The sequence below is a fragment of the Lonchura striata genome, chromosome 1 (genome assembly GCF_046129695.1).
Source record: "Lonchura striata isolate bLonStr1 chromosome 1, bLonStr1.mat, whole genome shotgun sequence".
Lineage (NCBI taxonomy): Eukaryota > Metazoa > Chordata > Aves > Passeriformes > Estrildidae > Lonchura > Lonchura striata.
This window is the reverse complement of record NC_134603.1, coordinates 7,446,768-7,590,946: the sequence shown is the minus strand read 5'-3', so window position 1 is coordinate 7,590,946 and position 144,179 is coordinate 7,446,768. Positions and strand designations below refer to the sequence as shown.

General features: G+C 37.8%; 1 protein-coding gene across 2 annotated transcripts; it reads left to right on the top strand.

Annotated features, from left to right (window-relative positions):
- The first annotated feature begins 41,651 nt into the window (after positions 1-41,651).
- KHDRBS3 (KH RNA binding domain containing, signal transduction associated 3) lies at positions 41,652-129,453 on the top strand. Of its 2 annotated transcripts, XR_013339652.1 has the most exons (11): positions 41,652-42,147; positions 65,765-65,883; positions 76,910-77,026; positions 79,061-79,207; positions 85,297-85,436; positions 94,426-94,618; positions 106,569-106,651; positions 121,766-121,824; positions 125,119-125,268; positions 126,640-126,696; positions 128,711-129,453. XR_013339652.1 is itself a non-coding variant. In XM_031504112.2 (9 exons), the coding sequence occupies exons 1-9, from the start codon at positions 42,060-42,062 to the stop codon at positions 125,208-125,210; spliced, it is 1,038 nt and encodes a 345-aa protein (XP_031359972.1). In that variant the 5' UTR covers positions 41,652-42,059; the 3' UTR covers positions 125,211-125,727. The 2 variants fall into 2 exon arrangements, 1 of the variants encoding a protein (XP_031359972.1); XM_031504112.2 differs by lacking the exons at positions 126,640-126,696; positions 128,711-129,453 and having other exon boundaries at positions 125,119-125,727.
- Positions 129,454-144,179: the final 14,726 nt, after the last annotated feature.

Sequence of the window (144,179 nt, the reverse complement as noted above, 5' to 3'; positions counted from 1 at the left end):
TATTACAGCTGTCTGAGTGAATGGAACAATTTGATTCAGACACATGTTCCAGCAGAAGAAAAAGACAATTTCACTGTCCCTGAATCTTGTAATCTTAATACTGATCTATTCTTACATGTTTTCACAAGTAGCTACCATTGTCCACAAGCAAAGCAATTTGTTCAGCAGAGCTGAGCTGAGCCTTTATTCTTGCTTAAATCTGCTCTTACACACCCCTGAATGGAAAAGAGATGGAAACCCATCTGCTGGGAGCAAGATGATGCAGCAAAAGGAGTAAATATTTTTCCCCACTTTGTGGGTGAAGTTCTGATATGTCATAAATGCCAGGAGTAAAAAGTGGTAGGCAAGGAGTGACAAATAATATAAAAAGCAGTTCTGCTGAAAAAATAGTCTTAAACATGTGGTCTGGATTCAAGGAAAAAAATAGTGCTAATTTTTCCCATGTATTTTTCTCGTTGTATAAAAATCAAGTAATAACACAGTATTGGCATCATTTGGTGAGTGATTTGATCAAGGATGAGTCAGGTAATGAAGACTGGAATTCATTCCTTGAGCTGTTCTATAGATTTACTGACAAATACAGCAGCAACACCAAAATAATAATGAAAGAGTAGAAGAAATGGTCAACGATTGCTCATTCCTGAGGTGGAGTTTAGGTAGGGAGGAATTAAAGTCCTTGAAGATTTTTGACAGTTTCTACTGAACAACAAACCACTGGATGTAGAGCTTCTAAATTCCCACTCATGTCACAGTTACTGGCTCACACTATCTTTTATAACAACAATTCTATGTTAGAAAAAAGATTTTGAGGATTTCTTCATACTGTGTACTCCACAGAACAGCTTGAAAGGAAAATGAATCATAGGCAACCAGTTGGCACCATAGTCTCCTGTTTATTGAAGTGCATAGTTGAAAAGGGAAAACGTAACAAATATAAGCTATAACATTAGTATAATCCTTTAATAACCAAAACTGGAAAACATCCGGAGTGTGAAGTTTTAACAAAGCATGTTTTTTGGATAATTGCCATTCTCTTCATTGAGTAAAACCAAAATGATTATTGAGAAAGACTCACTGGGCACTGGTGAAGCTTCTGGACACAAAGTTCCAAAATAACGGGTTCCTCTTCATGGATGCAAAAGCTGTTAATAATTTGTCAGCCATTTCAAACAGGAACAAAACCCTACAAAATAATATTGTGTGTTCATGGCTGGGTTCATCTGTTTGTACAGGCATGCCTGCTCTTACAAAGTCATATTTGCCATATATTCAATTATATCTCTGTACACTCTAAGGGGCTCTGCATTTAGGCATCAATGGTGGATGGCATTGGATCACACTAAAATCTTTCTATGTTTCTCTTTTAATTAGCAAATTGGACTGTGCCATAACAACTGTGGAAGGACAATAGTGTACTGCTAAAAAAAGATCAATTATTTCTTGAGCATGTCTAGTATAATTTTCCTTTTCACTTCTTCAAGAATATCGAAATCCAAATGAAATGAATGCTCTAAATGAAATCTAAGACATTATAGGGTTAAGTCTTATGTTCAACTGGCCTAATTTGATGAGTGTTTTACCAGGATTTCTGTGATAGGAATTACATGACCTTTGTGTGGTGTAAAAGTCACAAGAAGGGAGGAATTGTGAAAATAACAAAGAGCTTTTAAGTGCAAGCTGAAAATAGAAACCACAGCACTTGACAATCTTTTGAGCAGAAGGGCTTTTTGAAAAAAGAGCAGTTTGTAAAGGGAGAAACAGAGGTCAAGTGACAAAGAACAGGTCAGTGTTACAGGGAAAGAAGCTGAAAAGTGAAGGTACTGAACTGCAAAGCAAACAGCAAAGGAATTTACTGACTTTACAAATCATGCACCAGAAGCCCTGCAGAGAAGTTACACTATTTTCCTTTTCTCTTTGGGTTTTTTGTTTGTTTGTTTGCCTTTTTTGGTTTTTTTGTGTTTTTTGGGGGGAGGGGTTTATTTTGAGGGGGAAAAGAGCATATACATTTCAGAGCAGTGCAGTATGCTGGTAGCCACATTCCACTATTTAAAATTATTCTTTATACCACTCACTTATTTTCCTTATTATGATTCAGGAGGGTGCTTAAATATGCAGTGAATCCTTTAGCAATCAACTGAATGACATGCTTAAATTTTGGCAACTATTAAAATACCTAAGTGAAATGGGGCCTTAAATGAGATTTTGTATGTGACTGAGATATGCTTTACATATATATGCAGAGATTATATGTAACGGTCATATCAATTTATGAAATATTAATATACCTCCATGGATTTCAAAGTCACAGTGATTTATGCTGCTAAAGACTTGCCTCACTGTATATATCATATATAAAAACTGTGAGTTTGGGTTGTTAAATAAATAACACTTTTCAGATGAATGGAACACTATGTCAGACAGTATAAAAGCAAAACTCTTCAAAGAATATTCTATGACAAGGTCCAGAACAGAAGTTTTGGAGCAAGCTAAGTTAATTTTTAAATTATTAATCAGAAAATTTACACTTTCCCTTGATTTTTGAAGGGCGAGACACCGTTCTTGCCACATGCTGTTGAAACTGAAACATGTCATAATTGAGAAATTCAATATTCCATCAAAATATAAGAGAAACTGAATAAGGGTCAAGAAATAAAGTCAATCAAACCAGCTGCCTACAATACTGAATTAGTGCTGTTTTCTGCTTAGCACAGATCCATTCTTAATTGGAATTATTATTAAAATGTATGACTAATAATAACTTAAAATTGTAGAAACCTGGAATAACTTGGATGGCTTACAACCTTGGGATGTGTCCAGCCCAGTTTCCAGCAGTGTCAGTTATGGGGTCACTCCAGGTTACTTTGGGATTTTTCCAGCTGTGTCTTAAAACCTTCCAAGGATGGAGATGGCACAGCCTTTCTGACTGGGCAGCAGCTCCAGCTGGACCATCCCAGTGATCAGTACCTTCCACTTGCTGTCTTTCTTGCACTGGACTGTGGAAAACTGGGTATGCACTGTCCTAAACTCTTCACAGATGTCTCTGGTATTTGACTTACAAAAGCTGAATATTGCTTTTTTTCACCACTGACTGTTAAGGTACCATGGGAAAATTGGTTCACCCAGGCAGCATGGGGCAGTGGCTGCCCCATGGGGTGGGCAGGGCAGGGCCTCACAGCAGATCCTGCCCCACAGCCCCAGGCAGGAGCATCAGAGCTGTCTGTGGGGATAGAGATGAGTGTGGGGATGGACAAGGCCAGGCCAGTCATTCCCCTGAGGCTCAGGGATGGAGCTGTTCTCAGCAGCAGCCACAGCCAGGCAATGCAGGCTGCAGGCCAGCCCAGGCACAGCTGGGGCAGGGGCTGAGGAGCAGAGCTGTGGGGCACAGCCACTCCCCTGGGCCAGAAGTCAGCCCAGGACAAGATCTGCCCATGGTGCTCCCAGCAGGTTCTCCCCGTGGTCACCCAAGGGAAGGGCTACCAAGGGAAAGAACCACTCTTGGCTCCACTGGGGCTGAACTGGTCCCCAGCCCTGGCACTTAAAAACTCATAGGCTGGGCTTTGTCAAAAAAGACAGCAGTTTTCCTGCTTAGAAGAATGTCTGTGTATTAAAATCTACATAAAACAAGGTATTAATTTCTTTCAAGTAGGAATCCTCAGATGAGAGAGGCAAGGTCCCATGAGAAGGTGAAACAGACTTCTATTTATTCAGTTCTCCAATCTGGTGGAGATACTTTACACCCAGAGGAAGAAATTTCAGCCTTATGAAACCCAAGGCAGCATGCTTTATTCTGGACCCTGTACTACTGACCACTTGTGAAGTTCAGAGCATACATCATCACTATTTTGGTTATTTTTCCAGCAGAATGGGAACATTCTTTCTTCATGCTGGAGTTGTAGTATCTGTCCATACCAACATACTACCACAGTATTTTCCACATGAGGATGCCACTCCACAGATGATGACGCTCCACACTGCACCCCTTGACATTTTTATCTCCAGATAGTGAGATAGTGACACAAGTCCAGTGATGCAATTGCAGAAAAACAAGTGTAGAAGCAGTAACAGACCCTCTAGGTCATTCCTCCTGGGAAAGACACACCAGTAAGTCTGGCTTCCATCACTCACAAGATGGTTGAAACTTTAACAAAGAGTAAGATCACTTTATTAATGGATAAACACAATGTGCTGGATAAAAGTTGTCAAGGGAAATCCTGTTTTACCAATCCAGTCACAGTTTCATGGAGATTCAGTAAGTGTGTGGCTAATGGATGCACAGAATATACTTTTAAAGGTTTTTCATAAGATTCCATAACATTATTTGGGAAACCAAGTTGTCAAGTAGCACTAATTCAAGTTTTTTGACTGAAGCTGCTGAAATGGTAAGAAATAACACATTGCAGAACTTAGCAGCAGGAGGCCATTGGATGCTTAACTCAGTAATTCTTAAAAACAAACAGAACATTTTGGGGGCGAAAAAAGGCAGAAAGAGACAATAAGTAATTAAACTTGGAAAAGTGTATTAATACACAATTAATTGAGAAGGAAATTCCCTGCTTCCTTCCCAGGTATAAGGAATTATCACGACCCTTATAGCTGTGAAGATCTTATGAGTTAACTGATCACTTCTCCCTCCTGCACCCTTTCTCACAGCTGGTCATTCACATTTGGAGACAGCATTTTGGACATATCTCTCTGCTTCTCTTCAGAATATTTCAGCTAAAGTGTATGTCCCTCGTGTTTGGTCATAAATAGGTGCTACACTGGACTCCTTCAATTAGGCTGCAAGTGTCAAAACTCAAGTAATCTGAGGCCCTTACCACTCATGGGGAAATATCCTCCTCACTGTCTCAGCTTCCCAGAGAAAAATCAATGTTATAAAGAATCACATTGATGTTTTGTCCACAAATAAGCCCTTTGAGCAGAAAAATGCTTGTTTCTAGCTAAACTAGACAAATTGGTGTTCAAGGTTACTCACTTCCTCCCCAGACCCTGAATCCCCACATGAGATTCATTTGCCATTTCCTCAGTAGACTGCAATAACAGGTTCTTTACTACTAAACACAAATATCTCAAAATCAACGACACAGTCACAGAGCATCAGTAGGTTTCTCTTGTCCCACAAAGGTTTCCTCTTTCTTGAGTTATTGGATTGTTATCTGGATTTCTCATAAGCATTTCTATTTATCTACCAATTCCCCCTTCTTTTTCTGAGAATTTAAACTCCACACTTCTCACCGCACATCTTCAGGTAAATTTTGAGGGAAAATGCAATATGCACAGCACAGTCTGGATGTGTAACTCTTACAAATCAATATGAAATAGTTATATTTAAATAAACAGCATTAAAAGCGCTAATTAAACTGCACCATCACAATCAGTAACACATTTAGATGAGAATTTATACTATGCTCAATATGAAATATGAGTCTCATAACAGCTGAGCTATCTCCAGATGTCATTCAGGCTGATAAGTAGTAACATGCTATTCAGAGACACAGATTCAACCCCTTCAGCCCTCCTAACAATGGGAGAACAAATTTCTCTTTGTTCAGTATCTCATTATACCTATTTTGCTGTAGATAATTTTAGTCCTAAAATTTCTCTGTGATTGCTTTTTACATTGTGCTTCTGCACCTCAATGTGACTGCAGAGCTCCACAAGCACTGCATACCAGTGATGTTCATATCAAACAAGCTCAGTTTAAAATCCAAGGGGTTTTTTTGTCTTTCACTACTTCCAGCTCTACAAAGTCAAGCCAGCACCCATGTTGTGATAAACAGAGCTGGGGTTTTCCACAGCTGGAGCCACAGAGAAGAGCCCACCAAGGGTCTGGAGGATGTGTGTCAGGGCAGGGTTTGCTCCAGTGTTCACTTAAACACCCAGTGTTCTGACTCCCAGAGTCATCTCCCCAGGAGCCAACTCTCATATCTCAACTCACTATACACACACAGCTCAGGTTTTTGTTTTTTTTTTTTTTCCCTGTGTCACTACTGGCAATAAAGGTGGTGTCCCATTTTTATCCATATTGTCTGCAGGTTATGTTCCAGCATCTCCACATGATGTCAATCTTCACCCCTACAAGGACATTTTCTGTAGATAAGTTTTTCCTTGGTGTAACTTCGGGGATGAGCAAATGGCAATAGGGTTATGGAAGTGTTATTGAATTGTTACTGCTGGCAATAAAGTGCCAGCAGAGCACAGCACAGTGTGACTGCCATATTCCAAACTGAGTTACCAGCACTGACAGCTATGAGTACATAGCTTTTTGCTGATAAAGTGATCACACTTGACTCAAAGGCCCTGGAACACTGTGTGTTTGGGATGATGTGTTACAGCCTTTATAGCCACTAATCACAGGAGAAACGTGATTTGCTATAATTTCTTTTAATGCAGACATCTGGATGATACAAGCTAACTGCACCCAGAAAATCTTACAGAAACTTAAATTCTGATCCAAAGTTTTGCAATAACTATGCATACCTACAGTAATAGCTTGAGTTCCCTAATCTTTATTGAATGTGTAGTGCACCACTGTGGTATAATAGTATACTTTATAGTCATTTGTTTTTTAGCACTGAAAATTTAAATAATGTTAATCTCCCCTTAGATTTGATGTAAATTTAACTTGCTTATATAGCAAACTCCAATCTTTCCCTGGATAGATTCTGCATTTCTCTTCTGTCTTGACCTTTGAAAATATTCCCCCTGACTGCTAGTCAAAACACTCTAAACATCAGAAATTCTTTCAGATCTTGCTGGAAGATTAATCATTCTGTATTCCAAAATATTCAGTTGAGAGCTTTTTAGTTAGTTAATTCCCTCAAATCTCACTCGAATAGTATCTAACTACTAAAAATTGACAGGAATGATTAGTGGCAGTACCCTGCAATTGCCATTGGAAAGGATGTGAATACTTCCTAACAAAAGATGTTAATTCCCTGAAGTGTACTTTTTGCTTCCTAAGCTAGCTCCAATAAGAGACTCCTATGCCTGGAAGCCAAAATATGTATAATATTTAGAATCTGATTCTCCCTAGGCAAAATACAGAGCTCTTTTCTGTGTGTCTGGACTCTGGATATGAGACAAAGAGAATCACATACCACAAAACAAGACCAGGGGCAGTAACTGTGCTGAGCAAAAAGCTGACAGGAGCATTCGTGTCCCCCCCCCCAAAAAAAAAAAAAAAAAAAGGGATAACTCTGGATATAGCTTTAAAACAATTTAAAACACCTCTGCTCTGGTTCCTTACACAGACTAGTTTCCTTTGAGGAATACTGAGCTCTACAGATGATCCAAGCATAGGAGCAGACAGGTTTAAGAAAGAGCTGTCAAGCTCTATCCAGCAGCTCTGCCAAAGTACACTGGCAATTAGCACAGACACATTCCAAGCAACCTGCCAAAGACAAACCTTGCCATACCCACAACTATGGGATGAAAGTGTGTGTTTTTGCAGAGTCTTCATCCTGACCTTAAGCCCCTGTTCTGTTTAATGGAAGATAGAAAGGTAATTAGATAAGAAATATCCAAAAAGGGGGCCCTGGGATTTGCTGTCCTAACATGATACACCCACTCATGCAGGGGCACACAGTCCCAAGAGGTCACTACTCCCACAGGTCTAATTTCTCATTTCTACTGCACTGGAAACACACGTGTCCAAGGGAAGGCTCTGAATTTAGAGCATAGGGAGACAAGTCTTTAACTGCAGGTTCATGTAAGTGTTCATCCCCCCAACACTGAACTTTTCCCCAGAAAGATATTTTATTTTTAATTCCCTTGCATATCATAAAATCATGTCTGTCATAATTCCTCCTTGGAAAGTACCTGCAGGGTCATTCAAGATGAGAGACACTTTAGAAAAACATTAATTATCATGGTGATATCAGAATTTATCTTTTGCAAAGTGTATAACTAATGTCTTAGTAGCTTTCCCTAACTTTATGTTTTTGCTTCCAGTAATTGATGTCTCTCTTGGGATTCATCACTACCAGATGGGTGACCATATGGATAGGGACACTTGTTTATAAACCCCGTTATTTATGCACCTACAAGGCTACCTAGAGAAAATAAACTTCCTCTAGATTTTATTAGGAAGACAAACATTAAAGTATTGTCATTCCATAGTGGTAAAAATGACATTTTTCTTGTCCCTTTTCAATAGCAGTTAGAGAAAAACTCAGGCTATGGTTGGTTTTTTTTTTTTTTTTTTTTGTTTTGTTTTTTTTTAATAACTTCTTAAAGAAAGTTAGGAATTGCATTAAGGTAGAAAGTTACTTATGCAACTGCATCACTTTTTCTTCTGCAAAGAAAGACCATACAGAATGCTGAAAGAAAAGAAAAATTGTTTTTCAAGAAGGCTGAGTCTAATAAAGAACAGTGTGTTTGCTTATTGGTGAGTGCAACAGAAATACCAGCTGGAAAACTAGCAAAGGAAACTGCATTTGAAATCCCACCAAGAAGAAAAAGGAGTCTAGATTCTGATCTATTCTATTAGAAAATGTTAAGGAAAAGGTTAGTAGCCCTAGGTTAACAGCCATCTGCATTCACACCAGTGTAATTGAGATCAGTCTGGAAAATGTAGTAAAGCTAATAATGTTGGAATAACATTTTAGGCTAATGGTAATTTACATTTCTTAATTTGCCATTTACCTAAAGCCGTTTAATCCACCAGAAAAATTAATTTGCTGTTAAAAGACCTCTTATATCCCATTGACTTCAATGGACATGGGATAAACCTTTGTAAGTTCACAGCAGTTTTCAAAAGGGAGTGGTTATAGGTAATAGGACAGTCTAACACTGATGAACTGAGAGTAAAAACACTGGAACAGGCTGAACAGGGCAGCTGTGGAGTCACCATCCCTGGAGGTATTTAATAGATGTGTAGATGTGGCACCTGGGGACAGGGTTTAGTGCTGGGTTAATGGCTGGACTTGATGATCTCAGAGGTCTTTTCCAACCTGCATGAGTCTAAGTGAGGAGAACTGTGAAATATTTCACACCAAATAATTTTTATATAATTCCTGTAAGCCAACAAAGAAATTTTCTCTAACATGAAGTTAATAATTGCATTACTAACACATACAACAAATGCTATTGCACAGGGCTGTACACTGAAATGTAACACTTTTGCATTGCTGTGCGTGGCATTGGCTCTGTATGGATACACCAGATGAGGAAGCCTTGTAAAACCAACAACCCAAGTAACAAAACATCTATTTGTATTTTTTCTGTAAGCATTAAACAGTCTGATGCCTTGGCTGGACTGAAGGGCTGAACATGGCCATGTGGCATATGCAATAAAAGGCAGAATTATACCTGCCCTTTCCTAGCTGTGTTCATCCCTCAGCATCATTGTCAAACCTCAAAGGCTTCATCCAGCTTCTCTTACCCAGGTATTCCAGTATGAACACCTTGCTGGGCCCTGCTGGGAGCCTGTTTCTCTGCTGGGAGCCTGTTTCTCTTCCCAATTAATAGGTAAAGGGAAAAAAGACAGGATTTCTGTGCCTCCTCAGGACATGAAGTGAAATGTGAACAGGGCCTGAAAGTTAATACAGAAGCTGGGAATACACAACTCAAGATTATTGAGGTTGTTGTTTAGTTTTGTTTTGTGTTTTCAGATATAGTTCAAGAAACTGCTTGATTTGTGTTTAGCCTCCACAGCCACTTGAAAGTGAGGTTATAGCAAAGCTGAGCTAACATTTTCAGATTGTTGGTTTCAGCAACACAGCACTGCAGGGAGTTTTCACAAAGCAGCTCACCTTCAAAGCTCAGTGTGCAGGAATGCCTTATTTCCCCTTTGAAGCCCTGGCAGGGAAATAACTAGTTGGTGTGAGACGGGGGAAGAATTCTTCTGCACTGCGATTCTCCACTTTATTTGTCTGAAATGCTGCTTTACTTTGATATCAGCGGAGTTAACTCAGCTGTGAGGTTAAATTTAGGTAGAAGGTTTGCATTGGCACTCCTCTCTCTTCTGTATAATGCTCCAGGAATGCTCACAGCAAATGGAGCAGCAGGCTGGGTACCAAGTACAGATTTCCCACAGCTGTCTAAAAGACTTTCAATGACAGAGCAGCACACAAAGTGTTTTCCAGGTCAAAGGTTTCTTCCTGTTTACCTAATAGCCACATTAATGTAGTTTTTCTGTAGAATTTATGGCTGTGTCTACACAGTACATTAAACATTGCCAGGAAATATCCCCATACATGGGTATTCAATTGCACTGTTAAATCACTCAGATGGTCCCTGGTGCTGTTTTGGTCCATGCCAACCAGCAGTCCCCTAAACATTTTGGGAGTTAGCACAGGCCAGGGTTCACTCATAAGAGGAAGTTTGGATGTAGTCACCCTGGTTTGGAAGCCACAGAGTTTCAGCAAGCTAATTTCTCTAGAGGAACAAAATGGTCTTGGTTACTTTTGACTTTTTAGTGTAGCAGTAGTCTTTGATTTTGTTGTATGAAAATATTCATGCCAAGAAAGATGCTTAGAAAAGGGTGAAATTTATAGCCATCACAGACCATAAAAATCACATTCCTGTTGTAGTAGGCAGCAGTGCATGTTATTAAGGCAGTTTATAAAAATAATGATAGGATACAGGGGATGAATTCCAGACAAGACGGATCCAACAGGAAAAATATACTGTGAGGGTGACCGAGCACGGGCACAGGTTGCTGAGGGAGGTTGTCTCCACCTGTGGAGATATTCAAAAGGCATCTGGATATGGTCCTGGGCAAATGACTCTAAATGGCTCTGCTTGACCTCCAGAGGTTCCTTCCAGCCTCAACCATTCACTGATTCTGTGATTCAAATGAAGAAAAATATTTTTAATTTCTTCTAATTTAATTATGCCAAAGGCCACAAAGAAGATGAAGGAAAATATCCTTTTTTTCTGTACTATATGTCAGCAGAATTGGATGTTTTACTGTGACTGCATAAAGGCTTAGGCAGCAGAGAGTTTGACCCATGGAAATCCTCTGCTCCTGGGTATGCTATGTTATATTGTGCAGGAAAAGGGGAAAAGAGACTGGTGGCAAGGTGAGCTAAGAGAGTAGAACAAAGAATAAAAAACAGCTTTGCCACTTTTCCCTTTTATTGATAAAACATCAAACATCAGTACTGACTAACTCCAGCTGGAATGTGACATTTCCCTTTAAAGGCAGAATGTATTGCATTACAAAAAGGTAATGAATTGTTCAGCTTCTGCCTGGAATGGGAAAAGAACAAGGAATGAAAAAAGAAAACTTCTTTGTCATGAATTGACAAGCATGTTATTAAAGTTATTTATTCTGCAAACATGCCTCCAGAAGTAAGCTGTCATCCTGTCATCTGAAAGGACTGCAGGGGCCAATGAGTAGGGTGGACATCTGACCACTAGAAACAGGGCTGAGATCACTGCACTCACTTTTGACCACAGGTCTTACGTCCAATAATTCATCAGGTTTATAAAGTCAGAAACATGGCCACATCTGCGGTCCTATTTACTGAATATACTTGAGCATCAAAGTACCGATATATCAACTTTTAGGCAAAATCTGCAAGAGAAATATTTCAGATGTGTCTTAATATTTCACAGCTGGAAGAGGATTATTGGCCCCTTACCTCTCATATCTCAGAGGGCTGAAAGACATGTCTACACCACCTCCTTCTCATATCAACTGCACCATGTGTTATTCCCTCTAAATAACCCACATTTTGGACTAGATACATCAATTTTTTTTTGATAACTTGAAATATTTTGACCTTGAACAATACAGCAGTTGAAGGTACTAGGGAGAGTAACAGCTTGTGAAATGACTGGTGTCAGAGAAATTTGAGCCAGATCAGGGTGGAGGGTGGGAAAAGGTGCTGGCAAGTGAAACAGAAGAGGAAGGAGTAAATCCAAATGGTGCTCAGCTCAGCTGGTGCCCACCACTGAGGCACCTCAGGCACAGCAGGTTTCTCTTCCTGGCTTTGAACTCCCTGTGCATGGCTAAAATTGCCCTGGAAAATAGGATAGATCCCTATATCTTTCTTTCTACCTGGGCTGGAAGGTAAAATTAGTAAGAAAGGAGTTTTACAGTGGCTTGATGACCCCATCCAGTCTGTTCAGAGTCACATGAGCATCATACCAGCCACTGTCTGGAAGCTGCAGACTACATTTATATTTGCAGTGATACCTGATGGCACCACCAACATTTTCTATATAACACATCACCTATTGGATTCCTCTCGGGCAGCAGACTGCACAAGCAGAGAGGAGAATTTCCACCCCTATTGTTGACATAGATAATTCTTGAACAGAGAGGTGCAGCTTCTTTTAAACCACTGTGCCTGAGAAAGGCCCTGGAGCAGGATCACATTTTGTGAGTAAGTTTCCAACCACTTGTACTGAAGGTGAAGTGCAGCTTCTCCTGCATCTTTAAAAAAGACATGAGTGAATCATCTTCACATGAGCTCTTTGACAGACTGTAGGGGCTTTTCCTAAAGAGGACTTTGGGCTCTAGCTTCCAAATAGAAATTCTCTAAAATACCTTAATTGGGTCTGCTCATTTCTGGATGACAGGGAAGATTGGAAAAGCACCCAGATGGCTTGGCAAATTTAACAGACTGCATGGAGAGAGCCCTGAGCTCTGAAAGGGTCAAGTGATCTAATACCTCATTAATAATTAGCAGTGACCTGCCTATGATCATATGCTCTTGTTGCATCTTACATCCATCAAGATCTTGCACATCACTAATCCAGGAGAAAAATGCTAAATTCTCCATCTTAGAGCAGTTTTTTTTTTTTCAAGCGTAACAGAGGGCAAAAAAGAGGGAGGAGGAGGAAGAAAGCTATAGCTCTTGCTGAAATGAGACCTCATCCATCCTCTGAGTGCACATTCCTAACTTGCTTTCTTTGCCTAAATCTCCCTTTACATCACATGAAAAGTGAAACCTCTGAGATTTGTATGCAGTCCCAGGCACCAGGGAACTCCACTTGTAGGTACTAAAGTTGTACACTGAATTAATTCAACAAGAGTCAATAGTGCAAAAAATCTCAATGCCCAATAACCACAGGTCAAACCACAGGAAACAGATCTGAACTCTGCTGCGCTTTCCTAATGACCCTCTGGCTAAGTTAAATTTTCCTCTTCATTGCTCAAAGATGGTGAGTAATGCAGAGAAAGTGATATATCCTGGCATGTGGAAAACACTTTGGAAATCCCCCAAAATGGGTATTTCATTTCACCATTCTCACCACCATTTGAAAAATAGGCCTTTGCGTCAATCTGACTGATCTCATGAAAACAGATGTTACAAATACATTATTGAACTTTTTAGTAACTCAGTTTTTTTTTATTCTTGTTATTAATAATGTTGGGATCATTGTTAATCCAGGATCTTACTTTCTTTTGTGCCATTAGGATTAAATCAGACTGGAATTAGGTTTTTTTTTGTAATATGTATTAAATGGTAGTAGTTGCTCTCAGACAAATCCTAATGGACAGGCCATAAGAGGTGAGTGCCTGTGCCCTCACAAGTGCAATTACTAATGGAAAAAACTGGAGAGCTAAATGGGATCAAGAAGCAGTGTGTGAAAGGAAGAGATTATTTTGAAAACAACACATTATTTCAGCATTAGTCATCAATATGCATAATTTAGAGCTAATCAATAGTGGTAATTACAACTCCTTACAGATCTAACCATTATCAGATGGCAATATTATATAAATATACATGTTATTGGAATGGATTGCCATTATTATTCACAGCTGTATTAATTTTTATAGTGACATAATGGTCAAAATCCCTTCATCCATGCATGGAATATTAAAATTTTAGTTTTGGTATAAAGAGATCTTATCCATCCATCTTAACATAATTCAGCTGCTGATGAATTTTGTGATTACTTAACCCTAAAGAATTATTCCTGCTAAACTGCCATTTTCTCTCCTCTAGTCGCAATCTGCATTTCAGAATAGCAGGACAAGAACTGGGAGGTGTCAAGCATTTATAATTTGACTTCAGTGAAAGTTACAGACACTCGATACTTTTCAGGTCATGAACCACCGTCTGCTTCTCCAGCTCCTGCAACACTAATGCTGTCCATTGTAATTTGAGTTCACTTTCAAATCATGGACTTGATTGTCAATTGCTGGAGTTAATGGCTGTCTTGCCATTCATCCCACATGGGCAAGAGAGAGCTGCATGCAAAGCATAACAGAGATTTATTTTGCATTATTTCATTGAGTATTCTGTGAGGGAACTAAGGAATAATAGAACGATTTTATATACAAGTCATAAAATTAATTTGCTGATAGTATGGGGCTGTACTTCATGTCCAGCTTCCAGTGACTCAGAAAAACTCTTGTGGTAAGATTTGGTTAGGCTTTGCCCCAAGGTCAAGGATCCAAGTAAACAATAAAGTATTCATTTACCAACAAAACAAAATTAAATACTTCTGCAAATAATTACTTAGTTGGATTATTCAGTAAAACTATGCATGCAAAATATAAAATTTTGACATAAAAATCAGATTAAAATATGGAAAGAGATAAATACATAAAGAAAGTTTTCCAGTGCTCACATATAGCCATTTGTTTCTGTGCCTAGAGATTAGATGGTATTTTAGAGAGGGTCGCATGAATTTCAAATATTTATCTCTAGGGTGTACATTAGTTCTAATAAGTATTTTTTAGGCAAAAAGAGTTACACTGAAGTTTCAGCAAAGGTAAGATCTGATGCACCAGTGTTTCCCAGCTGATCTATATTTGCACAGCAGTTCTGAAACTTCCTAAATGGGCTGACCATCCAAGGAGTGGAGTCTGTGAGTCCCCCTGGGAATGAAGAGGCACTGAACACATTGTGGCTGCACAAAATCTTCTAACACCACTGAAACTGAAGTTTCATGCAAAAAAATAGATGTGACTGAGAAAATGTCGACATCTGGTACCCATAAACCACTGTGCTCTGCAAAGCAGAGATATGAAGCAGAAGGAGAAAGGTAAATTAAATATCTTGCATGATGTTACAAATGAAAAATAGTTCCATTAAAAGTTGAGCATTAAAGAAATCCCAGCACTGAGGTGACAGTGTACTACTGTCAAGACCACTGCAAGTTCACAGCTCTCTATTTATTGTATTTTTGGAAAGATTTTGATCTTGAGAGATCTTCATCACTTATAAATGAACTAGTCATTAGTAGCCTTTTATGTATCTCCAGAGAGCTATCACAGCTCTCATTAACTGCTATATCTAAACAACTGAAATCTCCTGTTGCAGTGGCACATGTTTTCAAGTCTGAATCCTTACCCACTACCATGTCCTATCTCACAGAAGCAGAATAAAGCCTGAATAAATTAGGGTAAACCACAAAACTTTCAGCACTGCCTCAGTTAGTGTTTACGATGAATACAAAATATCTTGAACTCAAAGATTCTTTCAAGAAAATAAGGCAAAAGGTAAAGGACAGCCACAAATTTTTCTTCTGAACTGACAGACCTGGGCTTTTTTCACCAATTGTTAGTGATCTAGTTTATCTCAGTCATTTGCTAGCTATGAATTTAGGTCAGAAAAGAGAACACAATAAGAAAAATTTTATACAAAATCAGTGTGGACAACTATGAAATTTTATCAAAAAAAAAAAAAGCAGTTGTGTTTCTTGTTTGCTCTTTGCCACGGCTTCACAGACAAAAAAAAAAAAAAAAAAAAAAAAAGAGAAACAAATTTTCACCTAATTTTCAGTTCCCACATTGCCCTTTGCATGATTCTTTGTCCTAGAGTGTGTGAAAACACTATATCTAAAAAATTATTTAAATAATTTTGATTCTCTCTGTTTTACTATTATCCTTTATTTTATTTAGAAATTTAAACCATATCCATACTGAGTTAGAGAACAGGTCCAGCCTGCTGTCTGCAACAGTGGCCAGTAGCTGCTGTTTATAGAGAGGTATAAAATCAGACTAAGATCCAACAGTGTTTTCCTTCACACACATTCCCAGTTTCCAAAAAAATATAATGTGTTGCTTCATACTCATCTTTTTGCCCAATTTCTTCCTTTCCTGCTAACTTGAAGGATTTTATGAAGCACTATAACTGCACAATCACTGTCCTCTTTTATGGGCACAGACAACATTTCCCCCCACCCCCCTCTTTTATTACATTTATAGTCCTTGCCTGCCAAGATACTTTTATGGCGGTGGAAATGATTGCCTCACTCTTGATAAAGTCTGGAGCATCCCTTGGTGCTCCATAGAACTTGTCACAGTGCCCTCAGCAGCAGCTCCTGGTGTGTTCCTGAGCGGCTGAGTGGTACCAACTCCCCTGCTGTGCTTCCCGACGTGGCAGGGAATTTTCTGCTTTCCAGCATCTCCCACACTGGCTCTGCACCAGCTCTTTCCAATGCCTGCCCTTGCTCTCCTCACTTGTCTTAGCTCCTGGGCTTTTGCCTTTGGAGACAATAAAAATTTATAGGTTTTTTTTGCGCAGTAACTGCACAAGCAATTTAAAGAAAAGCATTTTCTTTGCTGCCTCACATTTCTGTTGTGCGGGGTATATCCCCAACCTTTTTTTTTTAATGTAACCAGAAACCAGGCAAGTTCAGCTCACAGTATCTCGTGCAGAGCAGCCTGCATTTTTGCAAACTCTTGGCTTTCCATTCAGCAGAGCTTTGTTGCCTGGTTCATCTGCATTTCCAGCTCACAGAGGATTACAAGTGTACTTTCTGTACTGAAATGTGGGACCTAAAGGCAATAAAAGACCAGGCAATGGTATAAAATTGATTCTTCTTTAGAGATCTAAATGGGAAAGAATTATTGAAGATACTTTTAGAGCCCCTTGCTGAATCATCAAACTATTTTGCAGTGGTAATTGAGACAGCATATAAATACTGCATAGATATCTCTTCAGGCCCTCTTCACAGAACAGTTGTATTCTATTAAAGTGCTTTTCTTGTACAGGTTAATCTCTCAAAATAAAAGTGGAAAATACAGCAACAAAACAAGATGATATTTTCACTACTCAATAAACCTCCCTTCCCTTGTCTGTAAATAAATGATTCCCAGAGGCACCCTCTCCAGGGCTCCTGAAAACTCAAAAGGGCAAGGAAAGGAATTAAAAAATATCACACACTGCTGCTCATAGTGTTTATTTTAAAAAACAAACAAACAAACCAGAACATCAAAGGCTATCCTGCTTTATCCTGCATTTACATGGTATGAAAGTTAAATCAGATTTAGATCCAGTCTTTCTGTGGGAGAACACTCCTTGTATCCCCATTGACTGACATAAAGGTGAAAACAACCCCCCACAGACGTGAAGCAGGAAAGCTGAGGGCTTTTGGAAAATGATAATGACAAATCAGGCTTAATTATCAGGACAAATTCTAAGTGTGAAGAAGGCATTGAATAAGTGCATTATCACCCATTGTATTTTTTTGTACATCCCTAATTTTTTTTTTTTTTCTTGTCCTGTGATCTTTTTTCCCCCGTTCCAGAACTCTATCTACAGCAACTGAACAGCATCTGATTTATTTTGGATACTAAGACAGTGTAACTACCAGTGACAAAAATACATTCTCATTGCAGCTGCACACATAGGAAAGTATTTCAACACTCAGAGTTGGATTGATTTTACATTATATATTAAAAAATACAAAGTCTCTCATAAGAGAAGTGAAATCCTGAAGTTTAATGGCTAGATTCCAGTAACAGCGTGCTTAGACAAATTGCTTTTATTCATAATATATCTAATTATATATATTGTCGTTCTGTTTTGATATCTTTGTCCTTCCTTTTCTGTCCCAAATTGGTGTACTGCAGATTTTTCAGATAACTGTCTCCTGCTCAAGAAGTTCTCCATGGGCCTTTTATTTCCTCTCAAAAATGGTGTTTGAAGGAGTACATAAAATGCTTTGGGATATTTGAGAGATGAGAGGAACTATATAAATCTTAGTTCTTATTAAAAGAGCACTGAATGAGTTGTCTAGAGTATGTGGTTTGGATCTTTATTGTAAATCATAGAAACCTGCATTACTGGTCTGCTTTACTGTAGATGAAACAAGTGTTGGATGACACCTTGTATTTCACCAGCTGCTTTCCTGCAATTTTTCAAAGAAAGTAACACAATATATGGTCCACCTGCTGTGAGAACATCTGAAATACCACAGACAGTAAAAAGCCTCTGAGTAAAGTTCTTCCAGAGAGTGTTTTGCTGATATGCTTTATGGCATATACATATACCTTACATATAACATATACATAATATATACCTTACTCAGTTTTCAGACAGTATGTCTAGTTTCTTATGAAAAAGAACTATGCTTATATCACTATTATTTTTTTTTAAAATGTGAATGAGAATTCAATGAGAATATTATTTTAAAATATAAGTTTTCTTTGGTTTTAGGCTTCTGGATTTTAAAAAAATTAATTTAAGTTTCCACGAAGGATCTATCAGCCCATTATTAACTCATTGCTATCAAATACAAATTTTGGTCCTGCAAGAGTCCTAACAAAGGACTAATTTTGTATCCTTCACTGATGTAAATAAATTGTCAGATGTTGGTGGAACTAATTACAAGATCATTGCTTTCTGCTTTCATCAGGACTTCAAGGCCTGATTGAAACATGGTCGATACACACCAGTGTCTTCCAATAACATTCTTATTTCAGTTCCTGATTTAAAATGTTGTGTCCTCTTTGAAGAGCGTGAAGGAACCTTATGAGAATTAATTCCTGTAGTGACCTGGAAGGGGGCTACAGCCATTTGCAGCAAGGCTTGGCGGTTCATCTGATGGATCCTCATCAACCACATTTTTCATAACCCACACAATTCTCATCATTAAATTCAGCTCAATTCCCTACAAGCACTCTGTGCCTTTGATTTATACCCACAAAGCAGACACTAATTGTGCTGTATGTACACAGTGGAATGGGACTTTAAGGGATAGGTTTTTAGTAACTCTTATGACACCTTTCTAGTTAGTGCAGTGTAGCAGGATCCTTTTTAAGATTGCTTTGTTTAATTATTTAAGAGCCATTATGGTAACTGGATATACTCTAACTGTAATTTATTAACTCATACACTTGAATTATCCAAGTCTCTACATCCACTTCACAGAATTGCAGAGGAACTAGAATAAGATAATGGTATTGAAACACTACAGAATATTCCCTCTGCTGAGAAGTAGAGAAGGTCTCTTATCTCTCTTAGCAAAGGGGTTCATAAGCTTTTTCAAGTTATGCACTAAGAGTACAAGAATCATTTTATACTAGCAGCAGATGTTCATATAGGCACTATTAAGATAATGTGTGCATTTTCTATATATGGATGTGTATATATATGTAAATACCTACACAAATGTACGTATACATAGATAAGTCTTCAATCTAGTACTACAATTTGCTTCCCTTTTTGTGTAAAAAAATGATACTATATCAATCTGTTCATTCCCTTTTCTCTGCTCTTCTGAATATGCTTCTTCATGCTCTGATCCTTGTCTCTTTGCACCTTGTGCTTTCTTCTTGTCTCCACATTTTATCTAAGTGGATGTTGTGCTAGAAGTTTCCTTACTCACTGTAAATGCTGCCCATTCACCTGCATCCTCTTCATCACTATCCTGTGTGCACACTGCTTGTCTGCCTTCTGCCTGCCTGCGTGGGGCATCCTTTTCCTCTGGAAAATGACAGCTCTGGGAGCAGCACCTTGAGGGTGCTCCAATAGAGTGTCTGCTCTTGCCATCAGCAGCTGCATTCTCTTCTTGTCATTTGGGCACTTCTGAGCAGTGCTGTCATTTGCAAAAAGAATAAAGACACATGGAGCAGCAGTCAAAGGAAAAATATCTAGACTAAATCATGTGATCAGCCAGGCCCCTGAAAGCCATAGCAGGTACTCACAGACCAGCTCAGTGGCATAAATTAATAGGGAACTGCTTAGAAAGGAAAATTTTCAGCTCTCAGGATTCTTATTTACATCAGTCCCTTCAACAGAATATTGCTTTAGTTTCAGCGTCTATCTTTCCTAAGCTGAGCTGCTTTCCACAATTCTGCTGTGCTCCAGACAACAGGTCATAAACATCAGGAACGTGAAGCAGAGCAATTATTAGCCCTGTATTCTGTGCTGCAGCATCCCTGCTGTTCAAATATACTGGCATAGGACAGAAAACTGATAACAGTAATTCTACAGAGCTTTTGAACCAGGACAAGAAGAGGATTGTGAACAATTACTGCCTTGGAGGCTCAGATGTTCTAAAGCAAAAAGGGGGAAAACTCATAATTTACCTGGACTGACTACTTTTGCAAAAAAAAGTAATTTTCTCTAAATTAAGAACCTGCCAAAACAGAAAAGTTAAGACAGGCATGCCTAAGAAAGATGATTAAGAGATACAGAATACTTTCCTGTGTAATCACTAATGCACAATAACCCTCTTACACTTAACCTTTATGTGCTACCAAAAGACAGCATCAAGATTGTCCTTCCAGCACATGCCTATTACTGAAAGCTTTTAATATCCTCCTTCCATCTCCATCAAAGCCAAGATATCAGGAACATAGAAAGACTTAACCACTTATTAAACAGTGCTATCATGTCAGGCAATATGTTCTTTTCTACAGGGCACTAGTGAATTGAATGTGCAAGAGAGACAAAGTGTCTAACAAAGAGAAAGCTGCTGCAGGACAAGCATTGCCTCTCCTCTCCCAAGAAACTCAACTAGCAAGGAAATCTCACAGAGTACAAACCAGAGCAAGCTGATGACAGCAGATGAGGCAATGGAAAATCACGGAAATAAAGGTGTGGAAAGAGACTTGTGGATATGAACCAATTTGGTTTTGTTTGGGGTTTTTGTTTGTTTAGTTGTTTTTTTTAGGTTTTTTTTTTCCTTTTTTAGATTTTAATATTACATCAATAGTACAAAAAACTTCATAGAATCATAAGTTCATAGAACAGTATGGGTTGGGAGGGACCTTAAAGATCATCCACTTCCAACCCCTTTTCCATGGGTAGGGATGCCACACACTAGATCAGGTTGATTAGGCTCCCATCCAAACAGGCCTGAGCCTCATACGAAGTTGTTTGTTGAATCCAACTTGGTATCTAATTGCTTTGATTACCTGGCTAAAGATGAACTTGACTCTCCCTTCCTCTTTTTCTGCAATGTGGACTTGGAAAACCGGTCCCACTGCCATGTTTCACATGGCCATTGCCCAAACATGGTGCACACCAGACCAAATACAGAACAGAGCTGAAAACCAGGATCTGAGGCAGTCACTGCTATCACAAAATCACAGAACACCCAGAGCTGGAAGGGACCAGGAAGGATTATTGAATCCAATTCCCAGCCTTGCACAGGACACCCCAAGAGTGCCTGAGAGCATTTTCCGAGTGCTCATTGAACTCTGTCAGGCTGGTGCTGTGACCACTTCCCTGGGGAGCCTGTTCCAGTGCCCAACCACCCTCTGGGTGAAGAACCTTTTCCTAACAGCCAACCTAAACCTCCCCTAGCACAGCTTCAGGCCATTCCCTTGGCTCCTGTCACTGTCACCACAGAGATCTGTCCCTGCCCTTCCTTTTCCCCCCATGAGGAAGTTGTAGCTGCAGTGAGGTCTCCCCTCAGTCTCCTCAAGGCTGAACAAACCAAGTGAGTTCTGTCACTGCTTGTATGGATTCCCCTCAAGGCCCTTTTCCATTTTTGCACGTCTCTTTTGGACACTCTCCAATAGCTTTATATCCTTATATGCTAAAGAACATGAAATAAATATCATTATATAACAACAGGTAATTAACACTGTGGGAAAGTCATCAGGGATGGCTCCAGTGAAAGAAAACACAACAAAGAGCTCTCCCCTGGCAATGTTCACACACCTTTATTGCACAGCAATGATGCATGCACACATACTGCCACAGAGAGGTCAGAATGAGCCTGTATCCAGCTTAACTACCCCACAGCTTCAGCATATTGACACCTGCACCATCTGGGGACACCAAACAGTGCAGACAGTCAGGACTCCTACATTCCTATTCTGGTAACTCTCATCTACCTCTGAAACTGCTGCTGATAAAGATTCACACTACTTAATGTTTGTTTCCTGTCTTTAAAGCTGTGTCTAAATCCATAATTACCAGCTGATGCATAGTTCTGAGTCATACAGACAAAAGCCACCAGCAATTCCAGGCTCTTCAGTTTCTGAAAACCAACCTGACACATTCTTCAACCTACAACATCACTCCTCACCTCTGCAAACCTCTGCAAATTGGAGGACACAGGGACTTGGCCATATTTTTGGACAGAATTCCACCCAGAAAAGAAACTATATGCCCAATAACATATGGGTGCATGGCAGACATGAGGTTTAGACTTCTATGTTCAAAATGGTTACCTAAAATATTGCCTGCAACTTTTACAGGGCCTGGAGCATTCAGAGCAGACATTTGCTCATGGTCATATGAGATCCCAAGTGCAGTACTAAGGTGAGAAAGAAAAACAACATCAAAGAAACCCCCAAAGCTACACTCCCACAGTGAAATAAAATTTCATTTCAATGGAAAATTAAAATATTAATATAAAAAAACCCAGAATTAATTATCTTGTTTATTTCACTTTCAAAAAAAGTTTTTTTTCAATCAGCAAAACAGCCATTTAATTAGGCTTTGCAATTCACATACAATTGAATAAAATACATGTAAAAAAAGGCATAAGTGCCTCAACTCATTATACACTATTGTTTGAATGAATACAGCTTGCCCCCTTAGCCCCTTCATAGTGACTTTCCACAAATCATCTCTCCGAGAGCTGAGGGGCTGAGTGGGCTTTGTGCAGACAGGTCAAGTGGACCTTTGTGTTCTTGGAGAGTCATAAACAGCACAAAAATCCAGTGCATGTAATTAAGCTAAAGGATACAGACTCATTAAATCATTTCCACCAAATGATTATAAGTTTCCAGCAATCAGATTGCTCAGGATGCTGCAAAAGGAATTGCTCTGGATGCAAATTCGACTTGAGGAGTAGAATGCTTTGTGCATCTTTTTTCGGAACCTTGCCAAGGCAAAATGAGAAGAAAATAGTGTATTGAAGCTTCCAGTCTGAGCTCAATTACTGCAACTGTAGTAAAATAATCATCTGAAAAATTCAGAAAAAAGCATCCTGCAAACGCAGGTAGGGAGGCGCCTGCACCTTGTTGAACACAATAAAAGGAGGGTACCGGCGTGCATTTCGCATTCAGAATACAAAAGAAACAATATGATTTATAGCCGAAAATCAGCTGTAAAATGTGAAGGCGTCGGGGACGAATGAGAGAGGGAGCCACCGGGAGGCACTATTGCCACTCAGCAAGGGCGGGATGCGAGCCGCTCCTGCTGCCGAGGCGCCCGGCCAGCCTCGTGTGCAGGTCACCGCTGCGCAGAAAATGCACTTATTTACAGCCTGCTGCACGTTTACCTGCCTTGAATGCTGCTGAAAATGTTTGCAATAAAAATGATGCGCGACTTTTGCTAGTTACCAGAGACTAAAGTGGTTTGTGGGTTTGGTTTTTTTGTTTCTTTCTTTGTTTTCTTTTACAGCATCATCTAACTTAATCCTGAATAAAAAAGAAGGCTGTCATGAACAAACTGAAATCTTAAGGGATTATGAACGAACTTCCTTGCATGTTAGAAATCTAGGAATGTCTGCAGAATGAATACTTACCTTTCAAAACTGCAAATTGCTATGAAAAATAAGGAAAATGAAAGTAATGTTAATATGACTCTCCTTGCAGTTGAAAAAACCCTTTAATTTTGTGTTTTATTAATACTATTCTGTATCAGCCACTTTGATTTTAATCTCAGGAGAAAAAGCCAAAACTGAATGCAGTGCAGATGAAAAATCAGAAACCACAGAAGCCTGAGACATCCTACTCTTATATTGACACTCATCAGAAAATAAAAATCTGCAAAATCCAGCTTCTTTTTTCTTCCAGCTACAACTAAGTAAAATCTTGTCTTGTAACTAACAATTTTTTGGCAATCTGAAGAATATTGTACATCTTTTAAAACTCTGTATTCATATATTTTGAAGGAACTTCAGAAAAAGATTTGACTCTCATTTGTGAAGTATCACAGTCAGAGAAGGGTTTACCTAATATTCTTGTCTCATGCATTTACTGTATTTTTCAATGTTGCCATAATCTAGAAAAATACAGTTTATTTAGGATTTTTGTCATTTTATAATGAAAATACCATATGAAAAATTCAATTTAAAATAATACTTTATGATCTCTAATGATTCATATGCACAAGATCTTAACCCCTGAAGCAGATCACACATATAACATTTTCCTTCTTTGCTGTTCCGCACAATATTTCAGATGCAAGATGTTTCCCCGTTTTCAGTTCAAGGAAGAAACACACTTTTAATTATTGATAAATATTGATATTGATATCAGATTGATATTTATGTTGACATTGATACTGATATTGATATCAGCTCCCTTGACTGCCCAACAACTTTTAACACAGAAAGATCAGCTGATAGCATTAATTATAGAAATACAATGCAAAGAACCCAAAGTGAACAATTTTAAGGCACATTATACTTTGAATTCTTTAATTCACCACACAGAACTCATTCAGAGAAACTCAACACACATCTCAATTGAAACTCCTTCTTTGTGCAGAGGTTTAATGTCAAAGTGAGTCTGGTAGGTTAATCCATGGGAATATCAGATCTTGTCTGCCAAATTTGCCTGTGCCAAGAGCCTGTGCTCAGGCAGCTGGAAACAGCTGGCTTAAATTTACTTCTTCTCGAAGCTAGAAGAATGAAAATCAGCTCCAGGTTTGATAGCTGTGCTCCAGCAAGAGTGTGTCCCCTGAGGTGATGGTTATTAGCAGAAATTGGAGTAAATTACACTAAACAGTTTTGGTTTTAAGGCACAGCCACACACCTGGCTTGTGCTCTGCTGTGCAACAAGGCAGCAGAGTTAGCCCAGGTCAGATAATGATGGGCACCAGAGGAAGGTGGTTTGCTCCAAGGGGTGCCGACTGAAAGCTAATTGCTGCTCTGTCACACCTTTGGACAACTTTCTGTGCCTTGGAACTTCATCTCCAAAAGATTAATTCTTTAATTATCACAGTATTTTACAGATAATTCAATTTATGACTGCCATGTTCTTCAATATTGTTGTAATGAGGCTCATATAAAAACTCCAGAGATGTCCTTACAGCTACCCTCTATATAAGCTGGACAAGCAGAAATTACGTGCCTCAGGCACAAGATAACCAGCAGCTTCAAGAAGAGCAAAAATATCTGCTTATTTCAGGTAGTTATTTAGTTTGTATTGCTAGACAAAGGAAACAAAGAGTAATAATTTATTTCTACTCCAGAGAGAGAGAGGAAAAATTGCTAAGTTCACGAATGCATTCACTGAAGAGTGGTCAGGCATTGGAACAGGCTTCTCAGGGAAATTGTGGAATCATCATCTCTGGAAGTGGTTAAAAAGCATTTAGATATGGCACTTGGGGGCATGGTTTACTGCTGGACATGGCAGTGCTGGGTTAATTGTCAAACTCAATGATCTCAGAGGTCTTTTCCAACCTTCAGAATTCTATGAAACTATGGTAATATTCTGCCTGTTTTTTTCTACCTTTATTTAAAAAACTAGTGAAATTACAGTCAAGTTAAATGTGAGATTCAGACCCACTTGTCTTTATGGGAGATTTCAACTTCCCAGACATAACTGGAAATATCATCTTGCTGTGACAAACTGACACATCTTGAAAATTCTTGAAGTTTGTAGGAAATAACTATTTATCACAGGTACTCAGTGAGCCAACCAGGAAAGATGCCCTCCTATGTGATACTTACCACATCCTAGGTCTGCTGTTTGTGAAAAGAGAAGGACCCACCAGGTGAGGATGTGAAGGTTCCTGACTGTGTCCAGAGGGTAACAAAGATGGTGATGGGGCAGGAAGCTGTGTCCTGTAAGGAGCAACTGGGGGCTCTGGGCTTGTCTGGTTTGGAGGAGGTTGAGGGGCAACCACATAACTCTCTGACAGCTTCCTGAGGGGGAAAGGGAGAGGGAGGTGCTGAGCTCTTCTCCTTGGGATCCAGTGATAGAACACATTGGAATGGTTCAAAACTGTGAAAACTGTGCCTGGGAGGTTTAGACTGGGCATTTGGAAGCATTTCTGTACTGAGATGTTGGTCAAACAGTGGAAGAGGTTTCTTAGAGATGTCATCGATGCTCCAGGCCTGTCAGTGTTTAAGGGGCATTTGGGCAATGCCCTTAAAACACTTTACTTTTTGGTCATCTCTGAAATGATCAGGCAGTTGGATTAGATGGTCTTGTAAATCCCCTCCTACTGAAATAGTCCATTTTGTTGAGTTCTATTCCTGTCACAGACAGTGATTAAAAAGCAGCTCTGCCCCCACGCTGCTCATTGTGCCGAGAGTCCCCAGAGTTCACTCAGGAACCTGTGATGACCTCTGGGTGTGTTTTCATCCCTGTGCTAATGAGAGTTAACAATATTACAGAATCCATTTTAAAAGCTGCCATTTCCAACACTGATGTCAGGGGTAACCTGCAGGTAGGAAATAGTTTCATTTGTTTTTTTAAACAATTCAGTTGTTCACTTAGCCTAAGCCTTCTGGAGTTATAGGCAACCAGAACAGCTTTCTTGAACCATTGCACCCAGAACATCATCTGAGAGCATTTGGAAGGTTATATTTCCAATGTTGTTATTACAAATTAAGCCATTCAGGGAAGATAGATGTAGAAAAATCTGAAATTTGACTAAATTTAACTCACATACCTTCATTATTTGGAAGATTAATTTGTACACGACTGAGAATTCTTTGTCCTTTTTATTTTCCCTAAAGGATAATATTGTTTCTACAAGCTAGTGGGAGTAGAAGGCTAAAAACAACTGCTGATGGGTTGTGAACTGAATAGAATAGTCATCATAATTAATAGCTTAGTAATATTCTTTACAATGTCTTGACCTGGCAGAAACTTTAATCTATAATTAATTATAGTCCTCATTTTGGATAGGCTTTTTTTTTTGGTAGAAAAAGGAATAACAGTATTTGTGCTTATCTATTTAACTGCTAACATGTGTCTAATTTCATTAAAAGTGAAACTTTGGGTTTGATTTGCAACAATGAAAACACATATGCATAAGCCCTGACAATTACCTTAAAACTAACTAAAAATTTTCTTGCTTTTACCAAGGTATAAAATTAGAATTTTTTTCGTATAAAAATTAGTTAAGAAAACCTGCACTTGCATGCAGTTATAGTCTGGAAATTGCTGTCCATTTTTTCCATGTCAGTAATGTAGTAGCTGTTAGAGCTAAAAGACAGGCTTGGAGGACATTTGTTTTAAAATTTACTCCATGGAGACTTCCTGGATTTATATGCTTTTATATGGGAAAGGGCAAAACAAAAACAATGTTGAAAACTAGGTTATATAGATAGAGCATGCACCTAGTTATGTACTATAAATCATGCAGATGAGTATTTTTAACTGGGGGAAGGAGACACAAGAACAATGAAGAAATGTAGATGTTCCTAAACCCTAAGGTGCTGATATTCTGTTCTGGACACACCAGAAATGCACATAGACATTGAGCTTTTTCCTCAAAGAGGTCTGATAAATGAAGGAAGGCCTCCCAAGGGGTTCTCTTAGGTTCCCTAATTTTAACAAAATCAAAAGTACACTCCAGTAAATGTTTTTTCCTCAAGTCTTTCCTCAAATAAAATGAATTATGTACAAAGATTATTTATTTCATTTCAGATGCTTTGGAATTTGTAATAAACAGGGCTCTGAAGACTTATCTGTAAATGCTTTTCCTGTTTATTTATGTCATTTTTATCAACGCTAACTCTTATCTCTATCCCAACATCTTATGTCTCCCACAAAAAACCCCCACAAACCCAAATATTATTAGGTTGCAAATGCTGAGATATGTTTAAGTTGCTGCCTCTCTGCATCTTTCCATCCACAGAGCAAATGGAATAGGAAAGTTTACATTCCTGCAGGATTGATAGTGAGATTTTTTTTTTACATTAATTATATACTTAGAAAATGGATTCTCTGGCTGTTGAAGTCAATTTTATAACTAAATTAGTTGCAGGATTTAGGAACAGTCATGCAAAATTAAAGAAGAAAAGTGCAAATAAAAAAACAACCTGAGGATATTTTTATAGTAACTCCATTTTTTACACAAATATGGTTTTTTTGTTTTTATTTTTTTGTTGTTGTTTGGTTTTTTTTTTTTGTTTTTTTTTTAACAGATGTAATTCTGTCTTCTTTCTCTCACAGCCCAAAGCATGAGCTCTGTCAGGATCCAGAAAATATGTAGAGCAGTGCCTAAGATTCAGACACCCAGTCTGGAAGATGTCTCCTGAGAACAGTCAGGAGACATACTCAAAAGGACAAAAGCTGCCAAAATACACTTGTAACTTTTTTCTTTATAAAAACTGAGCTGCAGAAGTATCTGCCATGATATTATCCCAGTAGCCACAATATTTACCCAGAAACTGTTGAGAACTAATTTGTATGTGTTGGGAAGATTTTCCTCTCTTGGAAAGCTACTCTAGTCAGCAATTCACTCTTTCACATCCATTCTCCCCTTGCCATATGAATCTTTCCTCCTTTCCAACACAGGCAAGCACTTTGACTGTACTCACAGGTTACTATGTTTTGCATTCAGTAAACATTGGATTTAAACAAGAAATAATCTTGAGGGCAAGTTGAGCCTCCAGGACTCCACACTCTAAATTCAAGGCATTAAGCACTGGTGTCAAAAGATTTCTGATTGAGTGTTAAACCCAGCAGGTTCTTTTGCACAAGAGCATCACAATGATTTTAGCACATTTTTTTTTTCCATTTTTTAGATTAGACACCATCCCTCACAACTGGTTTTGACTCTAGACTCTGAGAAAGTTATCTAGGATGTCCTTAACAGAACTCTGTATGGCGTCTAAATTGAAAAAAGGATATTAAAAGATGGACCTCTCCCACACCCAGTTTTCCACTGGAAACTGCTGAGGTACCAGCAGTGCCCTAGTGAATCTGATTGACTCCTCAAGGGATCTAGTTCTTCCTGGAGCATTACAGAGAAGGCATATGGTAGGCTCTGGCTTCCATTTCTTGGGACCAGGCGCCTAAAAAAACCCAAAACATTGCAAAAAATCACAGCAGTCCTTTATCCATCTGTCTTTAGTGTGCTGGTGTGAGACAATTTCACTCCAAGTTGTTCATGCTGAAGGAGTCCTACTTAACTGAAGTACTGCCATAGAAAATAGCTGAGCAGATCAGCTCTTCCTGGAGGATAACTTTGCTCACTGAAGCAGATGATAGTCATCCAGAAACTGACACAATCCTGAGAAAAGCTGGAAGACACAGAAGGTTCATTTCAGCTAAAATTTTGGTGGTTCTCTCTTCCCATTATAAATGTGCTCATTAGAGTCCATCGTAAGAGGCCTTCACAAATGTTTGATGTTAAACACCTACACAACCTTTTGCAAAACAAGGTCATAGCTATTGCCAGTTATGCTGGTACTTATTTTTACCTGCTGTCATTGTAGTTTGTTTATAAGAGGCTACCAAAGAACTGTAATGTCATTAAATACCATCCAAACATGAAAAACTTGGTAGAGAACTTTAATCCCTACAGAAAAAAAATATGGCTAAGCCACAGAGGAACAAGTATTTACATTTTTTAAACACTTTTGAAATCACTAGCCTTACGTGAGTAGACTTCATCTGTGAAAACAAATCATCTTATGATAGATTTCTTTGGGGTTAATATCAAGGTAACATCGTGTTGCCATTGGATACACCTCAGCCATTTAGAGAAGAATAAATATTGTCTGAAATCAATATATTTGTGTCCTTAACCAAGATGAGAAATCCCAATCATTACAACCATTTTTGTCTGTAAAAGGAGATGGTGTTTTTCAGGGACTTTCCATAAGCTACAAAGAAATTCTCCATGGATGGGAAAGGGTTCAATTCAGTTGTGTAAGCACAAGCATCTAGTGCTATTAAATGCTAAGGTGTACACAGATAGACACATATATGTATATGCACCTTAGGGAGCACATATAAATTATACGTATATGTTTTATAAAGCTGGAGGTCAGGTGTCCTATTCTAGATTTGTTATGTCACATCAGACACGCGTTTGGTCCCTGCCTCCCTGCTGAGTGAATACTATGTCACATTTATGCTGAAAGAAAGCTCAGTTCTTGCTGTGCACTCCGTGCTGAAGCACAGGTGGTGACCTCGCTGACCACCTTTACTCATGGTCAGTAATTTAAACAAAGAAGCCAGAACTACACCCATGATCTTCAGCAATTCCTATTTGCTCTCTATTCTCCTTCCATCCCCTCCATAAGATGTGTTAAGATGTTATCTAGAAGTAATTATTTTTCACAAACAAAATTTAAGCTATACATTTTTATTTTTCAGACAGAGTTCATGCAAAACCCAGTTTAGAAATGAATGTTTTAATTTAAACATTCATTATTATGTTCAGATTGACAGCAAAGAGAATTCACTGAGAATTTCTAAAAAAAAAAAAAAAAGTCATGCAGTTCTGGTGACCCTGTTATAAAATGTAAGTGATCACTGTTTCACAAAGTAAATAGTAGCTCTCATTTTCCTAGAAATTCTCCTCTGTTCAGATTCCATGCACTAAAACTGTTCTCCAGTGGTAGAGCAACACCTGCCTGCAGGGAAGCATTGCAGGAAACTGACTTACACATTGTACTAAAACTACACCTGCAGACAACAGAGGAGTATAAACAAAAGCTGTATCACCCATTGAATATTGAAATAATTGCATAAAACTGAGGATTCCAGCTACTACTACCAAAAAAAAGCAAAAACCAAAACCTACCAAACCCCCAAAAAAGCCACCTATCTTAAGAGCTCAACATGCATGTTGTTCCCTATTATGAAGGAAACCAAAAGCCCAAACCAAATGGTCCTACATGGTGTTAATAAAAAAAACATGTCTTCTTTGCAGAAAGAAATCAAAGTACAAGCTTTAAACCCATCAGATAACCCTGACCAAATGGACCACAAACAAGGGTAGGGACTTGCTTCACTCTAAGGCTCCATTGCTCATGCCACAGTCTTTAAATGTAAGACACAGTTTTACCACACATTACCAACTCTTCCTCTCCTTTTTTCCTAGGGTGTTAATAAGGTTTAATTAGCGAAATAACCATTTGCAGTAGAACTACATTTCCCAGAGTGGTTTTCTTTTTTCAAAGCAGTTATATTTCAATACCTGTCAAGATCCATATAACAGAGAACTTTCTTCTTGAACCTTTATCAGGGAATGGATTTTAAGACCCAGTTGAATCAGTCAATACAATTGTATTGTAGAACTGTTCTCAATTCAGGATTTTTCAGTATTTGTAAATGAAGACAAAAGATAGGTTCTTACAGGGACCCTGTTTTCTCTCAGCTTACTCCACTGTTGCATCTGTACAATGTTTTATGTTATAACTGATTACTTAATAACAAAATTTAAAAGAGGAATACAATTTTCTAAGAATTTCCTCAACCTAGGAAGTATTAAATGACATGTGGCACAGGTAACATCAAGGGCTACATTGTGAGCTTTTTGGTGGTGTCTTAAAATTTTTTAAAACACACAATGGGTTTTTTAATATGAGATAATATTATTTTTCACATTTTAAATGCATATTAACATTTATTTCTTCCAAAATTTCTTGGAGCTAATGCCCTTTTTCTGGTGGGTTGTTTGTAAGACACTGGAGAAGCAGAAATTAATTCAAAATTTCAGGGCTTCTTTTTTCTCAATTTAGGTAAAGAAACACATTATATATAGCAATAGCTGTGTGTGAGGCCTTAGGGTTTTGTGCGTTTTAAAGGTGGACATTGATGGCTGTTTTTAAACCAGGTTAGAAATAATTCCAGTAAAGATCCTGCTGTGTCAGCAGGTCTGGATAAAAGTAATCAGTACAAAATGATGTATGGGTTTCTTTTCTTTAATAAAAACCCCATACCAAACCAAACAAAGCCCAAAAGAAAACAGAAGTTGAGAGCTCAATGTAAATAAGGAAAAGCTAGCTGCTGCTGCCACGAATGAGTGTTTAGGTTACTTAAAAATCACCAGCAAAGGATCAGCAAAAGCAGGTTTGATACAAATTTGCAAAAGCATGACAAAGTTTGATGGCAAGGTTCACTCTACTACTTACTATATAAATAAAACCCACAAATAAAAACTGGTTGAAGAGTAACCTATGAAGACTTGCTGAGACCAGGAACACAAATGGATAAAGAGGGAAAAGAATAAGGGATGCAATGGGGTAACAGAAATCCTATAGTTGATTCTCAAGGTTCAGAGTAGACACCCTTACTAAACTTAGTCTCAGATTTGATCAGCCATTTAGATCTAAAGGATTTAGCATAATGAGACTACAGAAAATATTTTCCATATATAGTGATGGGTACTATAGTGTCAGGTAAATTTAGGCTTTTATCTTTAGTTTGATATGAGAAAGGGCAACTGGGCACTTTTATAGATACCTAGGTTTGAAAAATATCACATAATTGTTCACAATCTTTAGGCTGGGTGAATATTACCAAGCAAGATCTAGGGTGCATAAAATCACTCTCCATAACCTGAACAAGTGGAATAAGCTTTACTGTCTTACAGCTTCAGGGCAGAAGCTCAGGTCCTGCAGTGAGCTCTCTCCTGGCACACTCACAGCCCCGAGTGCTTTACATAAAAGGAGGTCTGAAAGTGCAAGGGAAGGCTGTTACTGGGGGCATTGTATCCAAGTTTTGGCAAGGCAGTTCAGCAGATATTAGTGCTCCCTGGACTCTTTCCTTGGGCAAACTGTTGGATTAGATGACCTTGTGGGGTCTTTTTCACTCTCCTTTTCTTTGGTTAGGTATCACACAGCTCCCTGTAAGATTGTGTTCTTTGTGCTGTCAAGAAAAAAATATTCATGTTGATATTTTTCCTGCATGTAAAGGACAACAGCGTCTGGCAAAACAATGTTTTATAAAGCTGCACTTGACCACTAACCTGTTGTGTTAAGGACATTTGAATAGTCTTCCATATTGAAAAACCAGCAAGAATTTAACACCGCTTAGATAAATACCATAATCTTAAAATGAAAGTATGTTTCTTTCACACATTCCCACTTCTATGCTTTAATTTGTCCCAGCCTACCTGAAGTGTTTTTACTGAAATTAGATCTGTTACTAGTGTAATATTATAGCTGTTCTATTTCTGTGATATTAAAAAAAAAAGAAATAGAAATGTATCTGGTTATACTTAGCATTGGATATTTTTAGTATTGTTTCCTAATCTTGCTGTGGAAATCTAATGCAATATAGAACATAAGAGATCACATTATTATACTTATAGCTACAATATAAGCAATCAGAAATAAAAAAAAACACAAACCCAAACAATAATGGATATTAAAAATCTAATTATTTCTGTCATTTAGAGAATAGTATTTGTTTTATTATACAACCATGAATATGGCACATTTGTGTAACACATTATGTTTATTGAAAAACAAATCCAAGATGAGATAATTTTAACTGCATATGGTATCATGGGAACAGGAGATTTGTGGCAAAACACCAGGAAAAGAAATCACAGTAATGAATGAAAAAATCAGTAGCTGAGAAATTTATGGCAAGGGACCCATTTGTTCTTTATAATTGTTATGCTAATTTTTGGGACTTGCTGGAGCAGCAAAGTAGAGATTTTAGGATGAAGGCATCAATTACCAAATACTAATGCTATAAAGATATCATGAGCTTCTCAAGGTAATTTCAAACACCCATTCATGCCATACTTTTCAAGCACTGCACTTTTACTTGAACTCTGTAAGGGGTAAAACTGTTCAGAAGTCAATAAAACTTAACAGTTGCCTTATGGAGACAAAAGTGGTTTCCTTAGGAAATACTATGTTCTAATCCTCCACTAATTTGAAAAAAAATATAATAAAATATCTATAGGTCCCTAAATAAGACCCAGAATTGAGATATTGGACTACTGAGGTATTATTTTTAAGGAAGTGTGTGCTTGGATACATTTTAAGCCTTACTAAGCATTTCTTACCTGAATTTACATTTGCAGCTGTTCACTGCCAAAAATAAGGCAGTGCATGAATAAAATTCAAACTATGGATTTTTAGTAACTTATTTTGACAAAAATTTATTTCTCAGTATAAGTCACATAACTGCATTAAGTCAGAATCCCAAATTATTAGGGGAAATGATGGGGAGAGAAATGAGGGAAGGACACTGCACCTAATGAAAATATTCCAGCAGGAAAGTGAAGATATATTTTTGCCTTAACATTCCACTTTATACATTGCTCTATAATGAAATAGTCCTGCTATAATGAAATGGTCCTGCTTCTTACTTTCCCTCATTTTGCAAAAACTTAATACATAGATGGAAGTGCTGTGATACTTGTGAATGGATGGTCAGGACTATTTTCTTTCCATTTGAGTTCTAAATTAAAAATCTGAAATCATGCCATTATCACTTATTGAATTCTCAGGAATAGTTTATAGAAACAGGTGTTTGGGGGTTTTTTGGGTTTCTGTTTGTTTTGTTTTCCTAGTGACTTCTCTTCTCACAGTCACATTTCCTTTAACATTCCCCAAAGCAACAGCTCTCCCAATTCCTCTTGCTGTATCTTGCAGTGCCAACTCTTCTTGGGATGTCCTGTGCAGGGCCAGGAGTTGGGCTCAATGATCCCTTTGGGTCCCTTCCAGCTCTGAATATTCTGTGATTCTATGATTCTTATCTATGTACTGTCCAAAGGTAAAGAGCTACTAACTTAAATATGTAGTTTGCTTACTGCAAAAATTTAAAATAAATTTAAGTAAGTAAACATTTTATTTCAAAATATAAGACCAAAACACAATGATTAGAAGTTTCAATAGAAATGAATCTAAACTTATGTGACAGAGTTAAAGAACAGATTTCTTGTGAGATAAAATTCATAAGTATAGAAGGTGACAAAACTCTGCCTTGCTATCCAAGTTATTTTTAAAAATTATTAGCATTTACCAATGTATATAGAAGGTGACAAAACTCTGTCTTGCTATCCAAGTTATTTTTAAAAATTATTAGCATTTACCAATGTATATACAGCTGAAATATTTTTTAAAACAATTGTTTTGCATACATCATCTACCTGGATTTGTGATATTAAAAAATTAAGCAATAAGATACACATGCAACAGTCACATCAACATTGTGAAGATGGCATTGATGGGTAGGTTGAAAGAATTAGCTTTAGAAAGCAGACCTATTTTGTGTTATAAGTGCAAATGACATTATTTGGAGCTAAATAGAAAAACATAACATCCTTCTAAGGAACTGCTGGTGAGCTGAGCAAACCTGTGATGGCAAAGACTGATGATTCTCCCTGTTCTTTAACTCTTTGTGTCACAAAAGATACCAAGAACAGGATGCTGAGAACATTTTGCACTGATTTATCCTTCCACTGTCTCCTGGCAGAGTGGGTGCATGTATAAAATCCACATTTCACAGACTGATCCGCATGTGTGCTCTGAGTGGGAGCTGAGTCTTGCTGTCTCACATGGTGAGTTCCTCTTTCATGTGTTACCTTGTGGAAGGTACAGAAGGCACATGGTTCCATTTCCAAACAGAAAATGCTCTATGCCTTTTTTTGTTTGTTTATTGTCCCTCCTCTCTCCCCACCATTGCTCCTTTTGGGGCTCTCCTACATCCATTGCTTTGCTTCATAATCTCACTTCAAGTATACAAGATCACTTAAAAGCAGTATTACTTTTGCATGCACTTTGGTCTCAACATAGTCTGCAAAGTTTTCATGAACTATGTTCTGACTCACCCTTCAGCTTTTTAAATAATATTTTTTATTCCAAGAGAAAAATGGACATTTTACTTCTAACCCTCCTCCTTCTTAAGAGGAGCTTAAGAAATGCTCTTTATAAGACTGCTTTACTATTACTGTGTAGACCTAAAGTTTAAAAGCAAATGCAATAAACCACCATCACCAAATGGCCTCTATTATATAATAACTTTAGTTCACTCTGACTCTCTGAGGATCTGAGCAGTCAGAACAATGTTCTTTTCTGATATATTATCAGAAGAAAAGAAACTGTGGTTTTCATGCACAGTAATGAAAGAAATAGGCCATGGGTAAATCAGAAATGAAATATTGCAGAAAATAGGGGTATATAGAAGATATTAAGGCAGCAGATTTATTTCAGGGTTGGAGTAGCTAATATTCGTCACCTTGGTTCCAGTAAGCAACAAGGAAAAAGGCACTGATATTTTCAAAGCTCAAATATCCAGTGAAATCATGCAAGTAGACAGGAAACACAGATTGTAATTTTGAATTGAGTTCTGTTTCTTTTTCAAGAAAACATCATCATACAAAGATAATGTTGGGAGCCACATCACAATCTTAGCAAGACAACAGATAACTTATAGATGATGAAGACTTGGTAGTTAGGAAAGACAGTCTGTGAGAGACAAACTTTTAATGGCTTGAATATAGGAAGAAAAAATTAGCAACAAACAATTCCACCCTGTAAAAAGCTGTCCTAAGAACAAAAGCGAACATTCATTAGCACACAGCACAATGTGCTAAAAGATGTGAAAGCAGGAAGAGGACAGGTATAACGGAGATAAGGGTATACTGGATTTGGCATCACCCATGTTCAGAGCAATAAAAGAGGTAAGTGGGAGGACCAGATGCATCAAGGTTTGTATTACATGTTGATTGTCCCAGCACCAGAGAAAGCAGCCACAAAGTGCTCAAAGCAAACCACTTTTGTAAGCATTCTAGGCAGGAATATAGGAAATTAAAGGGTGTACAGTTTTGCAAAAGCTCCTAGCAGAGGAATTTAGCAATAGTACAACATTTCTTTATAGCTACAGTATAAGATCAAGAAAGGATTACTAAAAAAGCATTTATATTCAAATATGACAGAAGAAAAAAAAGGCTATCTAGAAAAGGTTTTTTTTTGCCATGAGAACGTTGATATCTTTTGCATGATTAGAACTATAGGAAGTGTGTATAAGAAAGTACATAATAGAAAATTACAAAATCTCAATTTTTAACAAATACTTGTACAAAACAAATAACAGGCTGTAAAATCATTGAACCTTATTCAAAACAAGATTAGAAAAGACCCTTTTGATATTACAAAATGTTTCAGAGCAGAGATTACAAAGTTCATCAAGATGCCTAAGTCACATCATATGACCAAGGCACATGTGTGTGCAGCTCCAGGACTACACAGCTCCACTGCTACAGCTGCCATTAGCAAAATACCCACAGGAAAGAAAAAATCCTTCAGATCATGCATACTTGAATATAATGACAAAGGTAGTGAAGTCACTGCAATGTATTGACTCAATTACTGCACTAGGAATCAGAGAGAGTGTTCTGATACAGTGTGTTAGCCTTTAAGAACTAGAAAGAAAGTAAAGTAGAATGATAGAATTTATCTGCTGTAGATGATGTAATGGTTTTGCACTATAGGTCATATACAGTCTGTGTACTGTGTTCTACCTTAACTTGGCTGATTACATTGATTAGGTCCAATAAAGCCTAAAGTTTGAACTATGAGGCAAAAGGTATAAAAGAGAAAGAGGTGAATTTTTACAGAAAATCTTTTGAAAACAATTTGCCATGGATGTTTTGATATGACAGTACACTCTTATTTATTTTATCATATTTTAAAACACATGCAAGTTAAAAAAAAAAAAAAAAAAAAAAGAAAAAAACCCACAGGAATATTGGAGAAGTGTGATACTTTCATCACGCCTAATAGAAATTGGCAAGTAACACACTGCAATATTAAGGAAGCCAGAACCCACTTAGCAACATGCTAGTTAGAATTGTGGTGAGTCACATCTATCACTAAATGTGGTATTTGTGACAAATCATTTCTCCAAACAGATCCTGCTTCTATAGGTCTTCAATGAGTTGAAGTCTCAAATAAATAATGATTCTGTAACAGTCTGTTGTGGTCTGAGATTTAAATGAGGAACCCAGGAGTTAATCAGAATCAAGGACTATATTAGAGGCATGTAAATTCTACCACAGAATTGGAAATAATCCCAGCAGGGTGACAGCCTGTGGGTGCAGTGCCTTCAGTATCTGAGTGAGGGTGCTGCAACAGGCTCCACTTGATTAGGTGTTTTTGCCTAAATTACTGCCCCCTCTGTTTTTTCTCCTGTGACAAGTGTTCCATCTATTCAATGATCACACCAAGCTGCCACTGACCGTGGTGTGCTCATATTCCACAAGCCAAGCAGCACAGTGAGAGAGGTGATTCTGCTCCTTGCTCTGCTCTCATGAGACCCCACCTGCAGTGCTGCATCCAGCTCTGGGGTCCGCAGGACAGCAAGGATAGGCATCTATGGCAGCAGGTCCAGAGGAGGCCACAAAGATGGTCAGAGGTCTGGAACACCTTCCCTGTAAAGATGGGCTGAGTTGGGACAGTTCAGCCTGCAGAGGAGATGGCTCTGGGGAAACCTTATAGCATTTTGGTACTTAAAGGGGGCTTATAGGAAAGATTGGAACAAACATTTTAGCAGGAGCTGCTGTGGTAGGACAAGGGACAATGATTTTTTTAAGTAGAAGGTAGACTCAGACCATATATAAAGAAATTCTTTACAATGAGTGTGGTGAAACACTAGACCAGGCTGCCCAGAGAGGTCACAGATGCCCCATCCCTGAAAACATTCAAGGTCAGTTTTGATGGGGCTCCGAGCAACCTGATCTAGTTGAAGATGTCCCTACGCATTGCAGGAGCAGAGTTGGACTAGATGACCTTTCCAACCCAAAGCATTCAAGGACTCCATGGAAAAGACAAATATTTAGTTGTACTTGCTTTCCAAACCAAAGCATTCAATGATTCCATGGAAGACAAATATTTAGTTGTACTTGCAATATTTGGAACAAAGACATAATAGTGAAATTACTGCTTGTAATCACTGCTTGTTATATTGATCCAACAAATAAAGAAAATTTAAGTGGATTAATTTGTACACAATACATATTTTAGAGAGAGAACACAGCTCAGTTTCTGCCTCTTTACACATGGTCCCCTCACATCCTGTTAGTACAAGAGGTGAATCTCATTCCTGAGAGTGAAGTTACCAACACATCCTAATGCTTCTAGCATATATGAGTATTAATTTTGGCACTTACAATTTTAACTTATAGATAGAGAGACACACTGTCAGGTAACTGGTGCTTAAAAAGGAGCAATGGATTAGTCTGACATGGTTACTGACTGATGTGCACCTATCAAACTAACTTTCTGAGATTACCACATGCATTAAACAGCAAAGTAGATGTGTACTGTTAGAGAGAAAATACATTTAAGTCATGAGTTTTAAAAGTTTGGACTCCTGGCTTTTCAATATTCATGAATCCTACAGCTAATACTTAGCAGGCAGCTCCTTGAGCAAGGCTGCTTTTCAAGCTCTGCATAGATTTCAGCAATAAGAAAGCAATCAATCCTTAAGATGATGGTGTTTCCTGCATTTCCTGGATAGTAAAAGTGATGCTTAGCAGGCTTTTCCCAGCTAACCACATCCTGGGCTGCTTTCTAGGGCCCAAGGCTCGTAATTTCCCATCCTTTCTGCCCTTGTCTTATTTTATTGCGCCCTAGAAAATTTCACTGAAAAAAACCAATGTCCTGCATTTGTTATGTACAGGTTTGAGTTTGAACAATAGGCTACAACATGGATAATTTTATAATTCCTATATTATTACAGACCTGGAGAAAACCAAGTCTTCAAACTTCCAGTAAGTCTTTCTTTGTAGAAAGCCAGAGGGAATTGGTATAATATGGAAAGAAATACTGTGGTTTCTTGAAACATCAAATGTTTATTTAATCAGTTACCAGGGAGAAGGCGACTCCTTCCAAGAAAGGTGCATTGTGTTTTACACAAATTGTAATAACATAACTACCTTTCTGTCTGAGGTCCTGCATGCTTTAGTATGACTTTAAGTACATTTAGGCTTAAGTGGCAAAAAAAGAGATTTTTTTGCTCCAGGTCACTCAATAAAGATTACACTCCTACATATTGTTTTGTGTCAAGAGTTGTATATGCCTTCCTGTTTCACAACAGATGGTTGCATTTCAGTACTTTTATATAGAAGACGTATATGGAAGGTTGAAAAAAACATTCATTTTAATTCAAATTCTTCCAGCTGCTTGAATGCTTTAGTTTTATTTATTGAGCTTGATGTCATGCAAAAGAATTTTTAAATAGAACTTTGCAAATATGCTTCTGTTCATTTTGGATCAAGATTTATTTGAAATGGTTTTACAGAGAGTATAAATCAACTATGTTTCATGTTGCAACATACCAGACATTGTTTCATGGGGTATTGAAATCTGTGAAATCCAACAAGGAATAAGATACCTTAAAATATAGTCTTTTGGTTTTCAGGGTGAAAGAGCACTTGCAGTTCTGAGAAGGGAGCCTTAACCTCTGCTTCTGAGCTTTGAGTGAGCATTTCTCATGCTGGTTTATCTTTTCAGAGCTTTCTTCCTCCCTGTATTGCAAGACTATGAGTAAGATATATTGCAGATTTTTCTTTTATTTTTTTATTAAATACAGAAGTAAATGTATGGTTATTCAATTCACAGATATGAGTACTTTTAGTGGTCTTTTAAGTTTAGATCATCAAAGTTCCTTATTGGCTTATCCAGTAAACATTGATTTAAAATGTTACTTTATGGGTTTGGCTTCTTTCCTCTGCTTTGCCCTTGTGCTCTGTGACAGAGAAGAGCTGGTCTGGCTTCCTCCGGGCTTTTGTCACCAAGATTCATTGACGAGACACCTAAGGACTAATAAGGAGGCGATGTAAAGCCTCAAAGCTAAAGAACAGAGCGAATCATGACCTTCTATAACAAATGCATCCTCTGAAAAAAACAGGAAAATGGGCTTGAGCAAGGTCTTTTAAACTTTGCTTCTCTTTCCTCTTTTAGAACAGGGTGAATCTCAAACCCATTTACAGCCACAGATCTGGGAAACTCATCAGAATTAGGGTTTTTTGACTGGTATTTATAAAGTGGTTTGTATAGAGACAGTCTATGTTTTTGCTAGAGGCAAAAGCATAGAATGCTGGATAGAGGAGACCGCTGTTTGTGAAAGGGAAAAATAAAATCACGTTTGCGCTACTTTCAACACAAGGTCTGCCTTCCCCCGTAAGATCTGACGGGGACGGAAAGGACGCCGCCCTGGATCCCCGACCCTTCTCACAGATCCTACGGCCCCGGAGAGGGCCCCGAAGGCGACTCTTGCGTCGGAAGGGTCGCTGTGGGATCTCAGGGGCTCTGAGTCCCGCTGCTCCAGGTACGGGTACAAAAGCCACTCCGCCCAGCTCCCGCCCGGCTCCCGGCGCGGAGCCGCTCTGAGCGCGTCCCTCAGCGCCGGCCTCTCACCGACCGCGGGGAGGCGGGGCCAGCAGCAGCGACCAATGAGCAGCAGCGCCTCGGCCCTGACTGACAGGCCCTGCCATCCAATAGGAGCCTTCACTTGAGCGAGGCGGTGACACTTGGGGGGCTCTGCTATCCCCGCCCATTGGCAGGCGCTGGGGCGGGGCACCGCCCCTGGGCGGGGCTAAGGCGGCCGGGGGCGTGGTCTGGGGCGGTATATAAACCTGGTGCGGCGCGCTTTCCGCTCTCAGTGGGCTCGGCGTCGCCGGCGGTGTTGTTTGTCTTGTGGGTGTGTGCGCAGCCCCAGCCGCCGCCTAACAGTCTCTTTTATTGCGCGCGCGGCCCCCGTCTTGCCTGGGTCAGCGGCTCCCGGGGCGCGTCTCTTCCCGTTTTATCTCCTTGTGCGCTTCCGCAGTGATTTGTCCGCGCCCCTTGCCCGCTGAGGGGGGGCGCCCCCAGCCCGCGCCGCTTTTCTCCCCGCTCCTGGCCGGGGGCTTGCGGCGCTTCCTTCTGGATGCGTCCCCGCAGCCCCGGGCGGGAGGCGGCCAGGGGGAAGCGCTGCCTCCGAGGATTTACCGCTGCCTGGGACTCGGACCCGCTCCTTCCCCGCGGGCGCACCCGGCGCCCCGGCTCCGCTGCCGCTCCGGGCCGCTGCCATGGACGAGAAGTACCTGCCCGAGCTGATGGCGGAGAAGGACTCGCTGGACCCGTCCTTCACCCACGCCTTGCGGCTGGTCAACCAAGGTGAGGGGCGCCGGAGCGGGGCGCCTTTCTCGCGGCGGGGACGGGCCGGGGTGAGCGGCGGTGCTCAGCCGGGGCTCGCCCTTCCTTATTGCGGCGCTCGGAGCGGTTTGTTGTGCCCGGGCTCCCGGGGACGTTCTCGGTGCGGGGTTCACCCGTGCCTTGCACCGCTTGGGGGGGTTTGTTGCGTTCAGGCTGCCGCTGTTTGCCGGCTCCCGGCGCCTTCCCCTTCCCCTGCCGGGCAGCCGCGCACGCCGGGTGCCTGCCCGCGCTGCCCCTCTTCCATCCGCGCTTCCTCTGCCGTCGCTCGCTGCTCGAGTTAGAGATTATTCCGAGCTGAATGGCCGTGTCCGCTGTGCTCTGCTCGGGCTGCATGTCAATTAAAACCCCGGACGGTTTTCCTATTTTACCCTGCTTGTGAACAATGAGCAGCCGATTGTTTACATATGTGTGAGCTTTCTTAAGAACGAGCCCACTACCGATGGCCTTTCCTAGAAACTTTGGGCTCTGTGGCTAAGATATTACGGAACCAACAATCCATGTTAGTAAACCTTTATAAAAATACAAGGCATATTTTGTTTTGCAATTATATAACTCCAGATAATAAATTACTCCCACCCCTTCTGCATCTGTCAAGTCAGATGTGCTTTAAAGTGCTTCCTTTTTGTTTCAGTGATGCAGTACTGACTAGAAGAGTCATTCTGTGTGAATTAAACTATGATTTAATGTACATTTAGAGATAGTATATAATTGGCAGGTGACTTTCAAGTACAGCTCTGGAGAGACAAATGCTTGATCTAGTGCTTAGGATGCACAAGTGAAATAAGCTATGAAGTGATCCTCTAACACATTGGAAGCCGAAATGATTTTTGGCTTCAATTGCAATGATTACAAAGCCGTGCTTGGTGTACTTTACATCCTATAACAGGAGCAAGTTTAAGTTGATGTGGGTTCCTCTAACGTGTTGTAGATTATGATGTGTTATAAGTGCAAATGCCTGTCTCAGATTCATAAGGAGAATTACTGTTCTCTGAAATACTCTGGAGTTAGGGGTAGCTGTTACAGTTTTAACTGTGGAATGCATGTGCTAAGTGAATTGAAGGTCCATGTCCATGGGTGGTTGGTATTTTGCATTTTTTTCTAAACTCCCTGTTGATTGTGGGAAAAGGAGAATTATGTTAAAAAAAACAGTTATTTGCTGTAAATTAAAAAAAACTTGTAAAAATTATGCTTGATGGCTACAAATTATTAAAGTTCCTCTCCAGCTAGTGAAGAATCTTTTTGCATGTGTAAATTATTCCAGGGAGTTACAGAACCATGTGATTTACTGTTTTGTAAACAGTGTTAAAGAAAGTAAATCTGTCCTTTTGACTGAGTTTATGATATTTTTTTAGTTTCTCATTGAAATGATAAAGTGGAGGACTGAAACTTTTGCCTTTCATCATGGTATCTGCATGCATACATTCAGCTCCAGGAAAAAAAAAAACCTTATATTGTTAGTGTAAAAATGTAGATGTATGAGCATCCAACCTTGTAATCTAGTAGGTGTCTTGATTTTTCTTTTGTTTAATTTGAAAGTGAAGTCTTGGATTATATCTGAAGTGTTTCACATGTTAGAGGTGAGGAAAAGAAAGATTGAGGGTGACTAATCAACTGGTTAACTCCAGTTTAAAATGGAAATTTGTATAATATCTATGTAAAATAGTTTAATTGTAGAATTGCCAAAGAGCCTGATCAAATGAAGTGCCTGTATAATACAGGTGGAAAATATGATATCAGGAGGGGATGTTTTACAAACCCATCCTGCCATGGCATTGACTTTATCAGGGACTGTTTTTTTCTCAATGATAATAATTCTATGCACTTAAATGAATGGCAATTATTAGTGGAAATGTGTATGTAATGGTTGTGGCTCGGCTTTTGTGTGCCAGGTCCATTGAATATTTTCTATGTTAGTTCATGTGGAGGCAAATGAAAGAGCTTATCTAATTTTTTTATAGATGGATTTGTTTATCTTTTAAGTTTAGAATGAAGCAGGGTTCCAAGCTTGGTTTCTTTTGGGTATCAGAGAATGTCTTAGCAAAGGTTTTAAGTGCTTTAAATAACCAGCTTAATTATGTAATAGCATTTTGGTGTCTTAGTGGCATTAAATTTGCTATCTGTATTTATTTAAACTGAAATACTGTACATCAGCTGGCGTTCTTCAGAAACTCAGGAGTAATTTGTAAGAGTTGTATGGATGAAGTAGAATACTTTTGAGATGGTGAAGTAATTCAGATATGTTTACTGCTTAGACAGAGGAGCCAAATTGCTAACAAATTTCCAGTCGTGTTAAAGTTTGGTTTCTAGGGAAAATCCTGGATCTAGACTTCTAAAATGTGGTAATTATAGTTTTCAAATGGAAGTGGATGAATTTGCATATTATGCTTGTAATTACACATTTTAATTTGTATACACACAAATTACATAATTTTAAATATAAAAAGTGGAGCTTGACCTGCTTCAAGTTCCTGGCTAACATTTCAGTTAAAAAAGAATAATGTGGAAATAACTAAGATGCTGTAAGAATATTTTCATGGGCAGTATTATTAATCTGTCTTTCTGAATTAAGATATGACAGAAATTTCTCTGCCTTGAAACACTGTTTTGAAATCACTAAAATCAAATATCAGTATCCTTCAATGTTCCTGCATAGCAAGTCCTGATTTTTCTTGTTGAGAACTCTGTTCAAGGATTTGATGCCCTGTTTCCTTGGGACATGAATACAATACTTATTGCTTAAATTTTCTTTTGAACAGTCATTGAAACATTTAGCTGCTGCTTAAATTTTAGAACAGTGGGAATCTTTTCCAGGCGACTAGACTTTATCCCTTGTTCTAATTAAGAAGATGCATTTGTATACTTGACCATTAAGCCATCCTGAAAAGGGGTTTCTTTTTTGCCTATAAACCCTTAAGCATGTTATAGATTCAAAATAGACTTATTTGCATGTGTGGTAAGATGACCATACTAATAAGATTAATTTGCAGCTGGTACCAGGCTATGGGAACTGGAATTTTGTCCAGCTATTAGCTCATAGTAAATTCTGTAAATGAAGAACCTGGGGAAAGATGAGATTCTATTAAGAATCAAGAGCTTAATACATTTATATTTTTCCTACTTTCAGCTCTTATGTGCTCATCTTTATGCGAAATCTGAAAAATATTTATCTGTGGGAATGATGGTAATTCTGAAATCAAGCTTTATTTCAAAGGCTGTCTTTGCAGTTGTGGTTGTATGTAAATGTTGGTAAATGTGCAAGTGTAGTGTTGATTCTCATAACTTGGTTCATGAGTGATGCTCTAAAAATACTGAAAGATCCATGACAGAAAAGTTATTTTACCTTCTTTCAACATTTATTTATAGCAGTGATTCAAGACGAGCTGTTTGTGAATGTTGAATGAAGTATGGGAAACTGCAGATGGAAGAAGCTAACTGTAAATAAAACATGGTGATACCAGACACATTTCCAACAGGGGAGATGTGGAAATGGGTGCTTGGTAGTTGTTCAGCTTATGTAGATAATGAAATATGTAGATAATGAAAGTTAGGGCTGCTGCCACTGCTGAAAGACAACTCTTGTGCAGACTGGACCTCTGGAATTCTTCCTTACAAGCTCATTTTAGCTACTTTGAGATTTGAGGTAGTATGAGACGATGTACAGGAATGCCAAGCCTTCCTATCAGTAGATGGCTGTATGTGCTAACTGTGTTTAATGGCTTCCGTGAGCCACATGGCTGGTGGTGATCAGCAGGGACTTGCTGTTTTTTGTGTCAAATTTTGCGTGGGACTTCAGTAACCAGAGCTGTACCTCCCTAAATATCAGGGGGAATGGAGTGTGAGAGAGTGTACTCACTTTCTGCTTTGTGGAGGTTATAGTGGTCTATTTTCTTTTCAGCAGAGATGGCTTTGTAAAAATGGTTGAAGTAGGAGCTTAACAATAAATTAAGGTTCCATATATCTTACTGATTTTTGTGTGGTTTGAGCTCATCTTGGTTGGTAGGTATTGTGCAGCCACTTATTCCTTTTTCCCTGATGCAATGTAGGGAAAATTGAAAAAAGGTACAACTTGTGGGTTTAATGACTGAAATAAAGTAAAATATAATTACTATACTAGAAATTAAAAAGAGGACCTAAACCCAAGAGAAACAAGTGATACATAATACAGTTGTTTCCCATCTGCTGACTGATGCCCAGGCTGTCCCTGAGCAGCAATTAGGAGCTCTGAGTCAACTCCCCCCAGTTTATATACTGGACATCCATCCTGTGCTGTGGAATATTCCTTTGTCCAGTTCAGGTCACCTCTCCTGGCTGTGCTCCCTCTGGGCTTCTTGTGCACCTGCTCCCCAGCAGAGCGTGAGACACTGCAAAGTCCTTGATTTAGAGTAAGCACTTCTTAACAACAACCAAAACATCGCTGTGTTGTCAACTCTCATACTGAATCTGAATCACAGCACTGTGCCAGGCACTAGGAAGAAAATGAGCTCTATCCCCGCCAAAACCAGGATAACTTTCAATAAATCTAAGTATGCAATTGGTTGTGTGTTTTTCTTTAAATTATCAAAAATAAATGTGATTACATGGAGTGACACACATATGTAAGTAATCAGTTTGCCACTGAAGCATCCACTTTCTTGTGTGGACAAGTTTCATGGCATGGCACAGACACATGGTGCTGCTCATTCCAGTCACTAATGGTGTTGAATGTACTCAGTCAGTGTAACCCCAAACTCTCCTTTTTGTCCTTATAGTATCAATCGCAGAAACAATACTTGTTTCAAGTGTCCTACTATTTGAGGATTTCAAAACACTTCATGAAGGTCATAAGTGTTTTGAAAATGAGCTATTACTGTAGAAACTGAGCGTGTTTTAAGTTATTCAGAGCATTGTATGAAATACAAGTTTTGTGCTCCTCAGATTTTTTTCAGAAAGCTGCTCACTTTTAATTGCCATTCTTAGAAGTTAATCAGAAAGAGACTCTTCTGGTTTTAATCTGATTGCTAGAAGACGGCAGTCTAACTAAGACGGTTTAGGTGGAATTGGATATTTTCCAGGCCAAGTGTGATGAGAAATTAAAGTGGCAATAATGGGAATGGATATGAAGTAATGGTTGCACTGTCAAACTAGGGAAGGCTGACCTGGCTTCTATTTGTTTTCTTAAAGCAGCATGAAAAGTAGTAACTCTTGGAGGGCAGAGGGGATATTTCAGAGTCTGTGTCTCATCTCAGCTATCTTTATTTGGTAAAACTTCAGAAGTTCATATTTTGTTATGGTTGCTCTTTGCTTTTACTGCAGTGAAACCATATTGGAGCAGTCAGAGGGCTTCCTAAAAGTTAGATTTCAATTTTGCTCTCTTAAAAGACTGGAGAAGTGGTTTATCAGATATTCCAGTCATGTTAACAGGGCTTCTACAAAATGCAGCTGAAGATAATCATACTTTCCTCACCCCTTGGCTCATCTGTTCTGAAGCCTGACTGAGCCTAGAGCCACTCACTGCAATCACAGTTAGTGTAAAACTGACTTCTAATTCACTTGCACACTCACTTTGGCAGTCAATGAGAGAGACTGAATTTAAAGGTTTCAAATGCAGGCTGACATGGTTTGTCACTTTCAATCCTTTTTGACACCGGCCATGCAAATTAAAACTGCAACCTTCTGAGTACTTATTTACTGGGGAAATCAGAAAGGAGGTCACAGCACTATTCCTGTGGCTTGTTTGACTTTTCTTGCATGTACTTAAAATTTATGTATGTGACCTTTCTGCCCTCTGACTTCAAGTATAATTAAGAAACAAAAGAATTTGGGATGCACTTTTGTTTGAATGAATTTGGTATCAAAGTTCAGAGTTGAGAAGCATCTGTAAAGCATTCAGTGTGGTACTGTATGACTTTTTAATTAGTAGTTAGCAGGATTCAGTAAAAAGCGTGTTTAAATAGATTAACTGGTAACTGACACACCTAATATTTTATGGTGAATTAACTGACTGTTCTTAGCTGAGCTCTGCAGGAATCTTGCAAGCTTAATGTTTACATTATTAATGCTGTTTTTCAAATAGAAGATAACAAAGGACAGGGCTTCTATGCTGGACATGTGGAATATTTTGATAAAGTGGGGCTGTCTAGCCCTGAATCCTGGGAAGGCAAGTCTCACCCATGCCATGGGCGCTGTTTGGTAGGGGTTGTAGCAGTTCTAGGAATTTATTTTAGAGCCATATATTTCTAGCCAAATGTGATTTTTTTTCTTTTTATCAAGTGTAACACTGGCTAGAAAATTAGTATCTCTATGGCCTTAAGCTAAGGCCATAAGGGCATATGTACTTGGGAATTTATTTTTCTTGGTTACAGAAGTCCATATATTAATATTTGAGGAAATAATGAAAAAATTACAATGTTTTGCAAGTTTGAGAAGGTCTGTAGGCCTCTTGCTAGTCTGATTGGTGTGTGAAAGGGATCTTTGACTTGTGCTTGGAGGGCCTGACTGCCTGCAGGGGTGAATAAAGGTGTGAAGAGGCCCTGCAAACTGATGGTGAAATGTCTGGCCAAGAAGTACAAATGAAGAAATTCACAATGCTTTAGCAATGGATGATTAACTCTTAAACCAGATATAAGGACCAGTAGATTTTGTGTGTCTTGACATCTTTGCCTCAAAATGAGTTGCATTTATGAACATTTGATCCCTGCTAAATTGTTAAGCTGTTTGAACTGTCAACACCTTGGGCTCTACAGTAGCTCTAGGTTGGCTGTTTATGCCAAGGAGCAAATTAAAGAGCAGTAACTGGAGAGGTAGCATGAAGAAGCATTGTTAGACTGAATGATGTCTTTTTGTACGTTAGCAGCTGAGTGGTGCATGTTTTATTCTTTGTGTTTATCCTATCTTAAAATTTTTCTTTGCTTAAACTTGCCTTTGTTATTTTTATCACTTATGGTTCTTTTATGTTGTGTTGTTGTTTTTCAGCATTTTACCTTATTGTCAAGAAGCTAGGCAGTTAAATGGATTTCCTTTCTATTCTCCATCTCTATTTGCTATTTGTTGGATGCCTTTCATTTCTTACTTTGATGTGTTTATCAGACTTTTGGCTGCAGGTAGCAATTCAACTTCAACAAAGTTGCAAGGCAGCAAAAATTGTCAGTTTAATTCTTGTAGATGGTAAATCTTTCACTTTTTTGGCTTGTATAGGTGTTCTTTTACAGATCTTAATTCTCTAGCAAGAATTTGTTGACAAAGTAATTGGAAACCTAAAAGATTAGAAATCATTTCAGTAAACCCATTGTACTTGATCCAACAGAAAATTTGTTATAACATCTGCTGCTGTGCTGATCTTGGTGTAATATAGTGACAGTGAAAACCTGAAGTTGCAAATCCTTTGAGGATTTACTGATTTTCTTTGACTCTAATAATCCATCAGGATTGTTCAAAAGGAACAGTCTGAGTAAGATGCTTTTATGTGGACAACACAAAGAGTATAGGAAAACGTCTTAAGTACTGTGTGCAGTTTCAGGCACCACAATATAAATCACAATATAGGAAATATATAAAACTGTTAGAGGATGTTCAGAGGAGGACTATGAAGATAAACAGTCTGAAGGAAAAGCCATCTGAGATGTGGCTGAGGTCACTTGGTCTGTTCAGCCTGGAGAAAAAGACTGAGGGGAGACCTCATTGCAGTCTGCAACATCCTTATCAGGGGAACAGGAGGGGCTGGCACTGATTTCTTCTCTGTGGGGGCCAGTGACAGGACCTGAGGGAAAGGCCTGAAGCTGTGTCAGGGGATGTTTAGGTTGGATATTGAGAAAATGTTCTTCACCCAGAGGGAGGCTGGGCACAAGAACTGGTTCCCCAGGGAAGTGGTCACAGCATCAAGCCTGACAGAGCTCAAGAAATATTTGAACAATGCTTTCAGCCAGATGGTGGAATTCTTGAGCTGGTCTTGTGCGCAAGGACTGAAGTCCAAGTCAGGATATTCTATGATTCTATAAATTGAAATTGCTTCTCCTCTTACTGCTGCTGCATTTGTTAGATGCTTAGAGAGGAAATGTCTGTAGCTTTTTATTGCCTCAGACCATTCAGTAACTACTCTGGAAAGCAGATGTGTTTGAAAGGAAAAGGTTTTACATGTTTTCAGCCAATTTTTCCTACTGCTTTGGGATAAAAATGATGATTTTTACATGCAGAAATTGAAGGACTGCTTCTTATGTGGTCGTTCTTCCTTTCATGTGTCCTTTTCTGCTTGCTGGTAGTGGAAAAAGGGTTTTGTTGCTGGTTCATTTTGATCTATGTCCTAATTAACTTGGGGTGGTCGAGTGCCAATCCTGATGTGTCCTTGGTAAGAAACCCAGTTTCTCCTCCCTGCAATCCCATCCACAGTATTTGAGGCTTAAGATTTTTGTTGCTTTTCTTCTGCTATTAGGCAGAAATGCTGTGGTGCCCTCTATGCTGACTTCAGTGATACAGCTCCATGGGGTAAAGCAGTGAAATAAAAAATCACCTTCTCTGTTCACCTCCAGACTAATGCTAAATGATCAATTTCACTTCTGTGGAAGTGAAGGGCACTATGGTTCTTCATGTCTGGTTATTTGACTTCCTATGGTGTTTACCCCATCTCCCCTCCTGAGCTTGAAGGAAAGCAGATTTTTCTCTGCTATAGAAACGCAGTTTGGGTATGATGCTCTTGATCCATTTGTAGAGTCATGAAAGCTCAGAAGGCATTTTTTCCCTTTATTAAGTATCCAACTGCTTCATGACCACTTCCAGACTATTATTTTAGACTCAAAAAGTCCTAATTTTGAAAAAACTTGATTACAGATGAGTTTTCTGCCTTCCTTTAAAGGGCTCCCAAAAATCTTAGTGGTCATTGGAGATGTTTCTCAGCAAAAGTGTTTGTTTTTAATAGTTGGTTCAGTTTCTCCATTTAAAGCCTGGTGTATCTGGAGGAGCTAAGCTGCTTCACAGCAGATGGGCTGCAGTGATACCTTTAGCTCTTGTTAGCACTTGCTCCCTATGTAGAGTTATCCCAGTAATATCCTAGGCTGGATAGTTTGCAAGGTGAAATGCAGCACCTTAGTACTAGATCTTAAAGACTGGAAGAGACTCTTGTGGTCCAATTTGTTTTGTGTTGCACAGATTAGTCTTAAAGATTCTTTTTGCTTATCAAGTACCCTTGACCTTTTTATTATACCATGCATCCATGACCTGGAAAAATGATTAGGTTTTTATTGGCCTACTGTAGAAAAGGATATAACAAAAGATTTATCATGTTTTTAAGGCTTACTGTATCTATTCTTTAGACCTTTTTGTTTCTGCAGGCACCTGAGTCTTCACAGAAGCCTGTTAATACCATGCGAAACAAATGCTGGGAATGATGTAAGTGTGGTCATAAAGTGCTTGCAAGGGATATGGTGTTTTTTGGCTGGGGTTAATTTTTTTTCTCCTGGTAGCCACTGTGGGGTTGTGTTTTGGATTTGTAATGAAAACAGTGTTGATAACACAGGGATGTTTTCATTATTGCCTAGCAGAGCTTACACAGAGGCCTTTTCTGCTCCTCACCCCACCAGTGAGGAGGCTGAGGGAGGAGCAAGGAACGGGGTATGACACAGCTGGGGTGGCTGACCCTGAGATGTTCCAGACCATATGGCATCGTGCCCAGAATATAAAGCTGGGGGGAAGAAGGAAGAGAGGAAGTTTGGAGCGATAGTGTTTGTTTTCCCAAGTCACCATTATGTGTGATGGAGCCCTGCTTTCCTGGGAATGGCTGAGCTCCTGTGGCCATGGCAAGGGGTGGATGAATTGTTTTGCTTTGCTTATGTTCATGGATTTTTCTTTACCCACTATTAAATTGTCTTTATCTCAACCTACGAGGTTTATTAATTTTACTCTTGTGATTTTCTCCCCCATTCTCCTGGGGGGAAGGGAGCACTTCTGTGGGGGCTTAGCTGCTAGCTGGGGCTAAATCATGACAGAGAATTAATGACATCTGAAGAATTTTTCCAGATTTATATCATCCATGAATTTTAGGATCTTGGGTGATTAGGGACTATTAATATGAGCACACTTTGGAAAGAGCAGAATCCTTCCACAGTGGGTTTTCCTACAAGATTCTAATACAGCATTTTACACGTAGTGATGCAGAACTATTGACGATGCAGCCTTTGCAGAACGATTTTTTAATGCATCTTTTCCAGGCAACTCTATTATGATTAGGGCAGTAGTTACTGGAGAAGGCATTGCATATGTTTAATTTCGGGGGAAGCTGTTTCGGGAGGGTTTTAGAGCGATTCGGGAATTATTTCTGGAGCGGTGCCAGGAGGGGGCGACGGCGGCCCGGCCCTGCGGGGCTCCCGGGATCGGGTGTGATCCCCGGGAGAGCCGGGATCGGGTGTGATCCCCGGGAGAGCCGGGATCGGGGCTGTAGGATCGGGTGTGATCCCCAAGAGAGCCGAGATCGGGGCTGTAGGAGCGGGTGTGATCCCCGGGAGAGCCGGGATCGGGGCTGGAGGAGCGGGTGTGATCCCCGGGAGAGCGGGAATCGGGGCTGTAGGATCGGGTGTGATCCCCGGGAGAGCCGGGATCGGGGCTGGAGGAGCGGGTGTGATCCCCGGAGAGGTGGGATTGGGATCGTGTGTGAGCCCCTCGGGAGAGCCGGGATCGGAACTCCTGGGATGGGGCGACAGCCCGGCGGGATTGGGGCTCCCGGGATGGGTTGTGATTCCCCCGGCAGATTCAGGAGCAGGTGGGATCCCCCGGGAGAGCTGGGCTCGGGTGGGCTCTCCGGAGAAGGGGCTCGGGGCTGTGCGGCTGCAGGCGGGGGCCGGGTGCCATCGGTGTTCGGCGGTCGCTGCAGCTGCCGCAGCCAGATGTGTTCTGCCCGCTCTGCGCCTCAAGGCGCGGGGCTGCCCCTGTCCTGCTGTAAGCCCAGCCCGCAGCTCAGCCCCCGCAGCCGCTGGCTCCCTCCCGGCGAGGGAATGGGGGTGGGAATCGGAAAAGCTACAAAACTCTGGGTGAAGAGGGGATACTTTGATAAGCAAGGTACAAGCTGCACACACAGGCAAATGAGAATAAGGAATCCATTCTCCACCTCCCATGAGCTGGCATGTTAAGCTGTGCTGTAATAAAACAAATGCTAGCATTATTTTTCTTTCATTTATTGATGAATAATCAGCTGTTTGAGCTGTGTCAATAATAGTCAATCAACTTTTTGTAGTAACACATTTTCCCTTTATAGTACTTCATCCTCAAATCAGCCATCCTACATGGGAGAAATTTTACGTGTACTTAATTGAAATCCTAACAGAATAGTGAATGCAATTTTAAGCTAAGCCACAAAATGAAGAAATAAGAGCAGATGGCCCCTTCAGAAAAATAGATTAAACAGAATAGATATTCCTGGCCAGCTACATAGTTAATCTCATGGTTCTTGTCAAGGGCTACTGCCAATACATAGTTATTATGCAAGGGTAAAGTTAAAGCTGTATGAATTTAGTGATAAAAGCTTTCCTGCATTCCCAGCTCTTTCTGATAATTTAGTGTTATGTTTGTATTTTTAAAGTTACAGTTATAGCAACTATGAGTAATAACTTATTAAATTAGTTGTGTCTTGCTTTAGAAAGGGATACTGCAAAAAGAGTGGCTCTGGGAATGTAGTTCCATTTATGATCAAGGAAAATTCATTGTAGCATTTTAGGTGTGTTCTGGCTCTGTGACACTGATGATTGAGCCTTTAAATCCACATGTCAGATTTGGTAGAGGGATTTGTGTGTCTCTCCTGATGGCATGAGAAAGTTTCTATTCCCTGTTGTTAAATGTTCTTTTCAGATGTATTAGTGGACAGTCAGATTTTTCAGTTCAGTGAAGCACCTTTTTCTTGGGTATATGCAAAATAGCACATTCCAGCCTCTTTGGGTGGTTATTCTGTGTGTGACTGGACGTGTCATTCCTGCACTTGCTCTAAGGTCAATGAATGGAGAGGGGGAAGTGAGATTTGAAACTTAGTAGCACATGACCCTTTCTCCAGAAGACTTCTTCATGGGTGCACAAGTACCCATTGCAACTGTTTGAGTTTCTTCCCAAATGCACTTTTTTGCTTGTTTCTCTCAAGTAGCAAGGAGCAATAGAAAAGTCTACCCTATTAATTGATTATTGCTGTCTCAGCTGTCTTTCATCTTTTAAATACCCACCCTCTAAAATTCTTAAGCAGCTGTATTTTTTTTTTTTTTTAATGCATTCCCTTTATCCTCTGCTACATCTAGAAGATAACTTCATTCTGTACTTTTGGAAAATGGAGCATCAACATTTTCTTTCCCATATAAAAGCAATTTAAGCATCACTGAATCAAGAAGTAATGGCACCTCAGGTAGTTTGCGTTGGCACTTTTCTTATTGTTTCTTGGCAGACAGAAGTGATGAAGGAGCAGAAACTTGAATATATGGGGCTATGAAGGCAGGTGGGGGACAGGCAGGGCAGGTGTCTGGTTAAAAGCAGCTTCTGCAGGTTCCCAGCATGACTTTTAAAAATATGACCATTTTTGTTCTTGCTGTCTCACCTTGAATGTAGGTGAACTTCCCTGGCTATGAATTGTTCCACTGCACTTAAAGGTGTCAGCTCTTTTGTGCCTGTGACACTTTGTAGTAGGTGATTCTAGGTAGTATAAGCTGTAGAAATGTACTGAAATCTGCTATTTAAACTACTGAATATAGGAATTACTCTCCTAAGAACCCATGTACTCGTCACTGGGAAAAAGTTGTGTTCAGTGAAGGATGGCATTCTGAAATTAGCTGGGTGAAAACTAAAACAGTAACATGTCTAAAGTTAATTTGTCAAATAACTACATGACATAATTTGGCTGCAGTAAAACTCAGGCATCCCATGTTAGATTTCCATATAAGCATTTGATTTTAAACTGTCTTCAAAACAAACTGTTAAGACAAATGAATTTGCAATGTCTTGACTGCTGGGTAGTTGCACAGGACATGCAGTTTTCCTCATTCTTACAGTTATCCCAAAACCATGTCTGTTGGAAAGAAACTTGGACTTTAAAAAACACTTTTTACTGAAGAAAGTAAATTTCTTTATAAAAAGCATCTAAGTCAAGATATAATTTAACCAGAAGGAGCTTCTTAGTTCCATTTAAGGTAAACATGATGATAATTTCTTTAGAGAAAGATTTTGAGTCAGAGCTGTTTCTTATGGCAAGTAAACACATACCATAAATGCTACTAAACCTGTAGTATATTTCAGCTTTGTAAGGTGTGTTTCAGCAAAAGCTTGCTGGCATAAGTTGGTAGTTACTGCATATATTTATGCAGGTATAAAACATGTTCTGTTTAATTCTTTCTTAAATTTAGAAAGATGAATAATGTTCTATTAGGTGAATGCTAGAAATACTAGTTTATGAAAAAAAATCCTTTCTTCATAGATGCCATGAAAGTTGGAAGATTGCCTTCCTCAGGGAAGGTGCTGCATGGACAGGCACATGGTCCTACAGAGGCAGAGAATTATTGCAGCTGTAAATGTGACCACTTTCCTGCAAAAACTGATCTGTTGAAAGATGTTTAGTCCTTTCCTTAAGATTTGCAGCTGGATTGAGTCCCTACGATGGACTTTCTACTTTTATAACATTTCTAGGGGAGTCTAATCTTGTTCTACAATTCTGTGAAGCGATTCAACTAACTTCTTGAGACTCAGTTTAATATCATAATATTTGAGGAAAAAAAATTGATGTGGTAGCAATATGCATTAATTCTATGTAATATGTGTCTTCATACACAGAAAATAATTTGGATTTGACTGCTATTGAACATGTGGAAGGGATTGTAATTTGTTATCCCTCTGCTAGTTAATTTTTAACTTGGATGTTTGAAGTTTTTAACATCCAATTTATGTTGAAGCTCATACAAAAAATTACCACAGAAATTTCTTTAAACTACACTTTCCCATAGGACAGTAGATGTGCAAGCTGCCTTTTCCTGCCAAGTTACATTACTGCAGCCCAGGACTGTAATGGGTGACAAAAAATAAAAGTACTGCCTATAATAATTTTGTCAAAAGTGGTGCTTTACCTCTTTTACCTGCTGGCAGTGGAAGTGATGGCCTTCTGAAGGAGTCATGAAGTGGTTTGGGTTGGAAGGACCTTAAAGGTCATCTAGTTCCAATTCCCTCTGCCATGGACAAGGACACCTTCCACAGGACCAGTTTGCTAAAAGCCCATCCAACCTGGCTTTGAGGTTAGAGGATTAGGGTTTTGTTAAAATAATCCAGGATGGTGTGTTGGAATTAGACCCTTTTCTTTTACATGTGCCAACTAAAGTCCATAGGTTTGTTTCCTACATCTGTGGATCAGAATGCACAAATGCTTTAGGTTGTTACCTTTTTGATAAATATTATGAAAGCATTTTTTAAATTTGTGATTTTTTTCTTTTGTTTTGCAGAGTAAAATGTACAACTCATCTGTTTTATGACCCATGACATACACCTGATTTTGTGGTTTTGTGTTCTTTTTATACAAGATTGGTTTTCCACAGCTTACTTGCGCATCGATAGTTTGTGCTTAGTAAACAGTTTCAGATGTGGAATTTCTTAGGATTCTGAGACATTTACATCAAAGGAAGCTTGTGTTAAAAATCAGCAATATGAGACAATTACAAACAGTAGGTTGAAACAAGAGATTATACATGAAGGTTACTCCAGCCTATACTGTTTTCAATGGTTCATCTTTTAGAGGCTGTAAGCAGTGATTGCATTCACTTTCTGAGTTCACTCAGTCAGTGCAATGCCACAGAATACAGAGTTGTTTTTTATCAATTCTGTAGTAAGATTGAGGTTATACTTGTTGGTAGAGCTTATGTAGGATAAGTGGGTGTGAGTTTAAATCATAGCAGTGTCTGATGCTAACTCTGAATTTCACTGAATTAAATATAAGAATTTAAAAACACTATAGATACTTGCAATAGCTTTATCTCTATTCCTGTCCCTAACTCGGTGTGAAATATGGGTAGTGACAAGTTTTTATTGGACAGAAAATGCGTTTTGGACAATGTTGCATTCTGGGAAGCAGTGGGAAGAGCTGCATGCTGTGTGCATTTTCAGCAATGCACAATGGAGAGGGAAAACAATGGACTGCTGTACCCTGGGTCTGTCCATATCTTTCCCTGGACTGTTTTAGCATTCCTATGATGAATGAATAACATTGATTTCTACCCTGCTTTTAGGTAACAAATCATGGCTTTCTATCTTTCTATGTTCCAGTTTTTCATGAGAAATAAATCTTGGGCTGGGGGAAGAATTTATTAGAACTAGTATTTCTTTTAAAGTACCAAAGATGGAACAAATCTTTCCTCCAAACTCTTCAGCAAAACAGCAGAAATCAAGACACTTGCTAAAACTTGCATGAGAGGAAGGATCGCCACTTCCAAAGTGCTGGCAGTGCTGTTCTGGTGCAGCCCAGTTGCTGGTGGCTTTTGCAAATGCACCTTCCTGGCTGGTGCTCAGCTTGTTTGAGCTCCAGGTCCTCTTCTGCAAAGCTGCTTTCTGGCTGTTTGGTTTCCAGGCATGGAGTTTTCTTGCATGGGGTTGTCCAAAGTCCACAGGCACAGAACTTTGCACTTCCCTTTGAACTGCATAACACTGCTGTCAGCCCATTCCTCCACCTCTTTGAGGCACTTGGAGTGTCATCACATCCCTCTGGTGTTTGTATTCCTCCTGGTTTTCTGTTATGTGTAAAGCTACTGAAACTGCACTCTGTGCCATCAGCCAGGTCATTGCTGAAGATGTTAAATATTACTGACTCTCAGAGCTCACCACTGATGTCTGGCCCCAGCTGGCCTGGTTGAGATGCCCCTGACAGAGTCCTTTGAGCCAGGCAGGTCAGTTTTCAGCCTGCCTTGTGGTCCATGTCTATCCTGTGCCTCATCAGTCCACATGAGGATGGGATGTGGAAGGCTTCTCAAAAGCCCTACTACAGATGGGGTGGACACATCAGCTCTGGTCTCATTTCATATTGTTCATAGTGTTTAGTACTTGTGACTTCCTTGCCATAAATGTGTGCAAACTGCTCTCATCTTGGCCTTCCATGCTTGGAAATGGTTTTCAAGAGCTGTTTACTACATCACCTTCCAAGAGATCAAGGCAAGTTTTACCTTGCTGTGGTGCCCCAGCTCCTCCTCCCTGCTCTTGAAGATAGGGCTGCTTTGCCTCAGGCATCAGTGACATTCCCTGATGACCATGACTTTACAGAAACAGTGGCCTCTGGATGACATCAGCCAGCTCCCTCAGTCTTTGTTTCCTGAAAATTTTGCTTGAGTGATGGTTAAAAAAAAAAAATCTATTTTAAATTGTGACTTACAGAAGGCATGAGTTGTGTTTTACTGATATTTATCAGTGGGATATGACACATTATTGACTTAAGGATTGCCGGAGCGTGAGGCTCTACCCTGGCCTTCTGTCATTAGGATGGAGGCTCCTGGCAAAGCTCTAGTTGTCTAAAAATTATTTTTAGAGAAGTAGAAGATAACACTTCTTTGTCTTGCTGATGGCTACATAAATCTTGCATAATGCTAAGTAAACAGCTGTACAGTTATTTGTGTAACTATCAATTGTAAAAACCACAGGGATGTGTTTTGTTAGCATAGCTACCTTCTAGTATTAAATATGGTTTGTTCGAATCTGCTGGCAGATTTTTAGACTGCAGACTTTGCCAGTGCCTTAAAGTGTGGTCTTAATAGTGCTCGAGTCTGTCTGTTTCAAGGGTCAAGAACTGGATATGCCATGGCTACTACTTCACCTTGGCTATAGTTTAAAATGTGATATTTGCATATTGAGATCTGATTTGTGCATTTTCTTGTGAAAGTTGTCAGAGGAGTCACAGAAAGTTTGTAGTACTCTGCAGTGCTATGTACATGACAAGGAGGAAAGATTATAGGCCCTTCTCCATGTCTCACCAAAACAAGTGAAACCTTGTGTAAGAGCTACCTGGCTGTGTTCATGTGCTTAAATGAAAAAGGTGAAACAGGTGCTTGTAAGGACTCTTGATACAGAATATTAACTTCATTTTGCCTGGGTCCTATGCACCAAGTAGTGTAAGATTCTCTTTACGTTGGATTTTATTTGCAAGTTACAGAACAAATGAGTTGAATTTTTGTTGTTAATGGATGCCTGACCTTGCAATTTAAAAATATTAATGCTTAAAGATCTGCAGTAGGTAAGTGTACAATAGGTACAGTGGCTAAATCACACAGTGATTTTAGCATTTTGTTATAAGTTATCTTCACAATGAGATAGTTTTCAGTGGAGTAGGTTGAGCATATGGGACTGGTGTCTACATCTACATCTTGTTTTTTTCCTGAGCAAGACTGATTAAACATCTGTTAATACCTTATACATGATTTTGACAGTTCCTACTGTGGTACTTCCTACCTTACTGCTACTATTAATCAGTCTAAACAGATTTTAGTGGAGTTATTTTTGATGTGAAGGTAGTAGGTGTTCATTTAGCTTTGAATTGCTTGAATAAAAAAGCCCATTCAAAATATTTGTCATATTGGTGACTGAAATGTATTTTCAGATCAGTGCAGATAGTAGTACTTAGACTGTAAAATAGAACTTAAAATGCCTGTGAATGCAATTAAATAAAGATTGGTTTGAGTCCTTCAACAGGGATGTTATTATTAATTTGAGGATTCTGAATGCTGTAGACATCATTCTAGCATGAACTGCTTATTTTATTGTAAATTGAAATTAGATTCATTGTCAGTCACTTTTGCAAAATTAAGGTGGCATATGAAAGACAGTTATTTGGAATTCAACTATTGTAATAATGCACATTAATTGAAACAAATTAGTGTGGGTTTTTTTATGCACAATTCATGCTCTTAATGCATTACTGTCTCTGCCAGTTCAGAATTAGGACCTATTATTGATGCAAAACTTGCAATTTTTAGAAGACTTTTTAAAGGATTAAAATATTGGCTAAGGAGAATAGGTGAAGTTTTCTGAGGCTCTTAAAGGAATGGGCGTGGGTGCAATAAAGAGAAACGGCATTAAAAATTGAAAATTCTGTTGCATTTTTTATATGTTTTAGACCCATTCAGGATGAGTCTAAATGTTGCCAATCCAAATATATTTAGTTCCTTATTTAAATATTTTGAGGCTATTTTTGTTTGATTACTTTAGTTCCCCAATTCTCCCTTTTTTTTTTTTTTTTTTTTTTTTTAATGAAGACATGCTAATTAGTGTTTACTTTGGAAACATCTTGGAGGTAGAAAAAGGGATATTTGTCTAAGCATTTACTCATATCAGAAAAGGTTTAGTTGCTGAACTTGTGTGTTTTTCTGGGGGATTGTGATGCTATATAGAGTTGAAATTGGGAAATTCTGCATTTTTTTACGAATGTCTACACAGAGAAACTTCTTTGAAGCAAACTAGACTATGCTAAACATGCTTTAAGATACAAAATCAGGAGGCTAAGGTTGTCTCTTCTGTTTAGTGCAAAAATTGGAAAGGTTGTCCAGCTTCATGCTGATCAAGAGGGCAGGGAATGAGTGGTAGGTCTCTTAAACACTGTTGTAAGGAAGTCTGTGGGGTTTATTTCAACACATTACTTTTGGAATGTATTAAAGCCTTGGTGTGGTGATTGTAGTTCAAGTTTGTGCTGTGCAGTACTGTTTTCAGCTCAAAAGATGAGAAATATTGGTTGGAGAGGTGCTGATTCAAAGAACTTTTAATCATCCCCTAGTAGGGCAGGGAATAAAGGAGTGCAGGGTAAAAGATGTATAATCTAGACTATTTTACTACAACAATAATGAGATTAAGCTCTCATCAATTTAATCAAACTTAGAATTGGGTTCACCATCATGTGTACTCTGGATTTACAGAACTCCTGGAAAGAATGTGGGCAATTAGTCAGCATCTGGCACAGCAGACTTCTATGACTTGGATTTGTTGGGACAGTTTTAATATTTTTTTAAGAATAGGTGTTCTTGAAGTGTTTCTTCTGGGATAAATTCTGGGTTTTGGCACAGTGAAAATTTCCAAATAAACACTGTGGAATGTATATAGCCACTTTTTAGCCATTAAGGAAAACCTATTTTTTTCTCTGAAATTCTGCTACAACTGACTTGGAGTCCCCCTTTTCCTCTGGGAGCTTGTCTCTTACCAAAGCTTGACTGTGGTCCTTAGAGGGGGTCTTCATAAAATGCAAATGAATAAGTTGAGGTCTGTTTTTTGTAGTACCATCACTTTGATTTTTTTCTGATGTGAAACCAAAGGGAATCAGGCTGCCAGAGGAGATGGCCATCCAGCTCAGTGTTCTGTCTCCAGCAATGGTCAAAAGCAGTGAGCTTTCAAGAACTAAAAGGACAGGGGAAATATGTAAAGATACTTAGCCTTCACTTTGACTTAAGAGCTTTCTGAATTGAGAAGGGTGTGACTTTTCTAAGTCAACTGTGAAATTTTGAGAATTCACTGAGAAATATTCTTGCTATTGGGCTATGCTTCAGTAGTTGTACAACATGCTTGATTGAGTCAGTCTAAATTTTGATGTTTCCTTTTTGTAGATAGAAGGCAATAAAATTGCCCAAATAAAGCAACATCTATTGCTTCTATTGTATAATGTTAGTCATTTACAAACCCACTTGATTTAGGAGTATTTTAAAGGATAATGTAATTCTTTGAATATTTGCAGTTTGAAAATGAATGTGGAAACTACTTCTAGTGCAATTGCAGTGCAGTTCCATCAGTGCCCTGGTCTCTTAAGCCATGATCACATGGATATCCTTGAATGAGCCTTGCATTTCTCACTTTTTCTTCCATCCAAAGTAGGAAAAAGTTAGTACAAAATTATTTGGATATAATAGTGTGTTTGGTAAGACATCTGAATCTCAGGAAATAAAGTAGAAACTTCCTTAAGGATTTGCAGGCAAATTGACCTGGTTTGTTTCTCCTGATCTTGTGTAAAGGAAATATTGTCTTAAGGACAAATGCAGTAAATGTTTCTGTTTACTTTGAGGTTGACATTCATTCTTATATTTGTTATATTGATTTACTACAGACAAATAGGGCATCACTTTTCTCAGCATTAAACACAAATATTTTTATTGGCTTAGCTGAGGGAGCTAGAATCCTGGATTGTAGTTCTGCCTCAGGAAGATGAATTCTAACTGAAGAATAATACGAAACAATTCTCCTTTGTCATTATCTGATGTATCTACCACTGTTATTTGGGGAATTAACTGAGGATTAATCATTGCTTAGATATCTATGATTAAGTCTAAAGAAAAAAATCCATCCATGCAGTTATTACTGCATGCAGTTAAATTCTTGTTGCATTAGCTGCATCCTTGGTCTGAGAACATGAGATTTTAATCTCCAGCATTATGGGAAGCTTTAATCAAATGTTTATTTACTGTTTGTGATCTTGAAAATGGCATTGCTTCATATAGCCAAGCAGTGCAGAATGTAATCTAAGGATTAAGAAAAGGCAAATCTTCCTATCCATTTGACCTTGAAAATCTGATTGGATTTCCTCTGTGATCTGGAGTGATTTTTCCCTAATTATTTAAAGCTTGATGTGAGTGATATTTCAAGAGCAGATATGGATAAAATTCTAATGCTTAGTTGTATTTCCTGTTCGTCTTAGATTTCAAGTACAAAGAAATAAAAAAAAGTAAAATCTAAGATAAAATGTGATCGATGGACTGGACTTGGTTCATACAAAACTAAAGTATTTTACAATAGCAATGAAGAGGCAGTCTTAAATCAGTTTGATTAACATTAGACCATAACAGGAAAAAATTACTTAATCTTACTTTGTACTGCTTTGGCAATGGGCTATGGCTGTTTGTTAGTAAAGTAATTTGTCTTTAAAACAAATGGGGAAAATTGTGATCCGTTTTGCTGAGAGCTGATTTGCAGCCTCCTAATGGGTTTCAGTAGCTTCTTCAAGCAAAAAGAAAGTTGTTTAAACAGTGCAAGAAAAATAATAAAGGGTTTTTACTTAAAATGTTCAATAAAGTGTGTAGACACTTGGGGTAGGAAAACTGATTTTTTGCAGTAAGTAATGTGTTTCTTTTAATAATTACTTTAATGACTTGTAGTTCAGTATCTACTAGAGCAAGAAGAGAACGGTCTTATGTTTTTTATCAACTGAAAGTAGTCTCATATTATGAGCATATTTAGCATTAATCACATTGTTGCAACCAAGTCCTTCAAATACCAATTCAAATAACTTTTCTAAGCTAAAGTATTTAGGAAATACAATTAGCACTGTATTGATCTTTTAAGGAATTTAAACAGCTGGCTCAGCTGAAGAATGGTACTGAGGTAGATAGAACTCTGTGTTTAATTCTTCAACTGCATTATAAGTGCATCTGAGGTGTCTAAAACAACTCATTTCCAGGTGTAATATTTCTTGGCACTTTCTAGGAAGCCACTGCTGATTAATAAACTTGTGGCTCTCACTTTCAGGTGGGCAGGGGGATTGCAGTGTATGCCATGCTGTGCATTTGGGGATAACAGCATATGACTCAACATGAGAAGACAAAATTTAGCTTTACTAGTTCATACAAACTTGGTGGGCTTTGATGTTGAAGGTGCTTTTATTTTGTAAATTTAGATTCTTCAGGAAAGAGTCCTTTACTCTAACAGTAATTGCAGTGACTGAGAACTCATAAATGTCTTGCATCAGACTGGGATCAACTGAACTACCTGGGTCTTGATGTACTGCTCTGTCACAAAAAAAAATACAACAAAATGCATAAATTAAATTTTAAATTTAATGGATTTTAACTGTGCTTTTCTGACTTAGAAAAAAATTTAGTCCTAATATTTAATGATATTTGGAAACTTTGACTTCTAAAAGATAAGTCACCTGATTTCAAAGTGGGAACACCACACCCTATAAAATTTTAGTCTTAATTTCACCTGGAAATGAGTTCCAAAGTAAATTGATGTAACTTTACATTTGTTTAATTGCCCATAATTCCCTAGTCTGTCATGTGGCATTTCCAAATGTGCATTTTTACCTGGATTTTGACTATTGAAATGTTTTTAAGTTGTTGTTAGCTGGTGGGACAATGATGCTGGAGGTTTTTTTTTTACTGAGTATGATGAAACAAAAGGACATGCTGGAGCAAGGTTGTTTTGATAGGGCTTCTCCAGAATTTTTACATTGCTACAATCCATAGGAATCAAAAACTTTGTACAGACTCAACAAGAAGTTTTGGAAGTACAGCTGGGAATTCTTTTCCTTCAAGAAGCCTTCAGATAGTCTGAGGCTGCCTTCAGGTAGTCTGAGGCTGGTTTTACTTTCTTAGTTTTCAGGGACTGAAAAGTAACTTGGATAAATTATTACCTATTTTGTGTTAGTGAAGTTAAAACTTACATGGAAGTTAAGTTTCAGTTATTAAAAAAGACGTTGGCATCTTAATTTCTGTGGTGGTAGATGGAAATGGACTGGTATTCATTAAACAAATCTGCTAATAATGCATGGATTTTTGTTTGTAGTTAGAAATTTATTAGTTTATTCTGTTTTTCATTGGCCCTAATTTCAAACCAGATTGTCTTTGAAAGTGTACTAAAGGCTGGTTTCTCCTTTATTTTTGGCTGGTTTCTTTGCGTTCAAGTTTTTATTACAATCTCCTGTTGGCCTAAGATCACGTTCCCATTAAAAAAACTCCAAGGTCTTGATGAATATCCTTAATTTCTGGTGGTCAGGTAGAGTAGAAGGGTCTTTCTTGTAACAGATTAACAAGATATATGGAGATATTTGTGGAGGACAAGTGCTACATTCCCACAGAAGAATTCTGGCACTTGTGAAATGGGTTGGATTTTGGTGCATGCTAACATGTTTAATGCTGCAGCCCCCAGCATGATGGACCCAATCCAGTAAATACCTCAAGAAGTGCTTCACTTCATCTCCCTGTATGCTCCTCGTGAATCCTCTCTGATGAAATGAAATCTGCAGCTTTTCATTAGCACACTGGAGAGTCAATATTTGGAGAAAAGTACAATCAAGAGTCAGTTTTGTGTGTACCTTTGGAACGAATACTCATGCAAGCCAGGGCTTGAACTTCTAAATCCCATTCCTAATAATTCCATTGTTGGTATAACACTCATCTCAGATTTTTGGGTATGGTCTATGTACCTCAATTACATTTCTGAAATTCTGAGAGATTAACTTGACATTTGTTCCTAAGTGCACTGTAGAAAAGCCACCTTTAAAACGGATACTTTATTTATAGAAGAGGAATCAAATTGTTGAATGTTAAACTAATTTATGTGTTTTAATTTATACATGCTCAAAGCTATCCAGGCATGGTTTTCACTACTTGAGCCATATAAAAAAATGTATCCTAAGTGTTAAGTGAGTAGTGTTTGCAATGCTAGTTCAATGTGCTGGTATAAACATGAATATACAAAAAAGGGAAACATGCTTTACTCTGTTGGCCTTATATAACCAATTACATGTATTAATTGCACAGTATGTCATAAGTATGCCATACAGTATGAACTTTGAAATTTGTTTATACTGAATTTGAAGATTCTCAGCTTTTAGATTGTTGTATTAAATTGAAAAAATAACTTTTTTCTTTAACAGAAATTGAAAAATTCCAAAAAGGAGAAGGAAAGGAAGAAGAAAAGTATATTGATGTAGTCATCAATAAGAATATGAAGTTGGGACAAAAAGTTCTGATTCCAGTAAAACAATTCCCTAAGGTAAGCTAAATTTTCATATTTGATAAATTTAAATTCTTCTAAAAGATACTTCACTAATATCTTAAATACTCTTTAATGTAACATTTACAACTATTACCAGTCACCACTGTTACTCTCCTGCAATCTGTTCTGTAGGAGCTCTAAGGTAGAAGTGATTCTTGTTGGAATAAATGTGCAGGAAAGTGGTGCTGGTCACAAAATGGTATATTGAGAGCAGTAATTGAACCATATTTTTGGGATAGCAGTATCCTCCTCTTCAGAATATCAAAAGGAAAAACAAATTTTGAATTTCAATCTGATGCCAGGCTTTGAAACCTTCTCATTGTAGCTGGAAGTGCACCTTAAAATGCACAATTAAGGATCTAATTGTGTAAATTTTCTTCTCATCCTCTTAAGTTTCAGCCATTGTTATTCTTGAATGAATTATAGCTTGACTGCTAAATTATGCAGTCTGTTCTGGAGGGGTAGAGACTGTTTCATTAATATCTTTGCCCACCATGAATTCTTAACACTTCTTTACTGCCAAGTATTATCCTGCACTAAAATATTGCTGCCTGGAAGCATTTATGCAACATTCACTAGGCTGTGGAACTTTATTATTTTGGTGCTGCTTAAATTTTAAGGTTAATGTTATGACAGTCAGATTAGCATTTTTTTAATTTGTTTGAAATGGGTTTTTATTCCTACTAGAAATTGCAAGACTATCTGGTTCATGGAGGAAAAAAAGTCACCATTCCTTCCTCCTGTTTAGGAAAACCTTTTATAATTGTTTTTTTTCTGCACAGTATCAGTGTTTTTCTTACAGGCCTGTGCAAGATAACTTGCAGGGATTTCTTTGCTGCTGTTCAAAGTTTCATGAAATATTCCTTGAGTGAGTGCAAGGCTTAACATCATGTGGGCATCCCTTTGAAACTCTGACTTAAGTCATCTTTATGGCTAAGTAGAGCTATATACAAGCATGCAGAAACATGAAAATGGGAAGATGAAATACAGGAACCCCTTACTCCATGGTCAGTGTTTGCTAACAGGACATTTTTCTTAATGTTGAGATGTAGATACTTGAGCTCAGGGACAAGAAAGGCAAACTGGCTATTAAAAAGGGAAACACTGCCTTCTGAAAGATACTTCTGCTTCTTTATCTAGTGTCAACTTATAGGACTAAACACTGAAATTATTTAGGATAGCTAGTAGGAAAGCTCTTGCCGTATTCTGAATGGCTAGAGATGCTCTGCTTTTTGATTCTGACCCATAATGACACTGAATTGGAATAAAGCCTCGTGTGTGCTATGGAAAGAAGCCTGAACTTATGTCTAGGAAGGTCCAGGGTGCAAAATAAAACAGCTGTGCAGAACAGACATGTTATGTGAGTTCTTTCATCTCTGCTAGGACTGCTCCACAGAAAGGAAAATATTGGTGTCTCTATAAATTTCTTCTTCCTGAGTGAATAAAATCCTAGATACATAATATTTAAGAATATTTTTACCCCAGTATTTGGGGGCTCAACTTCTCTCAGAAATTTCCATTTTATTGCTTATAGATGAATATTTGATAAAGGTTGCTCATTAAAGATTCTGTAGACTCAAAATGAACTAAAATTTCTCACTGTATAGGAGTATTCTGGGAGGTGAGTATCAGTTCAGAATTATAATAGGTACTCCTGATACCTCTCAAAAGCCCCTGCCCTAAACCACAGCGAGTCACTGCAATTTGCTATCACTTGGTATTAGAACCAGGCTTTTGGTTTTATTTTTGAGATTTAATAAATTACGATACATTGTATGAAGTGACATAACTTCAACATGGCAAACTAAGTACTTTATCCTGGCATACTGTAGTCTGCAGTTAATGACATGAGTTTTAGATGCCTGTCCATGGAAGAACAAAGTCCTTGTGCATAAATAAATTTTTGAAGTGCTAGGCCTATTTCTCTTTTGTGTGTTCAGAGGAATGCTCAGAAGTTAGAGGTGCTTTGTCAAGATTTGTGGATAGATTTGGGGTTGTTCCAATCATCTTGGTTCCTCTCAACTCTATGTAGAGTACCTGTGTTGGATATTTATCCATGTTGTCTGATTGGTGACAGATAAGGTGGCTTTACAAGCTGTGCATGACAAAACTGGTGAACTCCTTTAACAGGGTTACAGGGTTAGTAGATAAGGGGATAAGGGGAAAAAAGTGATGTCATCTACATGGATTTGTGTAAAGCATTTGACACTGTCCCATGTGTCACTCTTGTCTCTAATCTGCAGAGACAGGGATGTGATGGATGGATGGCTTGGTGGAGAAGGAATTGGCTGGATGGTCACACTCAGAGTTGTGGTCATTGGTTCAGTGTCCAAGTGGTGATCAAGGGCGAGTTCCTTGGGGACTGGTACAGGGACTTGGAGCAGCAGTCAGTATTTGACATCTTCATTGGTGACATGGACAGTGACACTGAGTGCACCCTCTGTAAGTTCACTGACCCAGCTGTGTGGTGCAGTTGACACACACTGGAGGGACAGGATGGCATCCAGAGGGACCTTGAGAGATTGGAGAGGTGGGACTGAGCAAAGCTTGTGAAGTTCAGCAGGGTCAAGTCAAGGTGATCTCTGTGAGTTGGGCCAATTCCAGACACAAATACAGGCTGGGCAGAGAATGGACCAAGAGCAGTCCTGAGGAGGACGACTTGGGGTGTTGGTGGAAGAGAAGCTCAACATGATCCCAAAATGTGCTCTTGCAGCCCTGAAACCAGAGGTGTCCTGGGCTGCATCCAAAGCCCTGTGGGCAGCAGGTGAGGGAGGGAATTCTTTCTCTCTGCTCTGGTGGGACCCTACCTGCAGTGCTGCATCCAGCTCTGGGGTCACCAGAGCTTAGGACATGGACCTGTTGGAATGAGTCTAGAGGAGGTCATGAAGATGACTGGGGCTGGAGGCACCTCTGCTAGGAAGTTGGGGTGAGAGAGTTGGAGAAGGCTCCAGGGAGACTTTACAGTATCTTCCAGTACCTAAAGGCTTACAAGAGAGCTGGAATTGGACTTCTTACAAGGGTGTGAAGTGATTGGACAAGTGGGGATGGGTTTAAATTGAAAGAGGAGGGATTTAGATTAGATAGTAGGAATAATTCTTCACTAAAAGAGCAGTGAGGCTTCTGGTATAGTTGCCCAGAGAAGTTGTGGATGCTTCATCCTTGGAAATGTTCAAGGCCAGGCTGGATGGGGCTTTGAGGCACCTGGTTGAGTAGGTGTCCCTGCCCATATCAAGGAGTTTGGAACTGGATGATCTTTAAGGTACCTTCCATCCTGTACTTTCCTGTGATTCTCTTCTACAGAACTTCCCAAAAAATATTGTGGTCCTCATAAAAGCATGAATGTTTTGCATAAATGCTCTGTGCCTCTGCACTGCTGTTCTGTGTATGTGTGCAGTTTCCTAGACCATTTTACCTGTGGTAGGTGTTGGTATTGCTGCAAATGTGTTGTTGGTAGAAAATACTAAGGGAGAATTCCTCAGAAAAATGGTTAAAAAAATTGTTTCTCATGTGTGAGTTTTCTTTCTACTAGTCAGTTTTGATGACCAATGCTTCTGAACAAGAAATTCCAGACTTAAATATGGATGAAATCTGTGAAAAAAAAAAAAAAAAAAAAAATCTTCAGCATGTCAGTATTGAATTCACAGTTCTGCTATCATTCTGGCATGTTTGCCTGCCATCCACACTAATGCTGTTTCCTATTTTGCAAGATCCTGAACAAAGGCATCTCCATTTTTTCAGGATATGTAGTCTTTATGGGGTTAGTGACGTGAGAATCTGCTGTTTAAAGCTGACAAAGTTATTATAATAATTGATAAATCTCTCAAATGGGCATTAGATTACAGTTTGGGTTTAACTAACTTTGGTAACAAGGAAGTAGTGAGAAAAAGTTTGATTCAGCTTCATTAACAGAATATTCCCATAAATAAACAATCCAGCTGTTAAACTAGATAAAAAAAAACAAACACCTGAAGTTGTTAAAATTGCTAAATCCTTAACAGTGTTAAATTGATGAAAATTAAAATAACCACAAATATAAGTGATTTTTGACAACAGAAACTATTCCTTTGCTTGTATTTGTCGTGGATGACTCCGGAAAAGAAAGATGCCTCTTCTCTTTATTTATTATTGATATTTAATTAATCCTATCCTAGTGTTTGGTTATAAAAGAGGTCTGTGAACCAAAACAACCCATCAGTGCCCTGCCCCCAAGCAAGACAGCTTGCTAGACCTGAAAAGTATATTACATTGCCTTTTCCTTCTTTAAAACTTTCCTGTAACTGATTCCTTGAATAAATCATAATAGCCTCAGCACAGGTCAGGCAGTCCAGGCTCTGATCAGATCAGCCTGGCATGGTAATGCTTGCTCACATTTCCTGTCCTGTCAGATCCATTCTCATGAGCCCATGGCTGGGTCCTGTGCAATTACCTCTGACAGCCCTGGAAGGTGACAGGTTAAGTGCAGCAGAAGCTCTTCAACTGAAGTGCAGAGCAGCTGGGTTTCTGTTGGAAAATAACCTGGTAGACCTCACATTCAAAAGTATGTATTGCACTTTTTTGGTCATCTTTGCTTGCCCTGAAAAATGATGAGTTTTTGGTCTTTTGCTTAGTGCACAAATAGTTGAGTGTTGCTGGTGATGTGCTTTACTGGCCTCCTCTAAGAGCTCTTGGTTCTTCCTGTGATACTCTGTAGTCATATCCCTTAACCTTTGTCTTATTCAACCCTTGGCAGTGTTAGTTAACATGGTTCATCTTATGCTACAGATAGTTGGTCTGAATGTTTTTTTTTCATTTTTGGACTTGGATGGAAGGTGATGGAATAACCAAGACAACCTGAATTTTGTCTGTGCTATGTAATAACTCAAGATGGTTAGTCCCAGGAGTTATATTCAGTTTCTCCTTGAGGCTGGTTGTGCATTTTAGATTTCCTTGTGTTATTTACAGACTCCTGTAAAAAGGTCCCTGATTTAATGTCTTTTGATATGGTGACAGACAGTCTTACTTGGTAAGACAAAATCTTATGGAAACTCCTCTATAGATTGCAGGCCCAGTCACACCTTTTCAAAATATGATTGTGCAGAGGCTTAGAGTTTTTTTATTTAGTCCAGCCCTGCAGATGCCTCCAAGAAGCCTGAAATGCTGTGATATGGAAATTAATCTGAGGTATTTAGGTGAAGATTGAATGAACTTTGGTAATGCTGTCTGCAATCCTGTTGTAACTGGGACATCTACTACCAGTGAGGATTAACATGGGCTTTTATGCAGCCTTATAGGGAAAGGGCCAACTTTTTGAGGTAGAACTGATAAATCTAGTTACCTATAGAAAGGTGTCCATGTGCATGCTGGGTGTCTAAACTGTAGGTAGTAGAATAAGATTTTGTCAGCTTAGGGCACTAAGGTTAGAGTGACTTGCTCTTTGATCTGCTGAATACCTCAACTGACTCCAGGTTGTGTGTGAGAATCTGATGCTTAAACCTGTATTTTTGTTGTGTTTTGTGCTTGAAAATAATCTTCAAACTTTCACAGACTTAAAGGCATAAAAGGTAATCTGACCCCTCAAGGAAGGTACTGATGTAGTTGTGGAGGGATCCTGGATCTGTCCCAACTCTGCTATGAAGAGCCGTCACGTGTGCAAGGTGTCTCAGAGCTTGGTTGTGTACTTGTGAGGCAGGAAGGTGTCATCCCCCTCCCATACATTTAATGGCTATGCATTGTGAAGTAGTTTAGTCTCAGAACCTGATTTTGCTTTGTCAGTTTCTGAACTTGGGTGTTCTGAATTAAAATAGTGAAAAAAAATAGTTTCCATCAATGGCAAATGGAATCATGATGGCTTTCCATGAGATGGATCAAAACTGTGGGGAATAATTATTTCTATTTTGACAGGCTAGCATCTTAAAAATTGCTCATAGATTTGCACTTAAGTACTGGGTAAATCTCAGAAGTTAGGAAGAAATGGTCTGTTGTTCCCTAAAGTGATACTTTACATATATTTTCTCAAAAGTTACTGACTTGTGGAACTGGTATCCATTAAACTTTTTAGCTCAACTTTTAAAGTGAAAATACCTGTTTTAAAATAGCATTGTCATATACAATATATCTGCCACTGTTATGTAATAAGTCGTGGAGAGATTAATATTTTAATCACATGACTAGTTAGAAAGCAATTTTTCATAATAGCTCATTTCTTAAAGCAGAAATGAGAAAATGTCATTGCATAACCTGAAGTAATGTGGAGGAACAAGCATCGATAGTAATAGCAGAGAACTTTTGAGCAACTTTGTAGTAAAATTGACCAGGCTTTCTGCTATGAATAAATGTTTAAAGACTTTTTACTATGGTACATGAAGGAGAGTAATTTGTGGTGTAACATTGATGCTTGAAGCACTTACCTTTCTATAAAAACTTTATCTTTCTGAGATGAATAGGAAAAACCTTGATGTTTGCCTTGTTTCAGGTCATTCTAAAGGAAAGTGCTCTGAATCTTAATTTTTTTTTTTTCTGGTGGCCTTGTCACAGAGAAGCCATTGCAGAAAACTAATATGTCAAGAAAGCTTTCTATGGCTTTAATAACAATGGAGTGCGTAAAGCTTTACAGGAAAGCATTTGGTCAAGCATTTATACTTTCACTAAGTGTTTTAAGCTGGATGAACCATTCTTAGCAGACTTGCCTTGGTTGGGGATAAACAAGGATTACTTTTTCTATTACATCCCCTTTCCTGTAATATATACATTTAAAAATGCTGTAGCACTGGCATTAGATTTTTTTTGTTAAAATTTATATAGTAGATAAAATAGTTCTGAAGAGATTATCATGTTCTTTGAATGTTCTTTGTATCTGTGTTTCTCCTGAAATGTTTTCAGGGAATAATTTCAAGCAGTGATATGGTAAGAAAACAAATCTCTAGACAACTGTTCATGTTTTGATTTGGTGATTTTCAAGAAATGGGTGCTACACAGTGATGCCCATAATTTCCACTGTATGGTAACTGAAAAAAATGCTTTTTAAAATAAGGATTTATGAACAGCTAAGAAAGGACACAATTTTGAAGCAGAAGCCTTATAACTTATTTTTTCATTGTTTTTATTGTGAAACATGTTTTATATTTAAGATGTATTTTAAACTAGAGATTTTTGTTACAGACTTTAGGAGAATCTGTAAAAGGGAAACAGATACACTTCAGTACAGTTGACCAGTATTTGGCAGCTAATGGATGCCATGATCTAGAGAAAAATCCTGTTTCCTAGGAATTTGAGGAAGGGCTGTTGCACTTTACCCACAAAGTAAACCAGAGGTTCAGGAGGATGTCATGTCAGTGATCTCAGATTTTAGGAATAAGAACACCTCTCAAATCTTCCATCCTTTTGCTCAAACTAATGTATTATTGGATGATATTTTGTTCAGAGGGTACCATTTATCAACAGCAGAATATTATTTGGTTAGAAGTGTAGCTGAGGTGCTATTTTTTCCCATTTTATCTAATTGTTTCCTCCCAGGTCTGTGAATCTGAGTCTCAATACTGTTTTTGCAAAGATGGCTATAATTGAGGTATCATATTTGTCAAATCCTTCAGGGCTGGTCTAGAAGCAAATTTGAGTTGGGGACTTTATCTCCTCTTTTATATGCCATTGTTCATGGTTTACTGGTACTTACCTAATACATTAGAAGCTGTCTTAGTGCAGAGACAGTTCCTGACTTGGCAAAGGTGATCCAGCGTAGAATAACATTTGTGGTTGAATCTTAAGAGTTAATCTCTCCTGTAGAACTGAAAACTTAACCAGCTTGCACTGGAATACAGTGTGACTGCTTTAATACAGTGTTAAGCTGAAGTTAGTGAAGGTAAGGACAATTTTTGGTATTTACAGAAGTTTTGAGGTGATTGTGCTGTTTGGGAGTGGCAAGTAAAGAGGGGAGTCTGGCATGTCTGGTTCTGATCCAGCACTAGTGAACATGATTGTTCTGTGCCAGGCAGACCTGCTCAGATGTCTGTATATAATTCAGAGACAGTTTATAACCTTTGAGTTCAATAATAAATCTGAATTTATTCTTTGTTCATGTGCTCTTGGGGCAAGTAAACCCTAAATGTAGAACATGGGAAGCACCCATGCAACTTGTATGTGAGAATCTTGTGTGAGAGCTAACCTGGATCTGCCAGGCTTACTTGCTTCTATAACACCAGCAGATAAACAGGATTTGTTAAATTTGTAAGTAAAATTTTTTACTGTGTGCTGGATTTGTACCTTTAGGTTTGAATCATTCTATTATTTGATGGAAAGCAGTGTTTAAGGAGTAATAGTAACTTAGTGACTGATACTTTGAGTGCTTCTATATCTATGAAATATCTCAAAATAAGCTTTTGATCAGATGTTTCCAATTTGATGTAAAAGGGAGATAAACCAATAGTTTGAACAAAATGCAGTAGCTGTTCAAATTAAATAATCTGTTTTCTACTTAAAAGATTCATTCAATATCATAAATGGGTTTTATTTGTGGAATAATCAACTGAAATGTTCCAAAGCCTTTCAGTTTTATTATGTGGGAGCAAAAATACTTTGTGAGTGTGTTTCAAGCCATATTTTACTAACTTTTGTTTGTGCTTTTAAGCTACACCTAGAAGTATTGTGCTTTTAAATCAGCAGAATTTCAGACTTGCAACACAAGTTTCTAATACTTCAGACTTGTCAAATCAAATATTTGGAGCCTCAGTGCACAGAAAAGAATAGTTCAGTGGATCTCAGGATACAGACAATACATTTTCATGGTCATTAAATGTGTCTAGAACATGTCATCTGTGCAGTCCTTGTATGGCTTCTGTAGTGTCTGACTTTGGCACTACAGATTTCATGATTTTTAAAAGATGACAACTTTTGGAGGTATTAAAGTTTGGTACATCAACTTTTAGATTTACACAACATTAAACGACTTGGTTTTAACCGAAATAATATACCTGGGGTAAAGAATAAGTGTTTATTTTTGTTCCCAGTAGCTTAAAAGGCTGTTATAAGTAGACATAAGTAGTCTTAAGTAATGCTTGAAAAACTGAGGTTGTGCTCCTCTACATGAAAGCTTTACTTTGAGCTGAACTAGGAGTTTCCTTTAAGGAAACTCTTGATAAGAAATAATTGACATCTCAAGGTTCAAATTTGTTACAAATTCTTTCATTTTGTTTGCGTTCCTTAGTTATATCTTCAGAAACAATAAAATCAGAAGTCCAAGTTAAAAGGAATCTCTAAAGAACATCTGTGCCTTCAGATGTTCCACCTTCTGTTGAAATAAGGATTGTAAATTAAATTGCACAGGACCCCATCAGTGGCCTTGAGTCCTGAATATTCTCAGCAAGAGAAATTTCTGCCTGTATCTGTTCAATCTTTCTGATTAATTTTTTTATTGATTGTATCTTAGTATCCATATGATAAAAATGGACAACTCTAATAAAAAAAAATAAGGAAATTCCCTGATAATTTTTTTATATGACCTGATAATTTCAGAAAAGACTAGTTCATGCAGGGCCTTAAATTTAATAAGCTCTGTGGACTTTAGTTGCCTATAAGCCATTTTCTCAACAGTATTGTCAGGTCTACATTGGGAATTGAATTTGCAACTAGTAAGGGGAATAAACTTATATTTCCATATTTAGTTGACCTTTAATGCTTGTTTTCCTTTTTGTCTAAAGCTGAAAGAAATGAGCTTTAGACTTTCTGCATTGTAGGGTGGGTGCAGCTCGGCCTTTGTTCCATCAGCACTTCCAGTGTAGCAACAAGAGATTTGGGACTGCCATTGCCCCGTTGTTAGGTCCTTTAGAGTAACTCCAGATGAACAGGGAGATCAGTGCAGCCCAGCTTGGCTCTTCATTGACACAGCTGTAGAGGGACAAGCAAAGAACTGAGGAACTGTTTCATAAACTTGAGGCCATAAGGCTTCAGCCTGTTTGCTGTCCAACATCACTATATTTTATTTCTGCCTAAAACTATCTTTTTAAAATGATTGTGTCACTTCGGTTATTGAGTCCCTCAACCTTTCTATCTGTTGTAACCAGTTTTCCAGCATTGTTTATCAGGCAAAGGGGGAACAATACCTTTTCTAAGCTTCCTTTTCTGGTTGGGGCATCTGGAGAAGCTCTTTCTGTTGCTCTTTGTGTCCTTTGCCAGATTGAGTTTCAGCTGTGCTTGGGCCTTCCTCACCTCAGCTCTACACAACCATTCTTCATCTCTATACTCTTCCCAGGTCACTGTTTGTGTATTTGTTTCTTGCCCTTTAGTTTGACCAGCCTGTCCCTGCTCAGTCATGGGGGTCTCTTGCCTTCCTTGCCTGAATTCTTGCTGCTGGGAATCACTAACTCTTGTGTCCAATAGAAGATCCTTAAAGATCTGCCAGCTCTGTTCCTCTCCCTCATCCCTGAGGGCAGTCTCTCAGGGTCTCCCACTGACTTGCTCCCCAAGGAGCTGGAAGTCTGCTTTCCTAAAATTCATGAGACCAACTTTACTCCTTACCTGATCTACATCCAATGCATGGTCGCTGCCTCTAATCCTGATGTCCCATTGAGCTGGTTTGCCTTGGTGACCAACAGATCCAGTAATGCCTCCCCTCTGTTATCTGGGTCAGGAAGTTGTCCCACGTGCATTCCAGGAGTCTCCAGGGTTGCCTGCAGCTCACCTTGCTGCTTTTCCAGCAGATGTTGGGGTGGTTGGAGTCCCTCAGCAGGACAAAAGCCTTGGGCATGATGCCTTCTGTTAGTTGGAGGAAGAGGGCTTTGTCAACAGGCTCCTCTTGGTCTGGCAGCCTGTAGTGGACACCAAGTTATCCTTCAGTTAGATACTTCCGTGTTGCTAGAGCCACTGACATTCTAATAATTATACTATGTGATTGTACTTAATATTTTTTAATTTATGATCTAATAATTTACACCTATGACCAAAAGCTGATCCAGCAAAATATCCCTTCTAATTTACTCATTGCTCATTAATTTACAATTAAAAATCAAATGAGATTAATGTGGTGTTTTATTGGCTTTTTTTTGTTTTCTTACAGTTCAACTTTGTGGGAAAACTTTTGGGTCCACGTGGTAATTCTCTAAAGCGTTTACAGGAAGAAACACTGACAAAAATGTCTATTTTGGGAAAAGGTTCTATGAGGGACAAGACAAAGGTAAGGCCTGAGTATGTCAGTGGAGTTTTGATACTTAAATTTCTGAGGAGGGGAACAAACCTTATAATGAAAATTGGAACAAATAAAAAAGCATAGGAGAGCCTAATATTGATTATTGGTTAATGTCTCTCTTTGGCCAGTAAAATTCAAGATTGCACATGCAGTGGGCAAACCAAGCCCATAGATGTCAAGTAATGGAAGGCAGAGAATTTTATGGGAGCTAAGCTGCTGTCAAAGGGGGATACTGGAATGGGAGCAAGTTGTAGCTTTTGTGCTGGTGTTCATGGGAAACAAGAAAAAACCTGAAATGCCTAACATGTTCCCAGGGTTATGAGATGTAGCCAGTGAGTGAATGAACTCATTTTCATTTGTATGCTGTTATAAAAGTTTTAGTGTGTAGTGTTTTCATAGAACCACAGAATATCCCGAGCTAGAAGATACCCACATGGATCATCAAAGTCCAACTTATGGCCTTGAAAGTAATGGATAAAGTAATGGAAGCATTCCCAAGTCATGTTGCAGAACTAAAATAAAATACAATAATAAAATGAACTTAGTAAAAAAAGCACAGAGTGACCTAAAATTTTGGCTATGGGAATGATCTTAAAAAAACCTGTGTTGAAATTCTGTATGTTTTGTTGAAGGTGCTGATTGAAATACTCTTTTACCAGGTCCTGCCCAGAAAATGGTAACTCTTCCATTGCTTATTGCTTTTATCAGCCAACTTGATTGATAAGCACAGAGAGAAAGTTTCTTAGCACTTTTTTTTCTACATAAACTAACTGCACAGTGATTTTTTTTTTTCCTCTTTAGGAGAAAAGGACAAGGAATGTGTGGTGCAAGTATATACTAAAAAACAGTATGGGGAACTCAACTAGCTTCCAGTCCTAGTGGCTCATATGTTTTGAGTAACTGTGCCTGAAATATTTAACTGAGGGGTTCCTATTAAAACTAACTATTTGAGCTGTGGCATTTATATTAGGTTACTCTCTATTTTTATGATCTCTTATTTTTATTGACAAAATAATGATTTTACTGATGGAGTCTAATCCTGCTGAGTGAACTCTTCGTTGTCTGGGTGTTCTGACAGCGAGCTAGACTTTTTTTTTTTTTTCTGTTTTAAACATCTTCATAGTTAAACACAAATCATGTTGATAAGAATGTTATTCACGAGGAGCAGAAATGGATTGTCACATGTAAACCTCAACCCATAATTAGGGGTGTGAAGGGGAGATTTCAGCTATCATTGCAACTTACAATTTTAGTCATCTTAAGGGTGAAGTGCTAACCTGGTGCATGCCAAATATGGGAAGCTGCAGGGGAGTGTTAGTCTTTTAGACAACAGAACTGCTAATTATTTGATATAGTATTATCTGGTTTCATCCCTTTGGATCAGTCAAGTACACACAGGTGAGGGGCAGCCTGAAAAAGCAAATGCTGCCCTTTTGGTCTGTGAATATTTTGCACATGACTGTCAGTATTTGAGAACTGCGCTCTCCTTCACTCCATTGAACTCAGCTTTGCAGTCATTGAAGTGGGTTGGGTGAAGGAATATGAAAGAAATAAGCTTGCTGCTGAAATAGCTAGTGAACTCTTTTTGCTAATGTTCTCTTCCCTCATTTCATATGCTGTTAGTTTTATGTCCAAATAGCACAGTTCTGTGAAGGATGCCACTCATTGGATAAAGACTTCAGTGAGAACGGCATAGTAATACTGAGATTGAAATAATATTGGTAAAAGAAGCTTACTCTTGTGGAATATTAGATCAAACCTGCTTCTGTAGACTTTACTTTCAAGAAGAGTGTCTTCATGAAACTGGTGCACCTGGGAAGACTCTTGGAAACATTCCTCCTTGTACTACAATTTCTGTATGTGAGCAGATGCTGTTGGCTCTTATTTCATGTTACGTTTTTGGTTGCAGATATCTGAACATGAGTGAACAGTGTCTGCAAATTCCTCTGGAGAAACTTCAACACTTGCATTACAATGCTTCAAACAAGAATGTGTAAAACCAATCTTTTTCTTATCTTCTAGGAGGAAGAGTTGAGAAAAAGTGGAGAGGCAAAGTATTTCCACCTAAATGATGACCTACATGTTTTAATTGAAGTGTTTGCTCCACCTGCAGAAGCATATGCCAGAATGGGACATGCATTGGAAGAAATCAAGAAGTTTCTCATCCCTGTTAGTACTTTTTTGTCTTTATGAGCATTCTTGAATGAGAAATATTATCTCTAAAACTGAGCAAGCTTGTCTACCAAAGGAGTCCCTGGCTATTGCAGGGGGTAGGAACTCAATGATGTTAAAGGTCCCTTCAACCCAAACTGTTCTTTGATTCTGAACAGTGCACAGTATTGGTGAGGTCATGTTGCTTGATTTCCTTTGTGAAAGAAATTATAATTGTCAAATACTTTGCATTTTGGTACAGGCAGTTACTGGGTGAATCTGTAGCTGTCCACACAAACCTCATGATCTGACCTATAGTGAAAGAGAAACTTTTCTTGCTTAACTAGTCATATGCAAAGTATTGCAGACTACAAATAATTGTAAAAATCTGTAAAATGTGTGCCTTTCCTGTGTTCTTGGTACATGTGAAGCATCAGTTCTTTTTAGGAATTAATACATTTGAAGCTGTAGTATTTCTCACCTGTAATCCTGGTTCAGTGCTGAGAATTATTACAGGTTTATCTTGAGTCTTCATTTTTATGTGATATGTGAGCTATACTTATTTTCTGGTCTATGCTTCAGCTTCCATTGTATAAAATGTATAAAAATGACATCTGGTTTCCAGTACAATTTTGTACTCCAGGTTTGGGATATACCTAGGTTTCTAATGTCTTCCATTAGAAGATAACTTCATTTGCTCCTCATGTAAGAAGCAACCTTACTTCTTTTCAATCTTAAACTGCTTGAAAAAAATATAGCCTCTCTTAGGAAGCTCTGGAGCACCTGAAGTGATATTTGTCTGTATGAAGTTCCCAACTGCTTTAGCTCTTGAGTTTTAGCTCTTCAGTGATCAAAGGTGATTGGTGATCAAAGGAATAGTATAGAAAGCAAAGCCTTCTCAAGGTGTATTGACTTCTGTTTATTTTTACTGCTGAAAATGTTACCCAAGTGTTAGTCTTTATTTATGTCAGATCTGGGAAGTGTGGAAACCTGGCCAAGGAAAGTTTCCAGAGGCATGTATCTGAGTGACAGCAGCTTGGAAATGTCTGAGTGGAGCCAGAGTGGCTGTACTGGGGACCACTTGGGGTTATCTCTTGTAGAGTTGGTGCTGGTGACTTAACAGTGCTCCTAGTCCACATGTATGAAACCACCCAGTGAGTGGCTGGGCACTGGAACAGGCTCCCCAGGGAAATGGTCACAGCACTAAGCCTGGCAGAGTTCAAGAAATGGACAGTACTCTCAGGTGCATGGTGGGACTTTAGAGGTGTCCTGTGTAGGGACAGGATTTGGACTGAAATGATCTCCCTTGTTCTCTTCCAACTCAAGCTATTTTATGAAACTAAGTCTCCAGGTGATTGGAGCTGTACGCTCCTTGTGTGTTTCTTCCAACCTGTTTTTGTCTGAATGAAGTCAGTTCAGGTGGCCCAATACTATGCTGTGGTATGAACCAAAGCATGATAAATGACAGTTGTCAGTAGGTTCATAGGAACATGTCCTGATGTGAAATAACACTAATGTAGATGCACTTTAGGACAGCTAAAAAGCAATGTTATCATTTTATAAAAAAATCAAGCATCACATTGCACATTTGTCTGCAGGTTCCAAATTGCTTTTTTCTTGATGCATATGAAAAGCAGTGAATGAGTGTACTACTGTTCAGACATCCTCACTGATCAGACAGGGGATACTCTACAGAATATTTGTAGGAATGCTGGGCTGTCATAATGTCAAAGGTTACTCTATTTACAGGATTTGTGATTTAATGGTGTGGATAGATAAGGGGGAATTAAGTTATTGGCTATTCTGGACAGCAAACAGCTGCCTTTTTTAGCTAGAAATAGGTTTAATTTAATAAATGCTTTTTGCATGTGCTGGAAGGAAGGATATGCTTCATCCCTATGCCCCCTTCATCAGAGGTCTTATTTTTCTTCATTGAGCTTGATTTCCCTAATGTTGCCATAAATGAAGTAAGCTTATCAAAACCTGGTCATTAGTGTGTTAAGCCAGTAGAATTACAGACTGATAATGAGCAATTCTATTGACTGGTGGCTATACATTTTTCCATCTTTATTTTTTGATCATTGCATCTTTATTATACTGAGCTGAACTGATGCTACATAATCTTTGAACTGTGGGATCAAGCCAACAGTATCTTAATTTCCCTTTGGCTTTTCAAATGTAAGTTTATCAGAATTGCTCTAAATGCCCTAATCTCTTTTGCCTGCCCCACCTTGCAGCAGCCACTGAAGGAATAAGGAACAGCTTTTTCTTCTCTAGAGCTACTGTTTGGTTCACTGATGCAACTTGTTGTTTTTTTTTTTTTTCTCCAAAGTCTGTTGTAGCTTTTTTAAGGAATTACCTGTTTTATTTCAGGAAAGATGTCCTGATATGAGTATATATGATTATGATCATAATTTGTGTTCCCCTTACAATGTAGGGTCACTCTGACTTCCTACAGTTTTAGATGCTAGATCCAATTTATGCATATGGTTATTGTTCCTTTTTCAGATCAGTGCTGAACATAACACCATATTTGTTGCTAAAATGCAGCATACAGAATATCCTTGTGGTAGCTGACTATAGCAAAAATGCCTCAGCTTCTCTTTTTGGAACCATGGCAAGTATCCTTGCCTTGAAATTTAACCTCAAGCAGCTGCAGTGGTGTAATTTCATTTAAACTATTTGCATTACTCAACCCAAAAAATGAAAACTGTTTTTGAGGGTATGTTGCCTTGAGTCTTACCTTTCTTCTGCATTTGGAATTGCAGTTTCTGACTTTAAGTATATCTTTTATCTTCCTTTAAATTAGCCAGACTCTTTAGTTCTTCCCTTTATTCTGTCCAGACTCCTTGGTTGGCACTCTTGTTTGAGTATTAGATTGGTGGGTGTTGTCCTTAATACTGCTTACCTCAGAATTACTTCTGTCAGGTCAAAAAGCCATGTATTTTCAACCTCACCATCCCCTGGCTGCTCTATTATATCAGGTTTTCAAGGCCAGCCTGGACAGGGCCCTGAGCATCCTGGTCTAGTGGAAGGTGTCCCTGTCCATGGTTGGAGAGTTGGAATGAAATGGTCTCTTTAAGGCCCTTTCCATCCCCAGCCATTCTGTGATTCTATGGTTATGGCAGTTTTGGCCATTAGAACTTAGTTGGTTTGGCTTAATTTTAGGAGTAGTGGCAGTCATTTGTCTTCTGACAGAGACAGCACTAATTACCCTTTGCTGTTGATTACCAGAATTTATTGCCTTCCTTGTCTTTAAAGCAAAGTATAAAAATTACTTTGAGAGAACAATCTATACCAGTTATATGACAATGTGAGTAGAATTCACAACCTTTTCCTGTAGCCTGTCCTACTTTCTGCATATTTGGTTTATAAGATGTGGTGATGAAATAGCTTTTAATGGCAATTTGAAGAGCTTGGTGGCCTTTAGAAAACTCAAAAACTTTTCCTTAAGTAAGCTGGCAAGTAACTGTAAGGTGTAAAAAGGTGGCTGGAAACCTGATAATTATTGATTGTTCACTGTCAGGATAAAGATCTACTTGAGTGCTTTGCAAAGCTGCAAAGGGTTTTGTAGAGCTCTACTAACATGATACAAATAAATAGCTTTGCTAATGGTTTGAGTGATAAATTGAAATAAGGTCTTAAGCTGGAGTGATGCCAAGAAGAGCTGCTGACAGTGTGTTGATCTCGCTGGGTGAAAATCAGATAAAATTTTAAAGGTTTACATAGATCTTGTAAGTATAGGGTTTTGTGGAATAAAAATCTCTTGCATAGATTTGATGTAAATGCACCCTTCATGGCTGGATAAGACTGTAGTTAGTCAAGGTAGGCAGTTTATTCATAAAATGAGAATACACCTGTTCAGTTGAAATTCAGCAGCAGCATTTCAATGAAATTCAAGTGCTGCCACTGCCTAAGCTGTTCAGAGGAGGGATGCAGTTTAAAGGGGTTCCATGTCTATCTTCTAGGTGAGGAAAAGATTGCCTGCTTAATTTGACTTGAAGTGTGCTGTTTCCAGCAGTGAGTATTCATAAATTGACCGTCTGCTACTTTTAATTGAGGAATCCATTTCAGAGTCTAATGGATTAACACTGCAGCTTATCGTGGCTGCCTTGTACTGCCCCTTCACTCTGTATCCTCCTGCTGCCTCTGGCATATGTGATAAGGGCCATGTTTTCTGTTCTGTGCTGTGCACAGTGGAGCCCTTCTCTGTGACCTAAGGCTGCTGCTGTGTCTGGTAATGTGCTGCAGGAAAGTGAGAAAGCATCAGGGAGAAAAGAAAAGGGACCCAACACAGAGTGGCGACCCAAGCACATCTTTGCTAAGGGTTTAAATTGAGTATAAAATGATCAAAGGTATTTTTCCAGGGGTCCAGTTATGAAAAAGGTGTTCTGTGAAGAAATTATAAAGGGCCTCTGATACAGGCTGTCAGAACTTTGATACTGTATGCTGGTGATAGTTTCTTGGCATTTTGTTCTATACAGGACATAGAATTTTGCATTTGTAGCCAGTTCTGATCCAGCAACAAACAAAAAATACAAAGTGGGTTTCTGTACAGTAGCTGGCCAGAACAGTGTTCAGTTTCCTATTTGTAGTCTGCTCCCTGTGATGGATTGGTTAGGTATTGAGTCCTGGGCATTTAATGGACTCTGTTTCTCAAAAGCTTCAGTTATGCCATTTGAAACAGGTATTTCAGTCTTTTAGACCTTTTTTAAATTTGCTTCTGCTGCTAAATAGATGATCTCAGGTGGGCAGTTGGGAGTTAAATTTCAGAACCTATTTAAAGCAGTTTGGACAAAATCCTGTTATGATGCTGCTTCTTTGAACACCAGTAACTTTGTTCAGCAATGGCAATAAAGGACAACTTTTATTTCTATTTATAGAAGTCTAGGAGAAGTAGAATGTTTCAAGGATAATTGAGAGATTTGAATTCATGGAAGTTTTAATCTCTTTTTCAATGCAGGGTTATGTTTCAAAGGCTTTAAGACTGCCTGACAATCTTTCGGTCCCTGTCTAGTGAATAAATAGTAGTAATAAACTCAGATTTGCAGTGAGATGCAGATTCTTTGTTTTGTCATTGAATTGTGAAATGGTTGGTGTTAGAACAAACCTTCCTTCTTGAAATGGGAGCATTTGCAGAAGAGCTGTTGTATCAAGAGTATCCCTTTGTTCCTATGGGAGCACCTATTAATATTTTAATATCAGTACGGATGCACCTTGAGTAAAATAGTTATCTTTGATTCACCTTTATGGCTGCATTCTGCTTGGCTCACTTTAAGTGGAGGAGAAATGATAGAAAAATACTTCAATTTCAAGAGTTCAGTGTTAGGTCTGTTTTATTTCTGTGTGCTCTACTTGTTTCAGAGGTTGACTCAAGGTCCCTGAAAACTGTGCTTGAGAAGTACCATATTAATTCTGTGTGTAAAAGCCTGAACTTTCTTTTTGATAGTCCTTGAGAGTAGAGGATTTGTGCAGACAGAAATAAGCCATATGTCCTTGGCATTTTTACCATTACATATTATAGAATTTAATTTTTTGAGCTCTTATTAGATAACAGTGCATGTGTGTATTGAATGAATTCCTGTGTTTATTCTATAACTCCTGACTTAAAAAGTGTGGATTCTTAATCTATTCCTTCATTTTCATGTGCTGTTCTCAACAGCGTATTTATTCTCTGCTCTTCTGCAACTCACTCTCTCTCCTCTTTTTCCTGCTTTTCATACACAGTCATTCTACAGCTGGAATTACAAACTGGATCTCAGTTTGGAATGTGGGATCTTGATTTTTTTTTTTTTTTTTTTTTTTTTTTTTGTTGTTGTTTCCTCCTATCTCTACAGGATTTTAACATTACCATTTTAATAGGTAAAGCTGCATAAAAATATATGCAAAGGGAAAGAAAAACATAACTGAGCAAAAATGGCAGTTATTATGTAGAATTCTCTAATAATGCTTGGACTGAATATTATTCCTATCTTATTATATATATTAAACTTTTTCAGTGGAATGTTCATCTTTTTGAGAGGAAACTTTCAGGAGCAATGTTTGCTGAGAGTGGTGGGTAAACAATTTGATTTTTTTTTTTGCACTCTGCCTCCCCCTTGTTTTAGGACTACAACGATGAAATCAGACAGGCACAGCTTCAAGAATTAACATATTTAAATGGTGGCTCAGAAACTGCAGAAGTTCCAGTTGTCCGTGGAAAAGGATCGATGCGAGCAAGAGGAGTACCTGTTCCTGCTTTGTCCAGGTACGTGGAATTTCATTGGAATGTATGTATTTCAAGCTTTTCCCTTCAAACACAATTTCTCCCCCAAGTACAACATGAATGATTCCCAAGAGAAGAGCAAAAGGTCAGGGAAACAACCTACAGTTAGCGATGGAAGTTTAGTTTGCTTGGACTGAATTAAAAATGAACTTGTGGAACTTGAATGCTGCCTTTGTAAAGAAGCAGTGCACAGCATAGGAGATGTTCAATCCTACTGTGAGCAACTTTATTCTAGCCTTGAGCTACTCTTAGGTGCAGTCTGTGTTTGGCCCTATGGAGTTCACAGCAGTAAATCTCTTACCTCAATTGACATGAATTTCAGGCAGTATCTCCAACTGATACAGTATGCTTTTATTTTTTATGGTATTACTAAGTTTTCATAGTCATGATGAAATGATACAGAAGTGCTCTGCATGTAGAATTTGGATTTTCTTTTTTGAGCGGCACTTTGTGAAAAGTGGCTTTTGTTTGATTTGGGAGTAGGCAAAGTCTTCTGCTTTTGCTGTTTTTCTTTATCACAGGAGATGTATTATTTTTCCTCTAGCATCCCCCATCTTCACTGTAGTACTGAGATGACAGCTGAAACTCCTTCAAGTTCTGAAGAGTGAAAATAAAACATAAATAAAGTTCATAACTGTTTATGTTACAGAATACAGGGATCGTGGCTGCAGCACCTAAGTGTGACTGTTAACTGTGGTGATCTTTTCTTCTGTTTTGTGTACAGTTCTTGTCAATGCAACTTGAAACTTGCATTTCTGAATGCAAGTTGTAAACTAATTTATTGTTTCAGTGCATTTCTTGTAAACTAACTTCTTAAAAATACCCTGAAGCATTTTATTTCAGATGGAAGTATGTTACGCTGCACTAAGGAAATATTTCATTTATACAGATCTGCTTAGTTACATGTATCCTGAAAATTATTCAAATGCAATGCAGATTGAATCTTAATTTAAAGAAATTATTCTTACTGTGGGTTGTGTGCTGGGAGAAAAAATTCTGTCATCAAATTGTTCTTGTATTTTGTAATATTGTGTAAATATATGTACTGATTTTATTGATTTTAATGTTCTGAGTAGTGTTAATTATATACCAAGATTCACCACTTGGTATTGTCATTAGCCATATGAGAGTTCTTTCAAATTGGAGACCTCTTCGGTCTTGGAGCTTTTTGGGGTTTTTTTGGTGTTTGTTTGGTTGTTTTTTTTTTTGGGTATTTTGTTTTCTTAAATAGCTGTTTGTAACTTTGCCATATATGCCTGTAATGATTCTGCTACAGACTCTCAGTACGGGTACATTTTCAGTACTATTTCAAGTTTATTTCATTTTCCATGTCCTTCAGGTAATATTTCTGGGATACAGAAGCTATTGTTTGGTCATTTCCTATCACCAAAGCTTGATAACTAATTTACACTGTTAGTACCTAGTATGTGCATATGTAAGTAGTTTTTTAGAGTACTACATTTCAAGCATCACGAGTTCTGTCCTTTGGACTTTGATAAATTATTTTTTCAAATCTGGATTTTATGCAAGAGGTATACTGTTACAGAGCTTACAGAATACTGCAGAGTTGGTCTTACAACTATTGAAGTGTTTTCAGGGTAAATTTAAACGCTATTAGTGTTTGATTTGGAGATAACAGTAAAAGACTGTGGTTTTGTTATCACTATTATTCACATATATTCTAAAGGAAAGTTAAAGGGTGTCTGTTTGACTTGTCCTAACTTCAAGGCTTGTCTTAAACTCCAAGAGACTTTTCTCTCAAATTGAAGTGCTCTGTTAGCATGTTCCTTAAGTGAAGTTCAATTTTATTGCTACTGAGATTCTACAGCCATTGAGCTGAAGATCTCAAACTCAGTTATAATGCTCTGATTCTTTTTTAGCAGAAATGCATTTCAATGAATAATACTTTTGTTGAAGCAAAGCTTTAAAGGCTTTGTCTCAGAGTTGGATAAAACAGTTTCAATAGGCAGCATCCCTGAGATATCCAGAAGAAGTTGAAGCAAAGCCTCAGAAGACTTGCAAAATGAAGTTTAAAACCTTGATCCTAACCTTTCTTTGTAATCTGCAGAATGGTGTTATGCTACCACCTTTTATACATGAAACATCCTGTTGATAAGTTCCCACTTTTGAAACCTCTATTACTCCTGAATAGTTTCAGTTAAAGTACTAATTTATGCCTTTTTTGCTCCTCATCAGACACAATATAATACATCTTATTAATTCTATTTTTAGTTCCATAACAAAATTTTATTTTGTAGAAAACAGTACATTTATCTTTGCATACAAAAATTCTAGTTTATGTGCAGACATTCCTGTGTGTGGTAAGTAATTTCCTAATGGTTGTGGTTTAGCATCTCTATTCATTTTCTGGATTGTTCCTGATTTTCTTGACTAAATTTTTATTACTCTAGAACTGAGTAAGGTTTTTTGGATGGAATTTGTTCTGGAAGAGCTGTGTGTGTTGTGAGCTTTACATTCAGGAATGTTTTTTTTCATCGTTGATCTCAGAGGATATAGCTGCTTCCTATAGCTCTTTCCTTTTCCCCCACCTTGCCCCAGGTTTTGTCCCTAATACTGTTAAAGATGACCTTCAGATTTAATCACAGCACTTCTATTTTCTGTTGTGTTCATGCTGAGCACTTAAGCTATTTTGACATAACCCCTCTTCTCTACAAAAAGAAGGGAAAGTGGTGAAAGTCCAGTTTCTATTCCTTTGTTTTTCTTATCTTAAATTCTTTTCTGGAGGCAGCTGTATAAAATGATCATACCAGTTGCTTTTTAATTTATGATAGCAAGCTTAGAAGGATCCTTGGTGTTTAATGTGATGCTGCTATGGTGTGAAACTAGAAAATGTAACTCTTTAGGAATCAATGTTTCTTTACTGCATGTGTATTCCCATCCTGAATCAGTGCATTATAAATGATAGCAACCAAAATGTGAATTTTGATTTCTGCTTAACTAAAGACTTAAAATACACATATACCTTCTAGTGGAAGGTGTTCCTGCCTATGGCAACAGAGCTGGAATTTGATGATCATTAGGGTCTCTTCCAACCCAAACCTTTCCATGACTATACATGTTAATGTACACCTCTACGGAAGTTTTGCAACTAAAGCAGCATTTCTCTCTAAAACTTCATACTATTTTAAGAATAAAAATAAAATTCAAGGATCATTCATTTGTGTCTCCAACTAAGATGTTTTAGAACAGTTAAATTCTAGAGGATGATAATAAGTCTGAGAGTTTGTCTAAAAGTTCCTTGATACTTTAAGATGGCAAGAGAGGGAACGTTTTCATGTCACTTATGGCTAGAAAACAGAGCTAGAATCACAGAATGGTTTGGGTTGGAAGGGACCCTTAAAGACCATCTCATTTCACCCCCTACCATGTGCAGCACAACTTCCCCTAGACAAGGTTGGTCAAAGTCCCACCCTGGCCTTGAACACTTCTAGGGATGGGACATCTACAACTTGTCTGGGAAACCTCTTCCAGTGTTATCTCACCACCCTCATCAAAAATTCCTTTGTTATTTCCAATCTTAACCTGCCCTCTTCAATTCAAAGGTGTTGCTCCTCATCCTATCAGTAGGGACCCTGATAAAATTATTCTCTTTCTTACAAGCAGCTCCATTTAGTTATTGAAAGGCCACAATAAGGTAGAGCTGGCTGAGTTCACCCCCAAATTAAGAGAGATTGTATTTGAAAACAATAGTCTCATTAGAGAAATGTCAGATTTCTGTTTATGCTTTCAAGAGGCTGTGGAGGGTTTTTTTTTACTTTTCTATTTATTATTCATATTTCAGTCTATGCATGGCTGGAGTCCTAATAGTTGAATGACTGTCACTGTCTGGGGAAAAATAAAATGGCTACAGAAAATGAGTTAGAACTTGCTGTCTTATATGTTAGAAGTAAGATGAGCTGATGTGGATCACTGCTTCTGTGTGTTCACAACTCCAGCTGTGCTCCTGCCATGTCTGGAATGAACTGGTTTCTTTTATTGAAGAATCATTTTTTCTTGAGAACATGTAGGTAGCGAAATGCAAAAGATTCTGTAGCACAAAATAAATATTTGACAAAGCCAGCTCAGGATCTAGGCCAAAGGTGGATATTATTAATGTGCACTGTGTTTTGTTTTAGTTTTGTGATCTCCCATTTTCCACAAAATTGAAACATGAACACATGTATTACTGTTTTGAAATATAAATATGAAATAAAACTTGTGTAAGAGTTTTTGCTCAATGGTGGCTTTTTTTTTTTTTTTTCCAAAAAGGATGAAAGGTCAGGAATCTGAGTTGTATCTGGATATCAGTGTTTTAGTATTTTAAAATGCCAGCACTGAAATAACAGCTCTGTTATTTTTCTGATGTCTAATATAAAACAAATATTTACTGTTTGAGGAACATTGAATGTAGCTGGCTGTGCTCAAATGAAGATAATATATCGGCATCTGGTAACCAAATTTGTTAGATCAATTTATTGAACAGTGTAAATGCCTGCAGATATATTGAACTATAAATGCTAAAATTAAAGAATTTCAAGTGTTTCCTCATGGAATAATGTAGTGTTCAAGAACTGGTCCAAAATTTCACAAGTATTTTTTTTTTAAGCTATTCTTCCAAGTAATGTTTCTGGGGGGAGATAGTGAAAAGGATCTTCATAGCACAAACTGTTCCAATTTTTTATTTCACTAAAAGTGAAGAAAATCTGTGAACTGACTCTAGTTGGGGTTTCATGATCAGAATAACTTTATCAATTTAGCCATCCAGTGAAGGGTTAAACTTGAAATAAAAATCAGTGTGATTCTAGAGCAAAGTGCTAAATGAAATGACAGAAGTGGCTGTTGCTGAGGGCCGCTGGAGATGAGTGTGAGTGAGATGCTGTGCCTGCTACTGTGGGCAAGGACAGCAAGTGTAGCTTGCTGGAAATAAATCCTAGAAACTCTGTGGGACTACTAGAAAGTAGAAATGTCAAATGTTATTGCTAACAAAAGCCAAAGAGAAAGTATCTAAGTTGTGTAAGTTGGTAAAATACTATTTCAGTGGGAATCAATGATTAGATTAGTGCTTTTGAAGTCCTTCTGTCACCTCTGTCCCTGTAAGAAATCTTTTTAGAAAATGAGCTGGTAGTGAAAGCTGACAATGGGCTGACAAACGAACTTTGATAATGTGTAACTCATCACAAAGGTTTTATAAAGGAAATAAAACTAATTGGCAGTCTCACAGCACAGACAAGGGGAGTTAGTGGCACCTGAAATTTGGCTTGCAGAAGGATGTCATTGGGCAAAGAAGCAAGCAGTGGAAGTGGTCCATTAAAAGTTTGATTTGATGGTAAGGTATCTTTGTGATAAAACAGAGCTGGGATAAAATATGTAGAATAATTGTTCTAATTATTAGCAGTTGCACAAAGATTCTTTCAATTATAGGTGAGATAGTTGTAGAAGGGAAAGGGTAGAGAACAGTCCCTCTGTGCAGTTTCTTTAGAGTCGTTGGAAGCAGATGGATACCCCTCAAAAGTAGTTGATTAAGAGATGAGAAGTCCAGGAAGGAATGAAATTTCAAAATCAGCTTCATTCAGTTTTGTTTGGTCCTGTGTTTGGTCACCAGAGAGGAGCCCAGCACCTCCTGTTCCACTGTTCCTCTTGAGAAAGGTGTAGATTGTGCTGAGGGCACTCCTCAGCCTTCTCCATTCCTCTGATGCTCCTGTTGGACCCATCAGATAAGCCTCAGTTATCATTGGTAGTATGAAGTGCCGTAATCTCCTTAATTGTTGCTGATATGTGAATGGTTCTAGACTGCTCATCATCTTTGACATAGATTCTGATGCACCTCCAGTTATTTTATGTTTGGGGTTTTTTAATTATGAAAGAAGCTGATTTAGGAAACAAGTCTGTGAGCACACACAATTGAGTAGTGAAGTTTCATGTGTACTCTTATGCTTTCTAAGATTGTAGTTTTAGTGTCCTGACCTCTGGGCCAATAATAATTCTAGATGTTCTGTAGGCAGTCACAGTGCAGAACCTATTCATTTCTGCAGATATATAAATTTATATGATAAGATGTATACATCTGGTAAGACATATAAATTAATATGTGTGTATGTATTAACTCCCAAGTGTCCCCTCCTGTAAGGGGGGATTTTTTTAGCAATTTTCTCTTCTAAAACATTCAGGCTGGGATTCAACTACAAATTGGAGTAGGCATCTGAACCTCTGTTGCAGTTTATTGAAAAATAGTGCACATCTTTTTATTTGTTCTTTCATTCTGGAATTTGTCTGTAAAGCATTGGCAGCACTATCCAGTGGATTACTGTAAGAACAGCTCTAGCATGAGAAACTTGTTCAGCTATTCTTGATTGTGTAGCAAAATTTTAATGTACATATGCATGTAGCTATTCATATATACAAATTGATCTGCACTGGTGATTGAGGCTCACTGTGGGAGGTTTCCTGATTCTGGGACAATTGAAGGACTTCAGTTATTTGGACCTGCTTTCCTGAGTATTTTGTTTTATTAGGATTCTTCCTTTGAGGTTAGAGTTGGGTTCAGTCTTTCAAGTGATATTTCTTTTAAAACCTGTTCTAGCCTTATTGAACTCCTATTGCCCTTTCTCAAGTTTTCTTTTTTGATAATTGTCTATTTGCTCCGACTTCTCACAGAATTGCTGTCTCCCCATACCATATAGGTACATTTTACTCTTTTAAGCATTTTTAATTATAATTTGTGTAGCTGCCCTTTTCAAATTAAGCAATACCTGAACAGATCTGTTGTTTTTGCAAAGGTTCCCGTTCAAGTGGTTCCTCTATATTTTGAGTCTGTTCATTGTAAATGTAGTCAATCTTCTTTAGTTCCCCTATAACTTCTTTAAAAATAACAATTCTTAAAAGGATTTACAATTTATGAATTTTTATGCAAGTTACAAGAAACAACAATTTACAGTTTCTAAAAATTTTCTCTTAGCATCATAACCTGATACAACTTAAATCCATGTGGTGCTGACTGAACTCTCCTGTCACTGGGTTTTCTGTCTCTGTTGTTTTCCAGTCTCCTCCAGCCTGTTGCAGTAACATGAGAATCGTACATCTCAGATTAAGAGATCCTGTAGGAGGAATGAACAAAGTTATGAAAATTAAGATCATAAATGATCTCATAATACAAGAGAAATACGATTTCCTGCCCATCACCATTCCAATCCTGTTTTATGAAATGCAGAAAAGACCTCATTACATGGATCTGATTTCTAATTACTTCTCAAGAATAGATTATACTAGCTTGAAAAACTACTTTTTTCTTCCCTTAAATGTTTTTCCATGTTTTTCAGCCTATCCCATTTCCTGCTTTCACTTGCACCCTGCCTTAAGGATGCTGTCATGATTTTATGCCTAATGATTATTGAATCTTTTTACTGACCTTTTTTCTTGACTTGGTATTGACTATAGTTTATACCACTAGGTTCATTTCCCCGTTCTCTGGCTTCTCCTGCAAAGTATCACATTTGCTATTTCTTTATATTACTTCAGCAGGCTGTGTCTGGAAATTTCACTGCTCACCCCTGCCCCCACTACAATGAAGTCAAATAAGCAGCTGGTACCCTATCCTGAGGAGGCATTCCACAGATTAGCCAAAACCAAGTAATAAGCACAGTTTTAAAACATTTCCTCTCTAGGCTTATTTAAAATAGTTTGTGACTGTATTTTGATCAGTAATAAAATTAATAAAATCTATCCTCATTGTATCTTTACGTTTTTTGCATTCCTCATTCAGTGATGCAGTTTTTGAAATACTACTTACTTGTGGTAAAATGTCTGCCTTGATTTCTGATTCATTTATTGATATGAAATTATATGATTTGTATGAAATGGGATAGGAAATCACGAGGCCAAATCTGGATCTTTGTCATACTGTTCAAGTTGGAAATTTCTACTGAAATCGGGACATTTTTACTCAGTTATTGGTCTTGAGATTAATTAGATAATGACTTGGTAAGTAGAAAGGGTAGAGCTTGTGCCTTGTTTCCTTCTATGTGTCTGTTAGAGTGTATGATAAGGGTTTGTCTTCTTTGGAACAATTCTATTTGCCAGTAGCAGCCATTCAAACTCAATTATAGCTCATGGGTTGAAATGATCTCCTTAAAAAGGAGATGTCTATTAGCAATGTTTTAGATGTCCTGTTTAAAAGAGAGTAAATGATGCAAATTTCTCACAGATTGTACCTCTAAGTCTCTCCCTTTACTCCAGGGAGGTAGGAGGAAAAGCCACTTCTAAATGGATCATGTTTTTTGAAAACTGGTTCAACTGAAGTCTTATTTTTCATCCATGTTAAGTGTCCAAAGTAATGGAATGCAAGATAGTGCCTATCACACTTTCAGAATTTTTAGACCAAATATACTATTATTTAGTGTTCTTTAGTGTGTGTAGGACATCAGGTTATATCCTATAATCACCCTGTGTGTTTCGTTATGTTTGGATGTTTCCTGGAAACAGATGGAAATCTCTTCAGAAGCAGAAAATGTTCTTTTTGTGATGCACTCAATATCTCGCACTGAGTGTGATTTTTGGGTTGTGTTCAGAAACTTTCATGGGAGTGGCAACTGATTCCTCTGTGCAGGGTTTGAATATGATATAGCTTGACACCTTCAAATGAAGCTGTTACTCTGTGCTTATGATTTCACATACTGAAGTCAAATCCCAGTGAAGTTGACTGATTCCAGCAGATTATTTTGGGTGTGTCTGAGTGTGTGAGAATGACTCAACTCAGTGTAAGGTTCATTGCTGAATCCCGCGTCGAGTTTGTGTCTTCCCGCATTTTTTGCATAACGTGTAATCTGATTTAATCCTACAGAGAAAGGACAAACTCTAAATCTCTTCTAGACTTTTTCTGGCTTTAGCAAAGCACAACTCACCATGTGGGGGAGGGAGGTGTTGGAAGGGAGGCTTGGCTATGGTGTTTAATGGTGAGTGATCCGTGTGTTTGCAGGGGCCGTGGGGGAGTGCCTCCACCACCAGCAGGAGTGCCCAGAGGGGCACCAGCTCCCAGGGGAGTCCCTCCCAGCAGAGGACCAGTCAGTCGGAGCCGGGGACTTCTGGCACCCAGAGCACGAGGAGTTCCTCCCCCAGCCGGGTACCGGCCCCTGCCGCCGCCCCCGGCGCAGGAGACCTACGGGGAATACGTAAGTGGAGCTGTGCATGTGCTGTGCGCGGAGCCTGTGTCCTTCTGGAGAGGTCAGATCCCTTCAGAACTCTGTACAATCTCTGTAATTGGCACCTAAGAACGTGCTGCACCCAACATCCTGACAAATGTGGTCATCTCTCTTTATCATTTCAGGCTTGAACTGTTTAATTAAAAAAGAAAAATCAAGTTATATGTATATACCACCATAAAGACATTTACATTGCATTTGGCAAAATAGTTATGTACCTCCTAAATATTTAATATAGGTTTCTGTTTTCCAAAAAATCTGAAAAATAATGATTGTTGTAGACTTTTAATTCTCAACTAAAACAGAATAATATTCTAATCTTCCTTCCTAAGCTTATCTTTGTGGTCATATAGTGGTTTAATGATTAGACATGTGGAGTATTTTTATGAGAGCTTCAGAACTAATCCTAAAATTTTAACAATGCACAGTGTATTTCAATAAGCCATACATATTCATCTTTATTTTAGTGTATTAAACAGTAGAATCATATCAAAATAATTTTTGTTATATTTGACAAAATCATGCAGTTATGAATTTTTAAGGAAAGCTTAAATTGAACTTACAGAGCAGTAAGATAGAGAAAAAAGATCATTAAGTCAAAACTATAGTGATAAAAATGAATTTCGTCTTACAGAAAAATAATACCTTCACGGACAATGCTTTTAATCCTAAAGGATTTGGTGTGCCCTCTTTATAGCCAAGTGTGTCTGGACTTCATTGTTTAGACTAGTAAAAAAAGAGATTCTGTGTTCCTGAAAATCTTTGCTATTTATATATTTTTTTGTTTTTCTCTAAAAAGTTCTTTTACCTCCGTCACCTCTCCTCTTCCAAAGATTCCCACCAAAACCATCTAAATCAAAGACCTGTTTTTTCCCTTTTGGCAGGAAGCTTTCTATATAACATTTGTAGCTTTATAAGGGAAGAAGTTCAGTGTTGTTAATGTAAACATTTATGTATATAACTGAAAAATTCAAAAGAGGTTAATATAGCTCATTATTTTTGAGGAAGAATACTTCAACCATGTGCCCAAATTTCCCCTGGCTATACTTGGCTAGTCAAAGTGGGTACTACAAATAAGTGGTTCTCTCTCAATGCTTTCCAAGGAATCAATCCTCATTGTACACCTGTTTCCAGGACATACATTCTAGAACACATAGAGAGATGGTAGAATATAAACCTCTTTGAATAACTTTATATTTCTTTATGATCTGCTATTTGCAGAATATGTCTGTAGAAGTGGTGTGGAAGTAATGGCTCTTTGCCTCAGTATACTGAAGTACGCTTCACTTCTAGGAGAATAATTAGAAAATAGCATTGTACAGTGAAATAGTGCTGAGCTAAATAACTTCTAAAAAGAATTTTCTTGAAAACTAGATCACTTATCTTCCAAAAAAGATACCTTAGCAGGGATACATATAGTTAGATAGATATATATAGTACTTAAAGCTGTAGTTGAAAAAGCAGTCCTAGATGGTCTATTTTTTCTTTAGAAGAATGTTTAGCAGGGACATAAGCCATTGGTGTGTTGCGTGTTCAGTGTTAAATTTGATGCTTGGTGTTTTTTACCTGTCCGTTTGCAGTACATTATCTAAGTGCCTTAACTCTCTTTCACAGGTTAAGGGAGCATGGTGTGAGTCTTTAGTAGTATTTCTGTGTCTTCTTTACTAATTTCTCTTTACTTATGTCTAATACTAAAGTATTAGTTTGCCAACCTAAGCAGAATAAGGTCTTGTTGATTGAGAAGTGTCTGTAGAATGAGAACATCAGAAACACTTGGGGGTACCAAAAGCTGTTTTAAGCACCATCAGAGCTTTGAAGACTGAGATATCCAGAAAGGCTACAAGAAACCTTTAGAAGTATATTGGGTTTTGGTAGCAGAGGGGTGCAGGGGTGGTTTCTGTGAGATACTTCTGGAAGCTTCTGCTGTGTCCAGCTGAGCCAGTGCCAGCCAGCTCCAAGGTGATCCTGCTGCTGACCAAGCCAAAGCCCAGCAGTGGTGGCACAACCTCTGGGATAATGCATTTCAGAGGGGAAAAAATCACAGTCTGGAGCAATCTGTTCCTAAAGGGCCTCACCCCATGCAAGGGGCCTACACTGGAACAGTTCATGAAGAGCTGCAGCCCAAGGGAAAGGGCTCATATTGGAGAAAATTGTGTTGGACTGTCCCTGTGGGAGGGATCTGATGCTGGAGCTGGTGAAAAGTGGGAAGTGTCCTATCCCTTGGTGGGAACGAACAGGGACAAGGGGTGAGGAGCTCACCACAGCCCCCATTCCTATCTCCTGCATTGCTGTGAGGAGATTAGTAGAGAATTTTGGGGTGAATTTGAGACTGGGAAAGAAGGGAAAAGTGCAGGGGAAGATGTTGCTGAGTTTTTATTTCTCATCATCCTATTCTGATTTCATTGGTAATAAACTAATTTCCCCCATCTGGGTCTGTTTTGCCTCGGACAGCAATTGGTGAGTGATTTTGAGCCATGAGACTTCGTTATGGTTTCTCCCATAACCTCACCTGAGGAGGGGAGTGACAGAGTTACTTTGGGCACCTGATGTCCAGTTGGCATCAACCAACCACAAGACTTTCTATTGAGGATTGGAAAGTCCTGAGGATTCATAAAGCTTTTCACTCCTTTAGGCTTACAAGCCTTTGCTTTGTACTCATTAAACTGATGTGAAACTGTGCAAGTCCAGGAGGAAGCAAACTCTGTGTATGGTATCTTTGAACCACTCATTCCTGTAACTGAACATCTCAAAGGTGATTTAGGGCTCTCAGTATGTAAAGTCCTTGCCCATTTCCTCTGCTGAGTGCTATTAAATCTACCATATTACAGCCAATGAATTACAGCTTCCTTTTTCCTTCACTCCCTTTGCTAACTCTGTGTAGTCCTTGAAACCAATGAATTTTTAACATCTGTGGTGAACTCCACAAATGCCTCCTGCTTATCCTGATATCTCTCTTTCCACTTGGTTAAATAGCTGTGTTTTTTTTAAATAGTTATCTTCAAAATGGGAAAGGGAATGCCTATTTCATTCTGAAAAAATTGGAAGGGTTACTTCTGGAGGCAGTATTTCACATGGGAAAAATATCACAGGCAAAAAGTCCTTAATTTGAGATGCATTTTGATGTAAGATCAAGAAAACTGTGAACATTGCTGTCCTGTGTTTAGAGCCCACAGGGAAGTGTTCCAGAATCTTGCCCATTACAGAAAGCACTGCTCAGAGTGAGCTGCCTCTGTCTTCTGTCAGCTTTTCTTTGCGTTGGTGGTCTTTGAATGCTTTGGCTTTCTCTGCAGAAGTTACAGAACATGCTGGGCTAGCAGCAATAGTGGCACGTCTTTCAGTTCAATATAAGTAGTTTCCCAGTCCACTGTTGCCATTCTCACTTATGTATGAGTCTCAGCTGCAGGACTCATTCCTCCTGAGACCCCACCACACTGTTAGTACCATGATGAAGCTCTTGAAGCCACTAAATGACAGTTCCTTATCATTTTCTCTGAAGACTGAGTCTTTAATAGCTGTAGCATCAGCTTATATAGGAAAAATTCCAGCCTCTACAGCCAGCCAGCTTTACGGTTGCTGTTCTGAACTCACTGCTCTGGTTGCTGTGATAAACTTCCTCTGAAGACTAACAGGACTCTCATTTTTCTTTCCTCAGCTGCTTAGGTCAGGAGAAAACGTGTTGTGATGTGTGAAGCATGGCCAGGATTATTTTTGTACTAGTTGGATGAGGGAAACCATGCTAGGTAGATGCTACATTTGTTGAAGAACTTACAGATGGTTTCAGGAACATTTTTCTCTTAATTAAGTGTGGTTTTTTTCTCTACTCATTGGACTATACTGCATAATAGATAAAAATATTTTTATAGATTTTTAAGCTGACATCTTATTCCACTATGATAAGAAATAGAAACTGTATTTAAGTACTAGCTGAAAATTTTAAGCTTTTCTACAATTTTCCAATAAGCAGGAAATTAGTAACAGTGTAGGGTCAATTCCTTAGCAAATGTTGAGTCAAACATAGGTTAGAACAGAACTGCTCAATCTCAGTTACTGTCTCGTAAGATTTGCTGCTCTTGGCTTTGCCCTGCTGTTGCCTTCTTCGCAGCTTCTCTGAGGCTTTTTTTCCAAATTAGCAACACAGCAGTGAGACTGAAGCCTTTTAAGACTAGGTTTTTGTTTGATGCTGTTTTCATTTTATAAAGGCATATATTTTGCAAATATTGTTCAACACTTTCATTTCTGTACTTTGCATGAATATATTTGTGATGATGCTGTGTCAAGTCCTGTTTTTGCTGCTTAATTGTGTTAAATGCAAAGTGAGTTTTATCTGAGTTCATAATCAAGTTTTTAGGCATTAAAAACTTTAAACATGAATTTAAAACCTGTTGCTCTGGCATTATGGAATATCTACACTAAAAAATGTATGTTGTGGCCAAGACTTGCTTCACCACTTCTTTGGAAGACTGTCAGATCTAAATATTCCTCTCTGTTCTGGGAAAAATTTGTGGCAGAGCTTTATTTCTGGTTTTGGCCAATTTATTTATGTTTTCTTGTGTTCAAACAAGGGTTAACTCAGGGGCAGAGTTTTCTGATGCACTGACCACATGTGTAATTTCTAGCAGCTAAAGCTTCAGTGGCATTGCTTTGTGTATTAAGAAATGGAACCAAGAGGGAATGTATATCAGTAAGAGACCAAGGGAGCCTTTCTAATGTTAAGTAAATTGTAACTTGAAAAAGAGCACTAGAAATTATTTCCAATTAGATTTCAAGATTATTTTAAGTTGGTTACAGATACAGGCCACTCAAAAGGATGTACAGAACAGTGGATGCAAAAAAGTCACTGACAGCAACAAACTTCAAAACCTACTCTTTAAAATCTACATTTTATTATTTCTTCTTTCTTCAAAACCATAAAGGTTAGGGATGTTTATAAGCTTTATAATTCCTGAAGCATTCATATTTGGGTATTTCCAGAAATCCATTGCTTTAACTGATGAACAAAGCAGACCTCAGACTCAAGCTTGTAGTTCTCACACTGTCTGTATTGTGAGACTGTAATTAGCACTATATGTGTACTGTGAAGTACATGTGTATGATAGATATTACAATACTATGAAACTATGCTTGTCCTGTTCCCTGTGAGAAATGGGGAAGACCCAAAACATTACCATAACCTACCATCTAACAAGATCTCACCTAAAATAATGAGCAGATGGTGTGTTGCTCTGTCTCTTTGTAGGTGAAATCTCAGTATTTTTCTGGTAGTGGAAGGCCTGTGGTTCAAATTCCTGTTAGAGGTATTCATATTCCCTTGGTTCCCTCTGGAGATGATGTGCTGACCACCAGGATACTGTCCCAGCACAGACAGCATTTTCTGTCCTTTTGGTTTTGCAGGAAATCCTACAAATTTGGTAAACCTTAGGGAAAGTTGATTCACAACTAATATTTGTCTAGATGGCTAAGAAATTAATTTAATGATCTAGTGATTATTACAAAATATGTACAAAGGTTTACAAAATATGTACAAAGGTATATCCATTAGATAAAATAATAATTGCAATTTTACTATTTACAGGGGAGAGCCCATTCCATTGGAAAACCCATATCCTGTTATTTAGTTCACTTCCTTAGAAAGCCAGTGCAAATTCTCTTTCAATCTCCAGTCTTAAGCTTGAATTCCCTATCTCCCTATTGAGATCATAATTAATTTAGATTTTGAAAAACTGAAAATTAGGATTAATGTGGAAGCAATTTCTTGGAGCTATTAATACACTGCTGATTTTGAGTGGTGAACTGTTTTTAAAATAACATTTTTTTCATTAACATTCACTTGTTGTTTGGGGTTGAAGAAGGTAAGATCTGTAGGAAAACAAGAGAAAAATCTCTGTATACCATATAAAAAGCCCCAATTTTTTTATTTACAAATAAAAGCTAGAAGTTGAGGTAGCAAAATATTAGTGAAAGTAAGGGCTAGTTCAGATGGCATAAGACATGGAGTTCAAGTATAATTTCAGTGTCACTTTCCAAGATTTACACCATGTTTTAATTTACCTGGGTCTTGTGAATGTTGATAGCTTCCTAATGACATGCAGCATTTTAAATCAGTGAGTTTATTTGTTTAGTTGTTTTGAATGTGAATCTTTTTGTTCGGGTTCCTGGAAAAGGGCTTGAGTTAGCTTCAATCTCTAAGAAGCAGAGAAATTATCTTTTGTCCATGATGTCCCTTTTCCCCTTTGTGGATAATGTTGTGGTTTCCATTTAGGAATTATTCCATTTTCTAAGCAGTTTGTTTAATGAGTTCTGGCTTTTTCGAAGTGCTAATACTGTTCATAAATTCAGGGGGAATTTGTGTAAGACTTCTGGAAAGCAAATTCATAACATGAAAACATTTTCTTGGCTTTTTTTTTTCTCCCAATACAACGTTCTTTTTCATATAAATAGGACAAGCAAGAAGAAATAAATGTTGGGGGGGAAAAAAGTTTTAATATTTCATTCCCTTCAAATAACTGTTTTTTTAAATTTCAAATCTTGTATCTTCTCTGGGATTTTCAGGATGAGATGGAGAGAGAATGCAAAATGTTTCAATTTTCCCAGGAATGGGGGTGACATTGGCAGTGGAAAAAGTGGAGTGCTTTGGAAAAAAGACTGAACAGCTTTTCCCCTTGCCTAACTCAATGTTCACCTAAAAAGTTCCTATAAAATTCCTTTCCAAGTATTTTAGCTTAAGCTGCTTATCTGAAACTTGGTATTATTGAATGAGTCCTCCTGATTCTGGCACTGCTCCCTGCTGTTGTGTATAGAAAACCAGACTTGTTTTGGTCTGATAGTAATTTGGTTTAAATGCTGCTGTCTATATTCATTAGCAACTCCTCAGGGTTTTTTTGAGGTGCATGAAAAACAATCCACTCCTGCATCTCTCGTTCTATGAAAACCTTATTTGATCTGGATGGATATGCACTAGGCTCCTTCTGGAGGAAAACAGATGAAAATCTCCAAAATAAGAGCTTAGAGTCTGTGCATGTTTGCTGCTAATGTCCTTGATGTTGGTGCTCAGACTTAAGATGGTTGTAGCTGCCCATATTTGCTCTGATTGCCTCATATTCCCTGTTGATTAAATGAGGGGGGGATGTTACTCCCATGTAACAAAATGGCTGTTCCTTCCCTTTACAGTTCTAATTTGCCAAAAGGAGTTCATTGAACTGATGTTTTGTGTTGTCTCCTTCAAGTTAATCTCTGCATAAACTTTTTTTTTTTTAATTTGCTAGTTTTTATCTAAAAGTGAATATGTTCCTCCATTGTTCTGGGATAAAGTAGTGGTGTAAGTATTAATTTCAGAGAATGGTGAGGAAAAGAAAGAGTGTAAAAAGAAAACATTTTAGCTGTAGTGGTAGTGTCCTTATTTTTTTCACTTGGATGGATTTCCTTAGATGGGAACAGCTGGAAAATTGATTTCTTATTGATTTCATGATCTTTTTTCCCAGCTCTGCAAATGGCCTTTCTGTTAAAAGCCACTATTACCCACTTCTTTCTTCCTGTTTCTCTGTCTTGTTCTTTGAAGCATTGTTCATTTTCCTTAAAGAGGGTCCAAACAGTAGTCTGTCATTGTCACTGCCAACAGATTCCAATTTAAAACCACCACCACCATTTCCTATTCTGTGCTTGCAAGGGTTTGTTCAGAGTACTATTTTAATTAAAAATCACTGATGAGCAAGGCTTAGCATGATTTATAATGTTTTGGGGAGTGCAGAGGTTGTGGCAAAGATTGCTTTTATCATTTTTTGACCCATGATAGTAACTTAATATATTTAAATGGTGTATATTTACACATTGCCTTTGATTCTATTAATGAATAATGTCTGTTCTTTACATGGAGCAATTACAGCTACCAGTGCTGCTCTTTGGATTTATTTCACCTGTGGGCACCATCACTGAGACCACTACAGGCAGAAGCTCTCTTTAAGTAGAAACACTTCTAGGTTGGCTTAATAAAGGACTTTAATTATTAAGCTTTGAGATTTTTACAGAGTAATTTCATGTTCTTTTCAGATTATCAGTGTTGCAGCTCCAGCTTTTCTGTTATTTTGGGGGAAGGTTCTTAAGCCTGAAGTCAAGGCAGTTGCTCTTGATACCTTCCTGGTAGATATTTCAAATGTTGGGTGATAAATACCTGTAGTTTAAAAGGACTTCAGCATTTTCAGCTCTTTTTTCCCCCCACATTTCTGTTGTAGGCACAGACTGTTCAGCACACTTGCTGCCTTTTGATCAGACTAATCTGATAAGAGTTAAGTTTTCTAGGTTATCCTGAAAAGTAGAATAATGAATAACAAAGAAAAGGCTTCTGTTCATGTCATGAAGACATGATCTGGTGTGGGCTTTTGAGTTTTGAAGTGGGAGATGAAATATGGGTTCACCAGTAAACTTTCTGACATCTGAGTACATTTAGGACAAGCTATTTATAGACATATGTAGTATGAATAGAGAGGGGAGTCCATTGTACTATGTGTAGTAGATTGAAGGAATACAGACACTGTAATTCATGGGAAGAATAATGGCTTTAAATATGAAAGTGAATGCTTTTATAAGTACCTGAAAGATGCCCAAAAATCAGCAGGAAAAATGTAATGAGAAGGTTCTTATGAAAGTATAACTCTTTTGTTATTACTAGAAAGAAATCTGTATAGCAATGCTTGGGCTTAGTAGGGTGTATTTTACTACAGACTCTCTGTGTGTGTGAGTTCAGTTCTGTCCATTTTCATTATACATGTGTGAAAATGATAGTTATTTTCATTTAAGTCAGCATGGTATTTTATAGCACTGAAACATGCCAGATGGCCTGGGATATTTCACCTAAATACTAAATAAAGTTAAAGAAAACATTCACTGAAGCCACTAGAAGTCTGATTCAGAAAGAAAATACTCAAGTAGCATGAATTTAATTTAAAATGTAAAAAATTCTGTCTTGGTTGACATTATTTGTAACCTCCTGAAAGAGAAAGTTTTCAAATACTGCATGACTAAGAGCAAATACTGTCAGACCTAGTTCAGGGAAAGCTCTGAAACATACTTCAGCTGCTCCTGCCTAATTGCTACTTCAAGGGAATTGTGCGGAGCAAACACATATTTTGGAATGTGAATCTCTTATTTCTTAACAGAACAAACTATTGAGAGCAAACCCTTTTTATTTTTGGAGCATGTTGCATGTATTTATCTTGCATTTAGTGTGAACTTTGAGGTTTATGATTGTAAATATTAGGGAAAAATTCTTTCCTGTGTGGATGGCGAGGCTCTGGCACAGACTGCCCAGAGAAGTTGTGGCTGCCCTATGCCTGGAAGTGTTCGAGGCCAGGTTGGGTGGGACTCTGAGCAACCTGGTCTAGTCTGGACACATGGAAGGTGTCCCTGTCCAGGACAGTGGATGGAACAAGATCATCATTAAGGTCGATTCTAACCCAGACCATTCAGTGATTCTATGAAATACATCAATAAAAGATAATTGATCTATTTAAGTAGATTACAGTAATCTCAAAAGCCCAGGTTGACAATTTAAATTCTGACAGGAGTCCCACGTATAAACCACAAACCAGGTATCTTTCCATACGAGGCTTCTAAGAACCACCATCAACAATATCATAATGCAGGGCTTAATTTCAGCAATTGTCAATTTATTAACATGTGGAATGGCAAACAGTGATGAATCCTGGGCAAAAATTCTCCGGAAGATTAGTGCTAATAAAAGAAGTAATTCAGTCTGATACAGAATGGACCTCCCCCAATCTTCCTTTTGTTCTGCTGAACATCTTATGAAGGATCTTCTCTTTTCAAATTTATTTGTTCCTCTGTTTTCAAGAAGTCCTAGAAACGCCATAACTTCAAAGTAGTCTCTTACCATCTTTCTTTCATGACCCATTTTTTCAGTGAAATAGTTAATATAAATGTGAATGAGAAGACTGATTGCTCAAGAGGTCTCTAATTATTCCTTAGGGGCAAAGCTTTCCTAACACATTAAAAAGTTAGTTTCTGTCCTCTGCTTTCATTTGTTGCCACTGCTGGGTGTGCCCAGTTTGAAGTTTGAAACCCTCTCTTAGGGATGCCTAAGATGGCTAGTTCACAGTTGGGAGAGTCTATGAGAGGAGACCAAATGTCATCTAAATATTCTGGAACAGAGCAAAGAAATTGGCTCAGGCAGCTTCTGCTGTTGGTCAGGGTTTGTATTGTTAACAGATGTCTGTGTATTGCATCAATAAGTAATAAAATGCCTGTTTGGAATAACTGCCAGGAGACAGTGGGGTTGGGGTTTAGTCTGTGGCTTATCAACAAAACCCTTATCTGATGGGCAAGAAGATCCTAAGAGTCTGTTTTAATTTTTAGTTTTAGAACAGTGAATTACTGAAAGAAAATGCATTTCCTTTTACAAGTGACTGTTTATTCATGGATCTCCATGCAACTGACAGTTGAAAGAGTCCTAGTTTCTTCTTCTAAGCCAATGAATAAACTCACTCAGCTGTGCTGGCAAATGTTCATAGACACCCTTCACCTGATCACTGCTGGGAAACAGTCATGTGCACTGATCTAGCAGTGGTGAAGCCTATTGATAGGCAGGTTGCCTGTTTTCCACAGAAGCAAATTCAAATGACTGGAAAACTTGCTAAACACTCACAGGAAATTAGGTTTTCTGTCAGTTGTTTTGAGGATGTCACTGCCTTCTGCTACAGCAAGCTGTCATATTCCCATCATTGGAGATGTTTTCTATGAGAGAGACAATCTATCCTTTGTCGTTCCTATCTAGATTGATACTGATTGTTGATTTTGTGTTCTGTCACTGCTAAAAGATTATTAGACATTCCATTTGTGAAAATAATGGTTCTTTATCCTTTAATTGCCAGGACTGGATGCATACTTATTCAGAAAACACCATTTTTATATACATATATTTGTATTTAAATGTATACACTGTATACACACACATATATGAAGGTTGATCCCCCAGTCTTCAAAGTGTTTTCTCATTAGGTGATTCTCATTTGGGAACATACTCCTAAAATATCCATTGAGGTCTTTGGCATATTTAGACAGGATTTAGATATTAGGATATCCTAGGAATCAGTGCAGTAGATGTGCCATTTCTGCTTTTCCTGTGTTTAGCTTACTTAGGTGTATTACTGGACAAAACAGTAAGTTGATGATAGTTCTTCAGATTTTTATAGCTCATTCTTCTCTGTGAAAACACATAATCACTGTACTTGTTTTTATCCTAGACTTCTATATGGCTGAGGTTAGTAGTTTCTTCTAATGGGTGTTCAAATACAGCACTGTTTTGAGAAGTGTTACACTGTATACTTAAATAGTGTGAATAATGTGGAAAGAAGTAAGAAACCCTTACTTACAGCTTCTTGTTCAGTGCTGAACTCCTACAAGTTGAAGAGTACTACTCAGAGGGCATTCAGAGCAGTAAAACTGTCATTCTTGCTAGTCTTATCTCTAGGGAAGTTCTTTCCTATCCAGAGTTACATAGAATTGAGTTTATTGTCCAGAAATAAATCAGCTACCTAAGTCAATCGTACAATATTTATTCAGATGGTTTGATTCCTGACATGCTTCCCAGAGCTTTCTTGAAGATCAGTAGCTCACTCAAACTCAAGAACACAGAGACATGAAATGCTGGTACTGTCATCTGCACAAGCCAGTGTTAATGAAAAAAAAAAAATATTTCTGAAGCACACTGCCAATAGCTTAAAATAGCTTCAGAGAAATTATAGTCTAAGATGTATAGGTAGAAGTAATCTCAAGATTTTGCCACTTCATGGTGCACATATGTTATACTTAACATTTCAGGAGAGTGTTGTCTTTCACATGTAGAACTGGGTTACTGCTCTGTTTCTGGAATGTGCTTGAAGTAAATATTGCATCTTTTGTGTCATTTCAGGAGTATGATGATGGCTATGGAGCTGCTTATGATGAACAAAGCTACGATTCCTATGATAACAGCTATAGCACTCAAGCACAAAGGTGAGCCTCCAAATCAACTGCAATTTCATTTGAAAAATTCTGTGGTTGGCCAGTTAATTTTACTTAGAGATTTTCAATTTCATCTTAAACAGCAAAAATTTTATGAGAGGATTTTAGAAATAACCCACAGGTTACTTGTCTTTAATATCACATAAGTATAAAAGTTAAATTTCTGAGAGGCTGAAAAGAAACAGAACTGAGAATTTGTTTTAGTGATGGCAAATCCTAAACCAAAGTTTTCAAAAGTTCAGGAAATTCAGGGAAATTTAGCCCAGATTTGTTGTGGGAGGGAGGAGTGGGCAAGGAGGGGAGAGGAGAAAAAAGACAACTTTATAGAAGGTATTGAATTTTCTGAAACACAACTGATTAAATTATCTTACTACTTTTACAAAGGTATATTCAAGTATTTAACCTGTATTTTACTGTAAGAAAAATACTCCTGTCAGTTTGTTTTACTCCTCTGTAGAACTCCTTGTGACAAATTTGTATCTCTTGCCATTTGTTTTCCTTCTCCAACTTCATTTTCAGCAATATTTTTTTACATTTTTTTTTTTAATTTTTTTTTTTTTAATTTTGCTATCCTGAAGGAGTCACTATTTAGCAACTCCATGAATAACAATGTGACCCAGCGATTGCTGGAAGCATGCTGTGAAGTACAAACTACTTTTTTATGTGGTTTGAACTTCATGGCAAAATCCCATTACAAATGTAGCAGTTTGGATGATCATCACTTCTGGAAACAGAACTTCTGTCCACCTTTAACTATGTTGTAATTTATTTTCATTCTTTTTCTCTTGGACCAAGAATTTGTAATTTGCTCAATAGTAGATGTTTTAGTGTCTTTGACAATGTCCCAAAATTTTATGGCAATATTATTACTTGCCTCTGAGGTAGGGTTACTGAGTTGCCAGTTGATAAATCTCTTGTGGTGAATTAGATGTAATAGTGTATTTGAGGCTGATTTGTTCTACCTTCTGCTAAATATGTAAGATTTACAATGCAGCTTTATCTGAAATAGTACAGAACTGTTCACAGCAAAGTTGAGAGCAAAGCTGTTTACAGCTGGCATCTGCTCTGCTGTAGTGTTGTCACACCAACTTCAGTTTTCTTGTGGAAATGAATATTTTTCTGTGCTCAGTGTGAAAAAGCATAGTGAAAGGTTCAAGTGTCATTATTGTTGAGAGCTAAAATAATGGAATTTACCTTTGTGTCTGATACTTGGCTCCTACAGACTCTAAGCTTGATAAAAATATAACTTAAGAAATATGCAGTGTAGAACCTTCAAAATATGAGATCCTATAGAGTGTTACATTTCAAGAACGGTTGCTGGTAATGGACTTTTTTTTTCCCAGAGGACAATTGCCAAAGTAGTCCTCAACTTTTATGTTGGTAATTCTGTTCTGCCTTCTTGTTTGTTGTGTTGGTAAACGGGTTTATTACACACAAACATTTGGACTTCATTACAAAGTAATTTGCCTGAGCCAAAATTAAACATTACTTAGATTTGATTTTTTTCCCCACATTGAGAAAGTTTTCACTGAGATTTTCTTCCTTTGAACTAAAATTAGGAAAAAAGCAAATCTCCCCAGGAATGAAATTGCTCTTGCAAAGGATTAATGCATAAGAATATCTATAATATTCTTATATATATTTGCACATGCTTAGCTGTCTAGAAGGATATATTTCATAAAATGATTGCTTTACTTTGTATTTTACTTGCTGTTTCACAATACACATATTGTTAAATTTTAATGAATTTGTTATCTTCTTAATGATTATTTTACTTTTCCCCCCTAATTTTCTTAAGTGCTCTGTAGAAAAAGAAAACACAAAATTATTCACTTGCACATTTCTCACAGGATATCAGCACTCATTTTCTGTCATATTTTCTGGCTTAGCAGAAAGTTTTTTAGGATAGTGTTGGCAGGCAAAAAGTAATAACTATAAACAGCCATCTGAGCTACCTAGACCAGCATTCCTGTCTTTAATCTGAATATTAAGTAGTAGTCCATATTGCAGAATATCATTCTGTAACCACAATGAGATACTTAACATATTTAGGAGAATTACAATGCCCTTACTATGAAGGAAATTAGGGCAAAGTGCATTGTTTTCATAGTTTAGCCTTAGCCTTTAGCCTTCTTGATTTTTTGCCCTCATAAAACTGCAAGAAAGAAACTGCATTTGCACATGGAGAGCAGTGATGTGTTTAAAATGCATCATTTGGTGACCAGCATGTGGAAATAACTTTTTCCTTTTCTAAGTTGAAAATAGTAATCTTGAAGTAATAGTATTTCTAGTATGTCTCCTGATACTGATTCCTCTAGAAATACTGTGATATTAGTGATACTGTGTATTAAAGAGGAAGTCTGAGGAATAGCTAGTAAACTGAAAATGAGTTGTCTGATTAAATAACTTGCAGTAGTTTTTAGTACATGACTAAGTTTGAGTGTAGGAACAGGTTTTAATGCTCACAGGTGTACAACAATGATATGTGATATGGCAGAAACAGCTAAAATTTTCATTTTTGTTTTAAATAGTTGGCTAATTTAGTGATTCATCTGTTAAAGACAGAAAATTGCAATAGGACCTAAAATTTCCCTAGGAATTTTGGAGATCTCTAAGAGGTTGCAAATCTTTTGCTGGAGGTGCACAGGAGTGCATTCTCAGATTCAGTCTTCAGCACCACACAGTGTGACTCTCCTTTATTGCTCTTTTAATCTGGACATTAAATGGCCAAATCTGAGTTGGATTAGGATGAGTGACATGTTTAGATATGAAGAATAGGAAACTGTGTATTTCTGTGTGCATTAAGGTAGTTGAGACTTCATTTATTCTGCAAATAAATTATTCCATTCTATGCACTAACTGCTTGCTGACACCAAATCATGAGTGGTTAGAAGTTTAATGGTGTTTTATTTGATGTTGTGTGAATCCTTCCTTGTGCCTGGCAATCTGAAGTTTGAGTTAAAAGCTTCCACAGCACTAACAAGAGAGAGAAACATAAGAAATTTCTGGGTTGTTATCTATCTTAATACCCTGTAATCCTATAAAAAAATGTTGTTTTCCTTTAGAACATTTTATTATCCACTGTTGCTTGTTCATGGAACAAAGCCCCAAATAGTGCTTCAGGATGTCCTTTAACAGAATTATTTTTTATGGTCGAAAAGACTTAAAATATCCCTTGAAGCTGTTCTGTGTTTTACTAGATATCTAATTGATTTTTAGAAGATTAAATTACATTTATAGTTTTTTGCAGAGGGATTATTTGATAATTTTATCAGTATAAACTGGGATGTTTAATCAACTGGATTGTTTAGTCTTGTTAAAAAAAACCAACACAATCTAATTTTTTTTTTTAAATGCCATTTTTAAAAATCAGAGTGTAGAAAATGTTTCATAGAATCATAGAATAATGTAGCTTGGAAAGGACCTCCAAGATCTTTTAGTTCCAACCCCCTGCCATGGGCAGGAACAGCATTCAATGGACCAGGGTGCTCCAAGCTATATCCAACCCAGTCTTGACCACTTCTAGGAATGGAGCATTCGCAGATTCTCCAGACAGCCTCTTCCAGTTCCTCACCACTCTCATACTAAAGAATTTATTTCTAATATCTAATCTAAATATCTCCTCTTTTAGTTTAAAGCCATATCCTCTTCTCCTATCACTTCATACCCCATTATGCAATGAGTCTTTAGGGTTACATGATATGCAGTCAAGGGCATGTTATGTAGTCAGGAATTCCTTCATAAAATTTCTCCTGTATATATATTTATTAATTTCACATGTGTATTGTGTGCCAAAAGCCTTGTCAGGATCTTAGGGTAAAATATGAATTACATTTGTGAAAGCCAAACTCATGACTCCTGGTGCTGATATTTACATGTGTCAGACATGTGGGCTTGTCACCAGCATGTATGCATCCTTATACAACTTAGCTCACTCTTAAAGGACTTCCTAAGCCTGTCTAGAATTGTAATTATTTACTTGGATTTATTGCAGAAAGTAGAGGGTGCTTTAATAGCCTGGTGTTAATTTATTATGAAAATTCACCTGACAGTATTGGTGAGGAATCAAGAGGATTTTGTTGAATCTTCATTTAAAACTGTAGTTTAAACATTTTCAACATGAAAAAATCTAGTTATTTTAAACCTCCAAAATAGGCTTCAAATTGAGCCAAAGTGCTTTTGGTCCCTTAGTGACTCCACACATGATCTGCACAAGTGTTTGTGAGGACAAGAAGGAAATGCGAGGCAAAGGGAGATGGATGCTAATAAATCAATTGTCTCTGTCAGCTCACTGTTTAATGTTCTCTAGAATACATAAGATTTATCACTGAGGAATTGTAGAATAATGGTGGTGTATGGAAACAAAGTCCACCAGGGAGATGTACTACATCATTTGGATTTAGCGCTGCCATCTGCTTAATGGCATTGAGATGACTACAGAGGTACTTATGATCAACCATTCATAGCAGTGACAGATGCTGCAGAGAGTTAACATGCCAGGGAACGAGGTTTGGTGCTGAAATCCAGATTATGTGGCAAGGTTGCTGAGAAAGGGGGGCTGGGTTTCTTACTTCTCCAGTAGCACTAGAGAGTTTACTGTGTGCTGTTAGGTTTACCATCAAGAGAGGATGGCTAATACAGTTACTGTAGTGCAAAAAAGGATGCAGACCCCATCTGTCTGCTTCATGCACTCAAAAGTGTCAAAGAACTTCTTTAGGCTTGTCTGCTGGCATTTAAAATGGGATACTTTTCCTAGGAAAAAAACATGAGGCTTTCCTGGATTTATTTTCAGCCTACAACAGAGATCAAAAGCCTAAACTATAAGACACTCTGTGTAGCTGTATGCCAGTCTCTGGTGAAGGACAAGAATGAATCATTTGTGTAGTAATGTTATATTGTTTAATTATAATTCATAATTTTTAAAGTATTTTATATTTTCAGTCGAGGTGATCTCTGTTTACTCTGTTGCAGAATTTAATCTAAACATACACATAAAAGGAGGAAAATTCAGACTTTAAAAAATTGCTTGATTTGTTTACAGTTGTCTGCATTGTTCTGTGGTTTCTACGTTTACCTAATAGTTCTAATAGATTTCTCTTGGCAACAGCCATTTTGCCATTGGCTTAAATAGTGTTTCTCAACTGCTCTTTGTGCATGTCTAAATAATAACTCTCACTTCCAATCATACCAAAATGTAATAAATTCAAATTCCTGCAAGTTGCTTGTGAGCCTTGGAGCCACACAGTTAACCTAATCTGAGCTGAGGGAACTGGCAAATTCTTTTTAGTATACCTAAGTTTATTCAGTGCCACAAATCCATTGTGTGGTTATTGTTGATGTGTTGGGAAGTAAAACTAACATGCTGCAACTTTGTTAGATCTTTTACTTAAATGCATAAAAACATAATTGCCCCTATGGTAAGTCCTAGGCATGTTAAAAACATGGTGTTATGAATTATATAATTGTTCAGGTTGGAAAAGGCCTCCAATCAAATAAAATTGTCAACTCTGCCACCACCATGTTCACCACCAAACCATGTCCCAGATGTCACACCCACATTTCTTTTAAGATTTTCACTGTTTCTTGGGCAGCCTGTTTCAGTGCCTGACCACTCTTTCAGTGAAGGAATTTTTCCCAATATCCAGTGTTTGTCACATGGCAGAAGATAGTTCCACAGCCTCCTTTCAGGTAGTTGTAGGGAATAAGGTTCCCCCTGAGCCTCCTTTATCATTACCTTATTTACCATTTATTTCAAAAGTGGCTGACTCACGACAAAAATTTCTTTGTAAAATGGAAGACTATGCACAAAAACACTGTGGTGTGAAAGGTTTGAGGAATTCTGTGCTTGGTAGCTTATGGTAGTTACCTAACAATGGAGAACCTGGATGTTGGGTTGAAAAGGACTTAGAAAAACACCTTGAAATCCAGCAGTGGCCATTGTTCAACTGATGCTTGAAGAATACAACTGAATTGACTTGCTAAAATCCTTCAAATCTCTAAGTACTGCTTTTTATATTATTCCAGAGGCACTTTAGTTTCAAGAAAGGTGATTCCTGGTATGTAACTCCTCCTCATTTCGCACTAGGAGCTCAAATTTTCAGGTGTTTTTTGAAACTGTGCTTAGTAGTTACACAAAAGATGATGATATTCCTGTTTAATAGGAGGATTTTCATGAAGAGCTGAGCATATGGATTTGAAATTGGCTTATGGAGATGTTGCTATTGGAATCTGAAAGTTAATTGCTAACAGTTTGTTTGTGATGCTCAGTGTTTTAAATTTACATTGTTGAGTTTGTCAGCAATCATGCATTTCCAGGATGTATAAATATGCATTATATGCAAATGAGTGTCTGTTACTGTAGTTTTCCAAGATGTAATTCTCTCCATTTTAATGCTTGTAGGTGTTTATATTTCATGCTTTGACTTATAAATCAAATCAGTCTGCAGGAGTTTGATTTCTGGGGATTGTGCAAAGGGTTGGCATTTTGTGTTGCTGTTGTTTATGAACACCTGGTATGTACCAGAGTGTACTGGAGGTTATAATTCTGCAAAATAAAGCCTTAAAGTATTAGCATAAATAAGCTAATGTAGCTTTTGAATGAAAATCCTGGTGTGTGGTTTCCTGCTTAATTTTTGCACTTATATTATTGAAAGAGATTATTACTGCAGTTTTTCAGATCTAATTTTTCAGGTTTAGATAGATGTTTTCCTTTTAATTGCATGTTAAGATGTGACAAGGTAAATTATTCAGAAGTGCCTCAGTAGCATAGATAGTTTTACTTGTCAATCTAGTGCATTTTAATTTTTTAATTGACTTGCAGAAATCTGGTATGAATTTTCAGTAAAAAGGAGTATGACTAAGATGATTCAGCTTCAGTAATAGAAAAAACACAAGCATATCTCATGATGCACTCATAAAACTGGAAAAGTTTTTTTGAATTCTCATGGTGATTTTAGTAGACGACTTCACTGTTTAATAAATGTTAGGATTACTCTTCATCTGTACTAATTATAATAAAATTAATTTGGTTTCTTCCTGATTTTGCTATTAAATGTGTCTGTGCCTTCTTATTTAGGAAACAAGTAAAAACGCATTTGAAAATAAATTTAGAAAACTGCTAGAAAAACTAATATGCAGGTGTTAGAGTAGTAAAAAAAGCAGTAACATCAAATTACAAAGTGTTGAGGAATCAAGAAAAGTCATTTCATAAAACTATATTAATTTTGCATAGTTCATTTAATTTTACTTTGGTGATTTTACAGCATCTTAAACTTGGTGGTTGAATTCCACAATGCAATTAAAGAGGATTAGTAGTTGGTAGGATTTTGTATTTTTTTTCCTTGACTGATTACAGAAGTGAAAACATGAGGAAGGGAAAGGTCAAAGTGGATCTTCCAAGTCCAAAGTAGTTGAAAAAGCTGTTCATTTACAGGGAATATGTTTTTAAACTTGAAGTCTGGTGTTCTACCTGTTAGTGTAAGTAGTGGAATTCAGTCATAGTTAAAAAAATCTTAATTAAAGGAAGGCTTCAAATTAATTACAGTTTGTTTTAAAAATAAGTTTATTTAAGCTTGGAGCATGGAGGTAACAAAGATAAAAAGAGATTACCCAGTTGCCAGGCATCAGCAGGATGCTGTAGAAATGTGCTGGATATATGGGTTTTGGAGACAGAACACAGATAATCAATCTTACAAATTAAAGTTATTCATTTAGAAAAGACTTCTCAAACATCTCACATTATAATTAACTTTCCAGCAGTTTGATTAAGAGATACAAAGATAAAGAAAAGAGACTACATATTGTCTCCAGACTAGAGAAAGGACATCTTAAATTTACACTTGGAGACTAGAGAATGACATTTAGCTATATATAGGGAAGACTTTATTTTTTCCATGATGTGGGGTGAAGAAGGAACTTCACTGGAAACTCACATTGGAAGCCAGTGCCTATTAGCTGAATGAGAAATCAGGCTGCATCAGCTCAGAACATATTTTTGTCATAGAACATGTTTTTGTAGATGAGGATTTGACCCTGTTTTGCTGGTTGACAGTCAACACACTTTGGCTGCTTACTAGCAGTAATTGAAAGTTGCAGTTTTCTCTCTGAGTACCCTGTTGTATTCAGTTTGCTTTTCAAGGGAAGAAAAATCTTCCTTCTTTCTGTTGGTAAGGAAATGCCTACTTAATTGGGCGACTTTAAAATGGGAGATGCTTGCAAGAAAACTTTATAATGGTCATAATTGTTTGTCCTTGTAATTTTATTTCAGTTGAAGTATTGAGGGCAGTAAATTGTGCTTTTAAGTGCAATTTTGATATAGTTCAGGTATAGATGGTGAAAAATAATGTATTACTAACCATCATAACCACATTTATCTTGGTGTAATTGTATCATGAGTATGTAATTGTATCATATGTAAAGCACCTGAAACATGAGTATGGATAGAAGTAGTGAAGCTCACATGAGGCCAGGAAATGAGTCTTTGCACTTACGTGGATGGAATTGTCCTTAGCAGGAAGAGTTCTGCCTTGCTGTACTTGGAGAGGCCAGGTTTGGACACTGCTGTTGCAAAGGGTACTAGGGAAGTACTGGAAAGATCTTGAATATGGTAAAGCATATGATTATGCAGCCCTGAAAACAATTAACCTAATTTCTTTTACCAAATGTATTCCTTGATGGCACTTTCATTGTTTTTGTATTACATAAAACCAGGATGGAATGATACCTTTTCTCACAAATGTTCTTCAGTTCCAACTTGTAAGGCCCCAAATTGTTAGAAAAGCTTTGAAGGTTGTACTTTTGCTTCAGTAAATTAGAAGTATAAGAAGTTATGATGTGTATCTTCTGGAGCAGTATTTGTGCTGATGGAGTGGTGACAAACCACCTGTGCACTTTTTGAGGGTAGTATGTTAGTGGCAGTGTTGTCTTGTACTCCAGTGACATTATTTTGGATCTCTGACAACATACACAGAACTTGGGGGATAACCAAGAATTACCTGGAATAATACTCCAGATCTTTCCAGTATTGCAGTGTCTAAGGTTTCTTTGACTACTGTCTCTCAGATCTTCACTGTTCTCTGCTGCTTCCACTGCCCAGACTAACCTTGTATGTTTGGAGAGAGAGGGAAGAAAATGTCTTTTTCTGATGTTAATGTTGTGTCGTGTCTTTTTTTTTTTTTTCCATTTAGCTGCTGAAATATAATTGGTACATATCTGGATAGTTAAAGAGTTCAAGTTTGGTTTCTTATGGTAGCAGTTCATAACCTGCTTTGCAAAGCAGATAGATGAGGGAGGTGCAGGGTGTCGGGCTTGGTTCTAATTCAGCAGCCAAACCAGAATGCTGAATTTATGCAACCTGAGTTTTTAGTTTTTCTGCTGGTACTTTGTAATTTCATGTAGCGAATTTTTGACATTAATATGGTTAGCATTTCTCATGTTCAGGGATGTTTTGTTGATTTGTTCTATTCATAGTTTCAAGGTAAAGCTGTAACTCCTGCTTATTTGTACTACACACTTCAGTCACATATTTTAATTGCCATTTTCCATTCCTCTCTTGGGAGGTGGCACATGAGAATGTGCCAGGGAAAGATTAATCTTGTTGAGACAGCAATAACTGGACATTTCAGATGGTAAAGCTGCCCTAGGCAGCTCTGTAGAATTCTGCTAGAAATACCTAGATAGGTCTGTGCCTGGTAGGTAGCACCAGAATGCCTCTGAGGATGTTTTGCTATGCAGAAGTGAAATTTCTCATTTCTGCCATAAAAAGTAATTCCTAAATAGTGATAGCTAAGGGGATCATTGAGAGGGCACACTGGTCACCTTTTGAGATTACAGGTAACAGGTCTGTTGTTTGTATGATCCATTTGAGAGTACAATAGGCTATAATTCAAGGAAGATTGTGTGATTTTTCTGTATTTTATAAAGCATTCACATAGGGGGTCTCAGTTGTTTTCTGAGATCATTATCTGTTTGACAGACATAAACTGAGCTGCAGGGATAAAAGTATGTAGTAAAGAAAGCTCTACTATGTAGCAGTGGAACTGGGGATTAACTAAAAATTTATCTACAAGATGCAAGAAAATATGTGGGTCTCCTCTTGATACTCTGGATTTCTGCTGTCCTGCTGTAAGCTGGGCTCCAGGACAGGGTGTTCTAGTGATCCACAGAAGCATTGAGAGCAGCTGCTCAATGTTCAGGACATTACAGAGTTATGAGAAGCTTCACTGCAGTGATTGTTGTCTTGGATGCTCTTCCTGTTTGCTGTTGACAGATGCTTTTTGCTATCAGAAGTAGCTGAGCATGAAAATCTGACAAGAATGATGGAAAGAGGCTTTTCTTTATGGAAGAGTTCTCTTCAGATGTGATTATATCAGTCAGGGTCTATCATATAAGAACTGTTGCTAGAGAGATCCTCATTTGCTTTTTCTGTTTTGTTCTGTGCAACTCTGGGTGGAAGCACAAAGGGTGGTGTTTGGAGCTTCCCTTGGCACAAAAGGAAACCTTGGTGTTTGCAAGGGTTTTACTGTCACTTTCTGAAACTGCCCTGGTTTCTGCCTAAAGGGATCAAAATTACTTCTGATACCCATGTGATAAAGGCAAAATTTTGGTCAGCTTTTCCCTAATAAGCATTACTGGAAGCTGAACTATTGTGCCAAGGCTATTTTCCATCAGAAGCCAAAGAACGTTTCAGATCACGTGCTTTTTCTGGGCTTGTCAGTGCTTAAGTCTGGGATTTTCCAGCAAACTAGGAGCTTTCAGTCGGAGACCTTTTAATCTTCCCTTAGCAAGCAGCCTCCCTGCCACACTGTTTCTGTTTCAAACACAGAAATGTCATAGTGCCTGTTCTAAAATATGTCTGTATCAAATGTAAAGAGCTGTGGCAATTACATGAATTAAGTTCAATATTTTTTTACTACCTTTGTGCATTTTTGGACTGTGTGGTTGGTCTGCCTGTTTTAGGCTTGTCCCAAAAATAGCCAAGTGACCTCTTCTGATACAGAATCACAAGATCATTAAGGTTGGAAAAGACCTCCCAAGATTAGTCCAATTTTGACTAAATACCACCATGTCAACTAAACCACAGCACTCAGTGCCACATCCAGGCATTTATTGAACACTTCCACAGATGGTGGCTCTACCACCTCCCTCAGCAGTTCATTCCAATGCTTGACAACCCTTTCAGTGAAGAAATTCTAACTGCTGTCCAACCTGAATCTCTCTGGTATATCTTGAGGGCATTTCCTCACATGCTGTCTCTAGTTGCCTGGGAGAAGAGACTGACCCCCTCCCCCCCCCCAGGAAACAATCTATTTTCAGGAGCAATAAGGTCTCCCCTGAGCTTCCTTTTCTCCAGGCTTATAGCTAAACACACCCATTTCCATCAGCTGCCCCTCACAGGAGTGATTTTCCAAACCCTTCCCAGCTCTGCTGTCCTTCTCTGCACACCACCCTGATGCCTCAATGTCTGTCATGTACTGCGGGACCCATGAGGGTTGGGTTTAAACTACAGTTGCTATCTGTCCTAGGAGAATATTCCAGGGTCTCTAGGAAGAATAACCTAATAGTTAATAAAGTAATAAAGGTAAAGTTCCTTAAGGCTTCACCATCATGTCTAGAGCAGTTATTTCTCTTTGGTTTTTGTAAACATTTGTTCTATTATGGTTCATCAAGGTATTTTCAGAAACAAATCAGCTAAGTAGAAAAGCCTGAGAATTGAGGTCATTTTTCCTAGGGCCTTTGAAGGCTTATGTTGAATAACTCTAAATTAAAGTATTTTAAGATACTTCTCAGAGTGATTCCAGAGAAATGACAGGAAGCTTCTCCGTCTTCTAGTTTACTAAATAAAGCCATAGAGAAGCATTTCTGCTTCATCAGGGCTGCTGTGCTAGAATCGGAGCTTTCTCCTTCCTGTCTGAAGCTTTTCCTTTTAACACAGAAAACAGCCTCTTCCCCTGGCCTTACTTACACTATTTAAGCCTCATTTCACACTTCCTCTGAACATTGTAGGATTACTGCCCAGCCCTCAGCAATTAGAAACAACGTACTTAAATTTATTGTTGTTTTCTAATCCTTCCATAGCATTAAGTGGTTTCAAGTTTTTATGCTGACATGGAAAATCAAAGCAATTTTTCTTTGTCATCTCTGTCTTCTCTCTTGTCAGCCCAAAACTATTATGCTGGAATGGGAATACAAAAGAAGTTAAAAAGAGGGGATATAAGCAAAAGATCTTTGTGTACACACAGCTGATACTCCAAGGTTAATGGCACTTGTACCATTTACTTGATGGTTAGGAAGATGCTGGATATAGTATGTAATCCAGTTATTTATCTAAAAAAATAGATGTATAGAAAATAAGGAAAATAAAGTGGTTTCATGAAAACAGTTCACATAGGAAAACAAAAGAACTCCAAGCATAGTCCATGTTTGTCTTGTTGGGTTCAAAAGGGAAGAATCCATGTCACGCTTTCTCCTTTTTGGTGAAAAGAGGGAGTCATATGAGATAAAGAAGAAAATTAACTGCATTTGGGGATTTTTTTTAACCTTTCTATGAGACAAAATAAAAGGAAAGAGCAACCTGAGCTACCTGGTTAGTGGAAGGTGTTCCTAACCATGGAATTAGGTGATGTTTACAGTCCCTTCCAACCCAAGTCTTTCTGTTATTCAGGGAAAAAGCCTTTCCTTGCAGAATAAATCCATTAAGGGAAATAAAAAACATAATAGTCTTCAGTCAGACTGCTAAGATGTCAGAGAATATATATAAAAAAAGTCTAAGTTTAAAGTATGATTTTAAAGCAAAAATGTATATCCTAACTTGTGTCCACAGGAAGAATTATTTAATGTAGCTACTGAAGTCTTTAGAGCAGAAATGACCTCAACCATCTCAGTTATCTCAGTTAATGAGTTAAAATGTACAATTTAGAAGTTTAGTATTGCTTTAGGGTGCTTTAAATAGTTTGCTTTTTGCAGGCAGTTGCTTTGAAACAAAATACAATTCTATAAGCTGTAAGTTCATACACAGTACTAGACTTCTCTGTAATTCTAAAAAAAAAAACATTAGCATCAGTCTTGGTTGTGAACACCATGGCATATTCAGACTCCTTAACAAATTAAAAAATTATCTTTTTTTTTGTTCCATTCAGACCTCCTTACATCCATCCGTATCTGCCCTTTTCTTTGGGTCTTGAGATTTTCTAATCTGAAACTTTGGGTTTGTTTAACACAGAGTTGACTGGAGAATGTTGGCATTATTCATAGAGCATGAATGAAGTAGAGCAGGGAGTACTGAATTGCACTGGGCAAGTTTCCTTCCCATTGTGCCTTGTACTTTTCAGAGATTATTAATTTTGAAGGGTTTGTCTGTTAATAAAGATGAGTTGTATATATACTTTCAGTATAAGTGAAAGGTTCCTTCCTCTCTGATGTTTGTTTTGCACTTTGTGTGCTGTAAAGTGAGTCATTTTTTTGTTTAATAGATGTATTAGATCTATGAAATGAGACTCCACAAAGTCATTCTGACAGGATTGACAGATACAGGGATGGAGCTCAGCTGCTTTAGACTTCTAAACTCGATCATAGTCTTAAAATAAATAAGTTCTATGTGGAAGGATAGTGAATGTCAGTTTTCAGTTCATTGACAGAATAAAGACTTTTATTACTGGCTGCTGTAGGGAAAAAATACTTCTTATTAAAATTTTACCCTTATTCTGGAGTCCTCATCACCTGAGAAACCACAGAGGAAAAGGCTTTGTAGGGGTAATTCTTTGTGAGTCTTCAAAGTACAGTTGTTTAAGTTTTTGTTTAGGAAGCATTATACCAGCAATAAAAAAATACTCATCCACGCTTTTTAGATATACATTTGCACACACCAAAACTATTTTTTTTCCTGGCCTGGTTATTTTCAGGATTTTAAAATGTTTTCTTTAAAATAAAAAAAAAAAAAAAACAACAAAAAAAAATATCCTAAAAATAAACACAAACAGACTCAAGCACAACAAAGACTTGTCAGTTCAGAAGTAATTGTGTTGTTTGTTTTATATAAATACTTTACCTGCTAATTCATGTTAAGGCTATAAATTGTTTATTTTCACTCTGGTGTTTATTTTGTTAGCAATCAGTCTAATGTTAGGAACATTTTGTCAATATCAGTAATTACTTGCTAGTGATCATATATGAGTGATTTCCTTCTCACTCAGGAGGTGATTCTATGAAAAGATTTTTCTTTGCAGAATACATCCATTAAGGGAAATAAAAAGTTTAAGAGTCTACTGATCTGGTAGCGTCATTTCAGAGAGTATTTTCCAAATATTCTCAGCTCTGAGCCTGTCTTGTGGTTAGAAAGAAAAGGAAAAGAACTATTTAGGCAATTTTTTTTTTCATATTCTACAAGCTGTGTAGAAGACTCCATGCAGCTAGACTTGCATGAAATACAAAACCATAATGGAATGATGTGTAATAAGGGCTGTTCTTCAGTTTCCATTCAGGGGTCTTAATACAAATATACAAACCTTTATGAAAGGGAGGACAGTTTTAGGCCATGATTATGGTTTCATCCACACTTTTGAATCCTAACAACTACAGATTTCATCTTTTTACTTAGTTCCTATTGTCATTTCTTCCTGTTAAAATGATAGCCTTTTTATATGTGTTCTGCTGTCTTGTTTTGAAAACACTGGAATTTGTACACACACAGCAACTGTATAACTCTCCAATCACCAAATAGCTTTCCCTTTATTGCATTCTCTAGCAGTAGGTAATGAAAAGGAATTTATGACAAAGTAATTGGTTCAGTACCTACATCTCCATGTTTTTCATTAACACTTGTAAGATCTTTAACTTTCCCAACTATAATTTTAAATGTAAAATTCCCACATCCATATTTACAATGTGGATGAGTAGCCAAGAGATGAAAAAAAAAAAAATCCTCAATGAAATTAAATATATTTTCTAATCAATAAACAAGCAGGATCTCAGCTGTCACTGCCACATGGATACTTACCTTTGTTAGGGCATGTGCTATATCCTTCAAGCTCTCTTTTCAGAGGTAGAATGTATAATTATTTCTTGTAATGTTTTCTTTCTTGCTCTCTCCATGCCCCTCCTGCCCTGCAGTGGAGCAGATTACTACGACTATGGCCACGGACTGAGTGAAGACACCTACGACTCCTATGGTGAGTGCTTTATCAGCTCAACCACTGCAGCAACAGACTCTTGGAAAAAAAAGCATAATGAAGGGATAATTTCTGTGAGGCAAGGCTTAGTCCTGCAGCAGGTAATGGCTGCTCAGGGATTCCTGAGATGTCACAGCTCTCCTCATGTGCTTATTGAGAAAAATGCCCTCTGTGGTCTGTTAGCTAAAGCAGTCATGGGAAACTAAAACCAAAGATGTAGAGAAAATAAAACTTAAATCATTATGCATGCTGCCTTTCCATGCCACATTCAATGAGATTTAGGCAAAAAATTGGGGGTGGAGGACCTTTTTCCAGGAACTTTTGGCTGCCAAAGCAAATGCTTCTGGTGTGGCACAGCTTGCATTGAGACTTGGTACAAGGTAGGAATCTGCTGGAGCTCCCAGCTGAATTGGAGCCTAATTGAGTGTGGTTTAGCCTTGCATGGTCCTTCTGTTTTAATTCATTTTCATGCATCAGTCCTGGGAAATCAAGCAGGAGTCATTATGTAAAGGTTAGGGAAGTATTTTAGGTAGCTAATAGACATGAGGGCAGTGGGTTAGTCTGTACAGAGACAAAACAATGCGTAATGAAGCAAAAAAACATATGCCAGTTGTAAAGATCACTTTTTTTTTTTTTTTCTTAATATACCAGTGTGGTAGTAACAGACTTAATTAAAGAAATCTGTTATGGGTTGGAAGCATAAAACATTTTAAAAGGCACCTTTGATTAAGGGATAAATGTTAAGTCTCTGGATAGAGATCAGAAAAATACAATCTAGGTCTCTCAAATCTCAAACATTGGAGGGTTGTTAGTAACCTGTGTAAAAGATGCAATGCTGAGTAATGAATACTTCAATTACTTTAGAGCTCTACTTGAAATTTTTGGAGGTCTATTTCTTTGACTCCATGTGGAAGTGCTTTCTGCTTGAAACTAAAATGACCTTAACTAAGTTGTGATAAATGCACCTAATGCAGTAGCTTGCCCAGCATATCTGCTTAAACTAATTATTTTGCTTAAAGTTGAAAGGCAGTTCATCAAAAGAAGAGGTGATGTGAAATTCCTCTGTCCCCCAACACTTTCAGTTGGTGTTAATAGATATATAGCTTAAATCTTTATTTCAGCATTAAAATAAACTGTTTGCCATTCTAAACCTGATATTTCTAAGACTATTTCAGTAATGCAAAATTGATGGGGGAAAAATGTATGAAACTGCTTAATGTAGATAGACTGATGGGGAGAGATATTGATTGCAATATTTAAAGTTGAAAATATGGATTTTTCATTGCTTTTGCATTTAAAATTGGTTTTCTATTTATCAAAGCACAGCCACTCAGAATATCAAGTGATGTACTTATTCAAGTTGAGAGAAAGACTATAAATACCTTGAAGAATGATTATGGGTTGCAGTCACTATAGTTTTTGCACATATAAATAGCTGTACACTTTATTTCTTAAGTGTATCCCTTAAAATCAGAGTTAGAGGTTAATAACCATTTCACTATATGTAAAGAACATTAGATGCCTCAAAATAAGTAGGTAGTTGTCTAGTGCTGGCTGGGAGGAAATTCAGATACCCAGGTGGTATCTCAGCTTTTCCTTTGAGAAACTGAGGTGACAATCCAGAGGATGTAAGAAGAATATCAGTGTTTTTAGGATTTGGAGCCCTGAACAGCACCAAAATGAAAACTGAGAAACAGTAAGATAACTCTTTACCCTGCTTATTTGTTCAGCTGCTTGAAAAAGAGCTAGTATTCCCCTTAAACTGTAACAAAGTCTTCTCTTTTCATTTCATCAGTTCTGGCAGCAGTGTTTAAAAGCTAGGATATTTTTAATTCCAACCTCTCAGTCAGCTGCCCATACTATTAGGCTCAGTCTTTTTCTTTTTTAATGTAAATCTTGCTTTCTTTGTGATGAAGAAGCACAAGAGGTTGTTACCAGATGCCCCTGAAAATCGCCTGAGGTGAAAGATTAATTCTTTCAGCCTTACACCAGATTTGAACTTGTTCCTTTTACCTCCTAGGCAAATATCCTGACCACCCGGGTGTGACTTATAGCCTGGACTCAGCAGGCAGCCACCTACCACCTACATTATTAAACAGTAGTTAGGATGAGGCTTCTGCAAAGGGATTGTGAAACTGAACCCTTGACATATGGGATCTTTGTCATCTAATTTCAGATATCTCATGTCAGAGCAAGTTACCTCAGCATTGAAATTGCACGGGCTCTTTGACTTCTTTTTTTTGTGCGTGTTTTTTTTTTTTTTTTTTTTAATAAAGAGAAAGTGATGTTTACATTTATTTTGCCATACATTTGGATTCCATCTTTAGTTTCTGGATTGCATTGGATTCACTGAAGCACCTGTCTGTTTAGGGCAGGGCAGTTCAGCAGAAATAAGTATGGAAACATATACATTGTTTTAATGTGTGTTTTCTTTTGGGGATTTTTTTGGTGCTGCTTTTTTATTTTTGTTCTTGCAGATATAACATAGTACTCTGATTTGTTTACATCATTAAAGTGTAGCTAAGTACTGTTTCCTTGCACTCTATGTTAAATTCTATGTTTTCCCTTTTGTAACTGCCTGGCATAGTAGGTCTGACTCTCATTTAAGATAATAATTTTTGCTGCTTTTTAAAAATATTTATTACCATTGAAAGGTGGTAGGATTATGAATCATTAAATACAGCACAAGGTTTTTTTACAAAGTTATTTTATAGCCAAAATTCAAACAACCAATGTTACTTGTCCGCTTAATAGTTTTTTGTTTGTTTTTTTTTTTAAATCTGCCCTCCTATTTCTTGCACTTCAGAGGAGATGTATGGAATATTGGCCCTAGCATGTTAAAAGCCACAGGTGTTTGTAGTGATACTTGAGACTTGGTTTGCATGTTTGAATTAGTCCTAAATTGGCACTGATGCAGAGAAACTCATTTCTGAGGACAGCTTATTTCCTTATACATAATTCATACCTTACATTCATTTCATCCCATTGCAATTATTGGTGTGTCTGCTACAGGAGCTGACATTTCTGTGCATTTGCAACAAGCAGGTCCAGCTGAATTTCCACAGCCTTAAATAGTTTTGCCATTAGCCTGTCATGTTCCCTGCTCCTGTGTGCTGAGAAATCACTGTGGGATAGCTCCGATGGATGTGCTGTACCCCGATTTCTTGTTTCAGGTGTTAGACTTGTACACCTTGGTTACTGTAAACAGAATGTGGCTGTTTGATTCACAGCTAAGAAAAATTACATTCAGCATCTGAGAATGTTGGGCTCTGACCATATTTTCTTTCCTTGTAGGGCAAGAAGAATGGACCAACTCACGACACAAGACACCTTCTGCAAGGACAACAAAAGGAGTCTACAGAGACCAGCCATATGCCAGATACTGATTGTACTGTCTGATGTTGTGAAATATCCAATCTCCACCAGTCCTGTATACTGTTCAAAGTAATTTTTTCTATGAACAATCCCTTTTTATTAACTCAAAGTGCATAAAAATTCTGAATGGATGGACTGAACTTAAAACATTTGTTGAAAGAACAACCTGGACAGAAAGATATGTAAAACAAGGAACTTTGTTATTTCCAAACTGTGTTTGAAAAAATAGGTGATCAAAAAAATAACCTTTGATTAACTAGTGTTAAACAAAAAATAGGTTTACTAAATACGTTAGTCCATTCTTTTTAACATAAGTGTAACCTTTTATTTTAAAGGTTTTCAACAATTTAGTTTTTAGCTTTTATTTTGAGCCATTTGCTAGATTTTCTCTTTGCAAACATGCGTAAAAAGGGAAGCCAACTACAAATGCGAATAATGTGGTATTTTGTAACTCAAGTCTTGAAATGTTCTGTAGTGTTAAGCAAAGTTTTACCCTTGCTTGATACTAAATAAACTTTTGAAAGAAAATCAGTGTGTGTGAGATTAATTTTATGCTTTATCTTATAATAAAACTTCATAAATAGTAGTAAACAGGGAGAACTGTTTAACAGTGATCAGCATAAAAGGCTCATATTAAACATTGTGCAACTTCTTTTAAAACAAAATGGTTTAAACCTAAATGTATCTCTCTATATACTCACAGTAGATATAAATGCTGTTTAAAATATTCAAATGGTATGGATCTGCTTGAGTGCCACATTAAATCAAAATACTTTTGTTTAAAATGGTTTAAAATAGCTAATGAATTTTCTGGAAAAAGATGTGACTAGTTTTCACCTTGTTGAGCATTTTTTCACTAGTGCAACTTTGGAATTTTTATGAGAATTTTGGTACGTTAATGACCACTTCGCTCCGTGCTGGAAGCAATAAACACAAAGCTTTTAAAGACTTTCTGACTTGACTAATTGAGGTCGCTTTCGTCAGAGGCAGAGGATGTGTAACCCTTAAAACGGTCTTCATTTGCAAAGGTAAATAAATCAAATAAGATTTTAATCTCACTTAAGTTATCTTAATATAACCAATAAAAACAGGGAGGCTACAACTTAGAAAGTTTCATTTTAGAATGTAGGAAAAACTTATGAGGACACCTAAATTCTCATTTTAAAACGTTTAATTTGTATTAGTCTAAAAAGCCTTAGTTTAGCTAGTTAAATTTGGACAAACTATTCCCTATTAAACAACTGTAAAACCTCATAACCAATAGTTTGTAATATATTATTTTTCCATAAATTTTAGTAGCTTAAACATTGCAAATGTTATCTAAAGCTTTTTTTTAGCATTGTTTCTATTAATTACAGTTTGATTTATGTTGTATTCTTTAGTTTTTATTTTAAATTATTTGAAATTTAGTAAAAACATTTTTTTTCCCTCTCTTGTCAGGAAACTCACCTCCTTGGACAGCCAAGAGAACAAAAACCCTAACCTTCTGATGCTTTGGTAGGTATCTTTACTCATCTGTGAAATTATTAGATAATGGAACTTTTGATCAGGTTCTAAATTCTGCACAAAGTTTTAAGTTAGGTGTCGTTGTCTTAGTTCAATTCTGGTAGGAAAAGGAATAGTTTTAAACTTTCGTTAATCAGGACCTTAAGCTGTCACAGTGTGTGGACACTCCCCTGGCAGTTCATTGAAGGGTGTGCAGAGCTTTGGCAGCATCTCAAACAATTAAGTCTTTGATTGGACAGAGGAAGTTGAAGAAACCAAATGTAATTTGATGCTTGTAGTTTTCAAATAGGAATTTAAAACTCTAATCTGGTCAACAAACATGTCTAAAATATGAAAAATACATTTTGTAAGCTGGTTTTCAAAGCAGGCATTTCTGCACAAGTAGCAGACTGATTTCTGGTATTAATTGAAGGAGAACAAATCCATTAAGAAACATTAGCTGAAGAATAACTGGCTCTACTGTTTCTGGTCAATTCAATATATAAAGTAAGAAATAATTTAACTGTATTTATGCTCAGATGGTGTATATTTAAAATAAAACAGATCTTTTTCTACTTGGAATGGTAATTCTTCCTGCTAACCTCATGATCTCAGTGTTTTTATTTGACAAGGCTTAGATAAATAGAGCTTTATACTGTGAAATATTGCATAAGTTGCACTGCCTCTGTGTACTGCAGTAAATTTAAGAGGCTGCTGTCACAGGCTAAAGGAACCTTTTGTACATACAAAATGGCTTTAGAACTGTTTTGAGCATTTTAAAGGCTTAAATCAAAGGACTCTTAAGAGTAGGAGAGCTTGAAGATGATTTCTCCCCTTTGGGGCTCAGATGGCAAAGATTTAATACCAGCTGCTAGAATTGCCATGGCAAAACTGAATATATAAATATCTTTTAAAAATATTTATAACAATTGGCACAATCTATCCTTCTGGTCACATCTTAAATCACATAATGAATTACATAAGAAGTGTTCATCTGCAAACATCATGTATTGTTTTAAATAGACAGAGTGAAACTTCAGGGGTTGAAACTAAAATGCCTAGTAGCAAGGGTGGCTAGTAGATAAATAAGTGAATCAGAAGTGGATTCAGTGTTCTGTATTGTTTATGCAACTCTTTTATTTCATGCCATATTTTCTTATTGCCTCCCGTATGGAGGATGAATGTGTGATCAGCATGTGTGATTTGTGCCACTTCTCTGCTACTCTGCCCTGAAGTCCTAGAGAAACCTTAAATTGTTTTAGCTTTTCTTTGGGGTGGAAAAATGTATCTCCCTGATAACAGAGGCTCTAAGTGCAGCATTGAATGATTACCATGTGAACAATGTCTTCCTTCTTCCAATGCTCTGCATCTTATTTCTCTTAAGAAAATGTGTTTCCATGCCTCTTCAAAAAAAAAAAAAAGTATCAATTCATCAATTCTCATGTCCTGTGTGTGCACAATAAATTGCATTAGTTCTAACAAATGGTACTGGATATTCTTCAAAACTATATATTTACAGTGCGAACTTATCTTAGCATTTCCTCAAATAACATACACTAGCATTGTTCTGCTATTGCATTTCTCTTGTTTTTGTTTTTTTTTAATATGGAGTAATCTCTTAAATTAAATCAATTTGATTTTGAGGGAAAAATAATCTAAAAAGGTAGAGAGCTTTTAAGACCAATGTAGAAGGCAGCCTTTCTTCCACTGTGATAAACTTATAAGAGTTTTTTTCATTCTAGTAGAGTTTTGCAGTCTTACACTGGACTATTACTGTATGTTACTGGTCAAAAAAGTAATGTTAATGGTCATAATTAGTCATATCAATAATTTGTCTTTATTGAATCTTATAAAATTTCCACTGCATTTAAATGATAGCAGTTTCTGCAATGCTTGCCTAGATCTGCATACATTTATGATATGCATAATTGTCTGATTCCTCTACTTACAGTCTGACAGGCTTCAGAGAATTCAGATCTCTAGTCTCAAGATATATACAAATAAAGTGTATTTTGCTCTTTTTCAGGAACTTCTTCCATGTTAATTATGGACTGCTTAGAGCACTGTACTTACCTGTATGCTCAGACACTGACGAGACCGAGTATGAAAATCCTGCTCAGCATTTCTTGTATGAAAGCCTTAAAGTGTATAACAGCATACACTTTTTAAAAATAATTGTATATTGAAACTCTTAACTGTATAAAGATGCAACAATGTTTTATTTGGAGCCCAATAAAGAATTTCCATCTAAGTTCCTGTTACAAAGCAATAACGCGACCTCCTTTTCTTTAGTAACTCTTTAGCCTTACGCAGCAAGTGTGAGAGAGTGTGTGAAGTCTCATGACTAGAATTTAAATGCTTCTGGAAATAGCTTGTCTAATGTATGATCAACATGGATAAGTTAAAATGAAGATTGATGCTTTCTGCTGAAGCTTTTTTTAATAGCTAATTGTAAACAAGTCTGCTCCAGACAAGTCTCTTGGATAGAAATAATGCTTCAACTTCCATTTTCTTCAAAAACTTGTATAACAAGATGATGTTTAATCCCTGTCAATTATACTATGCTGCTTATTCTCTTTCACTTGGTGTTTGATGCATAGAAATCTTTTCTCTAATACACAGTCACAGGTTTTCTAGTAGTAGAGTCTTGAATGAAGCTTTTACACCTTGATGATCTTGTATCCAATAGTCATGTTTCCTCAGTGCTTTCTGTTTTATATTAATTGCGATTGTGGTAATTTGTAAGAGAAATAAAGTTCTGATAATTTATTTTCTTTTGTTCTTCTTCATAAATACTGCTTGCAGAGCACATGTGCCCCATTCATCAATTATGGTCCCATCAGATGCATTTTTCTTCACTGAATCTCAATTTATTGCCAACAAAAGTATAATTTGGTTCTGTGTTGTTGCTGTTTTGAACATAAACAATACCACTTGACAGTTTCACACCAAAATGCTGCCTCTTCAACAGGTTTTCATAACTTCTAATTCCATGTACTGACTACTGAAAAATAGCTTTGAAGTTGTGGGGATGTGGACAAAAATAAGATTTCCTATTAACTGTGGCACCAATCAATTATCTTGATTAAGGCAGTTTTTAATAGACTTAGTAAACTGACCATTAAAAAGTCTGCATGTGTAACCTCTGAATATTTAAGGTGATTTTGTCAGTCTGGAGAGGTTTTCCCTGCCTTTATCTTTCACTGTGCCAAAACTGCATTTCTAAACTGTTTTCTACAGCCAGGAATAGTAATTATTTAAATAAGTGAAAGCAAAATCAAGAAAAAAAAAAAAAAAACTCTGAATAAGCACAAGAGATATATAATAATGATTCTGTCAGACTGACAGGCAGGAGCCTCTGGTGTGGAACAGCACCTGACATTTTAAATGCAGGCCAAGTATAAAAGCTGTATATAGATACTGTGTGGGGAATTTAGATAGCAGAATGCAATTTCGCCTTCTGTAATTTGGACACCAGGATTGCCAGCACAAGCTCATTTGAGGTGTGCTATGAGCTAGTCAAGGAGTGAAGTATCACCTTCCACTCAGGAGTCATGGGCTGCTTAATGGCAATACTAAAATATGCTGCTAGTGTGACTTATGTGACTGTCAAGGCTGTCTAGCAAATGTGGCTTTCCTGGGGTCCTGTCTGATTGCTCAGTGGCCTAACAGGAGCCACTGGGCTCTGGTCAAAGTGGGCTGCCTGTGGCCATCCAGCTGTTGGGGTTGCAAGTACTTTGCTTTGTTTCACTGAGAGTTTAAGGACTGGCTGTCTCAGGCCTGGATTTCAGCCCCTTCCAACCCAAACCATTCTCTGAGTCTGTGGCTCCATTTCTGCTGGGTTTTATCATCAGTAGGTAAAATTTAAGTTCTTGAGATTGTGTTTTGAGTGAAATCTGGGTCTTCTTTGTCGCTCACTTCAAGAGCACACATGCAGCCTTGTGCTGTCTCAGTGACAGTCCTGATGCTCCGTTCCCAGGTGCCAGTCCTAGGTGACATCAATTTACTTCAAAGGTTTTGAGGAAGGATGTGAGCCTGCTGCTTCAAATGAGTTGTCTAGTCTGCATCACAGCCTTTCCCATTGTGTCTGCTCTTCTGGGGATGACCCCACCTACGAGGTACAATAAATCTATGAAGAGATGCTTGTTCCATGACTATGAATTAGAACATACTTGAGGTCAGACATCTTTCTAAGTGATGTTGAAGAACATAAATTTTATGCTGGAGCTTCATCCTTCTGGTAACAAAGGAAATGAAAATGTAAAGATCAGAATGCAAAGCTCAGCTTAAAATGCATATATAATGATTTGGTATAAATAAAATAGTATCTGTTCTTGAGTGGTTCTGCTCCAATTTTCCCACACTGAATTTTGCAATATTTTTTAAACTATTTTAGTATTATAATTAGATTTCTGTAGTAAGTTCATAAATATGTGCTAAAAGGCCAAATTTGTAGACGAATTTCCAGGTTGCCTGTGTCCAAGAACACCAGCATTGTTGGCAGATGAAGTAAATACACACCAAGAATCCAAATATCTTTGACTTTATAACTTTATGAAAAAGACTAATTGGATGAAGAGGCTGTGAATTACTTTCACAAGCTCAGCAGTTTTGTCTGAGACAGTTGCATTTGTTTAATGGGGAGAAAAACCCCTTTGGTAATGGAAATTATTGAAGGTATTTAGTATTAAAGCAGACATTGTGAAGATAAATGTTTATGCAGCCGCAGATACTTCATTGTGCATTGACCCTTGTCTTCAGGCAGGCTTTCCACATGATTGCAAGTCAAGAGAACATCTCTGGCAAACCAGGATTTTAAAGATGTTTAAGCTGTAGCCAGGGGCCAAAATAAAGCCGCTTTGCTGCACAGTTCTTTTTTAAGTCTTTTTTTCCCATCAGTGGGAAGGTATTAAAAACGAGTGAGATGTCAACACTCCTAAAAATAGGACATTAGGTAATAGGCTTAATGGACACTTTCACTTTTTGGTCAAAGATATACTTGACAAATATAAAATTAAAATTTATATTTAGTAAAGGTTTATGACAAAATTTATCAGGAGTCTATATATCCAGTAGTCAAACTCATTTTCTTTCAAGATAACCACTGAGCCAGAAGTTCTGACTAAAGATTCTGATCTTATTATGATCTTATAAGAGAAAAATCAAATATAAATCAGTCCTTAGAGTATAGTTTCTGCTTTTGCAAAGCTAAATACTAAACTTGTTCTTTATGCTTAGAAACATTTGGCATGAAATAGCATAAATATTTTTTCTTTCTACTGAAATTTAGAATAAAAAAAAAAACTTTCAACCAAAGTGAAATTCCACTCTATTTGTGAAGATAATGGGAAGTTGTGGGATTATTTATTACTCCAGAGAGTGAATTTTTTCTCCCATAGACAAAGCATAGTAAACTGCTCCAAATGCTTACTCAAGCAGTAACCCAGGAACTCAAGTTTTTTGTCTTCAGTGGCAAAAGAGTTGGTGGTTACTTGTGCTCTTGCTTTTGACCTGGTTATGAAGATCAACACAAAGATCCTGATGTCCTAAACATCTCAGGAGCATGAAACACTTTTTATTCATTTGAATACTTGCCTTGTTTATTTTGTTCCTCTGTTAAAGAGTTAAAGATTCTTAGTGTAGAGATAGCTGTTGTCGTTCTTACTGATAGCAGATATGTAGGCTTAATCTCAGAATTAACTACTTTTATTATGATATTAAAAAAAAATAAAAAGGAAAATACATTTGTCCTTGAGTTAATTCTTCTGATAGTGCAATTACCAGTTCAGAAATCCATACATGAAGATGCTCTTTCTTCAGATAGTGAGACTACTAAACCTGCATTTATGGACTCTGGGCTTTTGCTAAACCATTTTGCAACGTTTCTATTACAATATAAATGTTTCCTATTTAGAAAATTCAGTAGACTTCAGGATAGTTAATTACAGTTTGAAATTAAATGAGAATACTGCACAGACTTCTGCCTGCTTGCTTCCTGGAAATCATCTGACTAATGCTGATTATCAGAATTATCCACATGTGAAAGTTGACCTTAATCTTTTTAGAAGTTTACAGATTCACAGAAGGAGAGTTTGAAGGGACCCACAAGGATCATCAAGCCCCAGCTATTACAGGGACTGACCCCACAGCCTTGGTGTTACCAGCACCATGCTCTGACCAACTGAGCCAATCTCAATTTTAAGCAACAAATAAAACAGGACAAACCTGCTTTCAAAATTCAAAAATAAAGCATATGCCATGCACAGTTTCACTATTTTACAGCACTTGTGACTCTAACTTCAAATAGTTGGAATAAAAAATTCCTTTAGATATTTTTAAAATACTCCAGTGATGATTTTCTCATACAGCTTACTAATAAGAAAAGTGTGTGTGTTTTTTTCATTATTCATTTTAAGATTGTTTTGGTTTTTTTTTAACATTAGAAATAGGATCACTCTAAGACTGACAGAATTAATAAATCAAGAAAGCAGAGCTGATCCTCAGGCAGTTCTCCTGAACAAGCTACAGGATGAATGCATAAGGGATTGTGGCAAAGTTTTGTGGTGTGTTTGATGGTGGCGACCATGAAATGCCTTTACCTAATTAGACTAATTACAGGTTTGAGGAAATGAAGATGTAAAAAATAATACAAGCATATTATGCAAAAGGAAACTGAGAAGTAGTTGTTAAAAAGAAGGCTAAATACTAAAAGATAATTTGGATTTCAAAATCCAGAGCTGAAGAGGAAAACCACCTTGTTACAGAACATACCTTTCCTAAGCTACCTTGGGAAGCCATGCAATAGCTGCTATTTTTTTTTTTTTTTCTGTTTAGGTTATTCCATCTGTTTTTCCCTGAAGTTCACTCTCACTTTAAACATATTTGATGTTTGGAAGTTGAACTGATATATCATAGTCCAGAGGGGCAAGATAAACACAGGTCATTTATGGCCTGTGATAACTAACATTTTTTTTTCTGCCTATATGTAACTGGTCTGGCATTGAAATTCCTCACATAATAGGAACAGCAGCACTAATTTTTGGTGATAGACTTCAAAGATATAAGCATATAACTTGCATAAATGCCACAATCAATATTCCTTTGAAAGGTCACTTTGTGTACTGAATAATATTTATAGGCATGTGTACATAATTTAACGGTTTTGGTAAGGGCCCTTCAGAAGAATAATTCAAAGGACAGAAGGTGATTATCTTACTGTGAGAGACTTAAAAAGCTTGATTTTGGTGTATAATTGCTCACACAGGGAGAAAATAACAAGTACTAAATTACTCTAATCTAGTAGTGAAAAAAAGTAACAACTAATGCTGAGTAAAAACCCTGCACTCTTAAATAGAAAATTAGGCTCAAATGAGAGTGATTAACCACAGCAGCAAGCTACATGAAAAGAATGGGCTTCTCTTTGTTTTCCTATGTAGCAGCTGGACTGGATGATCTCATAATTGTGTCTGAGCTTGAGTCTCATGGATCAATGATTATTGTATAATAATTCTCACTTAATTTCTTTAACTGTTTTTCAGACTAATATGTGAGAGTTAAGATAATCAAAATTCCTTTTATTTACAGGGGCTAGTTCTCCATTTCTATCTATGTTATTGATGTACTGCACATCCTACTGTCTTTGCAAAGTGAAAAGGAGATCAGTCCATATTTACTGGTGCTGACACACAAACAACTCTTGTTCCTTGTGCAAGCTGCACCTCGAAATTCTGGGTATTGCTGTGATAAACTCACAAATTACACTTTTTACATTACCCAATCTGCTTTTTGAATTAACAGAAGGCTTTTAATTTTGTTAAAGAAATAGGCTGGATTATTTTAGATTTATGTATGTTCATCTCAGATAACAAACTTGACTGTTTGCCCAGGCTTCCCTTATCATTGACCAAGAGAAACAATTGCAAAGGATAAATCAACTTTTTGAGAGAGAAATGGATTAAGCTTAGGGGACTGACTCACCCCTGAAAACACCTGGCTCTTCCCCCTTGACTCATGTGGGTGATTAAACTTATCTGGATGTTTAAACCTTAGATGTCTGAACTAAAGAATGATGAATCTCACTCATATTTCTGTTCCAAAACCACCTTTGTGGATACCTTTAAAACAAGAGCAAGGAGCAAGAAAAGGCAGACTCTTTTTTGATGGCTTCTGCTCCAAATATTTTTCTATCAACCTTCTTAGTTTATCCATTAATCAGGAGGTTTTCACGGTCAGTATTTGTTTCCAGAGCCTCCTGTTAAGCACAGCCACATGCTGTTGGTTGTAAGCATCTTAAATCTCAGGACTGGGTAGAATATTGGGTGAGAGGACTTGTACAAGAGGGAATTTCCCTTCTAATTCAGGATATTCTCTGAATCTGTATTTTTGGGGCTATCCTGTGTAGGGACTAGAGTTGGACTTTGGTGATCCTTGTAATTCTCTTCCAGCTCTGAATATTCAATGATTCTATAAATTTATGGTTATGCTGTAAATGTTAGTTGCTGTTTAAGATAAAGCTTTAAATTCTGAAGGAAAGCCTAGAGACCAGAAAAAACAGGTGAATTTCTGTGCATAAATACTTAGAACAATGTGAAGTAAAAGTTTTCCTTTTTCAGTCTAGTGTTTGAAGTATTAGTATCCAGTCCACATTAATAACCATTAGATGTTACACAGAAGAAAAATAAAAACCTCCAGTGTACTTATTCAGTTATCCAGAGCAGTTTAAATAACATTATCTATCCTTTGGAATATGTGCAGGGTATCTTTTAACTAAGAAAGAGAAAATATGCAGCACTTCTGCTAATGAAAATCTAAGAATTTATGCCTCTGTGGCTCATAACACTTTAGGAATTCACTAACTTTCAAACACTGAGGAAGTGGTGATGCAGGTAGATAACTTTTTCACTATACAGAAAAAGAACTAAAGCAGCCTGAAATTTAGCATTGGTGAAATATTCCTTGGAAGTTGAAATTTTCCCAGAAAAACATGGGTTTGCAGAAAAAAAGGATTGGGAACAGAGTTACTGTTTAAGTTTAAAACAACTTATTTCAAAATTTCTTTTCAAAAAATGTATCTTTTTAAAGGATGACTTTCAGGACAGTGTACTAGTCTGCATTTACCCAACACCCAATTGAAGGTACTTGAGAGGAGCCCAAATTGACACAAGTACCTCCTTCTTCCACTTCTGTAAAAAAAAATGCATGAGAATGAGTTTAAAAATACTCTGCATGCTTTCTTGCTGTTACTATTCCTTCTCAGATCCATCAAGGTAAAAGAAAGATGTTTGCATATCTCTACTTCTCCTGCAGCCAGCAGGCCTTAGGACTATTACAACTTTTATTCAATAGTTTGGAAGCATCACTGTTGAGGTTTATGTGTTTCAGGCGTGTCAGACCCAGATGATGTGACCCTAATTCTGGCCAGTAGCTGTTCTAGGCTCCTTTATAGGCAGCTGTGGCAGAACTGAGCCATTGAAGCCATCGAAGAGGGGAGGAGCAGTGTGCCAGGTGTGATTTGGCTACCCTGGCAAACACCAGGAACTCTGCTCCTAGGCTAAGAGCCCCCTTGGGTTGCCTCAGGTTATCTCACACCTCCTTACTGACTTAGGGAAATGGCTTTTGAAATAATTGCAGTTGTTAATAGAGTTAAAAAAATAATTTAATAATGAATAAACACACTAAATAGGAAGCTGGTGCTCCCTGCTCTGACTTCTGTACTGTGCAAACACAGACTTTAAGTGGGCTGATCAGAAATAAATTCACAGTGATCAGCATATGACAGCAGGAAAGAGTTTATTTCCTTATGCTACTTCACTACCAGTCCTGTTATTGTCCTTCACTGCTGAAACCTTGTTCTGCTCATTCCAGTGAAGGACTGTGTAAGTGGAAATACTGTTAATCAGATGGTGCTTGAGGAACAGTGCTACAGATTAATTATCCCTGCAGATCTTTTGTTCTACTACAGGTACATCTAGAGAACAAGGCAGAATTTTCATTATATATGCAGGCAATTATTTTTCAAGGAGCTTCTCAGTATTAAAGCATCAGAATATCTAGCAGACTGCAATATATTATTTATTTTCTTCTCAGCTCCTACTGAGTATTTCAGGTCTAGTGAGCAGAACACAACTCTGCATTAGTACATGTATTTGTGAATGTCTTTTTCCTATTAGCTCCATGTAAGAGGCATTAAAATTTAAAAAGCCCCAAATTAAAAAAACTATATTTTAGAATATGCCTCATGATGTAATGGTATCTTTCAAAAGAAAAATCAGAATTTTAACTCCCTGACCACACTATATTTAGTTGGAATGAAGACAAGCTGGAAAGAATTACAGCTTTGATTTAGACAGCTAATCATCAGAGCACAAGTCACTGACCTTTAGGCAAAGTTTAAAGTTTTGTAATAAGGTACATATTTACAAATCAGGGCTGAAAGGAATAGAAATCTTGAAAAAAAAAGAGAAAAAAAGTAGAACAAAAGCTCTGAAAAAAGATGTGATCAAATCAAATGCAATTAGAAAAAAAAATGAAAATGGAGTGGCTACAACCAAATGGACTGAGACAAAATGAGGATCAGTGAAAGGATCAAAACTTGCCAAAATTATTCTTACTGAATTCCCAAAATCAGCCAAAAAAGGTACACAAAAGGACAGGAGTAGTAATGGAAGAAATTAAATGCTCAAAATTATGAGAAAAAATTCTGAAAAAAAACCAGGAACAAGAAGAATGAATGAGATGACATGAAATGCACAGAAATGGCCCAAACCTTGCCCAATTGATCTTCATTGAGATCACAAGATTTCATTTCCTTTCCTGCCCATTAAGCTACTCTTTTAGTCTTCTTCCTAACTGGTCAGGGAAGAAAATATAATGAAAGGCTCATTTGTGTGTGGAGATGTGGGTAGGGAGTGATCACTCAGCAATCACCATCAGAGTGTTAATTGAGGTTGATAAGCATTGCTTACCACGGAAATTTCCAGACTGATAGACTGAATGCCTCATTTGTTGAGTTGTTGGACCCCATGTCCATATAGAGTGAATGGGAAGAGCAGAACTGACTCAAAAATTGCTGGAAATGGTTGGGGTTTTTTTGGGTACAGATCAGGTCCCCAGTGGGACTTGACAACATCTTTTCAGCTGTGTCTCCATCCTTCACTTAAACCTTAAGGGGATTTTAGGAATATTTTTTTCACTGGTGGTTGAGCATTGGAACAGGCCGTGCAGACAAGCGATGGAAGCCCTGCCCTTGGAAGTGTTCAGAAAATGTCAGGGTGCTGCTTGGGGGCATGGTTTGTTTCTGAACAAGAACTGCCCCAGTGTTCCTTCTCCGGGTGCCTTTTACATTCCCCAATGTTTTAATTAGGTGTAGCAAAATTGTTTTATGGGTAAATCCATTCCCACCTCTGGTGGGAATCCAATCCATTCCTAAGCCTCTGGTGAAGCTTGTTACGTGTCTCTTAGATATCCAGCAAGAGTGTTAATTTTCACTCTGCACTTCCCCCTTTAAGAAATGAGTAAACCACATTGATGAGCATCTCATATTCATCCAGAGCCAGCTATTTATTATCTCATTTCAGTTTCCTGTTGACTCAGTAGGTGGTACAGCTTTTGATTCATATTTGGATTTCTGCCTTTCCATTTTTTCAGGGAGTTTTTTTCTGTATTTTTTCTTCCTTTTTTCTTTTTTTTCCCCATCCCCTTTTGAAAGCAGCTAAAGTTACTGGCACCAGCAAACTCTGCCTGTAACCAAGATTGCTTGTGAATGAACTTGTATCTGCTGTTGTGACATCAGAACATCACTTGCAGCAGCAGCAGCAGCAGAGCAAAGGGCCCTGTAAGGTGGTGGTTGCCAGGCTTCAAATAAGATATCAGACTTCAGACTTTGCCACAGAGGAGTGTTTAAAGGCCCTGTGCTACAGGAAGCCTAATTTCCATCTCTGTCCTAAAAATCTGAAAGGGTAATGACTGCACAATTTGTCTAGCAAAGTTCCTGGTGCTGCTGTGCTTTCACGTGCAATTTTTCCTTTCCTGTCAAGTTCCTGTGTGGCATCACTATGTGTTATTACACAGCTGCTTCTCTTTACCCCAGAGAGAGTGGCATTTCAGCAGAAGACAAAGCAATTGCTGTTCTTCAAGCATGTGAAATTCCCTGGGAGTAAAGAGCTCCCAATCTTCTGCCTTATTTGACTTTAAAATCTTTTTCAAACATCTGCAGACTTAAAATCCGATATTGGTAAGGATGCATCCTTAAATTATTACATCCTTGCAGATGACTACTTCTTTTCACCTCCCCCCACACAGAGAAGAAACAGAACAGACTTTCAGGCTTACTAAATCAGACAAAATAGTTGTAATTAAATATCAGTGTACTAGAGGTCATTTGTGTTTGAAACTAAAAAAATAGCCTTAAAATCCTACCAGATGTGCTCCTTCTGCCTGTTCTTGGGATGAGTTATATTTAATTTAAGTTTGTGTTTATTCCTACTGTAGTTTTTCAGCTGACTTCCTCAATTTATACCAGAAGATCTGACATAAGTGTTTTGGTAAAATTAGATAATAAGTAAACAATCTATTATGCAAAAAATATGTTAAAAAACCAACCAAGCAATGAACCAATGAAACAAACAAACCACAAAATACATTCATACAAAAAATAAGTATCTGTTTTTTCTTTTAGGTAGGAAGATGTATCATCTTGGCAATTTCACATAACACAGAATGAGGACTGTAAAGTGACCCCGACACAGCTCGTTCAGATTAGCCATGTGTGGTGTGCAAGCTCCTTCCTGTCACAGAGAAAAGTCTGGTCATGAGCTGTTTCTGGTTTTCAGGATTAGCCAAGCCAGGCTTAGAAATAGCTCCTGCAAAATTCAAGGATGCTAATTTTTCCAAACCCTCAGTATTAGTCTTTATGTACAGCTCACCTAAAAGTAGTCTTCACACAAAGATTCTCTGTATATATGAAATTCACTTTCCTGCTGTGCAGGCTCTATAACTTGCCTTCATTTTATCAACTTTACCTTTTTTAAAGTAGAGGGTTGAAAGAATTTCCACAATGTAGAATAAGAATTTGACATGGTAAAAGGGTTGTGTCTCATGAATGGGACAAGTCATGGCCACCACTGGGTTGGATGATGAGTTGGAGTTCTTCCTTAAATGATGGATATCAGATAAAAAAATCCAAATGAAGCAAAGACATACATTTAAATAGGTTCACATTTAAATAGGTTCATTAAAAGTAATTCCATTTTGTATAAGATTCTCTGAGTCATAGAATGATAAAATTGTTTGGATTTCAAGACACCTTAAAGACCATCTCATTCCAACCCCCTGCCATGGCCAGGGACACCTTCCACTGGAACAGGTTGCTCTGAGCCCCATCCACCCTGGTCTTGGACACTTCCAGGGATGAGGCAGCCACAAGTTCTCTGGGCAAAAGAGCTGAGCAGGCTGTAAGAAGTGGTGAAAGGAGGCAGGACTTTCCCATGTGGTCATCTAACAAAGTTTATTTTGGTTCTGGTTCACAATGGTGGATTCTCAAACCTCAGTTTCATATCTGGAAATCAGCTGCTAAAGCTCAGTGAGGTGGTGCCTGGTTTGGACACTGAAGTTGACTTTGAGTATTTTATCTGGGGAGATTTAACAGTGACAAGCAAAGCCAATTGCTTTTATCCCTCACCACTCCCATCCTATTTCCCACCTCTCAGATTATGTATGTTGCTCTGGGACATGCTAATGAATGTGTATTCCTTCAATATATGCAGAGAAACATATCCTGCATGTATTTTCTCTGTAACAAAAGTCAAAAAGGTCATTCTTACTCCCATTTGAACCAACAGTAATTGCAGTTTGCTCATTAACAACTGTAGCAAGCAAACTGGAAGGAAGGGCCACACCAAGTGGAGCACAGAATACCTAGATTTGATGCCCTTTTTCTTTGTATTTTATGAATGTAATGAAATTCTTCTGGAAATTATAAGTGCTAATCTCATAACATCAACTTGTACTGCAAGAAATTATTAAGCCTTAGCTAAATTACTGTGCTATGATTGCACTGAGTGCAGCACAAGGAATCCCAGTTCTGGTGCTTGTATTCATTCAGCAGAATAGGTTCAAAAAGTATTTTCCCCCCTCAAAAAATGCAAATTCAACAATTCTTTCCAAAGCTGTATAAAAGGATCTCAAACCTTATTTAAAACACCGCAGAAGACATTGCCTGACCTTCCTTTCCTTGTGTTAATATTGTGCTTTTTCCAGCTCTTAACAGTATTATTTCTAGGGTATGATCACTGAGTTTAAGGTTGATTGTTTTTTAGTCTCTAGCTTCCAGCTCTTGTTAACAATGCCAAAATAAATACTAGGGTGTTTGCATGCAATCCTGTAGAGTGAATTAGCCCAGACCTGATACCAAGTATTTTTATTTTACACTAGAAAAGTGTAGGTGATGAGAATATTACATTCTGTTTGACTAGAAGATGCAAGTCTAGAAGGTGGCACAGTGGTATCTTTTCTAAAATTTCATAGCATGTCACTTCACAAGTGCCAGAACTGACACAGGAGAGAAGGTCTGAGGAAGTCAAATATAATCTGTCCCCAGCAACACAAACACCACAGGGAGGATAGCTATTAAGAGAATAAACTGTTGGGATAATACACAGGAAGGCTTCAGAGGGAAAAAAAAAAAAAAAAACAAAACAAGGTCAAAACCTCCAAACAAAAAGCTATCAAAAACCAGAGGGTGATATGCAGATAAGAGATGTCTTGGAGTGTAAAATTCCCTCCCTGATCATTAGCCAGCACGTTCACAGAGCTGCCTGTGCAGACAGATGCAGATGCTGTGCTCCATCACAGAGAACAGCACAGGGAAAGAGGGAGCAGCTCCACTGCTCTGGTGGGACTGGGAGCTCTGCTTAGCAAAGCCAGAGCTTTTGGTCCTTTTAATAAAATGACACTAATTTGATAGTGATAAACTATCACCATAACGTAGCAGTTTGCAAATAATGTTGACGTTATCTTATGCTTCATTTCAGGAAGTGGGGCTGCTTCATCAGCTGACTAATAGGGAAATTGGGTTAAATTCTTCAAATCTGACAAAAGGAGATTGGATTGCACTGGGAATAAATTTTGTTTTCACCTGTTTGTTTTAAGCCCTGGTAGTACTTTTTCATCTTCTTTTGTTGTTTGGGGTTTTTTGTTCTTTATTTGTTTATTTTTTCCATTTTTCCTCATTCTGAGCATTTGTGCGAAGCTGTGACAAGTTCTACATAAACTATAATGTTGTCTAAACTACTGAAAGTACCATTTGGAGAGGTTCTGGAGCCGTTTATTTCTAGAAATACACAGTTCTTAAATAGGGAATTTTACTTTTTGTAGTGAGATGTTTTTTGTGGGGTGGGTTGTTTGGTTGGTTTGTTGGTGGGTTGGTTGGATTTTGTTGGTTGTTTTGTGTGGTTTGTTTTTTTGTTAAAGTGCTTCCATCCTTAACTTCTGTCTCCCCGCTGTCACAGATTGTTGTTGTTCCTACATAATAGTGATCTAATAGAAATGATGATCAACCTTCCAGAATTCATTTTAAAACTGTGGGAAGTATGGACACAGAAATTTGCCAATGCCTTGCCAGGGATTCCCTTTGTCATTGCAGCCCAACATTGTGAGCCAGGTAATCTGTCACACTACAGCCCTCCCAACCACATTTTTCCAAATCTTAAACTTATCTTTGAGGATTTCCTAGAAATGCATCTGACTCTAAATGGCAGGCAGCAGGAAGATTTGAATATTGCATTCATTTTATAAATGTGTGTACAATTCAAATACATTTCTTGGCACTGAAGATGAGGGTCAGGAGTAGGCTACTGGACATTTATACAGATGCCAGACAAATTCATCAATTGTCTTCTTTTCAGAAGGCAAAATATCACCACGTAGTATCCCCTTCAGAGGTGTTTGAGCTTTGTGCTGGAAGCACATCTGGCTCATGCTGGTTGCTGTGTGCTGAGTGTGGAGAATGATTGATATTCCCACCTGTCCATTCTCCCACAAATGAATTATTCAGCCCCAACGTGCCCATTTCATGGGCTCAGCAGGGGTTCAGGTTAAATGGGACCCCAGGAGACCTCTATTGAAACTTCCTGCTCTAAACAAGATCAGCTATTGGACCTGTAACATGGCTCTGTTTCATTTGGGACTTGAAAAGCTCTAAAGATGAGAAGGCACAATGAGGCTGGACAGTCTGCTCCATTGTCTGGCCATCCTCACAGGGAAAACACCTCTTTCTGTTCAGTGTGAGACTCTGATATCCTCCCACCACACAGCACTGGGAAAAGCCTGGCTCCATCATCTTGAGGACCTTCCATGGGAGCTGCTGTGAGGTCCCCAAGGCCACCTCCTCTCCACGCTGAACACTGCCCATCCCTCAGCCTCTCCTCGGGGGCATTCCAGCCCTGATCACCTCAGAGTCCTCCTCAGGACTGGTGATATATTTTCTGTATTGATTTTGCATTTAACTCTTAATTAAGTAGTTGAAATACGAATTAATCACTTAAACCCCTGTAGACCTGGTACCAAGTGCTCAGACCTGTTCTGTGAATGTTGATAACCTGCCCTTTCCATCTCTGAATCTCATGGGCAAGAGGACAGGATTATCTTTCTTTCAGGATGAGAGATTCAAACATATTACCCAAGTTGGACAGAGGTGTTTTAGTCATTCAGGGACAGAGTCACTTAGTCCTTTCCCAGCTTTGCTGGACTGGACCTCAAAAATCCATTTGTTTTTGCTGGCATGGGATGACAATGATGATTGAATTTGGAATGAGTGTCAGTAAGTACTCCCAAGAGGCACTTGACACCCTCTACAGGAATGTCAGCAGCCAGTATTAAAAATCAATTAGCATTTTCACGGCACAACCTTTGCTATACAATGTACAATGACCTTTATAGTTCAGAAAAGAGTCAGTTTAATGTACTTACTATATAATGCCAGGTGGTAATGTCTTCCCTCACTTAGGTGGCTCATGATTAAACTCAATTATCTCAGCTACCAATTGACCTTTATCCATCTCCCACTATTTAGTGAATGGAAGTTGGTAAAAGCTAACAGGGTAGAGACATCATGTTATGACAATGTCTTCCTACAAGTGGGAGTGAGGCATTTCTGATATGCAATGGTATCAAGCAAATTTTGTATTCTTCCAGATAAAGGAGAACTTGTTGAGATGCAACCAGGTTACTTTTGTGTCCTCTGTGTACATTTTGCTTTCCACTTTCACTGTCATGCTTAGTTGGAGGTGTTCAGTAGATAAATATTTTCCATTTAACAAGAGTAGGAAGAGACATTTATCATACCCACCTGGTGGTCCAGTAAACAAGGAGGGAATTTACCCTGCTTATTCACCTTTGGAGGCTTTATTCAAAGTGCATCCAGTATTTGATACTATGCAGAGCCACAGTGCAAGAAATGGCCCTTGCAGTAGTTGTTTATCTCCTTGTTGATGCAGTAG

Bases quoted from the DNA above. Each gene is read 5' to 3' on its own strand.
- KHDRBS3 (XM_031504112.2), top strand. From the start codon at position 42,060: ATGGACGAGAAGTACCTGCCCGAGCTGATGGCGGAGAAGGACTCGCTG. The intron at 79,208-85,296 runs GTTAGTACTTTT...CCCTTGTTTTAG, and splicing joins TCAAGAAGTTTCTCATCCCT to GACTACAACGATGAAATCAG. The intron at 94,619-106,568 runs GTAAGTGGAGCT...GTGTCATTTCAG, and splicing joins AGGAGACCTACGGGGAATAC to GAGTATGATGATGGCTATGG.